Source organism: Camarhynchus parvulus, chromosome 26 (genome assembly GCF_901933205.1).
Source record: "Camarhynchus parvulus chromosome 26, STF_HiC, whole genome shotgun sequence".
Classification (NCBI taxonomy): domain Eukaryota; kingdom Metazoa; phylum Chordata; class Aves; order Passeriformes; family Thraupidae; genus Camarhynchus; species Camarhynchus parvulus.
In genome coordinates this window covers 4829571-4964918 of record NC_044596.1, presented here as the reverse complement: position 1 = coordinate 4964918, position 135348 = coordinate 4829571, and the positions used below count along the sequence as shown (strand labels likewise).

General features: G+C 55.2%; 7 protein-coding genes across 10 annotated transcripts; 5 read left to right on the top strand and 2 right to left on the bottom strand.

The window, feature by feature from the left end:
- Window positions 1-11091: 11091 nt before the first annotated feature.
- Window positions 11092-14384, bottom strand: LOC115913535 (green-sensitive opsin). The gene is made up of 5 exons (XM_030965597.1): window positions 13951-14384; window positions 12159-12327; window positions 11731-11896; window positions 11386-11625; window positions 11092-11245 (listed from the first exon to the last, which is right to left on the bottom strand). The coding sequence occupies exons 1-5, from the start codon at window positions 14309-14311 to the stop codon at window positions 11114-11116; spliced, it is 1068 nt and encodes a 355-aa protein (XP_030821457.1). The 5' UTR covers window positions 14312-14384; the 3' UTR covers window positions 11092-11113.
- A 9542-nt stretch (window positions 14385-23926) lies between these two features.
- On the top strand, window positions 23927-29282 carry LOC115913511 (promotilin-like). Its single transcript, XM_030965557.1, has 5 exons — window positions 23927-24004; window positions 25727-25852; window positions 27081-27203; window positions 28331-28433; window positions 29206-29282. Exons 2-5 carry the CDS (start codon window positions 25736-25738, stop codon window positions 29280-29282), a joined length of 420 nt encoding a protein of 139 aa, XP_030821417.1. The 5' UTR covers window positions 23927-24004; window positions 25727-25735.
- Window positions 29283-34136: 4854 nt separating this feature from the next.
- Window positions 34137-46276, top strand: LEMD2 (LEM domain containing 2). 2 transcript variants are annotated; one of them, XM_030965592.1, is made up of 10 exons: window positions 34137-35038; window positions 35117-35716; window positions 36864-36904; window positions 37990-38065; window positions 39259-39335; window positions 39981-40060; window positions 41824-41969; window positions 42932-43033; window positions 43115-43217; window positions 44373-44523. In XM_030965592.1, the coding sequence occupies exons 1-10, from the start codon at window positions 34156-34158 to the stop codon at window positions 44521-44523; spliced, it is 2259 nt and encodes a 752-aa protein (XP_030821452.1). In that variant the 5' UTR covers window positions 34137-34155. The 2 variants fall into 2 exon arrangements, with proteins under 2 accessions (XP_030821452.1, XP_030821451.1); XM_030965591.1 differs by having other exon boundaries at window positions 34137-35716; window positions 44373-46276.
- Window positions 46277-48192: 1916 nt separating this feature from the next.
- IP6K3 (inositol hexakisphosphate kinase 3) lies at window positions 48193-59453 on the top strand. Its single transcript, XM_030965593.1, has 6 exons — window positions 48193-48242; window positions 51554-51907; window positions 55499-55679; window positions 56695-56867; window positions 57479-57654; window positions 59001-59453. Exons 2-6 carry the CDS (start codon window positions 51718-51720, stop codon window positions 59451-59453), a joined length of 1173 nt encoding a protein of 390 aa, XP_030821453.1. The 5' UTR covers window positions 48193-48242; window positions 51554-51717.
- A 2101-nt stretch (window positions 59454-61554) lies between these two features.
- LOC115913534 (ubiquinol-cytochrome-c reductase complex assembly factor 2) lies at window positions 61555-65501 on the top strand. 2 transcript variants are annotated; one of them, XM_030965596.1, is made up of 4 exons: window positions 61555-61693; window positions 63859-63933; window positions 64565-64634; window positions 65323-65493. In XM_030965596.1, exons 1-4 carry the CDS (start codon window positions 61592-61594, stop codon window positions 65415-65417), a joined length of 342 nt encoding a protein of 113 aa, XP_030821456.1. In that variant the 5' UTR covers window positions 61555-61591; the 3' UTR covers window positions 65418-65493. The 2 variants fall into 2 exon arrangements, with proteins under 2 accessions (XP_030821456.1, XP_030821455.1); XM_030965595.1 differs by having other exon boundaries at window positions 61573-61729; window positions 65323-65501.
- A 998-nt stretch (window positions 65502-66499) lies between these two features.
- Window positions 66500-106675, bottom strand: ITPR3 (inositol 1,4,5-trisphosphate receptor type 3). 2 transcript variants are annotated; one of them, XM_030965590.1, is made up of 59 exons: window positions 106223-106675; window positions 100882-100952; window positions 96297-96418; window positions 93547-93597; window positions 93264-93268; window positions 92929-93118; window positions 92728-92826; window positions 92558-92641; window positions 91362-91508; window positions 91181-91276; window positions 90553-90603; window positions 89959-90101; window positions 89734-89833; window positions 89291-89451; window positions 88517-88658; window positions 88149-88310; window positions 87890-88062; window positions 87080-87199; window positions 86512-86694; window positions 86176-86427; window positions 85807-85951; window positions 85530-85677; window positions 85039-85235; window positions 84782-84911; window positions 84471-84528; window positions 84112-84277; window positions 83807-83971; window positions 83561-83629; window positions 83079-83204; window positions 82828-82950; window positions 82465-82665; window positions 81838-82089; window positions 81626-81751; window positions 81266-81391; window positions 81049-81169; window positions 80201-80385; window positions 79953-80101; window positions 79643-79751; window positions 79411-79501; window positions 79052-79221; window positions 78445-78619; window positions 77553-77737; window positions 76779-76979; window positions 76328-76438; window positions 75940-76035; window positions 75628-75729; window positions 75196-75282; window positions 74499-74609; window positions 73895-74087; window positions 73014-73139; window positions 72404-72576; window positions 71186-71350; window positions 70506-70698; window positions 70059-70154; window positions 69581-69705; window positions 69211-69376; window positions 68207-68367; window positions 67596-67757; window positions 66500-67316 (listed from the first exon to the last, which is right to left on the bottom strand). In XM_030965590.1, the coding sequence occupies exons 1-59, from the start codon at window positions 106309-106311 to the stop codon at window positions 67248-67250; spliced, it is 7995 nt and encodes a 2664-aa protein (XP_030821450.1). In that variant the 5' UTR covers window positions 106312-106675; the 3' UTR covers window positions 66500-67247. The 2 variants fall into 2 exon arrangements, with proteins under 2 accessions (XP_030821450.1, XP_030821449.1); XM_030965589.1 differs by lacking the exons at window positions 90553-90603; window positions 93264-93268; window positions 93547-93597; ... (1 more) ...; window positions 100882-100952; window positions 106223-106675 and having other exon boundaries at window positions 67176-67316; window positions 92929-93117.
- Window positions 106676-121583: 14908 nt separating this feature from the next.
- Window positions 121584-130591, top strand: BAK1 (BCL2 antagonist/killer 1). Its single transcript, XM_030965851.1, has 6 exons — window positions 121584-121712; window positions 125033-125120; window positions 126920-127055; window positions 127133-127276; window positions 129392-129572; window positions 130291-130591. The coding sequence occupies exons 2-6, from the start codon at window positions 125063-125065 to the stop codon at window positions 130393-130395; spliced, it is 624 nt and encodes a 207-aa protein (XP_030821711.1). The 5' UTR covers window positions 121584-121712; window positions 125033-125062; the 3' UTR covers window positions 130396-130591.
- The last annotated feature ends 4757 nt before the right edge of the window (window positions 130592-135348 follow it).

Genomic DNA, 135348 nt, shown 5'->3' with positions numbered 1-135348 from the left:
AGCCCAGGGGTGTCACTGTCCCCTCTCACTGCCCCTGCCTGAGGCTCTGCAGCAGCCCAGGGGTGTCACTGTCCCCTCTCACTGCCCCTGCCTGAGGCTCTGCAGCAGCCCAGGGGTGTCACTGTCCCCTCTCACTGCCCCGGCCTGAGGCTCTGCAGCAGCCCAGGGGTGTCAGTGTCTGTCAGGGTCTCTAGCTGCTCAGAGCGACCCCGAGAAAAGTTGGAAAGTTTCTTTTCCCAGCCTGGCAATTGAAGAAGGAGTCAGAGCTCTTCTGTTCTCGGTCTTAAGGTTGTTTATTGCATCTTACCTATAAAAATTTTCTCTTGCCCTGCCGAGGTCCATCCAGCAGGACAGTTCCACGCACTCTGCCTGCCCCCAGGGCAGTGTTATGTCTTTATACTAAAAACTGCGTGTACAATATTTACAATTACTTCCCAATACCTATCACCTATGTTAGACAGTGAGCTTCTACTCTAAACCAATCCAAAAGTGCCAACATCACAGCAGAAGATGGAGGTAGAGAAGAAGAAGGAGAAAGGCTGGACACACTCAGTTCCCTCCATCTTGCCTCCTGAATGCCCATACCAAAAACCCCAAAATCTACTTTTCCACCCCGTGATAACTTCACTGATATTCTACTCAAACTGTTGTGGCTTGCTGATCTTCATACAAGGTTGGGAACTTGCTCCACGGGTCATAATCAAAATTATGATTCTCTGAGCCCCCTGGCAGGTGTCTTAGCTGCTCAGGACAGCCAGAGGGATGTCCTGGGTCCTGACAACTGTGCCCTCTCACTACCCCTGCCTGAGGCTCTGCAGCAGCCCAGAGGGGTCACTGTCCCCTCCTGGTGACTCCTGTGGGTGGACAAGAGGGAAAAGAGCTGCTGGAGGAAGGAGAGAGGCTGGGGAGCTGATGGGAGGAGGAGAGAGCCAGGCAGGGATTGTTCCTAAAGCACTGGGTGGAAGGCGGGGGTGTGAGGATGTAGATCATCAGAATTGGCGGGGGACAGGCCATAAAGCAAAAATAAAAAGGTATTATAATTTATGATGCACAGTAAAAATACCCTGGGAACTGGGTTATGAGGAAGAATTCATTCTCTCGCCGGCTCTGCGTATCTTTAAAGATGACAAATGATGTTCTGCTCCTTCCTTGCATCCGAGAGCTGGGAAATTCTCTGCGCCTTGGAGCTGCTGTCACAGCCCCTCTGGGCTGCACAACACGGGGGGTGGGCATGTTTGAGGTGAGTTCAGCATGTTTGGGGTAAATTCAGCATGTTTAGGATGAGTTCAGCCCCTTTGGGGTGAGCTCAGCACCTTTGGGGTAAATTCAGCATCTTTGGGGTGAGTGCAGTGTTCCCAGAGTGAGTTCAGCCCATTTGGGGTGAGTTCAGCCCCTTTGGGGTGAGTTCAGCCCCTTTGGGGTAAAATCAGCATTCCCAGAGTGAGTTCAGCCCATTTGGGGTGAGTTCAGCACCTTTGGGGTGAGTTCAGCCCCTTTGGGGTAAATTCAGCCCCTTTGGGGTAAATTCAGCATTCCCAGAGTGAGTTCAGCCCCTTTGGGGTGAGTTCAGTCCCTTTGGGATAAATTCAGTCCTTTTGGGGTGATTTCAGCCCCTTTGGGGTAAATTCAGCATTCCCAGAGTGAGTTCCACCCCTTTGGGGTGAGTTCAGTCCCTTTGGGATAAATTCAGTCCCTTTGGGGTGAGCTCAGCCCCTTTGGGATGGGTTCATCCCCCCAGGAGGAGCAGCCCGAGCCATCTGCCAGCAGAATCGGTGTTTCCCAAGCTGGATCCGAGAATCTGCTCCTTTCCCCGCAGTTCTCCTCTTTTATAAACTCCTTATTCCCCCGCCAGTGATGGATGCGACAGCCGGAATGGCCCCGCTGCCTCCCCTGCCTCCAGCTTTCCCTGTGCCTTTGTCCATCTGCCACAGCGAGGGGAAAAGCTGAAAATTCAGATAATTCAGGGCAGTTCTGAGCCTTTTCTGAAGCGGAATTGTGGCGGGGTGGGGGGAGGACAGGAGGATGTTTGGCAGCGAGCTCACACCCCCGTCCCACCTCCCAACAGCTCCTCAGCCATAGAGATCGGAGAATTTGAGTTTATTTTGCTGCCACCAGTGAAACACACGTGGAGGGAGGGGATGGAGGGATTTGGGAGCTGAGGATGAGGGTGGGGAACAGCCCAAACCATAACTAAAAGAGGGAGTGAGCGATAAACAGGGGTGGGGATATTTGCCGAGATAAATGGCCCTCAGGAAAATCTGCTCCTCGCAAAACTTCGTGGGGATAAAAATGATTTAGGGAGACGCTGTCAAGATAAAAATCATATCTATTCAAGAACAACTCCTTACAAGTGTTATTAATAGCGCTGGGGATGGTTAGGCTTGGGAAGGACTTGAAAATATTGCGTTTGCTTTGGGTTGCCTGGTGGAATTCCTGCGGGTGTAAAATTCCTGCAGGGTGTGAAATCCCTGCAGGGTGTAAAATTCCTGCTGGACAGGAATAATTTCTGCGGGAAGGGGGGAAAACCGAGAGACAGAGGGGCCAGGAGAGCGCTGGGATCCCTGAACCTGCCTCCTCAGCACCCTCAGGGATGGGGTTTGGGGTGCAGGGCTGTGTTTCAGCCACATCCCGCATCCCAAAGTGCCCTGATGGGGATGCTGGGGCTGGGCAGGAGCAGCAGGGATTTGCCTGTTGATGCTGCCAAATCCTCTCCTCGCTGCGCCCCCCAAAAAATCCAAATTCCCCCAAAAAGGGACTGAATTTACGCCAGGCTGGGGTGAGACAGCCCCAAAGCCGCCGGGCTCTGGTGCCTTCCCGGCTGTGGCACAGGCATGAAAGGGATCAAATCCCTGCTCCCGGGTGTTAATTACCGCCGGCTGTTAATTACAGCCTGAGAGCCGCCCCTGTCCTCAGGTGCCCCGCGCAGGAGTGGGGAACTGGGGGGTGGAAAACTGGGGAGCAGAACAGGGAATTGGAGAGTGGAGAAGAGAACTGGGGAGCAGAGAGGGGAATTGAGGGGAGGAGAAGGGGATTGGGGAGTGTGGCAGGGAATTGGGGAGCAGAGAATGGAACTGGGGAGCAAGGGGGGGATTGGGGAGTGGAGAAGGGAATTGGGGAGTGGGGCGGGAAATTGGGGTGCGGAGAGGGGAATTGGGGGGGAGGAGAAGGGGATTGGGGAGTGGAGAAGGGAATTGGGGAGCGGGGCAGGGAATTGAGGAGCGGAGAGGGGAATTGGGGAGCAGAGAAAGGAACTGGGGAGTGAAGAAGAGAATTTGGGAGTGGAGAAGAGAATTGGGGAGCAGAGAGGGGAATTGGGGGGAGGAGAAGGGAATTGGGTAGTGGGGCAGAGAATTGGGGAGCGGAGAGGGGAACTGGGGAGTGGAAAACTGGGGAGCAGAACAGGGAACTGAAGAGTGGAGCGGGGAATTGGGGAGTGGAGTGGAAAACTGGGGAGCGGGGCAGGGAATTTGGGGAGGAGCTGCCCCAGCCCCACTTGGACATGTTGTGCTCTGCCCCGGGGAATTAACACAGCATCACTTCCTAACACAACACGTATAATATTCACTTCAATATTTGCGAAAAGCCAATCATAAAATAGGCATTTCCCACAGATTGTTCCTCTCCTCCTTCCCTCCAATCTCCCCCCACCCCTCCCTTTGCAGCCCCCATCATTCCTGCCCTCTCCCCAGGCTCATTCTCAGCACTTGGCACCTCTCAGCTGGATGAAGATTCATTTTCCCTGCCGGGATGTCTGGAAAAGGAGGGGGAGGTCACTGCTGTGCTTGGGTTTGGAAGCTGTGAGAGCAGAGCTGAGGCTTTAATGGCACCTTAAATTCATGGCTGATTGTTGGGTCCAATTCTGATCTGAAAGCAAATGCAGGCCTGGGAATTAAAGGAGGAAGATGAGTTTCACTAGAAGGTAAATAAAAATTAACTGGTGGTGATATAAACATACCTGGGTACAAAAGCAAGCGTGTGGGTTCTGAAATGCACTCAATTAGAGGAATGAGAGTTTGGGGTTATTTTTAATAAAAGGTTCACGGCGAAACTTCAAGGACTTACAGACAATAAAACCACCCCCAGCTCCACCATCCAGCTTGGGGTGTTTATGGCTGTTTAGTGCTCTGAGCATAAAATAAAAGCACCACCACAAATTAGCCAGTTGTTTGTGCCACCTCCTGCCCCTGATCTCTTCAGGTGGCTCCAGACCCTGATGAGAGTGAGGAGGGGACCAGGGCACCCAGGATTTCCCTGGAGATGTGTCAGGCTTGCTGCCCAAGCTGGGCAATGGGGGAGAATGGAGTAATTAGAGGAATTAATTAGGCAGGGGGTCCCTTGGCTGGCATTGCTGGGGTGTGGGAGCCATGGAGCATCACCCTGCTGATGCTCTCACGGGATCTGTTTATTCCTGGGGGTGTTGGGGCAGGGCTGGGGCATTGCAGCACAAATGTGGGAGGTGATAAACTGGGCTGGAGCTGCTTTTGAGCAGCTGAAGTTGCACTTTGTGTGGGCAGAGCTGCTGGCAACTGCTCTGCTTTGGGAACTGAGCTGGGGTCAGCGAATCCCAGGGGCCGGGGGTGTCACAGACATCTTTTATGGAAAATCCTTTCCTCAGGATTTTTCCTCCTGAGAAGCTGAGAGGCCTCAGGAACAAAATGCAAACAATGATTATCTGCTGCTGTGGAATGCAACAGGTGCATCTGTGATTAGTCTCATGTGTTGTTTCTAATTAATGGCCAATCACAGCCCAGCTGGCTCGGACAGAGAGTCCGAGCCACAACCTTTGTTATTCATTCTTTTCTATTCTTAGCCAGCCTTGTGATGAAACCTTTTCCTCTATTCTTTTAGTATAGTTTTAATGTAATATTTATAATAAAATAATAAATCAAGCCTTGTGAAATGTGGAGTCAGATCCTCGTCTCTTCTCCAAGAACCCTGTGAGCACGGTCACACGGGGGGCTCATCCTGCAGCTCCCTTCAGCCAGAAAATCCCTAAAATGAGGCAGGAGAAAAGAGAAACCAGGGAAGGAAAAATCTCCTGCAGGACGCCTGCGGTTGTTCCCAAACTTCTCACAAACAGGGAACAACAAAGGAGCCAAACGCGGAGATAATTAAGGACATAATTGTACACACACAACTGCTTAATTAAGCTTTTCCTCTCGAAACCTGACAGAGTCTGCTTACAAGGTGCGAGCACGAGGGGAGGCTGCCCATATGCTGGGCCATCTGCACCGCAGGCGGGAGGCAGCAGCCCAAGGGGGAGGAGGAGAAGCAGGAAAAGGAGGGAAAACAGGGAAAAACGGGAAAAGGAGGCTGTGAGTGCTGCCCTCAAAAAAAGAAATAAAAAAGCGCATCACAGTCCTGCTGTGGGCATGTGGCGGTGGCTCTTGGTCCCTCCCTGTGCCCGTGGCATGGATCTGTCCAGCCCCCACTGCCCCTGCTCAGGACCTCTGGGATTTAGGAGCTCCAGGACTCCCAGAGCTCAGGGCAGGGGCAGAATGAGGCCCCTCCCTCACTTCTCTGCAGGTTCTTGGGGTGGGAAATAGGAAAAAACTCCTTTTTTTTGTTCTTTTAAACAAGCAGGGCTCAGTAAAGCTCAGGATTTTTGTCCCAGCTCGGGCCCAAGGGTCTCTCTTTTCTCTGGCACTTGGGTATGGATCCAACTAAACCCTGGGGAGTGCAACAGGATTCAATCAAACCCCAAATCCACCAGTGCCTCCTGTGCTCAATCCCTGGGTCTGGGGTCCCTCCTGCTGCAGTCCCAGCTCCTCCTTCCCCTGTGCTTCAGGACAGGTTATTTGATCTTCCCTGCCTCCTTTTTGGGGCTGGACAGCCAGGATCCATGCCAGCTCCAGCTCCTCTCCCCGTTTCACCCCCAGCCTCCATCACTGTGGGGTGTGGGGGATTGGGACAAGGAGCAGGGATGAACAAAGGAGAGGAAAAGGGATGGGGGCACCTGGCTGAGCTCCTCCTTCCTGAGATCCCAGCTAAAGCTGTTGGGAATGGGATGTGGGGGTTATAAACATCTTTTTTTATTGATTTATCCCCTCCAGACCTCTTGGAAATGATGAGGGCTGGCATTGCCAGCCTTGGTGTCATCCCATGGAAATCCTGTCAGAGCAAATTCCAGTGTCTGGAGACTGTCCCAGGACTGTGGCACCAGCAGGACACGTGGCCATGCCTTGGGACACCTGGGAACCCGACCTGTGGCCCTGCTGTCCCCAGACCCGCTGGGGAGGGGTGTCCCAGAGCCTGCAGGACTTATCCTGGCTCCATCCCCCGTTCCCACTGGGATGTGCAGCTTGTTCCCACCCTGGCAGCCTGGCCGTTCCTTTGCCGTGGAGCAGCTTTATCCCATTTATTCCGTTTATTTCCATTTATTCCATTTATTCCATTTATTCCATTTATTCCATTTATCCCGTTTATCCCGTTTATCCCGTTTATCCCGTTTATCCCGTTCCCGCGGTTCCAGCGGGCAGGACCCGTCGCATCGCAAGGAGCAGGCTCTGCTGCCCTCTACCTCCGCCGGCTCCGCGGGGCCGCCCGGGCTCTGGGGAGCCCAAACCATCCCGAGCCGAGGCTGGAAGGAGCTGGGAGCTCCCCAGGATGCTCGGGCTGCTCCTGCACTGCTCGGGGGTCTCCTGGCCAAGGGACAGTGACACAACCTGTCCTGGGTGTCCTGAGAGCCCCAGGCAGGGATTTGGGTGAGAAAGGAGGCCCAGGGAGGAGGAATCCAGCACAGATCCCAGCTCTGACAGCTTCTCCTCCACCACCAAACCCTTCTGCTCGCCCTGCACCCTCTGGCTGAGATTTTAGCAGGGTTTGTCTTTATTCCCACCCCTTCCAGGCTCACAGAGGTGTCTGGGACGAGCCCTGGCAATGGTGGGACCCCTCCTCCCCCTGGGACCAGCACAGGGAGTCCCCAGCGGGACCAGACACACCCCAGCTCCCTTTTGGTAATAAATGAATTCATTTATCTCCCCGTGGGATGATGTGGAGCTGCAGCCAGACCCCCGAGGTGGGAGGTTCACCCCTCCCGTGCTGCTGCCAGCCTGCCTGAGCCCTGCTGCTGGTTCCCCACAGAAATGTGAATTTGGGTTTATCACGTCTGCCTGGCGGGCAGCAGGAGCTGCACAGCGAGCCGGGGGAAAGCGCAAGGTAATAGAGGTATTTATTAAAGCAGGGAGGAAATTTATATGCTATTCCTGCTTTTTCAGCTCTCAGTCATCGCCGAGGGGAGAGGAGGAGTGGGCAGCCTGTGCAGGAAATCACCAGGAGTCTGTTTTCTGCCCATTTGTCAGTCTGATGAACAAGAAAAATACGGGCAGGCTGGGTGAAGGAGAAATGGAGAGTGTGGAGCACATTCCTGCACAGCCAGGAGCAGCCCCAGGTGCTTGGGAAGCCTCCCTGGATCCCTCTGGAGCTGCCACCAAGGGTTTGGGGTCCCTGAGGGTCCCTGGGTGGGGAGGGGGAGATGGGAGAGGGGTGTGGGGAGGAGAAAAGGGCTCTGGAGGGGATGGGCTGGAGGGAAAAATGGGGTTCAGGATGGGATGAGCTGGAGGAGAAAAGGGATTCTGGTGAGGACAGGATGGGGGAGGAAAGGGGCTCTGGAAGGGAAAGTCTGGAGGGGAAAGGGGGTTCTGGAGGGGTCAGGCTGGAGAATGAAAGGGGTTCTGGTAAGGACAGGCTGGAGGAGAAATGGGGTTCTGGAGAGGATGGGATGGAGGAGAAAAGGGGATGGGATGGGATGGGATGGGATGGGATGGGATGGGATGGGATGGGATGGGATGGGATGGGATGGGATGGGATGGGATGGGATGGAGGAGAAAAGGGCTCTGGAAGGGAGAGTCTGGAGGATAAAAGGAGTTCTGGAGAGGATGGATCAGAGGAGAAAAGGGCTGTGGAAAGGACAGGCTGCAGGAGACCAGGGGTTCTGGTGGGCTGGACTGGAGCAGGGCCCTGGCAGTGGGGTGAGGTGGATCCCAGTGTCCAAAGCCATCACCCCAAATCCTGCAGCCCCCCCTGGCAGGGCCCTCCCAGCTGCTGGGGCACTGGAGCGTTTGGCATCTCCTGGAGAGGAGCACTGGGGAGTGCAAACCCACCGAGTATTAAGTGCTAATAATTCCCTCCTTTCATTTGCAGTTATCCACCTACATGTGAGAGGCTGGGATTTTGCTGACACTTTCTGGCTGGGAATTGAATGCTGCCTGAATCATCCAGCCAGGGCCGTTTGTTCATAAAAGTAAGGAATTGCTGTTTGAATCCTTTTATTGCTGCTAACGTGACACAGGCAGCCGTGATGGATTCGGGCTGGGGATGTGACACAAACGTGGCCCTGCTGGGAAGTGACACGAATGTGGGGACTCCTGAAGCCTCCTGGGTGGGAGGCAAACACTGCCTGGGTCTCCCTGGGCTGCTGGGGCTGTGCAAAGTCCCCCTGGCACTGTCAGGGGCAATCTTGGCTTCTCCCAAGCTCTAATTCCAGCAGTTTTTCCTTAAGGAGCAGCTTTTCCCCCCCATATCCCCCCAGAGAGGGATTTGGCCCCTCCAGTGCTGTGTGTGATGGCACAGAGGGAAGGGGGGAGTGTTTGAGGGTTTTAATCTTCTTGTTCCTTGTGGCTGGACAAGGAGATGTTTTTCCTTTGGCAGAGACAAACGAGCAGAGCCAGACCCTCTGGCATGGAGCTGCTCCTTCTGCACTGATGGGATAAAAATGTCCTGGGAGAAATCCAGGCAGTGCCATTCCAGCCTGGAGAGATCAGCCTGGGCAGGATGAGGGTTGTGGGGAACAGCACTGGGCCAGCACCCTGGTTTGTCCCTGTTCTTGGGGTTCTGTCTGTGCCCAGGGCTGTGGGGCAAAGACCAAGAACACCTCACTGAGATTTCCCCCTCATCCCTGGGGCTGCTCCAAATCAGGACGTTCTAAACTCCAAGCTGCTTTTCCCCGAGTGCTGCTTGCACAAATGAGAACTGATTCAAAATGAATTGAGCCAATTACTGCAGTTTTCCTAAACCAGCTGACAGCAGTGCTGGGATGAGGAGGAACAGTCCCAGCTGCAGGACGATGGGAGTCAGACACTGAAATGCCCTTTGGGCCTGAGATTCCAGCTGTCTCTGTTCCCTGGATGAGTCTGGCTGCTTTCCTCAGTTTGCATCTGAATTTAGGTGGCAGCAGTGCCAGGCCAGCAGCACTGCAGCAGCTGGTGGTGCCTGCTCTGAGTGGGTGATGCCAGGATGGTCCCTGCTGGTTGCAAATGCAGTGGCTGGATAAACCCATCTATTTATGGAAAAGTGGAAGGAAAGAACTCCTGGGTGATTTTTGAAGAGGAGCCTTTGATTGAGATGCTTCCTGTCAGGGAAGGGGTGGATCTCTTGGGCTGGGTGAGGTTTGGGTTTTTGGTTGTCTGGTGGCTGCTCTTCCCCTGCTCCCATGGTTTGAAGAAATCAGTTCTGAGCTTGCTTTGGGGCTTTGTAGGGAAGGAAGAAAGGCTCCTGGGATGGGCAGAGCGGCCATGAATCATCCAGCACAGCAGGAGTGGTGTGGGAGCTGCTCCAGGGCAATCCTGGCCAGGAGCCCCGAATTTGGGTGGGTGCAGAGACAGGAGGGTGCCTGAAGAGAGGGGCTGCATCCTTCCCCTCCCAGGCCTGGTGTTTTGGGGCAAAAATGCTTCCTATCCCTGCCTTCCCATGCCAGGCATGAGCCTGGGACTTCCTGCTGGTTTTGGTGGCTTTGGACCCAAAAAGGAGGAAAAACACCAGAGAGGGGAGGTGTGAGCTGAGCAGGGAGGGGAGGAGGGTGAGGTTCTGGCACTGGAATCGCTCTCCAGCCACTCCTGAGTGAATTCACTGACACAGGGAACAATTTTTCCCTGATTTTGCCAATTCTGTCACAACGCTGCCTGGAAGGGCCCCACAGGAAGGAGAACTTGAACTCCGCAAGGAGCTCTCAGCTGAAGCTTTATTTAAGGCTACATGGGGAAATCTTAAATCTTAAAGTACAAAAACCCCTGGCTGGGCAGCGAGGGCTGTGCCCTGTGCGTCTCTTTTTGCCTCTAAACACCTTTGGTGCTCCAGCTAATGGGGCTGCCACCTTGTGGGGCTGGTGTCACCCACAGATCCCCCTTCCCATGGCTTTTGGGACAGCTGCAGCCTTGTGTCTTGTGTTCCCCCAGCTGGCCACCAGCATCTTGTCCCCACAGCCCAAGAGAAAGGACAAGGACTGAGCATCTGTGTTTTTCTCTGTGCTGCTTCTGTTTATTTCTTAATTTTTTAAACCCCTACTCCTTGACTGCAGACGTCCTTGTGCTGACATGAGATTATTTATTTATAAAATATGTACAGGAAAGCGCTCGGGTCCCGGCCCCACCCTCCAAGGCTGGCTGTGCCTGTCCAGCCGGAGCAGATGGGGAATTTCTCTGCTTTGGAGTGGGCAACAGGAGGAGAAAGGAAAGAGCTGAGAGGGATAGAGATTTCAAAGGACATAAGCAAATATTTACAGGTTCCAAGACAAAAAAATGTATCTACAGTGCTGTCTTGGGGATAGAGGGAGCTGGGCTGGAGGCAGAGCCCGCTCGTGGCTCCGTTTGTTCAATTGATTTATAGAGGCTGCAGGAATCGATTCCTGCTGGGAATCCCGGCGGGAGCGTGGCTCCAGAGAGCCCCGGGCTCAGGCCATGGGGAGGGGCAGCCGGGGCCACCCCAGCCACGGGGTCCTGCTCCTGGGGCTTTGCCAGAATATTTAGATTTTTGCAAATGAGGCCTGGGTGCTCCTGTGATGCTCCTGGGAGCCCAGGGAAGGGCGATGCTGGTGGGGGGTGGGATTCAGGCAGGAAAATGTTCGGGGTCCCCACCAACCACTGCTGTTCAAACTCGATGGGGACAGGTAGGGAGAGTCCCCCAGAGGTGACATGCTCCTGGGAGCACTCTGGTAGAGCTCAGAGTGCCACATGTGGGTCCCCGTGGATGTGTGGGGTGGGGTCTGCACAGCTACGGCAGGACGGGCACAGCTAAATTCCCCTGCAGGGGAGGGGGCCGGGGCACGAGGGAATGGCTGGGGGGCGTCTGTCGGGGTCCCCGAGCTCGGCAGGTCACCCCAGTGCAAACTGTCCATGCTCTATGCAGGTGATACTTGGCTGGAGGAGACGGAGGAGACCTCGGTCTTGCTCTGGGATACGGTGGAGGAGGTGTCTTCATCCCCAAAGGGGTTCTTGCCGCAGCAGATTGTGGTGATCATGCAGTTACGGAACTGGGGAGGGGAGAGAAATGACAATGGTGGCACTGAGGGCCAGTGGGGATGTGCCACAGGACCAGGAGTCCCTGGATGGACTGAGATCCTTCTGGGAAGGAGCAATGTGCCCGTGGAGCCCCCAGATGTGGGTGTCTCACCTGTTTGTTCATGAGCACGTAGATGATGGGGTTGTAGAGGGAGGAGCTCTTGGAGAAGAAGGCAGGCACTGCCATCAGCGTGGCCGTGAAGTCGGCGCCCTTGTTGGTGAAGATCCAGAACGCCACCACGGCGTAGGGCGTCCAGGCCAGCATGAAGCCCAGCACCATCAGGATCACCATCCGTGTCACCTCCTTCTCCGCCTTCTGGGTCGTGGCCGATTCCTGCTGCTGGGCAGCTGCCTGTGCACACAGAGGGTGGTGAGGGGCAGCCCTGCACCCCTAACCCACGCCCCCTAATCCTGCCCCAGCCACCCCCGTGCCCCCTCAGTCCCCTCCGGCCGTTACCTCGCGGACTTTGCAAACGAGGCGCCCGTAGGAGAAGAAGATGATGACGACGGGGATGATGAAGTGGATGACGAACATGTAGAGCACGTAGGACTCGTTGTGGAAGTCGGGGTTGTGGGTGTAGTAGTCGGGCCCGCAGGAGCACTGCATCCCCTCTGGGATGTACCTGGCAGGGAGAAAGGTGGGAATCTGCTCCGGGACCCTCCCTGGGAGGCAACAGGGATGGAATTCCCTGAGGATGGGGGATACTGGATGGGTGGTACACGTGGTTTGGATGCACTCAGTGTCAGCTTGCTGTGACACTCCCTCCCACAGGAATCGGACATTCATTTCCCTCCTCCAAGGCCAAGCACTTCCCTGCCGGGAGCCACCTGCTCTCCCTGCAGGGCTGGAGGGATCCGGGAGCTGCTGGGGATCCTGGGGCTCACCTGGACCAGCCGAAGAGCGGCGGGGCGGCGCAGGAAATGGCCATGACCCAGGTGAAGGCGATGCCCATCATGGCATGGCTGGCGGAGAAGCGGAAGTTGCCCATGGGCTTGCAGATGACAATGTAGCGCTCGATGGCCAGGACGACCAGGGACCACAGGGCGACCTGGCCTGCAGGGAGGAGAGGGAGAGCCCACGGAGTGGTCAGAGCCCCTCTAGGCTCCAGCTTCCCTTGGTGCTTCCAGAGGAGAGCAGGGGGAGCTGGGGATCAGCGTGGGATAAGCAGCATCCTGCTGGAAACTGGGAATCCTCCCCCCATAACGCGCAGAAGCTCTGGGAGCCGAGGGGATGCTGGGGGCGAAGGGGTTTTAATAAATTAAGAATCAAGGGAGTGAACCCCACCTGGGCGTGGGGAAGCACAGTTCCTGGCAATGCTGCCAGATGCCTCCAAACCTGTTGATTCCTTTAAATTGCGCATTTCACGAGCCTTCTGCTGGCGCTGGATCGGGGGAGGCGCGGGGAGGGGGGGACTGTGTGGGTGGGAAACGTGCACATGTATTTATGAGGGATAATTAAACTTCAGGGGATTTGGGAGCGTTTAGTCGGTGCTGTAAGCCTGCTAATGCCCCCAGCTGTGATAAGCTGCTGATAACGACACCCTGTGCTGGGATTCGCTGGGGACCTGCTGCTCACACAGCCCGCTGCTTCCCAGCCAACTTCCTTCCCTGGGAACAGGAGCCTCCTCCTCCTCCTCTGAGAGGTACAAACATTGGAAAGGCAAAATAACGCTGCCCAAGGCTCACTGAGCAGGGATGGAGCAGACTTTGGGATCTTCAGACCCCAAAACCAAGCCTTTCCTTGCTCCTTGGATTGGATCAGGACACTCAGCTGTGCCTTTGGCAGAATATCTGTATTTTTAATATATTTGTATTTCCAGAGCAGCATCATTGTGGGAAATGGCACCGTTTAGGGGAAGGAAACAAAGTCCCTGTGGGGGCTCTGGGTCTCTCCAACAAGGACTGGTGGCTGTCAGATCCATCACGAGGTGTGGCGTGGGCAGGGCTGGCTGCGTGGCCTCTGGCTGCCAAGTGAATTCTCCCTGTTTTTCGGCAGGGCCAAGTGTTGACAGCACTCGTGTGTGTCCCTGAGAAATGCCTCAAGGAAAATCCCAAGGGCACCCAAATCTGGTGCAGCTGGGACAGAGCTGAGCCATCCTTGAGGAGCCTGGGAAGCACCCTGGATCCTCCTCACCTTCCTTTTGCCCCTGGATGAGCTCTGAGCCCTCTCCTCTCTCCACACCTCTAGCTTTTCCATGGGGTTCCCTTCCTGAGGGATTTCTCCTCCCCTTCTAAACCCTCCATTTCCCCAAAAAGGGAAGCCTTTGGGTTAAGGAATAATCATGCAATCATGAAGGTTGGGAAGGACCTCTAAGGTGATCAAGTCCAAGCCTGTTCTTGGTCCGAGCTGCTTGGCGTTGATTTAGAACACACTGTGGTCATCCCTGGCAGGTCTCGGGTAACCACCTTGTGACCAGCAGGGCCAGGTGACCCCAGGCTGGATCCTGCCAACAAGGATCCCTTCCCGGGCTTCCTTTCCCTGCCACCATGCCATGGAGGCTCCTTGCTATCAAGATCAAACACGCAGAAATCTCTTTTCCTCCCCCATTTTAAGCGCAGGGCAAGCCCCACACGAGGAGGAACAACGCTGCACATCCCAACAGTGCCATGAAGGGATGGAACCAGACTCCCAAAGCCCTGGAGAAGGAAACCCCAAGCCCCCATTCCCATCCCTTACCTCCCAGCGTGGCAAAGAATCCCTCCACGGCACAGCCAATGGGGCCGAACACGAAGTAGCCGTTCCAGGCAGTGTAGAAGGTGACGGTGAAACCAAAGCAGGCCATGCACAGGTCAGCCACCGCCAGGTTGACCAGGATGTAGTTGAGGGGCTGCCGGAGCTTCTTGTGCTTGAAGGTGACCAGGAGGGTGAGGAAGTTGATGGGGAAGCCGGTGGAGATGAGGAAGAAGATGTAGCAGCACACGAGGCGGTATTTCCAGGGCTCGGCCAGGTAGTACTGCGGGTACTCGAAGGGGCTCCGCACCACCCCGGTCTTGTTGGACATAGGCACGTAAAAATTGATCCCCTCCGTCCCGTTCATGCTGCCCTGCCTACGGGAGCTGCCCTGCCGGAGGGGTTTTCTGCAATGAACTGCGTTCCGACCCTGATTAATAAAAAAAGGGAAGCCCCACCCCCTTGAGAGGGTTCCCCTCCAACCCAAAAATGGATGAATTACGAGGAGCAGCAGAAGGTGAGGGGATGGAGGTGGTGCCCTGCCCTGCTGCGCCGGGGGCTGGCGGTGCCGCGCCCCGGGGTGGTTTTATACCCTCCAGCCTCCTCCAGGGAGGGGGGAGGCTGATGAGGGGCTCGGCTAACTTTGTATGACAAGGGCAACGGGATTGAGAGGGGTTGATGGTTTAAGCACCCTCTAAGCAGCCAGTTGGCCCCAAAACCTGCATTAAAGCGTATTAATTGCCATTAAGTGTTTAATGTTGTTTAAGGTGTTGGGGGCAGGAAGGGATGGGGTGGGGAGCGCTTGGGAAGAGGGGCAAAGGTGGGAGGAGCAGTGGGGAGTTTGGGAGGAGCCGATGTGAAAATGAGCTGTTTTGGGGTCCACAGTGTGTCACAGGTTTGGGGTGTCCCTGGGCGGCTGAAGGACCCTGTGAGACCACTCGGGGACTGGGGAGTGGCCAGCTCTGCCCCACTGACCTTGGGGAGGTCACTGGGGGAAGACTGGACTGAGCTTTGTGGGTCTGAGCTGTTGGCTGGGCTCTGTTTCAGGTGCCTGGCTCAGTGTGGGGACTGCTGGGGTCTGCATCCCAAATCCAGGCTCTGCTGACACAGCCAGGGACCTGGAGCTGGGCAAAGGTAGGAGGGGAAGCCACTTCCCATCCCAAAGGTAATGCAGTTGGTAATTTTTGGGTAAATGTAGCATTTTGGGGCAGAGCTCTTGGTTGTGTGACCCTGATCACACCCCTGGTTGTGCCATGGGGCAAAGGAGAGCAAAGATGTCCTGAACTCTTTGCAGAGAGACCAGCACAGCCTGGGAGAGCCAGAGCGATGGAAAGGAGCTTTTCCCAGGCTCCCAGCACGGAGTGTGGGATCCCCAGGGCCAGTGCCAATGCTCCATCTCATCCAAGTTCCTCTTCCCCATTTCTTCCTTCTGGGTCATGGGGGCTCCTTCTCCAGGGGACCTGCCTAAGGCGCCTTAGGGAAGCTCTTCCATTAATCCTGGGGATGTGGGGGGTTAAGGGAGCTGATCGGATAACGAGGTAAGCTGGGCCTCCTCCTCCTCAAGGCACAGCCCATGGAAAAAGTCACCATTGTGCCATGGGATGAATGAGGTCTCCTGCACGCCTGGAGCGCCTCCGAGCTGGAGCGGAAGGCTAAGGGGGTGTTGGGATGGATGGTGTCCTAATTCCTGATCCAGCGGGCGCAGAAGTAGGACGTGGTGCAGGGAAGTGGGTCAGGCCAGCCTCAGGTGCCCTGGGATGAGGGTTCCTCAAGGGATGGATGTGCCTCTTGGAATCATCGCACCGTGAAACCACCAGGCACCAAATTCCTGGTCCAGGTCTTCCTTGAGGGGGTGAGGGGAAAGTGGAGGAGTCCCATGGCCCTGCTTCTCACAGAGCTTTTCCTGGAGGAATTTCTTGCCTACTCTGGCCATAGTCAGGCTCCAGATGTACAAAAATTTGGCACATTTTTGCAGAATGAGGTGAATATCAAAGGAGATCCCAGAAATTCTAATCCACAAAACCAGCTGTGCATCCATCCCAATTCCAGTGTGCACCTCCCAGCTCCCATGGGAGAAAGCAACTCCTTCCAGCTCCAATATTTCACTGTGGTGGCCCACCTTCAAAAGAGAAAGCAAATCTTCAGCTCTAAGATTTCACTTCAAAAACACTTGGGCCTCGCTGCCAGTGCCAGCAGCATCCCAAAGTTCTGGTGCTTCTCCAAGGTTTTGCATGTGGACACAGGTACCTCATGGGAAAGTAAATTGTCATCGCCCATCCCATCCTGGCACCCCTTTGGAGTGTCCTGCCCTCTTCTAAAGTCAAGAGTGGTGCAAAGGAAGCTGTGGGGGGAACAGGGACACTGAGTCTGGGTGCTGGGGGAACACTCAGCTGCACTTTTTGGGAGAGGGACCTTTCCTGGCTCTGCAGATCCTCTCCACTCACCTGGCAGCTGAGTGTGGAGGAGATTTGGATTCATGGGTGGTTCTCAGACACCTTTCAAAGGGACAACTGGACTGAGAGGGTTTGAACTGACCTGGACCAGGCCCTTCTCATTTTTGGGAGCTGCCTGTGGAGCAGGTAAGCCTGAGCCACCTGTGCTTTGTAAGAGGGCTGTCCCCTCCCAGCTGTCCTCATGGATGTGTCCCCTGGGGTCAGTGCCCCGAGGCTGGTGGATTTAGAGCTCTGGGCAGGTCAGCACAGCCGGAGCAATGGCCAAGGCCTCGAGTAAACCCAGAGCAGGGAAATGACACCACTGAGAGTGGCTGGTCCCTCCAGGACGTGTCCTGAATGCAACCTCAGCTCCTGCTGCAGCCCTGTCACAGAGATGGCTTTAATTTGCTGTCTCGTAGCAGGGAAAGTTTATGAGCTGCTCTCTCTCCAGGAGAGCTCCCGCTTGTTTTCTGTGCTGACTCTACAACAGCAGCAAATTCCAGGCCCTGCCTAATGCGGGAGGAGAGCTTTGCTGCTCTGTGTTTGTCCTCAAGAAAAGGCTTTTCTTGCCCCTTGCAGGTTTTCCTGCTTTGAGCTGGGATTGTCTCTCGCTCATTGTTTGTTGGCGCGCGGCGTGACGGGGCCCTGAGCTGCTCTGGGCTTTCATGTCCTGTGTAAAGCAAGGGATGATAATTATAATCAAATAACCGGCTTGCACAGAGCCGACACGCCTGGTTCACAGGGATCAGAGACAGGCACAGCTCACACAGGGGAGGGGGGCTCCTGGAGCCCTTTGTGGTGCCCATCCCCAGCCCTGCCACAGGAGCCACTTGCCCAGGGACACCCAGGTGGCACCTGGCAGAGCAAGGTGGAGGGAAATGCAAGAGCACAACAAATCAGTCATGAAGGGAACATCTGTGCTGAGCTCCTGGTGCTGGGCTGACGCACAGCCCCGTGAACCCCGGCTGCGAGCACAGCTCTGCATGGCTGGGCTCACTCCTGCGCTGCTGGCTGCTTTTATAACCAGTGCTGCCCTGAATCTCCCTCCCGTGGGGGCTCATTCCTCCCCAGTGGGCAGGAAAAGAGGGAGGAATGTGCCTCTGGGTGCCCTGGGAAGACCCCATTTCCCGTATCACATAGCAGCCACCCCGGGCCATGGCGCTGAGCCGCTTAGGCCGGGCTTGGGAGCTCCCTCGCCAGGAAAGGGGTTAAGGCAAGATAAAGCCACAGCGTTATAGAGACCATATGGAGGGGAAGAAAACCCTTTATCCTGTAATTGGATTCGCTCTGCGCTCGAGGTGAGGCTGAGTGGAGCTGACAGGCCGTGATGGGCGAGGCGCTGCCAGCCGCCCATCCAAAGCAGGATGTGTGTGCACAAACTTGTAGATCAATCCATTAGAGTGGATCAAATAGATTTAAACGTGTGGCAGGGAGAAGGAGGACACTGATGTATTTACAATTGGGTTCTCTGGGCCGGCCCTCCCCCAGCAGGGATTACCTGGCGGCTCTGTGGTACCCAGGGCAGGGGCTGGGGGTGGACAGGGAGGTGACCTTGCTTTTGTCCCAAAAAATAAGAGTGCACAGCAGGTTGTCTTTTGTCTTTCATGCACAAAATTTTAGCAGGAGGGATCTCAGCTCCCATTTTCCATGCAGGTTCTCCATCTCCATCCTGCTCAGGCTCTCCCCTCAAGCCACAAAGCAGCTGGGATGTGGGGAGAGCTCCCCCACGGCAACCTCTTCTCCTGCTATTTGCACGCCCTGTCAGCTCCCAGCCTTCCCCTCCCGCTGCTGATCCAGGCAATGTCTCTCCAAGCGCCGCAGGATTCCCTTGGAGAGACAGGCACTCTTTGGGCCCTGTCATTTCCCTGCCAAGGAGCTGAGCAATCCCGGCTCAGCTGCGAACCCGCTCCGCTCCGCGTGGTGCTGTCAACACTTCTCCCTCGGTGACAACCTGGGGCTGTGGCAGAGTGGGCAGGTGTGCAAGTCATTCCCCCCGCCACGCAGCGAGGAGCAGCCGGCACAGCCGGCAGATCCCAACAGCTCCGGCAGATCCTGGCAAATCCATGCAGCTCCATCAGATCCCTGCAGCTCTGGCAGATCCCAGCAGCTCCAGCAGATCCCAGCAGCTCCAGCAGATCCCAACACCTCCAGGAGATCCCAGCACCTCCAGGAGATCCCAGCACCTTCAGGAGATCCCAGCAGCTCTGGCAGATCCCAGCAGATCCCGGCAGCTCCGGCAGCGCTCCCGAGGCTGCGCCTGGAGCAAGTCGTGCTCTGCCAGGGGTGATGGCAAAAATGCTGCTCTGATCTCTCAGCCTGGCAAACTGGAACCAGTCTGGATTTTGGTCTGGGCCTGGCAAACTGGAACCAGTCTGGATTTCGGTCTGGGCCTGGCAAACTGGAACCAGTCTGGATTTTGGTCTGGTTTCTGGGCTCTCTGAGGGAGTTACCAGAGATCTGTGTCCAGCTCTCCTCCTTTGCCTGACATGGGGCAGGTGCTTGACTGCAAAGTCAGAGAGGCAAAGGAAAGGATTGTCCCAAATTCCCGAGGTTTGCACAGCACCCCTCCCCACCCTGCAGTGTCTGCTTGAGGCTGGCTGAGCAGCCAGGAAAGGGGGTTCAGGCGCACAGAAATAATCCAGCTCTTTTATTTTTAATTTGTAAATCTCATTTGAAGTGGAATCCTGTTACTCCCGAGGGCCTTGTTGTGGCTGCTCATGGATTTCCACAGCGATGCTGTGAATGTGCTGCTTCGTTTTGTCATAACTGGGTCAATTTATTTTTTTTTTCTTACTAATACAAGCCCTTAGTTTTCTCAGTGGAAGTCTGGAGCCTGCTGTGACACGGGCAGCTGGGTTATAATCTTATGGGAATCAGCACGGAGGAAATTTGGGGGTTGCCTGCTTGTTTCCTCTTTCCAGCAGGGCTGTTCCCTGCTGCCTGGCTGGGCTGGCTCCTCGCTCCAACATCCCCAGGAACAGCCAAACTGGTGTCCCAGCTCCCAGCAGAGCCACATCCTGGCAGTGTTTGTCCCTCAGCCAGGTGCAGAGCCCCATTCCTGCCTCCTGCCCCATTGCACGGCCCCAACTCCTCTCGGTGGTGGCTGCGTGTCCTGCACCATGATTCATTCTTGCTGTCCCTGCTTTAAAGCCTTTTAGGGATTTGCTCCAGACCAAATGTGTCCATCCTCTCCCTGTGCCCTTCATCCTGTAATTGGATTCATTTCCTCCATCCAGCCCAGGCTGGGCTGCTCCCCATCCCTTTATGTAACAGCTCTGGCTCTGCTGTGCCACTCTGGGCTTGACCCACAGCCACTGACAGCAGCGCAGGGTTTGCTGCATGTTGAATCCCATACTGACCCTTTTTTTGGGCAATCTGCTCCCTTTTCCCTCTCCTGTGGGATGTGGGCTCTCTCCAGGCTCTGTGTGGCTCCATCCCAGCACAATCCCTCTCTGCAGCTCCTGCTCCAGGGAACAATAAACCAAACAGCCCCGTGCAGGGGAGCACAGGCAGGGTTGTCTGGAGAAATGATGCATTTTCCCACCCCTTTCATTAATATTTATTCTTCTTAATTCCCAATCTTTACTGTTTAGCCCTCTAAAGCCTTTGTGGTTGAGAGGCTTTCGCTGAGGTTGCTATTCTGCACCTAAGCAAAATATCCACGGATTAAACGGGCATTTTATCAAAAGTGAGCCCCGTGCTGGGATCAGGCCTGGCTGCACAGCCCCCGAGGCTCTGCAGATCTTTCTGCTGCTGTCACAATTCTCCATTCTGTTTTTCCCACATCCCAGCTGGGATGGATGTGCTGCTGTTCCTCTCCCAGTCTCTCCTGGGATTCCTCGCCCAGGAGCTCACTGACCTGCCACATGAGTCTCTTTTTCACCCTGAAGCCATCCAGCTCTGCCTCCTTGTTCCTCCCAGGATGAATCGGTGCCTTGAGAGCCAGAACCCCTCTCCTCTGTGGCAGATAAATGGCCACTGATTGCTGAGAGGTGCTGGGATGAACAGGGAGACTCCAGTGAGAGCACCAATAAATCCTGGGCGTCTGGCATCATCCGGTCTTGGGAAATCTGCTGGCAGCTGGCACTGCTGAGCACAACAATGCTGGACCCCTTCTGTCTCCCCTTTTCTTTCTTTCCATCCTTTTATTCTCCCCCCCATTTGTTTTCCCACTTTCCCTCTCTTTTTTTTCCCCTCCTCTTCTTCCCCACAAATGATTTCCCTGCCTCCTCTTTTCTTTCTTTCTTTGCCTCCTCTTCTTCCTTCTGCTTGTTTTCCCTGCTCTTCTTTCCTCCCTTTTCTTTGTTTCTTTCCCTCCTTTTCTCCTCCCCCTGCTTGTTTTCCCTGCCCTTCTTTCCCTCTCTTCCCCCCCTTTTCTTTTCCCCCAATTGTTTTCCCTGCCCTTCTTTCCCTCTCTTTTTCCCCTCCTTTTCTCCCCCCCAAATGTTTTTCCTGCCCTTCTTTCCCCTCCTCTTCTTTCTTTCCCTCCTTTCCTCCCCTCTAACTATTTTTCCTGCCCTTCTTTCCCTCCTCTTCTTTCTCTCCCTCCTTTTCTCCCCCTCCCAGTTGTTTTCCCTGCCCCTTTTCCCCTCAAAAGCCCCCCAAAACCATCTGGGGCTTCTTCTGGTGCCTTGGTGGTGCTGCTTGCAGGGCTCAACCTGATCCACTGGTGTTGGATATGGTAACAGGGCAGAGGATGGAGGGAATGAAGCAAGGAAAGGTCAGAGGGTCCCTGGAGTGTGGAAAAGCTGAATTCTGCCTCACCAAAGTGAATAAATATCCCCTGGGAGCAGGGCAGGGATCTCTTTGGCTGAAATCTGAGTGATTTCCCTGGCTCTGAGCTCTCCCATCACCTGCCTGGGGTCACAGCACCCCAAAAGGACAGGGGGGTGCCCAGGGATGTCACCCAGCCCCACGGGACAAACCAGTCACATCCCCTCCCTGGGTGTGAGGCTGCATTTTGTACCATTCCTAAAAATATTCCTGATCCCTCAAGTGAAAACCGGGCGGCTCGGATTTGAAAACCAAAATGGGAACAGCTGAGCTGCAGCCATCGTGTTTTCTCACCTCCTCTCCCTTCTCTCTTCACTCCTTCCACATCGGGGAGAGGGTGGCAAAGGAGTGACCAAAAATGTAGAGAAACCAGGCAATGAAACATTTTTCTCCTGTTTATTTCTTTCCTTATTTGAGAGAGGAGAAAGTTTTTATAAGCCCAGACATTTATTTTATTAGGAAAAAGAATTTTTGTTTTTTAATGCCAGTGAAAGAGGATTGTCATGGTTTTGGTCAGCGCCTGTCCCCTCCAGCCCTTGTAGAGAAGCCAAATCCACCCAGGCTCTGTCCAGAAAACCATCTTCCCTCTCTTTTATTCTTTCATGGAAAACTGAGGCAGAATTTCCACAGTTTTGGGGTGCACAGGTCACCTCAGAGCTGCTTTCCAGAGAGGTTTGGGTGTGCTGCTGGCACAGGCAGCTCGTTCTGCCCCTTGTTCCTTGGCACTGCCACTGCTGCCAGGCCCAATGGACTGCACTCCTCTGCCAGTTTCCTGGGCAGACGACTCCCAGTTATGCCAAACATTTCACTTTCAGAACAAGCAGAACTGCACTCAAACCCATCCTGCACATCATGTTTCTGTTGCCTCTAACCTCTGCTGCCACTTGGCACCGCAGCCCAAAGGGGAGTTTCAGGGGCTGCCGGTTGCAAACTGTGCCAGGGATGCAGCAGGATGGAATTTTGGAATTACAGCGCTGGCAGGGAGACCTCCAGCTGGGATTTTTCATTTTCATTTATCCTTGTTTTGCAGCCAGGATGTGCCAAAAGCCGCATTTATGGACTGGGCCAAGCCAGAGCCAGGAGGTGCCTGTTGCTCCCACCTGCCCTGGCACTCCCAGACCTGGAGTCAGATCCTTTCTTCTCAGCTCCACGATTCCTTCCTGTCGGAGCACTCTTGCATAATTAAGAGGTGAAGCTGGCAGGCTGCATGCAGCTAATACAGGTATGATTAATTTTCATCCCTCTGTGTGATTTGGGAGGTTGTCCTTCCCCAGGCAGCAGGCTCCATCCCAGATGGATGGAAAGCTGCCAGACAGACGCGTCTTGGAGGGACAGTGGGACAAGACACGGGGAAGTTCAGTGCTTTGGAAAAGTGACCTTTCTTGGTAACTCATTTGTCACTTCCCAGCACCATCTGCTGACTCCTCAGCTGCATCCATGATAACCATGTGAAGAAAAGGACTGGAAAAGTCAATTAAAATGGGAATGGGATGGGGTTTGTGCAAATTGTTTAGGGAAGGGAGGGCTCGCCCCACACTGTGTGGGTGACGTCCTTTCCATCACCCCCAGCCACATTCCCAGGGAGCAAAACTGAGCTGGAATCTCTGGGAGCTTTGTGATAAGCTGGGGAGGATGCCCAGGGATCCGGGAAGCACCTGAGTGCTGGACACGAGGTTTTTCAGGAGGGCTGTGTCCCAAATCGAGCGTTATTGACAGCTGTGACAGCAGCAGGTCCCTGCTGACACCTGGCGTGCCCGTGTCCTATTGACTGGCTGCGATGGGGCCAGGTGACAAACAGCATTCCCAGGTGACAAATGCCATTCCCAGGTGACAAATGCCATTCCCAGGTGAAAAACGCCATTCCCAGGTGACAAACGGCATTCCCAGGTGACAAACGGCATTCCCAGGTGACAAATGGCCCAGGTAAAAACGCATTCCCAGGTGACAAACGGCATTCCCAGGTGACAAATGCCATTCCCAGGTGACAAATGCCATTCCCAGGTGACAAATGCCATTCCCGGGCTGGGCAATGGCTGTTCCCGATATCCCTCCCCGGGCAGGCAGGAATGCTCCCTGCTCTCCCAGCCCATGGAGCCCATGGATGCAGGAGGATTTCATGGATTCCCAGCTCGGTTTTCCCTCCTGCTCCTCGCCTGGCTGCTCCCAGGCTCCCTCAGGAGCAGCACCAGGATGTGCCTGGCCTGATCCCAAAGCCTCTGGCATCGGCTCCTGGCTGATGGTCCTGGGAGAGCGTGGATGAGTTCTTGCACAATTCCCTCCCTCTCTCAGCACCTCGTTTGTCTGGAGAGGGATGACAGCGCAGGATTTGTGTTCCCAAGGGGATCAGTGTGCCAGGCTCAGTGAGGATGGGAGAAGGAGCCACTTGAAGACTCCAAGTGGCAATTTTGATATTCTTGTGATTTGCAATTACAGTAGAACTATAATTGACGCAGGTGTCATTGTAGTGCTGGGACATTCACAACCTAAAATACTCATTCTGCAGGCTCAGTGTCTAGAAACACAAGCCAGGAGAGAGGAATTTCTCTTAGAGATGGAGAAACTGAGGCAGCAGCTGATCTTTCTCAGCTGTGGGACCACCAGGAACAGCTGAAGAACCTGGGCAGGGAGCAGAAGGGATCTGCCTGGAAACGAGAAACTCAGAAAACTCCAGTGCAGATAACATTCCCTGCCTGGGAAAGGCGTTGCCATGCAGGCCAGGCAGCTGGACAGGGTCACAGGTGAGTGACTGCAGTGCCTGCATGGGTTTATAAAGGGAGGAGAACCAGCAGGAGCATCCAGGTGTGACAGGAGGGAGAAGAGCTCCGACCTCCAGTGTCCCGTGGCTGCACTCCCAGGTAGGTCTTGGCACCTCTTGGCCACAGCAGATCCAGCTCAGAGGAGGAGGAGGAGGGAATAAAATTGATGCTGAAACAATGGGGAAGGTGCTTTTCCCTCATCCCCATCTCAGGAGCACCAATTCCAGCAGCTCCTGCCTCCTGTGGGCACCTGGCAGACACTGGGCACTGCCACAGAGCTGTGTGAGCCCTGGTGCCCTCTGAGCAGGCAGAAAATGACCCTCAGACAGCTCCTAGAGCCAGGAATGGTTGGATTTTTGAGGAGACAGCTCAGTAGTGAATGTCCTGTCCTGTCATTGTGCCAGGTGCCCACCCCTCCTGCGCCCAGGCTGGCACTTGACTGGGTCTGGGGGGTGTCCCAGCCCTGTGTGCCCACAATGCTGATGCTGAATTCGGGATCCTCCTGCTTTTTTCTTTTCCATTTGGAGCTGGGAAGCAAATCCACCAAGTGCTGTCTGCCTGGAGAGGTGCTGAGCTGGAGATCTTGGGGCTGGAATACAGGTCCTGCTTGCCAAGCCAGGGAGGGCTCTCAGCAGGGCTGTTCCTGAGTGGAGAGGTCTGTGTGGGTGTTTTTTCTGGGAGAAGAGGGAGAGAGAATCAATTCCCAAAGAGATTAGCCAAGAAGAGATGAAGGAAGTGACTGGGTGTATTTTCTTTGTATTCAGCAGTATTTTATTTATTTATATATTTACTGCAGTGACAGAACAAATGAAAAAGCACCAAAGATTGATGTTGCTGAGGTTGCGTTGCAAGGGCAGAGCTGGAGAATTCCTGCTTGGATCCCTGCAGGAAACAGGGCTGGGACACCCTGGGATGTCCCAGGGCAGGAGGTGGCACTGGTGCAGTGCCCAGGGAAGGGAGAGGACAGGGTGTGACTGACAGGTGCTGTGCAAAGGGAATATTTATTAACTTCCACCGGCCTTTGGTTCAATACCAGCTGATATTTATGGGAAATCTAATTCAGGAGTCAAATCTAACTTAACAATGTCTTCTCAATAATGTCCAAACCAAGAGGTTGCTGAAACTAATTAAGGATCAGGCTCCAATCAGGTGGAGAAGTTAAGCTGTAGGACCAGACTTCATTAAGTCTGTCCAGAGAGAATATTTTAATATTTAAAGAGAACATTCAATGTTTACATAAGTCCTTTCCTGAGGTGAAGTCACAGTTAGATCACTTCAGAGGTGGTTTTTAAAGCCCTTTATTCCAGGCTCAGACAGAAAACGCCTTTCCCATTTCCCTTGGACTCAATGAGGCTTCTTAAGAGATCCAGTCCACTCAGGAAGGTTTCCAGTGCTGAGGAAAATCAAAACAAAAATTTAAAAACCGGCTGTTTGAAGGATTTTCTCTTTGCAGCACCTCTGTCTGCCACGCTGGGATTGATGGGTTTGCTCTGGATGTGTTCAGGTCTTAAACCAACACAGCTGCAGGGCTGAGGCTCCAGAACTCAGGGAGGCTTGAGCAGTCCTGAAGGGCTGGGCTTGAAACCCTGGAGATGTTGCTCAAGAACAGATCTGTTTACACAAACAGCTTTGAGAAGAGAATTGTCAGTCAAGGCACTTCTATTCTCAGTCAAAGCACTTCTATTCTCAGCTCAGGAGCAACTGGAAGAGTAAATATCCCTCAGGTGGGCTGGGGCTGAGCTGGGTTGCAGAGGCAGAGGCGTTTTTGTCACACCTCCCTCTCCACTCGTGCCCTGGTGTCTCCTTTCCTGTGCTGTCCAGGCTCTCAGGATGGTTTCGAGGAAGGTGGTGGCCAGTTTGCTGCTGGTGTCCCTGCTGTCCGTGCTGGCTGAGCAGACCCAAGGCTTCATGCCCTTTTTCACCCAGAGTGACTTCCAGAAAATGCAGGTAACCCCTCTGGAATGAATAAACCAGTTTTGGTTTCTCCCACCCTCATCCCCCAAACTGCAGTGCACGCCAACAGGAGACACTGGGATATCCTCCTCCCAAAATCCACACCTTTGGGGGAGGCAGAGGGGATTTTTAAGGTGTGAGATAGAAAGGGAGAGCCTGGACCCCCCTACCAAAGGTCAGCCACCCCTGTGGGGGTGTCACCCGCAGTCCCTGCGGGTCCTTTCCCTTTCCTGGTGCTGGAATTCTTCCAGAGCAGCTGCAGCCTCCCATCAGCTCGGTGATGGCTCTTTTGTTGTAACAAATAATTAACCATCCCCCAGCTGGTTGTCACCTCTGGGACGTGCCGAGAGAACGTTTTTCCTTTTGAAGTGAAACAAATACCGTTGAAAGGTGTCAGGCAGGCTCGGAGACGGCAGCTTCTGAAACGCAGCCCCAGCGAGCTTCCCCCGCACTGCCGAGCCCCTGGATGCCGGGAGAAATCCCATTCCCAGCGCCTCCCCCTGGATAACAATTGCTGTTGGTGGGGAGCACAGGCATTCTTCAAAGCCCTTGGGGAGGATGGGGACCCACATGGGCTGTGTTTGTACCCCACAGCCCTTGTAGCTCTGTGTCTGCCAGGATTTGGGGGTTTTCTGGATGAGCAAAGGGGAAATCTGTCCCCCAAAGGCTGTCCCTGCCCCTGCTGTGCTCATATGCTGGACACTGAGCATGGCCTGTGCCACATTTGATGTGTCCTGCTCTGTCTGTCATACCCCAAAGCACCTCTGGCTTTTTCCAGAGGGTCCTGAAGGCAACGAAATAAGTGGAGATGGGCTGACATTACAGACCTGCTTCTGCAGGCTGGGAAAATGTGACCTCTGCACGTGCAGGGCTGGGTTCCGTTTCCTTGCAGTGCTCCAGCACAGACCCAGGCCAGGTTCTGTGGGACAGCTGGGGAAGGTCCCAGTGCTGTCAGCTCCCATCTCCTGCTGACAGGGTTCCCCACCACACGTGGCTCCTGTTTACGGCAGACCTCCACACCCTGCCCCATAACCTGACCTCGCCCCCAGCACTGCTGGATTTCAGTCCCCAAAGGTCACTCAGGCCACAGCTGATGGGCACTTCCACCATCTCCCTGGTTCTGTGCCCAGCCCTGTGGATTCCTGGCTGCTGGGACAGCACAGAGTGGGTTTGCTGCTGATCCCAGCATCACCAACTGCCCTCTCTACTCTCTCCCCCAAAGCTGCAGGAAAAGGAGAGGAACAAGGCAGGGCAGAAGAAATCCCTGAGCTCACTGCAGCAGCTGGAGGAGGAAGGTTTCTCTGAGCAATCTGGTGTGGATGTCAGTGCAGCCAAGACCCTCCAGGTATGTGGACCCTGAGAAGCCCACGAGGACATGCAGGGGACAAGGAGTCCAAGAGATGTTCTCTGCCCACCTGCCTGCTTACATCAGAGAGAAGTTTTAGCTCCACCCTAAATTATCTTGGTCATTCAGCAGCCAGGTCACCCCTGAGACCCAACAGCTTCTCCCTGAGGAAGATGAGAACAGTTTGAGGTCTCTGCCAGGCAGTGAAGCCCAGCCAGGTGCAAGGCAGGAACTCCCAGTTCTGCTTCAGCTCCTGCTCGCTGTCACCTCTGTCCCCACAGTTCCCTGCACTGGAGAGGCCTTATTTAAAAACTTGGGCTCCAAGTCTGTACACAGAGCAGAAAATGGGCGATTTTAGGGATTGAAGTGCCAGGCTAAGCCCTCAAAGGCAGACTTACCTGGCGAGCCAGGTCTGAAAATTGTGCTTTGCCACTTGAGCGCAGGGAACTTTTTCCTGTGTGGGCAGCTACTCCTGCAGGGAGCTTGGCCGTGCTCTGCCAGCAAAAGGAGGGTGCAGATCCCCCCAAACAGGGACAGACCCAGTGGGACAGACAGCAGGACCAGCCAGGCTGGAATTTGGCCACGGCACAGCTTAATGTGCAGCTCCTCCCGCACTTGTGATGCACCAGCAGTCAGTAACAGGATTTAAACAGCAAAATGCCCAGTTCAAAGTGTGAAATCCCCAGCACATCCCTCAGCTGGCCAGCACCAGAACAGAGCTCTTTGCTTCAGGCACAGCTGGCTCCAAGTCCAGCAGGCTGGAGCAGGACCACAGCTCGTCCTCAGCTGTTGCTAGGGCAGGAGCTCTGCAGGCTCAGGCTGGAAGGGTCGATGTGCCACACAGTGGAGGATTAGAAGGTTCAGAAATTATTTTCTTTGCATCCCTGCTGCCAGGAGGTGCCTTTATCTGGATTTCTGAGCCAGCCCACGGGTTATGCAACAGTGCTCTGAGCAACTCAAGAGTGTGTTGCCTTCAAAACGTTGCTTTTCCCCATATGAGGCTCATCCTCTTCCCTCCAAATCCTAAACCCTCCACTAACTCGATCCAAGTGGGGTCAAAGCACCCCAACCTCCCTCCCTCTGCTCCCCTCACCTTTTTGTTCTGACTTCTCTGGTTTCCTCCACAGCAAGCCCTTCCTGTCAGAGCTTGGCTCACCCCAAGGCAGCTGGAAAAATACCAAGATGTCCTGGAGAAACTGCTGGCAGAGCTGTTACAGGACACCCCAGATGGTACTGTCAGAGGGTTGATTTCTGCCTTGGGAATTCTGCCTTTCCTTCTTCTCACCAGCTCATCAGCACAGAGATATTTATATTCCCCAGAAGGGTTTTTGTGTCGTGTTTGCTCACTTTGTGGAGCCCTCAGATCCCAACCACTCCCGTGTGCACCCTTCTGGGAAGCTTATTTCCTCCTAAGGTGCTGCCCAGAGCTGATATGGACTGGAAGCAGCAGCACAACCCTTCCCAGCAGCTCTGTTTGCCACCTCCCTGCTCCTCCTCCTCCCAAAAGGTCCTCAGTCTCCAGGGAACAATTTCCAGCAGAGCTTATAACAGCAACTGTACCTGCGAGGCAGCTCAGCATGTGCAGCCAGCTTGGAACACCTCGCTGCCTGCACGGGGGCTTAACACTGACACTTAATTACACTGCAATTTGCTGCAAATCCTCCTTTTCCTTTGGGAAACCTTGTGTGGGAATTGCAGCAGCAAATATCCAGGGGCAGGCTGTTGTGCTGCTCTTCCTGCCTGCGGTTGAGGGACGGTGGGATGGGGCTGTCCCTGTGCCTTTGCCTTTTCTGGGATGTTTAAGCCCAGGAAAGAGGATCCTGCTCTCCCTGTGGGATTGCTCTGCTCTGCCTGTGCTCATCCCAGTTTGCCTCTGAGCTTTCAGCTGGGGAGCTGAGGAGGAGGAAACAACACATAAATCTGGCATTCATTCAGTCTTTCCAGAGCTTTAAGGACACTTGTGCTTTTCTCTCTTTTCTCTTTAGCTGACTGATATCTGCAGGATCAGAAGAGAAAGTGATGGAGCTGCTCAAGCTGAAAGACTCCACTTATGTAAACGAAATATGTGAGAGAGATTAACAAAATCTGAGGTGATTTAATAAATGTGCAATGTAATTAAAAGGAGGATTTGTGTCTTCTGTCCTGCAAGCCTCTCAAACAGATGGGGAGGGCCCAATGTGGGAAAGAAGAGAGAGGAAAGGCTCCAGGTTCTGGGGAACATCTCTGTTTTCCTGAGCACTGCTCTGAGAATCCTGTGAGGAGCTGAGGGAACTGGGAAGGGTCTGGAGAGTCCTGAGGGAGCTGGGAAGGGTTTGGAGAGTCCTGAGGGAGCTGGGCAGGGGCTCAGCCTGGAGCAAAGGAGGCTCAGGGGGAATTTCTGGCTCTGCACAACTCCCTGCCAGGAGGGGACAGCCGGGGGGATTTGGGATCTTATCCCAGGGAACAGGGACAGGAGGAGAGGGAACGGCCTCAGGCTGGGCTGGGGAGGCTCAGGTTGGACATCAGCAGGAATTTTCTCATGGAAAGGGCTGGAAGGGGCTGCCCAGGGGGGTTTGGAGTGCCCATCCCTGGAGGTGGCACCTGAGGGTGGCAGTCAGTGCTCAGGGTGGGCACAGGTTGGACTCAGTGATCCTGGAGGGATTTTCCAACCTCAAGGATTCTGGGATTCTGTGAAAGTCTGTGGCAAAGCCCAAGGAATCAATCTTTGGGGAGTATTAAGTTTTAGCCCTCCCTTTTAGCCATGAGGGAAACCAACGCAAATCTTTACCAGATCTCCTGGCCAAACTGGTGACACAAGGGGGGGACCTGTGTGTCCCTAACACAGTTCCCTGCTCCAGGAGAGTGCTCTGGCACATTCCCACACTGCTGGAGAATGCAGGAGCCCTGATGGGCAGCCTCTCCTTGTGCCCAAACCCCTCCTAGCAGCCTGGTGCTGTAAATCCACCAGCACAGTGAGGAGCAGCTGTGCCAGGCACAGTGTGAGGGAACTGCACTCTGCCCTTTCTCCTGCCTCTCAAACACATCCCAAGGTGAAATCCTAATTCCACTTGAACATCCTGCTCTCCATTTCCATACCTTTGGCTTATCTGAGAGCTACTCCTCTCTGCTGGCAGCAGGAAATCCAACATATGTAAAGTACGGATGGATGAGATCAATGGCATGTACGTGAATATATCCAATTCCAATCCAATTTTATCCTCCCAACCTACCAGGAGTTCTGTTCTCACTGAGCTCATTCCAAGAGCTCTGTTTGTGCTGGAACAACACCCCTTGGAGCACTCTGCTGCAAGCAGCCCTGGGGAGGGGAGAAAGCTCCCAATGGGTAATGGAACAGGCAGCGTGCAGTGGATTACAGCTCTAATGTTTGATCCAAAGGCACGCTCCTTGTCCAGGGACTGATCAGCTCCAGGAAGCTCCCAGTAATGCTGAGGCACTGTGAGCTGTGGAAGCTCTGTAATGACTCTGAGTGGGAGGGAGATGGGAAATAACACATTCCATTAGGCTGGGAGTGAGAGCAGTCTGGGCTGCAGGAGCTCCATCTGCAGAGGGGTGATAGCCATGGAAGAGCTGGCATGGCAATCACAGGAGGAGCTGTGCCACATTTGCACCAGTGTGCAGCAAGGTCAGAGTCTTGTTCGCTTCAGAGGGCACCTCTTGCCTTGTTACTTCAGAGACACCAAAACCTTTACTCCAGGTTTGATTCTGCCACATGAAAACAAAGGAGAATTCCTTCTCAAAGGGAAAACTGCCCCCAAACCCCCTCCATAAGCTCCACTGTGGGTCAGAGCTCTCCCTCCAGTGTGCCCTTTTTCCAGCCCCTTCACTCCCATCGTTTTCCAGGCGAACGCCTCCCCTGTGCCATGCAGGAAGGAAGCTTTTCAAGTGATGGAAAGAAAGAAGGTGAACATGAGCCGCTTGGATTTGCTTCCTGGACCATTTCCCACTGGGGTGATGGTGGGGCTGACGCTGTGGAAAATTCCAGAGGGAGATCCACCAGCAGGACTCTTACCCTTGGACCCAGACAAGCTGCATCAGCAAAGGCCAGCTTTGACCCCCACCATGGATTTTCCATTGGCTCATGCCAGTTGTCCCAGTTATAAATGAGCTCAGGATGTAATGGCTGGTTGTGACAGAGACCACAGGAACCCCTGTCCTGTGCTGCAGCACCCACTGTGGTGTCCAAACAGGCACCAAAGTACACCTTCAGCTTTTGGGAGTAAATTCCTTCCACCCTCAGGGGCCTGAGCAGGAGAAGCAGAAACGTTTCCACTGAGAAGAGATGGAGGGACCCCAACCAGCCCCCTCCAGGCTGTCAGGGCTCTGGCTCTGAGTAAGAAGGAAGTGTTCTCCAGGTTTCAGGACAGATCTGCATTTTCCCCTGCCCTGGAAGGTGCTTTGGCAGCCAGCAGCATCCAGGTCACACCTGCAGACAGGCAGGAAGAATCTGCTGCTCCAGAAACCAAACAAGAATTTCATGGTGGGATGAGCAGCACAATAGTTGGGGGAAAGAGGAGGGAATGGAGTCACCTCTGACTTGCTAAGGAGCTGAGCAGGCCCAGGACAGGGAGAGGGCTCTCGGGTCACACGTGTGCTGTGGCTGTGAGTGACAGGGTGACAAATGGGCACAGTCAGCTCCCAAGAAAGCCCTGACACTTCCCCGGTGCCATGTGCAGGGCTGGCACCCAACAGCTATGGATAAGGAGCTGGGTGGGGACAGGGGTTTCAGCAGCCCATCAGTCAGCGGTGAAGGGTTCAGCTGCGGGGTTTGGGGTGCAGCCATTCCCTGCTCCAGCACAGATCCATTCCCAGGGCTCTGCTCACACCAGGCTGCCAGAACCGGAGCAGCTGGCGCGTCGCGTCTGCTCCTCTGGCATGGGAGGCACTGCCAGCAGCTCTGAGGCAGCTTCTGGGCTCGCAGGGAAGGTGGAGGCTGTCCCTCCGTGTTGTCCCAGCTTCCCACAGCCAGCTCCGGCTCTTTCCAGCCAAGAAACGCTTTTTGCAGAGCCCATCTGCAGCCTGGGCACTGCTCGGTGCTCCCAGAGCTATGAGGATGATAGAGGGGCTGCAAAAATAGAAAATCCACTGTCAAATTCAGCATTGGCACTGTGGGCAGGGGATGGGAACAAAGATTGCCCACGGGGATATAGGGTCTGACACGTCTGTTCCTGCTGCCTTCCCTGTGGGGGCCAAATGCCTTCCAGGGAAGGCAGGGATTGTCCCATGGGGAGGAAGGGAAAGGGGTCGTGGATTTCTCTCCACAAAGAACAGGCACCTGATCCTGCTGAGCTTTGGTGCTGCCAACCTCCTTCTGAGGAGGAATCACAGCTTTTCCCCCATCCTCCAGCTGTCCAACACCAATCCCATGTCTTTCCTTCTAAAGATTGTGCAATGAGGCTGCTGGGCCTGGGGTAATTCCCATGATGGGCAGAATCACAAGTTGAAAGGATGGGTTTGGGCTTTTGTTGCTGTTTTCTCCAGAAAAAGGTGAGTTCATGCAATTCCCAGGTTTGCACCAGCTCAGCCAGCGCGCAGCTGCATGCCCAGGCAGAGCTTCTGCAAAGTGAGAGCTCTGAGCTCACAGGATCCGTGTGATAGGAGCAAATTGGAATTTTTTATTTACATTAGACCCCTCTCCACATCATGAGCTGGCAGAGGAGCACTGAGGAAGCTCAGCTTAGCGCATTCACACTTCTCAGCACAGCTGAGTTTGCTCTTTTAATGGGCTCCCTGGCCTCTGCTGAGGATGTATTTGCTGTTGCCAACCTGACAAACAAATCTCAGCATCTTGTTGCTGCTTTCTTGGATAAATTGGGAAGAGTGAGGTGAGCTTTGGGGACCTGCTAAGGAAGCAGGTTCCTGGAAGAAGGATTAGTGACAGGACAAGAAGATATATCCTCATGCTGTGCCAGGGGAGGGTCAGGTTGGACATCAGGAGGAATCTCTCCATGGAAAGGGTTTGTTAGCATTGCAAGGGGCTGCTCAGGGAGGTTTGGAGTCCCCATCTTTGGGGTGTCTGAGGAAATCTGGACATGGCACTCAGGTGGGGATCAGTCACAGCTTGGACTCGATGGTGTTGGAAGGATTTCCCAGCCTCACTACCTCTGGAATTCTGTGATTCCTGTCAGGAAGGCACAGCTCAGCTCTTTCAGCTTTGTGCTCCTCTGGAGCCTCCCTTTCCCCACAGGTGCCATTCCTGAGGGACCACGGCGTGTCCCCCACCCCAGTGTCACACATCCATCACCAAACCCGTGGCACACAGCCAGCCCTCAGCACCTTCAGCACCGCTGCTCCACTACCTTTAATTAAATTCCAACATGACGCCACCGTATTTCAGCCGCTTTCATCGCTTTCTTTAGTGGCGGCAGCAGGAAAAAGCAATTACTGTTCATCACAGCTGTGCCAAAATAAATTTACAAGTCAACGCTTGGGTTTGCTGTTTTAGGTGTGGGGTGTGGAGGGACCTCCCCTTCCCAGGAAATATTTCATGGATCTGGATCCTGGTCCTGCCTGAGGTTCTGGCAGAGCTCAGCAACCGGGCGGCGATGATGGAAACGCGTGTGGGGGTGGCAGGTGGTTGGGAAAGGGACATTTTTTAGGAGAATGGCCATAAAAATGTCAGAACATCAGTGTGAATGAGGCAGGAGCTGCCCCACACAGCGATGGGGGACAACCCATCATCGACACCGGCTCGTCGCACAGATGAGGCAGCCTTCGCCTTTTGCCTCCCCCATTTCTCCCGCTTTTTCCCGGTCCTGAAGGAGCGGCGCCGAGCGGGAGCTGCTGCTCCCTCAGTACACGGAACCCCTTTGACCTTCCCAACATGGCGCCCGCCCCCGCGCCCTTTCCCCACAGGCCCCGTGTCCTTCCCAACATGGCGGCGCCAGGGGCCCCTCCCAAGATGGCGGCGTCGCTTCCCGCCCGCGGGGCGCTTCCGGCGGGGCCTAGCGCGGCCATGGCGGATCTGACGGACGCGGAGCTCCGCAAGGAGCTGCTGGCGCTCGGCTATCGCCCGGGGCCCATCACCGCCACCACCCGCAAGGTCTACATCAAGAAGCTGGGCTGCCTGCGGGCCGAGGTGGCGGCGGCCCGGCGCAGCGGCCGCACCGCGCCGCCCAGCCCGGGCCGCTCCTCCGCAGGGCCGCCGCAGGCCTCGCCCTCGCGGCAGCGCTCCGGCTTCACCGGCGCGGCCGCCCGTGAGAGTGACGAGGAGGACGAGGAGGAGGAAGAGGAGGAGGAAGTGGGGCGGCCGCCCGCGTCCCGTTGGGGGACGTCGGGGGACAGCGGCAGGCAGTCCTGGGGGGACCCCCGGGGGTCCCCGCCGGGCCGGGCTGGAGGCATCAGGGTTGAGGGCGGCTTCTCCCGGGACAGCCTCGGGAGGCTGAGCCCTTCGGAGCAGTGGGGGACGACTGTGGAGAGAGGTGGCGGTGGGCTGGGGGCATCCCTGGCCGGGCACGGGGGCTTCAGCTCCCCCTCGCAGTGGGACACGTCCATAGAGAGGAGCGGGGGCCTGGGGGCGGACAAGGCCGGGGCGCTGAGCTCTGCGTCCCACTGGGACACATCCAGAGATGTCGCAGAGCACGGCCGGGGGCTCAGCCAGGGGCTGGGGACCACCCTGGATGGGTTTCGGGGCTCCTCACTGCAGTGGGGCGCCTCAGAGAGGAGTGGGGGGCTCAGCAGTGGCGTGAGACCCACCCTGGACAGGTTCCGGGGCTCAAACTCCACGTCCCAGTGGAGCCCCTCGGCAGAGAGGAGCGGGGGGCTCGGCAGCCGGGCGGCCTCGGGGTTGGATGGGGTTGGGGGGCTGAGCTCCACACCCTACTGGGGCTCCTCGGCGGGCTCCAAACCCCTTCCCAGTGAGGAGAAATCCAGTAGCTATTGGGGGACATCGGGAGGGGGAATTGGCTCCTCGGTAGGCTCTAAACCCCTTCCCAGCGAGGAGAAACCCAGGAGCCATTGGGGGACATCGGGAGGGGGAATTGGCTCCTCGGTAGGCTCTAAACCCCTTCCCAGCGAGGAGAAATCCAGGAGCCATTGGGGGACATCGGGAGGGGGAATTGGGGCGCAGAGCTCGCGGGCTGCCTGGGACACGGCGGGCGAGAGGAGGGGGCTCTCCTCCAACAGCTGGTGGAGACAGGAGAGCGAGGTGACCCCCAGCACCCAGTGGGGCTCCTCGGCGGCCCCAGGCAGGTTCAGCAGCCTGTTCAGGAGAGGGAAGGAGGACCTGGCTCCCAGCGTTGGGAAGGAGGCAGAGCGGGATGCGGGCAGCAGGGCTGGGGGGCTGATCCGGCGCTTCCCGTGGCGGGCAGCCAGCGATGGGGGGCACGGGGTGACCCCACGGACGGCGCTGCTGCGCTCAGCACCCCGGCCCCAGGCTGAGGGAAAGGGGAGAGGCCTGGAGTATTACCTGTCCCAGTTCCTCTGCTTCGCCAGCTTGGTGCTGCTGCTGATTTTTCTGGGCATCCTCGTGGTGAAGATGGCTGGGTCAGGCTGGCTGGACGGGAGAGAGGAGAGGTGTACGTGCACTGGTTTAATTCTCATTTAAACTTTATTCCTCACCTGTCTTCCTGCTTTCCCTTTATTGCTTCCATCCCCATCACATTTATCATTCTCATTGCCATAACCTGACGTCTCTGTTTCTGTCCCTTTTCCCGTCTCCCCTTTCCTGTGGGGAACCTTGTTAGTCATGGCAAGCAAATCAAAAGTTTGCTTTTTCCAAACGAGTTTGGCCTTTGGTCCCTCAGAGCCGTGGGGTTTATGTGGAGTGCCATTCCTGCTGGGCCAAGGATGGATTTTATGGTGTGACACGAGGTCTGTGCAGTACCTGGGGTGTGTTTTTGATGTTCCCTCTGCCAGCACGGCCCTTCCCAGCCTTTATTCTGTCCAAGGGGGAAGTGCAGCAGATCAGTTCAGCACTTCAGGTGTGACAGAGTGTCTCTCACTTCCATGAGAAATGAAAAGGGGTTTCCCCAACAACTGGTTTTAAGGCAGATTTCCCCAGCTGGAACAGCTGGGAATGGGGATATTTCAGGCTTTGAGCTGAACAAAGAAGGGTTTGGGGAGGTGCTGATTTGGGAGGGTGCTGGTCCTGATCCTGGGCATACTGTGCCCTTGGTGTGGGCTGGGAAAGCTGCTGCATTCCCAGAGCTGGGGTAAAGCTGCCCATTGTCACTGGATTGTCCTGTTCCAGCTGGGACAGGAGCCCTGGAGGCAGGAGTGGTGGCCAGGTTTGAGTTGTGCCACGGGTGCCAGGAGCTGTTCAAGCCCTGCAGGGCCCAGAGCTGCAGTCAGCCCTCCAGGGGGGTTCATTTCCCTCCCTGGCTGTGCTGGGATGTTTCAGGTGACCCTGGTGGGCAGCAAGAGGCAGCACTGGAGTGTAAAGATCAGCATGAAGCTTCTCAAACAGGAGCTGTTAAAACATCCAGCCCCAGTTTTCACTCCCCATCTGAACACATTCATCAGCTCCATCCTTGGTGTGTTTTTCCTCAGGGCTGCTCCCAAAGCAGCTCCTGGAGGGGCTCTTTGCATCTCCAGGTGCTGCCAGGGGGACATGAACAATAGCAGACCCAGGCTTTAAGTTGAGCCTGCTTTTAAAAAGATAATTATTTTCTTGATCAAAGCTCTTGTTTGCAGCCAGCTAACTCACCCTCTTCTCTCTCCTAGTTAATCTCTTGCCTGTGGATTGTGACAAAAGAACAGATGATGTAAGCATTTATTTATTTATTCTCAATCTTGTGAGCTCTCACAGAACAGTGATTATTCCAGGTAGTCTGTTCCACCCATAACAGTATCACTGTAAAATGATTAGTTCTGTCGTTTTACAGAAAAATTGGGACTTGATGAGTTGAAATTAATGGGCCAGATGAAGTTAGGAGTGTGTATGAGACTCTGAAAGATAAAAATTTAAATTCCCAATTACGTGAATCAATTTCCTTTTTAACAGTCGTACCAGCAGTGTTATTGGTTTGCAATAAAGCTGTTTTCAGCTTTAACAGTGCAAGATTTAATCCAGCTAATTCCCTGGGCTCCAGTGTGGAGTGCCTGCACAGCCCTGCTCCCTCTGTCAGGATGGAATTTTGGGAAAGCTGGGGCTGCCCTTTCCCTGGAGGTGCCCAGGGCCAGGTTGGATAGTGGATAAATTGGCAGCCTGGGATAGTGGCAGGATCCTTTCCAACCCAAACCATTCCAGGATTCCCTGTGCTGGTTTGGATGGGATATTGGGAATAAATCCTTCCCTGGGAGGGTGGGGAGGGGCTGGGATGGAATTCCCAGAGCAGCTGTGGCTGCCCCATCCCTGGAAGTGCCCAAGGCCAGGTTGGACAGGCCTTGGAGCAGCCTGGGATAGGGGAAGGTGTCAGGGGTGGAACTGGGTGAGCTTTAAAGGTCCCTTCCAATCCAACCCAAGATTCCACAATTAGGAGGGAGAAGGTTTTGTGTTGGATTCAGAGTTCTGTGTGCTGGGAAGTTCTGGAGGTGATGGATCCATCTGTGGTGGATCCAAGGCTGGTGCTGCAGGCTGGTGGCACTTCACAGAACCCCAGAATCCCAAACTGGTTTGGGCTGGAAGGAGCCTTAAAACTCACCCAGTTCCTCTGGGCAGGGACTTCCAGAAGATGCTCAGGGTCACTTGTGCCTGGAACGTTCCCCTGCTCAGGAGATGTGCCTGGAGCTGGTGGTGCAGGACTGAGCCAGACTCCAGTGCTGTGGTTGTGTCTGGTGTTTGAGCTGCACTCCCACTGTCCCCATGGCACTGCTGATGAGTGTCCCTGTCCCTGTCTGTGCCCTGCAGTTCTGCCAGGCCAAGCACAAGGACGTGATGATGGCCATGCTGCACGAGCTCTACAATTACCTGTCCGTGCAGGCAGGTGAGTGCCAGCACATCCCCACCCTGCTGAGCCTGCAGGAGCTGCCTCTCCCAGCTCCTGCTCCTCCTGTCCCACTCTGGAGGGGTTTGTGGAACAGGCAGTTCCCTTTGAGGACTTCTGAGACAAGCAGGGAATAGGAAAACAGGGGAAGGTGGGTTTATTTTTGTTCTGAGTGCTGCTTGGCTGATGCACTCCTGTCACCCTGCCTGGGTGAGTGGGCCTTGTTTGTGCTTGAAGTGTTGGGAGTTTCAGGTAGGATTGGTTGGGTTTGTTATTCTTTTCTACCAACAGCTTGAAATTGTCTTCAGGATAGAGGCAGGAGTGTAAACTGATGTGTTCTTACACATGAAGTGTCCTAAGAAATTGTCATTTCTGCTGAAATGTGGTGGCAGGCGTGTGAGTGCCTCTCCTTTTCCTCACCACAGAGTGGGACAGGCTCTCTGAGATGAGGAGCTGACCCAGCACAGTCCCTACTCCAGGAGTAAATCCAGCCCATCACTGGTATTTTGGGATGGAGTAGGCTGCTAGAAATCCACTGTATGAGCAGGGACTTGTTCAGCAAGATTCACAGCAGTGGTAATCAGTAAAAGGGTTTCAGTTCCATTTTCTGCATTTCAGACCTCAAGGCTGAAACCTTTGGATACTGAAGCTGCACAGAATTCCTAAATCTTTTCAAATCTGACTTCGGATTTCCACCAGATTTACTTAGCACATTTGTTTAGTCAACTTGGTGAGGCAAGATTTAGAGGATTTAGTGCCTTGCCAGCATTTCTGTGCCTGGGTTGGAGGCAGAGCTGCGATTTCAGCTCCTTGGAGGCATTTTGAGCACTGATCATTAGCTCCACACCTGATACCTGGTGGCACTGTGGTTTCTGTGCTCTGCAAGGGGCAGGAGCAATACTTTCCCCCTCATTGTGTGTTCAGCAGCTCTGAAGTGTCAGCTTTGATTGCCCTTATCCAGCAGCAGCTCTGAAGTGAGAGGTTTGATTGCCCTTATCCAACCTCCGTGCAGTGGCTGAGCATTTTATTAATAGTCATCTGATCTGCCTGCAGTATAAATCTCATCCTGGAATCATTTTGCTGGGGATGATTGGAAAGGAGAGCATTTCTTGGTGTACATTCACAGCCTGTTTTTGAGCTGTTCAAAGGCTTTTTTTACAAACATGATTTTTTTATTTGACTTTCCTTACCAGGTAATTTTGAATGTGGAAACCCTGAGAACCTAAAAAGCAAATGCATTTGGGTTAGTGAGGTGAAGGATCACGTGCTGGTGAGTGGGCTCTGAGCAGCTTTGTTATAACCCAGTGCTTAGTTTCTTATAAAGCAATAAATAATAGACCCTAAAACAATTCACCATCCATTTTGCTTCCTCATCCTGCTTTGATTCTCTCCCATATCTCTCACTTCCCCTTTGGCCAGTCCTGTTCTCAGCAGTTCTTTTGAAAATCATTTTCTCCTCCATCTCTGATTTCACCCCCTGTAAATCTTAATGGTTTGTTGTTTCACTGGAGCCATCAGTCTTGTGCAACCAGAAATTTCCCTGGATTGAGGGCTGGGCAGAAGAAGGATTTTTCTCTACTGCAGAGTGTCAGGAGACAGACTGCTCTGATCCAGCATTCCATTTCTTTCCTGGTAACCTGTCAGTAAGATTATGTTGTATTTAGTGGTTAGCCCTAACGGTCTGGGATGGTGTTATTTCACAGAGTGCTTCATGCATCATCTCCCCAGTCAGAAGACTTTAGGCCAGGCAGATCTTCAGGCTTAGTTCTCCTCCCTCCAGTTTGCAGAGTCCTGATAAGAATTAACCTGGGTTCAGCCCCTATGGAATGAATTCTCCCACTGCTGTAATGAAATCATGTTGGTCAGTATTTTAAATGAATGGAGGGCTAATCTTCTTATGGCTTCCTTTGCACAGAATGTAACTGGCAGTTCCTCACAGAAGTTTGAAACTGCCCTGCACTGGATCCTGAACAGCAACAAGGATTTGGGAATTTGGTGAGCAGAAACCCCCAGTGTCAAAGTTTGGGATCTGCTGATACTGAGCAGCAGCAGGGGTTTGGGAATTGGGTGGACAGGAGCCCACTGTTGGGCTCCTGGGTGTTGGCTGGGGTGGAATTTGACAGGGTCAGTGGTGCCCTTCAGCTCCCAGAGCTCATTGGGCTGCAGCAGGAGGGCTGGGATTGGCTGTGGCTGAGCTTGCTGGGCAAACTTCCAAAGGAAAAGTACAGCCCTGCAGCAGGGTGGGAACTGGGCTCCCTCCAGGAGTCTCATTCCCAGCCCAGGCTGTGGGATGCAGGTGAGATGGAGGTGGGAGGTCAGGGCTGCTTGTGGCCGTCAGTGGTTGTGTTGTGCCTCCTGTGCAGTGGTCCTGGTGTCCTGCCCATGGTCCTGTGCCTACAGCTCTTCCTTAACTTGCCCACGAGGTCACTTTTCCCAGAGTCAGCAGCCATCATCACCTTCCTCTGGGGAGCGTGGGCTGCCTCCAGTCTGCTCTAACTCTAAACAGTTGTTTGCATTTTCACATTGCTAAATGTGTCTCTGATTAAGTGAATTGCAGCAGTTGTGGTGCTGGGGTTGGTGGGCAAGCTTGTTGGAATTCCCACTGCTCCATTTGCTCTTAAATATTCCTGCAGCTGCTGCTGTGATCCACGGATCAGACAGCATCTGCTGCTTTGATTCCTGGGCTGTGCAAATTCCCAGGACGGGGCTCGGCTTCCTTAGGGGCAGGGCTGGATTTGGAGGTGGGCTGGGATGCAGAGTTTTCAAATTTTGTATTTTTATACTCCAACACATTTCCAGTCAGAAGCTGTGGGATACAATATCCTCCCACTTTTTATTTTGTTAATTAGCAGCTCTGCTGGCTGGTCCCCAAACAGCTCTGCTTCCCCGGAGCTGGCGTGGCAGCATCCCCAGAACCCTGCCCCTGGCATTTTTAACTACATGAGATTATTTTTTAGTTGCTAGCCTGAGATGCAGGACTGAAAATGAGCTTTGCACTGGGTGATTCTGCTGCATGTTTTAAGTATTTCCGCGGAATTTGGGTTGTAAATAAGACCAGGGGGTGGGAAACAACCGTGTGTGTGCAGCTCCTGCAGAACCCAGAACCAGCCAAGCTCTCTGCGGTTCATGAGCTGAGCACCTGTAAATTAGCAAACCTCTTTGTCTAATGGGCTGTTCATAATTAGGAACTTAAAAAATACAGTGCCCTTTGTTCCATTCCCCTGGATCTGCTGGCTGTCCCTTGGACCCCTCAGTGCCTGTGTGCTCTGGGAATGGCTCAGTGTGGAGTGAGCCTGGGTTTGGGAGCAGCAGTGCTGCAGGGCGGGGAGCTGAGGGCTCTGCAGGGCTCTGTGCTGGTGCTCTGCCACTCTTTGAGCTGCTCCTGCTCCCAGCCTGGGTCCCCCAGCTCCCACTGCTGGGGCTGAGCAGTGGCTCTGACTCAGGGAACGTTTCTGTCTCCGTGCTGGGAGGTGGGAATCCAATTCCGAGTTCAATCTTGTGCACGCTGAGAGGGGCTGTCAGAGAGGCAGTGCAGAGATACTCAGCGTGCCAGTGGGAGCTGCAGCCCTGCTGCCTTCCTGGAGCCACATCCAGCCCTGGCTAAGCAGCCAGTGCCCAAATGCTCTGGCAGGAGGCTGTGCCTGGGTGTGGGGCATTTCCTGCGAGCAGCTGCATCCGCAGTCTGCTTGTTCTCCTTGATTAAAGACTGCAGGTGCAGCCTGCTCTCTTCAATGAGATTTTCTTCCTCTTCCCATCAGGTTGAAAGGCAGGGACCTGTCAGAGCCTGTTTCCAGTGTGGAGGAAGTGTTCTGCCTGGAATCTGCCCATCCCCAGATGGGGCTGGGCTGCCGCTTCCGCCGGGCCGTGGTCACAGCCATCGTGAACCTGTTCCTGTTCTTCTGGTGTAAGTGGCTCTTGGGGCTCAGCTGCAGGGATGAAGCTCTGTGATCACACATTGCTCAGCCATAGGAAACACCTAACAGAGGTGAAATAAATCTGCTGATGAGTTAATGTCTAATTAACCTTTGTTCTGGCAGCACAGGAGACCCACAGCCCTCCTCTTGTGCTGTGAGTGCTTAAAAGTTGCTTTAAATCAGGCAGCTGATGAGCTCTCTGGGTATTCCTCAAGTGCCCATTATTATGGGCTGCAGAATAAGTGTGTTAACTTACCTTAAGGAGTCAGTTTTTCTTTTTTTCTTGCTCTAAGCTCCCAAGTCCTCCAGCCTCTTTAATAATGACTTGTAGCATTTCAGGGTTGGAGGTTTTATTGGAATAGTCTGTCACACCTCAGCTGAGACAGGGGTTTTACCCAGTGAGGTGATAACAAGAGCTGTGTGACTGCAGGAGTTTCTAATCCAACCTGACAGGGAGGGGGTGACAAGGGACAGTTCTGTTTATTGCAGACACTGAAGTCCTACTGGGGGCATTGTAAGTGCTAAACCTTCCATACACAGCTCCTGCATTTTGGGCTGCCGCTGGAGCCCCAGGCTTTATTTCCTTATCCAGGAGCTCTCCATGGAGCAGTGAAACCTGACAGTCTTCCAGAGTGATCCTTGTAGGGGAAGCCTCTGGCAAAGCCTCCTCTGGGATTCACAGACCTGGGGCCCTGTGGTTGTGCTGAGGTTTCTTTCCTGAGGGCAGCTCTGTGCTGGGGCTTTCCCACCACCTCATCCCCCATCCACAGGTGCTCCTGTGCTGCAGGGGGGGCAGCACCAAGAGGTTTTTGGGGTGCAGCTGCTCTGGGGAGCAAAAGGAATCACTGGGATTCAGTTCCAAGCAAGCCTGAGTCACAGTGTGAGAACTAAAACTGCATCCAGCAGGCACACAGCTGCCAGTTCCTGAATCCCTTTGGTTTTATTCTCCTAGGTCTGATAACCCTTTGGGGCATCCTGCTCTACCTCCGGTATCGCTGGCGCAAGATGGAGGAGGAGGAACAAGCCATGTATGACATGGTGAAGAAGATCATAGGTAGGAGCTGTGGGAGCACAGGGAGCCCTGCTGTGCTCCTGCAGGGTTGAGCCCTCACTGCTGTGTTCTCCTGTCCTGCAGCTGTCGTCCAGGACCACTACAAGGAATGGGAGCGGAATTTGGAGCGTTACCCCTACGTCGGCATCTTCCACGTACGGGACAGCCTGATCCCTCCTCAGAGCAGGTGAGCTGCTCTGGGCACTCAGGAGGGCTGGAAGCAGCAGGATGGGATTGAGCACAGCTCCAAAATCAATCCCTGCAGCTGCTCTGCAGGACGAGGCTGGAGCCTTTGGGTTGGGAAAGGCTTGGGCACAGCTCAGGCTGTGCCTGCACCTAGTGCAGATCAGTGTGCCAGCCCCAGGGCTGGTGCTGGGTGCAGTGCCACAGGTGTGTTGTCACTTGCAGTGCGTTTTTTGTCGCCCCGTTGTAAAGGAAAAGTGTGTTTACACCCATGCATTTCCAAAAAATTTTTTTCCCTCCGGGGTGCTCAGTTTTTTTTTTTTGTTGTCCAGCAGGACCTGGGTTTGGTTTGCTTGGACCTGGAGCTTCAGGTGTCCTCTGCTTCATCTGCTGAGTGTCTGGTGCTGTCTCCTTTCCCAGCCATCCTGCCTGGCTCTCCAGACCAAAACAATTCCCATGAGCTGAACAGGATATTGAGGCTCCACTGCAGTGGTTGTGTGCCTGGAAAGGGGCCAGTTTGAGTTACACAGCTGGGAAGGGAGCTGGAGTGAGATGATTGGGGGGGTTTTCTCAGGTTGGGTTTGGGGTTTTCTCAGACAGGAATTGTGGTTGAGCTCATTGGTTTGTGAGTGGTGGGGCTGCAGGGCTGGATCCTCGTGCTTTGCTCCATTTCTGCAGAGTTATTATTCTTGTGTTTTGGTTAAATGGAGCTGCTTTGTTCTCCTGTGAAGTGTTAAACATCCTCCCTCTGAACCAGAAACAGGATTCCTTTTCCTACAAGGGATGACTGCAGCTGTTTGAGCCATCCCTGGTGTGAGATGCTCAGGAACAGCTGGATCCAAAGCTGGGGTGAACATCAGGGTGTTCCTCTGGCTGAGATCTCTGTGTGCAGGACAGGGGAGGGTGGTTTGCTCATGGAGTCCCTTTGCAGCACAAATTGAGGCAGAAATTCAGGGCACTGACAGAGCCTCTCATCTTCCCCCCAGGCAGGATTTGTGTGGCCCTGCCCTGGTCTGAAATCTCTAAACCAGGGTTTGTTTGATGCCCTTTTCTGCCTGCACAGGGAACAGCAGGCAGCTAAATCCACAGGCACAGTTGCTGCAGGCACGGAAGCACAACCAGCTCAGGATTCTCATTTCTTTTCTTGCTGTTCTTGCAGAAAGAAGATGAAGCGGGTGTGGGAGAGAGCCGTGGATTTCCTGGCCTCCAACGAGTCCCGGATCCAGACAGAGTCACACAGGGTGGCAGGGGAGGACATGCTGGTGTGGAGATGGACTCAGCCCTCGTACCTGTCGGATTCTGAGCACTGAGGGCAGCAGGAGGAGCAGCAGGGCGGGACATGGACCCTGTGCAGGCCTCAGGGCCCTCGCTGGTGGTGGGAGAAGCAGGGCCTGGCCCAGGCTCTGTTTGCTCTCACTGCTGAAACTCTCCAAACACAAACATTCAGGGCAATACTGGCTTGGAAAGAAGATGGGCTTGAGCTGGTGGGAAGCTGGGATTGCACCAAAGTGAGCCTTCCACAGAGACCTGGCTCCCATGGCAAGCAAACAACAACCTACAAAGAATAACTGCACACCCCTCTCGAGGGCTGGGGGGCTCTGCCAGAGCCTGGGGGTGCAAAATTTGACCTCAATTCTGCAAAGGCCAACTGATGGCAGAGTCCATCAGGGAATGTGCTGGAAGAGAACATTTCCCATGGAAACATTAGGGTGGCAGTTGCAGGCGTGTCTTTGTTTGCGTTTGTTTTTATCAGTGCAAAGACAATGAGGAAGCACTTGCTGCTTCCCAGCAAGGAAAATGTTTTGTGTTGGCTTCATCCATCCAAAATTGGGAGAGGGGGAATTGGGTGAAGGTGGGCCTGGAGAGAGGGGGGAGCCTGACGTGCCTTGGTGGTTTGGGCTGGGCTGGGGTGGTGGAGGAGAGTTTGTGACCCTGTTACACTTTTAAGTCTGCAGTCTGTGTGCTTTTTTATTTTGGGGGTGTGGGGGGGAATTTGGGTGGAAAATAAAGGATATAGGAAGCTTCTAAAGGCGCTGATGCCCAGGACTGCTCCCTGGCTGTTCCAGAGCAGCTTTGGGAGGGCTCTGAGGGCTCAGGGCTCGTGTTTGAGCTGAGCAGCTGCAGTGTCTGTGTTTGTGTCAGAGCAGGGAGGTGCCAGCTCTGGGAGCCCCCTGTGGGTCCCAGGAGCAGCCTGGCTCTGTCCCAGCCCTGCTGCATCGTATCTCGTGTCTGTAATCACTTGGTTACTTCAGCTTCTCTTTCTGTCCAGTGAAGGAATGTTTGTTTCCCAGGCAGTGGCACCAGAGTGTGGCAGTTCAGGCTCAGCAGAGGAGCTGCTGCTCTGCTCTTCCCAGGGCTCTGCAGCAGCTCCTGAGGCTGCAGGACCCAAATCCTTTGCTGGCCTCGGGCAGGAGGAGTTGCAGAGTGAAGCCAGCAGTGATTGGAGCCCTGTGGCCCCTGGATGTTGCTCTCCTTGAGGACATCTGTGGCTGGATGCTCGGATTGCTCCTGTCCTGGGCTCTGGGCTGGCTGAGGGCACAGCCCTGGGCAGGTGATGCCACTGCAGGTGTGTTCCTTGTGCCTGCTCAGCTGGCACAGTCTGCACCTCTCCCCACATCGCGGAGCTGAGCTCTCCAGGAGCAAATCCAGGAGATCTTTCCCATTAAATGGGGAATGTCCTGCATGGAGGGGGCTCTTACCCCAAAGTTTTGGCTGTGGGTGTTTGAGCAGGGGAGTCAACAGCTCTCCTAGGCAAGGACCAGCCCCTTGCACTGCAATAAATTGGGAATAAAGGCAACTTTGATTGTTCCCACATGTATAAAGATCATTGCTGCCAGAGAAATTCTCTCAAACACCGGCGCCTCTGTTTTAAACCTTTTTAAACTCTTGGTGGGGTTTGGGTGAGCTTTTTTAACCGTCCAGAAGCGCAGAGTCAGGCATTGCTGTCATCCTTTTTGTATTAAACCTGGCTTTGTAGAACAAACTTCAATGGCTTGGTGCTGTTTCTATGTTCCATTTAGCTCTGTAAAAAATCAATATCAAAAATAAATTTATTACCAATCATTTACTACTTTTTATTTGTGCTGAGACATCACAGACTGTCCCAAGTGCTTTTGCTTGGATCAGGTCGAGTTGCAGCTTCTCCCAAGCTCTGGGGTGTGGCAGGAGTGGTTCCTCACTGTGTGACTTCTGTGGAAAGGGGTGACTCAGTTTGGATGAATTCATCTCATCCTGTGGCTCTGGGTGACAAAGGGGATTTCCAGTGGCACAGGAAGGGGCTGGCTCCGTGGCTCCTCTCTGCCTGCAGTTGTTGCTGAGATTTGGGAGCAAAAGGGAGGGAATCAGTGCAAGGCTGGTTCTCCTCAGGCCCCACATTCCTGGTGGGATGCTTTCACCAGGTGAGGTTGCTAAGTTACAGCTGGAATCTGTTCCAGGTTAGGAAATGGTGCTGTTGGAGCCATTCCCTGTGCCAGGGGCTGTTGCTGTCTGGTGGTGGCTGTGGCTGTCACCCCCACCGTGTCAACTGCTCCATCTCCTCTCCAGGCTGGAGCAGCCCCACTCCCTGCCAGACTGGACTGGGAATTCTGACAGTTTTCCTGGGAAAAGCAGGTTCTGCCCCCCTGCCCTGCTCCCCTCCCAGCCCCCACTGCCAAGCAGAGCTGCTCAGGGCCCTTTCCCACTTTGTTGCAAAGTAAATTTCTATAATGAGCCACATTTCCATAAATAACTCATCCACTGGAGCTGCTGCATCCCCTCCCTGTCAGGGAGGCAAACGTGGCCCAACGAGGGCTCTGAAATGAGCCCAGCTCTTCATCTTTTCCTTTCCTGCTTCCATTTAAAGCCCTTCCCACGGGATGTTTTTCCTGCTGCTGACACGACAGCTGATGCTGCACCTTATTGATGGGCACGGAGTCAGGGCACGGGGCCAGTTCTCCTGGAAAGATCAGAGGAGCTTGGGAATCTGGGTCTTGGGAATCTGGGTCTTTCTTTTATCCTTGTATTTCATCTCAGCCTCTGCCCTCACCAGCAGTTCGATCCCTCTGCTCCTCCTGAGCTGGTTTCTCCCCTCCTGTTAGTGGCAATTTCCACACCCACCAATCCTTACGCCAGCTGTGGGGTTTTTCTCCCCAGCATTTCCCCCATGGCATCCCTGGGGAGCCCCAGGCCTGGGCATGGCTGTGCTGAAGTCCCCAGGTTCCTGCTGGGGCCTGGGGGTGACAGTGGGCACTGTCCCCTCCTTGTCCTGGGTGCTGCCCAGGCTGGCTGTTTCTTGTGATTCCCTAGAAAACACCTGGATCCCATTTCTTTGGGGTGCAGGGCTGGCAGGAGCGCCTGGCACTGGCTGTACAGGACAGGGGGGACAGGCTGTCCTTGAGGATGGCTGCAGGGACAGTGTGGCCCTGGCAGGAAGCTCCCTGGGACTTTTCCATTCCCATCACGGCTCCTGGCTCTGACGTGTCCCTTTTCCCGTTGGCAGGGCTGCAGCTCTGGATCCACTCACCTCCTGCCCAGCTTTGGGCAAGCCCCGGCCTTCCCCTCCTTTTGCCCACACCCTTCCTTTGCCACAGAGGGCATTTGGTGTCCCCCAGCCCCTGTCACCCCCTGTGCCTCTCCTCCTGCACCTCCCTGGCTGGTTTGGGAGCTCTGCGAAGCTCCGTCCCTCTCCCAGTGTCAGCCCACTCTGCAGGGAGGTGACAAACCCGAGCTGAGGGGGGGAGTTCCGTGGAAAACAGATGGACAAGAACAACTCCCCAGTTGTTTTCCTGGAGAGCCGATTTCCCAAGGCAGCCGGGGCGTGCGGCCGGCTCCTCTCGTTCTGTTCCCTCGCCCGTGGCTGTTCGCTGTCCCAGCCAGGCTGTCCCTCCCTAGCCCAGCCCCCTGGAATGTCAGCTGGACATTCCGGGCTCCTGCCAGCGCCAAGGCACTCGGGCCATGCCCAAATGCTCCCTCATTGCTCCCTCTGGAGCTGCAGCGAGAAGCAGCGAGAAGCCCGGCCCAGGCAGCCCCCGGCGGGCACCTGCAGCCCCAGGTGAGCTCCGGGCTGGATCCCAGGGCAGGAGGGATGGGGCACGGTGGGCACGGCTTTGGAGGTGCCTGGGAGCTTGGCAGGCAGGCTCTGGCTGGTGGGAAGGGACGGGAGCAGCAGGGACAAGCAGCACTTGGGGCTGGAGGGAATCTCTGCAGTGACCATGGAGCTGGTGGCTCCTGGTTCTCTATGGTGCTCGTGGAGTGTTGGGCTGGGAGGAGGCGAGGGAAGTGTTGTGGAAGGTAGAAAGTGGGCAGGGGGGTGAGGGAGCCTGTGCCCTTTTCTGCAGAGTGTGGTGGCACCGGATCCTGTGGTGGCACCTTGTCTGTGATGGCACCAAATCCTGTGGTGGCACCTTGTCTGTGTTGGCACGGGGTTCTCTGGTGTTACTGTGTCTGTGGTGGCACCGGGTCTGTGGTGGCACCAGGTCCCAGCTCTGGGGCTCCATGCAGGGCTGGTTGTGGCTCCAGGTGAGCTCCAGCACTGTCAGTTATGCACACACAGATCTCAGCCACTTGTTTTTCTTGCCTTTAATGAAGCAAAGAATCTGCAGTGCTTGGAACCCGACTCTGGAGCTCTGGGATGCTCCAGGAGCAGGGAGGTGACCACGAAGGGTGACACTGAGACCACAGGCCTGTGCACAGAGCTCTTGTTTTTAGAGGGATTTTGTATTTTAATATTCCTGGGTGTTTCTGGCCTGGCTGTGCATTCCCCTCGGGGCCACACGAGTCCTGTTTGGGATGGGATGGGATGGGATGGGATGGGATGGGATGGGATGGGATGGGATGGGATGAATGGGGCAAGTGCCACTCAAAGATTAGAGAATTGAACCTGCCCAGTTCCTTTTGGCTCGGTTTGGAGTTGGGACAAACAATCTGTTTCACTGAGACTCCTTTGACATTTGGCCCTGCCTGGGAGCAGGGTGGGAGGTGACAGTGCCAGGGGAGCAGCGCTGTCCCCAGCACTGGGGCAGAACTCATCCAGCTCCAGCCCTGCCAGGAGCAGGGACACCTTCCATGGTTTCTCCAAATCCCCATCCCTTTCCTGGAGAATGGAATATTTCTCATCTATGCAGAGGAATGTTCTCCATCTCCTCCTTCCCTGATATTTCCTGGCTCACCTCCACCTGCAGCACCTGAGCTGCTTTTCCTTTAGCTGGGGGAAAAACGCTGAAGGATTCTGGTTTTTCTTGGAGGGTCTGGATTTGTCTGTGATTCTGTGTATTTTTAGTGGCGTAAATATCTCCTGGCATTTGCGATACCTTGAGCCAGTGGAAGTGATTTATTTCCAGTGTCTTGTTTCAGGGGAGCTCAGTGTTCACAGGAACATTTATCTGCTCCGAATGGATGAGCTGCTTCCCAGCAGAAACTCCCAGAAAAGAACCTCCTTCTCCTACAGCAAATCCTGCTCTGAGTTTTGCTTGGGAGAAAACATTCGGGAGCTTTATCAAATTGTGGATGGTTTTTCCCCAGCTCCCTTTGCAATGCTAAAGTTGCCAGAGCTGTCAGGGGGTTGTGGCAGCTGAATCTGAGCCTTGGACTGTCTCAGAAGCAAGAAAGGATTTAAGTCATGTTGTTTCCTGCTCCAAAGAGGTGTTATGACAAATCCGTTTGCTTTTGGCTTTTCTCCTTCTTTTCAAGGATGGAAGGAAGGGGGGGGGGGGGGGCAAAGCCACACAAAACAAACCACAACAAACCTGCGGCTCCCGAGGCAGAAAATCCTCTTTAAAAATTGCCACAACTTAACAAAATGCTTTTATTAACGCCCAGGAAAGCTCCGAGGAGCCGCTTTCTTCCCTGCTGGAAAGCGCTCGGCACAGGGGCCTGGCTTTGTTCCTCTGGGAAAGGTAATTGTAGAGCAGGAATTGCTCTCCAAGGAGGAATAATGGGAGGGGAAAAACCCCACCCTGGGGGAGATAAAGCAGCGTTGGGAGGTGGGAGTGGCTCTTCCCTGCCTTCAGCCCACTCCATCCCCCTGCTCCAGGAGGGGAACAAAGCAGGCACCTGCGCCAGGTGCTTTTCCCTTGGGGTTAATCCCAACAGGGCAGATTTGAGCATCACAGAATATTCGAGCTGGAAAGGACCCAGAAAGATCCAACTGCTGAGCTCTGGATCCTTCCTGCAGGATGGGGAATGGTCCAGCTCCAGGGAAAGCCCTTCCCACTGAGCTCTGCTCACCATGGGAAGCTCCAGGTGCCTCCAGGAGGTGCCACCACCTCTCTGCCGTTCCCTGGCTGCTGCACAAGGAGGGGTGGCAGTGCTGCCCGGGTCACATCTGTCCCCTGGGGCTGGCAGAGGTGGAGCTGCTCAGCTGGCAGCACATCCTGGAGGCTTTCCTGGCACAACTGGATCTTGCAAAGGCATCGTTGTCCTCTGCACTGGGGTTCAGCTGGCAAAAATGGGTGTCAAGCTCCCCAGGCTGTGCTGAAGCTGGAGCAATCAGGAGAAAGGGCCTGTGCTGCCATGGACCCATCTCAAATGATGATTTTAATAATTTTTTCCCATTCCTGTGAGTCTGGGATGTGGAGTGTCCATCTCTGGTGTGAAGCAGCACCAACATCAGCTCCTTTTTGCCATCCTTGATGCCTGTGGGATTCAATTCCTGATGTCCAAGAGCTGTCCATGGGTTTCCTGTGAGGAATGGAGAAGGAGCAGGTGCTGGTGGGTGCTGCTGCTGGGGATGCACCACGGATGTGCTCTGTGGTTTTCCTACACTGCTGCTTTAGAGCTGAGACTTGCTGTCAGAATCAAGGAGGAATTTCTGGAATCAGGCATGGATCCATTGCTGGGGGAAGGATGGAAAGCTGGGTGTGAGCCCTGTGGGTGCTGCTGTGGCACATCCACATCCCCTGGTGTGTGTCAGCCTGGGAAGGAAACGCTGCTGCTGCTGCTCAGGGGTTCAGTGACAGGGAATGTCCCAAACTGAGGTTTCTCTGGAAGCTGCAGGAATTGTTGCTCACCCCTCCTGCAGTGTTAGAGAGCAAGGGAGTGCCTGGGGACGTGCAGGGGCTTTGCAGCAACGCTGCTGTGCAGGGAATGTCCAAGGGAGGGCCTGGCACCATCCTAGCATGGCCTGTGGGACAGACTGGGGGTGTTCCACAGCACCACTGCAGTGTGTTAATCCCTGATCCTGCTGCCTTGATGAGGTCACTGCTTTAATTCACAGCTCTTCTGGTCGCTGTCTCCTGTCCCCAGCAGATCAAAACTGGGGCTTCCCTGGACTCTGTGCCAGCCCCTGGGCACTGACACATCTCATCCCACCCAGCTGCTGGGTGACCCTTCTCCTCTAATTCCTTCATTCCCTCTGTTTTGCAGATCCCATTAGTGAAAAGCCAGCGCGGAGGAAAAGCCAGCGTGGGGGAAACACCAGAGTGGGTGAAAACTGGCCCAGCCCTGCCTGTGCCAGCCTGTGTTTCCAATCTCCGTGTGCTGCTGCTGCTGCTGAGGGGTCTGCAGCCCCCTGGGCAGTGCCTGGCACCATGGTGGGTCAGAGCCCTGCTGAGCCCAGGGCTGCTGTGCTCCTGCAGCCCTTTGTGCACCAGGTGGGAGGCCACACCAGCATGCTGACCTACGATGAGCACACCATCTGCAAGCCCCTGGTGTCGCAGGAGCTGAGCTTCTACGAGTCCCTGCCCCTGGCCATGAGGCAGTTCACGCCTCAGTACAAAGGTAAGGGGAGCACAGAGCTCTCACCTGCCTAAAAAGCATCCCCAGCTGCTGCAGGTGAGACCTTTCCAGGCACAGAGGGTTTTCCTCAGCTTGCTGCCCCATCCCTGACCCCCTTTCCCAGCTGAATCTCTCAGCCCCTGGAAAGCAGCACTGGGAGAGAAGCACCAGCATTTTTTAAGACATCCTCCCTCCCTTCTCTTTCTTATTCCTTCAGTATTTTCTGCTTTTACTGCCAGACTTGTGCTGCTCATAAAGCTCCTGACCCTGGCTTTTGGGGGAGGCGAGAAGCTCGGTTGTCACGTAAAAACTTAAAATATCTCTTGGTCCTTCGGCGTTACAGCAAAGAGCTCAGTCAGCCACGGCTCCAATGTGCTTCCAGGCCAATCTCTCCCTTTCCCAGAAAGTCAGAGGCCTCTGCAGATTTATGGGACAATATTAAAAAGATGCTTAAGGGAGAAAAGTTTCCTCTGAGTGGTTTCCTCTGGCAGGAGCTGGGGTTTGGTGCTGCAGCACTGGGCCCTCGCTGATAAAGCTGTTAAACAGTCCCAGTTTAACCAGTCTAGGGGTGCCCTGGTTATTCAAACCTTTGTGTCTTCTCCTATTTCAAATCCCAGAGAATTTTATGATGAGGGTAATTAAAAAGCAATTCTCCAATCTGGCATTGGGCTCAGAGGTTGATTCCTCTCCTGGCTGTCCCAGTCCTGCTGCCAGGCAATTAAAGAGGTGGAACGCTTTCCTGTGAGGATGATGAGGGGGATGATCCTGATCCCATCCACACGTATCCATGTACCTCATCTCTATTTCTGGGCTGTGGGAACGGCCCTGGGACCATTATGTAATGGTCACATTCTGTACAATGGTGACATTCTATGTAATGATGACATTCTCCACAATGGGGATCAAATATCATTCGAGCTTCACTCCAAGCCTGTGGCTTTTCCTGCTCATGTCACCCATATCAGGCACTTTGGTGACCTTGGGACCCACTTTTACTGCCTTTGAAGGCTCTGCCTTGTCCCACTTGAGCTCCCAGGGGGATGCTGGGCTTGTTTTCCAGCCCAGTTCTGCTCAGGTTCCCAGCGCCCTCGGCCGTAGATGAATGCACTTGTAAACACAAAAATAAACCCACGAGGGCAGAGTTACAGAGTGAAACCTCCTGAGAGGCTCTGGATGCCACCAGCGTGGTGACAGCACCCAGAAATACCCTCTGGCTCCTGGCTGGGGCCGGAAGGAGGGGCTCTGGGGTGTCAGTGACACCAAAGGCCAGCACAGACAGGCACCCAAAGGCTTTGCAGAGATATTTGCCCACTGCAGCAAAGGAGGAGCTCTGGGGGTGTCTGCCACACACAGGTCATGGCAGGACACTTGCAAACCCCCGTGGAATCCCCCCAGGAGACAAAAAAACACTTTCCAGGCTGAGCTGTAGGTTTTTTGAGGACTGAATTTCCAGCTGGGAGGAGGGAGAGGATCACGTTCCCTTCCAATTTAACGCTCCATTCTCGCCTTTGAAAATCTCCCCATTAATTTTCATATTAATGGCTGATAGTTAACAACTCTTATTTTCACGCTATATATGTAAGTTTTTTGGGGCCAGCCCGTCAGCACTATGCAAATGAGCACAGCCCTGCTGACTGCAGGCAGGAACTGGGACAGTTTTTAAGGTTATGGTGTTTGCAATCGAGGGCTCTGGTCGCCTCCCCGTGACTTTTTAAAATGAAAAATGCTTTGATTTAGGGAAAGACATACTGGTTTGTTTTTTTTTTTTCCATGCCTACATCCCCTGAAAATGTGAAGCAGTCATCCAGGCTGAGAGGAGATTTGTTTGCTCTCAGAAATATGGATTTTTTTTAAGAATAGGGCTCAGGGAAAAGGTAATGCTGGAGCCTGAGCAAGATGGAACTCCCTGAGCTCACCACAGAGGGCTGGGAGGGCTAAAAATATTCCTTTTTTCCCGAATGAAGGTTTGCAGTCCCTCAGCTCCCTTGGCAGAGCAGGCTGGGTAGATTTTCCCCCCATTTCTGTGTAAAGGCAGCCCATTTAACCCAGTGGTGAGGGAAAAGCACCCAAACACAAGGTTTTGGGGTGCAGGACCTGGGGAGGGATGGGCACCCCAGCAGGACCAGTTCAGCTGGGGAAGCCCCTGAGGCAGCAGAGCCAGCAGGCACAGGAGGCAAAGCCTCTGCTCGGTGTTTGCTCACTGGAATCGCACTCGGAATGGAGAGAAGGGGCTTTGCACCTTTATTTGCTTTGGCACCTTGGCTTGGGAGAGCAGAACTGTTTGTTAAGCTGCTGAGATCATCTCCCCACACGCCCAGCAGACCCAGGGAGGATGCCCTGGGCACAGCCGGATCCAGCCCAGCTCCCCATGCCCCGAGCTGGGCTCTTTCCAGTGCTGCTTTTGCTGGTCCCACTGCCCTGTCCCTGGTCCCTGTCCTTTCTGGGAGCTGGCAGCCCCAAATCACAGAATGAACCCGGCTGGAAAAGACCTTTGAGATCACCAAGTCCAACCCGTGACCTAACCTAAACCACAGCACTGAATGCCACATCCAGCCTTTTTTAAACACACCCAGGCACGGCGACTCCACCGCCTCCCCGTGCCGATGACTGCAGTGCCCAACGACTCTTTCAGTGAAGAATTATTATTTTTTTTTTAATATTTAACCTAAACTTCCCGTGGTGCAGCTGCGCTCTCAGGACGCCCCCGGAGCGTGGGGAGGCTCAGGGAGCCGTGGCGGAGCTGCGGGAGCGGGGCTGGCCTTATCAGCCCTTCCCAGAAAGGTCAGAGCCGGCGGCAGCGCGATCCGTGGCCATTCCTGCGCTGTCACTTGAGACGCGCAGACAGCCAGGGATGGGCTCGTGTTGGGCTAAATCCGTGCTGGACTGGCTGGCATTTGAGCCCTGTGATTCCTGTCAGAGTCAGGGAAAATTGCAATGTTCAAATGCAGAATGGTGTTTTAAGCATTCAGGGTGGAAAAAAATAACCTCCGGGCACAGTCCTGGTCCCTGGAGGGCACAAAAACAGGAGGTGTGGCACTCCAGCCCCCCCGTGGGATATCTGGGTGCTGGTCTTGGTGCTGGGGGAAGGACATGACCATGACAATGTGTGGGCAGCACTGCCAGCCCATGGCCACATCCCTGCCCTGCTCCCAGGGCTCTCCAACTAAAAGAAGCAGTTGGCACGCTGGGTGTCCTTGGAAAATGCCTTGTCCCCAACCCTCCCTTTGCCTCCTGCCAATGAAAAGTGTTTCCAGCCTTGTGCAGTCTTTAAAAAGCACTTAAATCCCTTGTGATAAATAAGCTGGGAGCTCCTGATCTGGACTGGGGGGCTTTTCTGGGTCACCTGGGGCACAGCAGAGCTCGGAGGGGTGGGGGACAAAGGAATGCGGGGTTCAGAGGAGGCAGGTTTCAAACTGAGCCTTGAGAGGGGGAACACTTGAAAATCCTGAGTGTATTTTTCAGGGTCTCAGCCGAATGATGCTTTATTGGGCTTGAAATAAGAGTGGGATCAGTGAAAGGCCAAAACACGAGGTGGTGGCCAGGCCTCTGTGATACCCCACGGGCTCATCTCTGTCTCCTTTGTTTTCCCCTCAGGCATTGTGTCCGTGCACCTCAAGAAGGACAGCCTGGGCAACCTGACCCTGATTGCGAGCCCTGGCCTGGGCCAGCCCGACACCTGCGGCTGCCTGGACAGCGCCGGAGGTGACCCTGGCGTCACCTTGTGGCACAAATGCAAGTGGAGCCACACCCAGGTCACCAAGACCTTCAAAGACAGGTGAGGGTCCCTGCAGCCCTCCTGCCTGGCATCTGCCACTTGGGTGGGATGGGTTTGGGATGGGTTTGGTGGTCCAGCTGTGGGTTTAGGGCTAAAGGACCCAGCCAAGGTGAAGAACAGCAGAGCCAAGCCCTGTGTGTGTGGTTCTGCTCTTCCCTGGTGTGGGGACAGAGTGAAGTGGATCTGGGGTGTTGTTGCTCAAATATCTGCCTCAGATTCTGCTCTAAACCCCATTCCTTGGAGCAGAGCAGGCTCCAGGAGAGGAGAGGCCATGGGAGAACAGTCACTGAGCATGGAATGTGCCTTTGCTGGCAACAGAGGGGCTTCAGTGCCATCCCATCCCATCCCATCCCATCCCATCCCATCCCATCCCATCCCATCCCATCCCATCCCATCCCATCCCATCCCAGGGAGAGCTCTCCCAAGAAGGCACCCGGTGCTCCCAGCCCTCACAGAGGTTTTCTGCAGGACATCCTTCATCCCAAACTGGTTCAGAGCAGCCCTGGGCCACCCAGGACTGGAGGTGGAATATCCCTGCTGCCTTTGGAGTGATGGGAGTGGTGGAGTTGGGATGGACAAGACCAAGGAATGACCCCCCAAGAAGAACAGATCTTCTCATGACTCTTTCCCTCCCTCCCCTCCTTGGAGCCAGCCCTTCCAAACCGGGAATCGTTCCCATTGTTGGACCATTTTCCTGTGCTGTGCCCATTAGGTGGATAAATAGAGATCCCTGGCAGCTGGGGCTGTGAATGGCTTTTCAAGGGAGCCAGCACACTTTAAATTATAATGAAAGAAAAGTATTGGCAGGCAGCAATAGCTGGCTTTCTGAAAATTACTGTTATGGAGTAACAAAGGATCTCTGCAGGTTGGGTATGATCAATATGGCTCCTTTGAGAGTCCCTGAAAATCCACCTTATCAAGTTTGAGACTCTACAGGAAAAGAAAAAAATAGGGAAGAGAACATTCTCCTCTGGAGCTTATAAACCTGACGTGTCCCTTTGTGTGCTTTGTCTAGCTGCCCTGGGAAGATGCTTTTGAGGACAGACCTTCAGTACCACACAGATTCCCTTTTGGATGATGCAAATGGGAAGCAGGGAGAAAGGAAGAGCTACAACCCCTGGGGACTGCACTGTCACCGGCAGCACCTGAACCGCATGTCCTCCAAGCACAACGAGAACAAACTTCATCGTATCCTTTCTCCTCCCTCCCCTCCAGCACAGCCCTGGCTACAGATAACAGCTGGGAATCAGTGTAGGGTTTATTGCAGGGGAATGCATCCCCTTCTCTGGGAAAATAAGGAATATTCTCTGTTATCTTCTGAAAAAAAAAAAAAGAGAGAAAGAAAAAAAACACATTTCCCATAAAGAGTTCTCAGCAGAAGTCAAAGATCCCCTTGGCATACATTTAAAAACACAACTATACAGGAATTAGCAGCTGCCTCGCCTTTTATTTTCCTATTACACTTCATTACCCACCAGTCATGTGAGTAATAGAGTTTAACAACTTCCCCCACCCACCGGAGCGAGCTCAGCACCTAGGGAAGGTGTCAGAGTGACAGCCCAGGGCTACGGTGTCACTGGAGAATGGAGCTGTTGGGGCTTTAATTGGTAGGGCTGTAGTACAGTAAATTAACTGGAATTGGCAGCGAGAGGCCCATAGCAATGACACGTCGGAGAAATTGGCTGAGAAAGTCTCATTACAGTTGTGAGCTGCTCTGGAGAGTGTCAGCAGCTGCTTTGATTTAAGGCCTCTTTCAATTAGAATTTCAAAGTATTGGGTTTCCCTTAAGTCACGCTCAGAGTTTCTCCTGCTGGAAAACGTGGTGTCCAAGTACAGCTACCCCTGCATCCTGGACCTGAAGATGGGCACTCGGCAGCACGGGGATGACGCCTCAGAGGAGAAGAAAGCTCGGCACATCAAGAAGTGTGAGCAGAGCACCTCGGCCTCGCTGGGCGTGCGCATCTGTGGGATGCAGGTAAAGCCTCCATCCCCTCGGGGTGTTGGTCCCCGCCTTGGTTCCTCACTTGGAACCAAGCTGGGATCTCCAGGGGTTCTTGGCTGGTGTGAATTGAAGCAGTTTTATTCTCTTTTCGCCCCAAACACTGGCTGTAAAAAGGGAACTTGTGGGAATCATTAAAATCAGAGGGGTTTGGGAAAGCTGCAAAAGGCAGGCCTCAGAAACAGCAGAACTGAGCCGTAGACTTAAGATTTGTCAGCAGAAAAGTTATATGAGAAGTAGAAATAAGGACAAATAGAAGAATGGTCTGTGTATTAACACTTGGATAGAATAACTCCCTAAGCTACAGAAAAGTATATCTAGCAAGATATTAGGAAGAAACTCTCTGATTTAAGGATTCCCACAGCCACTTGGCTCTGTGTCCTCTCAGAGAGGGTGTCAAATATGGCACATTTAGGGTGACCCTTTCTCTGTGCCGCTGCCACCAGTGTGAGCAGCTGGACCCCTTCACCCCATCTGAGAAGTTGCTTTTACACACAGATTCCTGCTCAGCTCTTGGCTGCTGAATGAAAAAAAACCCCAAAAGCACCACATTGCCCCACTTGTGCTTTCACTGAGCTGTGAGAGCCAGGAGTTCATTTTGAACTAAATTTCTCCTGCTGGAAATCCCCATCCTTCCTCCTGGAAACCCAAACCATGCATTTCCTTCACTCACTATTCTCAAGCAGGTTTCAAAACCCTGCCTGAAGGATAATGAGAATAGAATATAAAGCAAAATACAGAAAGTCAAAACCCATGTCCTTTTCTGATCTCTGGCATCTTCGTATGGGCAGAGTTGAACTTCAGTGGTCATATTGATCCTTGGAGTGGCTACCTAGAACAGAGGCTAGACAGAGTTAAGAGAATAAAGTAGGTATTTATAAAAATTAATAGATACACCTTGGGCAGTCAAAAGCCTCCCAGAGGCTACACCCAAGATGGAAGATGGTCACAAGTTTTTCAGAGAGATATAGGCTTGGTCTATTTGCATATTAGGGGTTAATTCTCCAATTAGAGCTTCAGGTAATGAAGTCAGATACTCCCAGTTTGCTCCTCCCCAATTTACTTTTGTTTATACTTTTCAGGACCTGAGGCTGTAGGGTGTCCTTGGGTTCCCGGCCCAAGGAATTGTTTTGTCTGATCAAAGTGTGTCAGTGTCAAGTGTTAACTACCAAAGTAGTTATATGAAATTTAGAGTTAGGCACTAATTTGGCAGCACAGCATTTGAAAAATACAAAGGCTAAAATCTATATCTCTAAAGCATCATTCGTGAATCCCTCACAACTCAGGATGATTTTATGGATTATTCCTCTGTTCCCTCGCAGGTTTACCAGGCAGACTCCGGCCATTTCCTGTGCAAAGACAAATACTACGGGAGGAAGCTCTCTCCGGAGGGATTCCGGCAGACCCTGCGGCAGTTCCTGTGCAACGGGAACCAGCTGAGGGCCGACCTGCTGGAGCCCATCATCCTGCGCCTCAAGGCCCTGCTGGCCGTGATCAGGAAGCAAAGCTCCTACAGGTTCTACTCCAGCTCCCTCCTCATCATTTACGACGGGCAGGAGCACAAGGAGGGTGCGGATCAACACCTCCCCTTCCCAAAAACTCACGGCACGAAGCCCTCCAGGGTGGATGTGAGGATGATAGACTTTGCCCACACCACCTTCAAAGGCTCCAAGAGCAATCCCAACCCCACCCTGTACGATGGGCCAGACCACGGCTACATTTTTGGCTTGGAGAACCTCATCAAAATCCTTCAGAGCCTGTTGGAAGGGAAGTGAGAATTTCTGTGAAACGGCCTGGATTTCCTAATGACTGATAGCCCTGAAAATCCCTCCTGGGGTCGGCTGTGTGGGACCCTCCGGCCGCTGGATGTGGCACGGAACGAGCACGGATCAGTCGGGGAGTGCTGAAAATTTTCCATGTGCCGTCACTGAACTGAAGCGTGGAAAGCAGAGAGCTGGAAGAATCTGCTCTCTCTGCCATCCATCAGAAGATTTATTTTCCTTTCTGGTTTTACTGCTGTCCTTGATTTATTTGTGAGCCAAAGAAAGCATTACTTGGGAAGAGTCTTAATGATAAACCAGGAGATGCTCGCCCCGCAGCCGAGCGGGAGGAGGGGGTTTGAGGCAGGAATGAACAGATGGGGCTTCCATTTGGAGCTTCCCTTCCTGCTCCTGCTCAGGTGGGAGGGAAAAACACCCTCCAACATTCCCAGTGCCCCTGGTTGGGATTCTCTGTGCACGCGTTCAGACCAAGAGCTGCACCTCACCAAGCTTTAACATCCCTGTGGGGTTATAACAGGGAATTTTCCACGGATTTTCTAGGAAAGAGAGGCTCCACTGGGGCTGGAAGTGTGGGAATGCAATGACTGTCAGGTATCAGCCACAAAAACCATTCACATCAAGGGATTTTTGCTTAAAAAAAAAAAAAACAACAAGAAAAAAAGAAAAAAACAGTGTGAGATTGAGTCAGGGACTGGACGTCAGAGGTCACCCAGAAATTCTTTGATACAAATACTGTGTGTATGTGTGTGTGTGTGTGTGTGTATGTGTGTGTGTGTTTGAAGGAGACAGTAACAAAAGACTCTAAAAATAATGTTTACAGCTTTTGTGGACAGATTTTATTATCATGATGGAACAAGCACAATTCCTTCCTGCATGGTGTGGGAAATCTGAAGGAGAAGTCCTTGCACAAGGAATAGAGCTACAGAACTCCACTACTGGGGAGAGGGGATATAAATAAAATTGTGGAAGTAACTCCCACCGTTGTCCATCTCTTTTTCCCCCTCCTGCAGCATCCTTGAGGTACATTTATCCTTTGTTTAAGCCTGTCATTTTTTAAGAGAGCTGTTATTGCCACAGGTTTAAACACCAGATCCCAAGGGAGACGCTTCACTTGGATTTACAGCGCAAAGCTGGGGAGTTGCTGCAATTTATAGCTGGAAAATTTAAGACATCTGGCCCAGTTGTGTGTTTTGCTTGGCCCGGAGTCCACCTGGGAAGACTCTTGTTCAGTGTTGGGTTATTGCGTGACCACAAATTGTAAAAAAAAAGCCACAGACACTCAATTTCAATAGGGGTTGAGCCACGGATTGTCCTGGCTCGCAGCAGAAGTCTGTGATAAGTCTTTGTGGCTTTGTGGATGAGTTTGTACAGAGCCACCTGAGCATTCTCAGGGTGCCGAGCAGGACATGGATGGATGAGGAGGGTCTGGGTGTGACACACAGCCAGAACACCTCGTTGGGCAGCCCCTCACTCTTCATTGCTGCACGGAAAACAACTTGTTGGCTGAATAATTAGAAAAATCTCCATGTGTCCTCCCTTTTCACCTTTCATACACCTGCACAGTGTGGCTGCCCCATCCCTGGCAGCGTCCAAGGCCAGGTTGGACGGGGCTTGGAGCAACCTGGGATAGTGGAACATGTCCCTGCCATGGCAGGGGGTGGGATGAGATAGGATTTAAGGTTCCTTCAATTCAAAGCATTCTAAATCCTCTGAGGAGGGGCTGAGGGAGCCAGGAAGGGTCTGGAGCAGGAGAGGCTGAGGGATCTGGGAAAGGGGCTCAGCCTGGAGAAAAGGGGGGATCAAAGGGGGACCTTCTGTCTCTGCACAACTCCCTGACAGGAGAGAACAGCTGGAGGGGGTCGCGCTCTGCTCCCAAGGGACATGACAAGGGAAAACGCCCTCAAGCTGAGCCAGGGGAGGTTCAGGTTGGAATTTCCTCATGGAAAGGGCGGTGTTGGAGCCCCCATGGCTGGAGGTGCTGCTCTGGGCTGCCGACAAGGCGGGCATCGAACGCACTTTGGGACCCGACGCCGCTGCCAGGATTTTCTCCCCTCAGGCATTCCCGCCCAGCCGCGCCCGCACGTGACCCGGCGGCGGCGCCACGTGACCCCCGGCGCACGTGACCCGGCGCCATGGCCGCCAGCCGGTACCGGCGCTTCCTGCGGCTCTGCGAGGAATGGCCGGTGGAGGAGACCAAGCAGCAGCGGGACCTGGGCTCCTTCCTGCGGCAGAAGGTGGCGCAGGCCTTCCGCGAGGGCGAGAACACGCCGGTGAGGGGCGGGAGGGCGGCACCGCCGCGGCGCCGGCCTGGCGGGGCGCGGGGAGCGGCCCGACGCGGGCTCTGAGGGGGCTCTGAGGGGCCGGGGCGGAGCGCGGGGTTCGGGGCTCACACCCGGCTCTGCCCCGGGGCTCCCCGGGCTGTAGGAGGCTGTGCTCGGGCCTTCATGGAATGTTAGAGCTGGGAGGGAACGGGAACTCCAGAGGTGATGGAGTTCTGCTGCTCCCGGCTGCTCCCGGGCCGGGCTCGGCAGAATTTGGGACACACATCCCGGGAAAGCTTTGGAATGCCGGCCACGGGCTTGTGCCTCCACGGGGCACACTGTGCCCGGGACACCTGGGCTGTACCTGGGACAAATGATTGGTAGCCAGGACGCTGGGTTTGTACCTGGGACCACCTGGTTTGTGCCCGGGACACTGGGCTTGTGCCTAGGACACCTGGTTTGTACTCAGGATAAATGGTTTGTGCCTAGGACACCTGGTTTATACCCAGGACAATTTGTACCCAGGACACCTAGTGCGTGCCCAGGACAATTTCTGACCAGGACAATTTGCACCCAGGACACCTGGTCCGTGCCCAGGACAGTTTGTGCCCAGAACAGTTTGTACCCAGGACACCTGGTTGGTGTCCTGGACAAATGGTTTATACTCAGCACCCCTGGTTCATACCCAGGACAGCTGTTTTATCCTCAGCATAACTGGTTTATACCCAGTTCTTGCACCTTTTACCCCATGTTCTTTGGAGAACTCCATTTCTGTGGTTATGGGAGTGGGGTACAGAGCTTTGGGAATTTTTCAGCCATGCTGGGATCCAGTTAATTCCTGTGATGTCCTTACCTCGAGGGTGGGACGATGAGATGCTGCAGCACTGCCTGACACTGATGGAATGCAGCGGTTGTACAATTGAATTCCGCCTCCAGCTGTAATTCTGTTGGAGTTTAGGCTTTGCTGCTGAAATAAGTTAGGGAATCTGCTGCCTGACTTGGCTGCAGACCTTCCCAGGCACGGAGGTGTTGCTGCAGAATGCAAATGTGCCCTTTCTTAGCATAAAAACATTGTTCCAGAGATGCACTTTAGACCTCAAGGGGCCATTAGAGGCTCCTGATCCTGTACTGGTGACCAGAATAGCCTGCAGCAGGCATTTTGGGAAGGGTTTTATTGCTTTTCCATATGCTCAGGACAGCTTAATGTGTTGCACCAGTTGGCTCCAAGATCCCAAAGCTGCCACTGATCCTGGAAGTCTGAATTGATGCCTGCAGCAGTGGTGGCAATTTGTGTGTGGAGAGGCTGAATGTGCTGGCAGGAGGAGCTTCTAAGAGGGGAACTAGAGCCACAGGGCTTCTTTAGCCATCTGATGGAATGAGATTTGCTGGATTTCCAGGGGAGGGATGCTGTTTGTGCCTCCCTTTTAGTGGCTGGATCCTCTGGAGCCTTGGGGATCACCTGCAGGGGGATCTGGCTGTCCCTGTATCCTCTCTCCTGCAGAGACCTTTTCCTTACTCTTCCTCCTTCATCCTGACACCTTTTGTGTTATTTTTACTCTTGTTTTAACCATTCATGGACCAACATTGAGTTCTGGGGTGAGCTGGGCTCATTGTACCACAATAAAAACCCAACAGGGAAAACATTGTAGACTGGGAAGGCAGCTGAGCAGGGGCTGTGCCAGGCAGAGACATCGGGGTGAGCCGGATCTTCCAGCCGAAATAGAAATCCAGTTACCCTTCAAGCTGTTCCTTGTCATTTGTGCTGATTTCCCTAATCAATTACAGGTTATTTTTAGCCCCTTGTCCTGGGTGATTCCCTACAATGAGGCAGGTGACAGCAGTGGCCTCGCAGCAGGAGGGGCACAGATTTCACAGCACCAGCCAATAACATCCTCTGGAGCTGTGCATTCACTGTCAGGTCTTGTTGGGGCAGAGTTTCAGATCCATTCTGGAAATCCCAGGTGTTGTTATTCCTGCAGGCCGAGCTGGTGGGAGATGGAGGGGAAAAACCTGGAGCAGGACAGCAGATGGATGGTATCCAGCAGTGCACTGGGAGTTCTGATTGTCCCTTGGAACGAGGAGGGTTTTTGTTGTGGAGGTGCAAAACCAGACTTGTGTGACACTTGTGTCCCCTGCAGATCCCTGACCCCGAGGCCTGTGACCAAATGTACGAGAGCTTGGTCAAGATCCACACCAACTTCTACAAAAACAAGGTGAGAGCTGAGGCACTGGCCTCTGCCCCTCTCTTTGGTGGGGAGCCACCACCTGCTCCAGCATTGCTGGGAATGGCAGCACTGCTGGGGATGGCAGCATTGCTGGGGATGGCAGCATTGCTGGGGATGGCAGCATTGCTGGGGATGGCAGCATTGCTGGGGATGGCAGCATTGCTGGGGATGGCAGCATTGCTGGGGATGGCAGCATTGCTGGGAATGGCAGCATTGCTGGGGATGGCAGCATTGCTGGGGATGGCAGCATTGCTGGGGATGGCAGCATTGCTGGGGATGGCAGCATTGCTGGGGATGGCAGCATTGCTGGGGATGGCAGCATTGCTGGGGATGGCAGCATTGCTGGGAATGGCAGCATTGCTGGGAATGGCAGCATTGCTGGGGATGGCAGCATTGCTGGGAATGCCTGAGGGACAACTGAGGGCTGGATGCAGGTGTCCCTGTGGTCACCCAGGGCAGCTGCTGGGTGAGCAGGGCAGGCCTGGTTCTTGGTGTGGATGAACAGAATCCCAGCTGAAAACGCTCTCAGGCTGTGCCAGCTGGTGACATTTGTGCCTTTTTCATGCACTACAAGTGACTTCTTTGTCTCTCTCCCTCTTTTTGCCGCTCTCTTGGGAAGTACCCACGCCTGAAGGACACCACCTTCACCGGGGTGACAGTGGAGGATTGCAGGACAATCCTGGCCACAGGTACTGCTGCTGGGCTTGGTCTGAGAGGGCAGGGGAAAGGGTCATGCTGGTTTTTGGGGTGCTCCCTTGCATCCCTCCTCAGCCCCTGGGACTGGAGGGCGCCAAGGGGCTGCCTGCAGTTCTGTGGAGGTGTTGGATGAGGAGTAAGTTCAGGAATAGGAGTAACTCAGTATTTTGGGGGAGGAATCAATTGGATTTTGTACTGTCAGGAACCATAGAGGGTTTGCAAAGGCTCCATGGGGTCAGACAGCAGGATCTGTGTGAAAGGAACACATTTGCCACGTCAGCCCAACACTGAGCTCAGCTTCTCTTTCACCATCTTCCAGTTCCCTTGGTATTCCTTGTGTGTCAGACCCTGGGAAGGAGCTGGTGCCCCACGCAGAAATGCTCTCACCACATCCCTCATGAAGGGCAGAGCTGGGAGCCAGAGCAGCTTTGTTCTGCTCCAGTTCCTGACTTTGATTGCAGTGCGTGGAAACTGAGTATCAGTTGTTGGTGATAAGAGACTCCCTGCATTGATTGGAAGGGAAACCAACCTCGCCTCAGGCCTGGAATGAAAATTCATTAAGAAGAGAAGTCAGGAAAGGAAATTAGATGGAAGGCAGAGCTGTTTTAAGAGGGTTTCATTTCTCTGCTTGCCTGCTTATCTTCTTCTGGCCCCATCTCTGTCTCCCTTCTCCTTTTGCAGACATTCTGAGACAGATGGAAGACAGGAAAAAAGGGACGTGGAAAAGACTGCGGGAAAAGTTCTCTGCCAAGAAACCCGAGGAGGACTTGAAGTGAGGGCCCAGCTCTCAGCTTCTCCACTGTACATATCCCTGAAGCTCTGTGTGTTGCCATGATGAATAAAACCACTTATTCCTCTTAGCAACAGCATTTTTGTTCAGCCCTACCCTTTACGTTCTTCATATTTAGTGCCTCCTTTTTTTCTGCTGGGAATCTGGGGCAGAGCTTAACACATCCATCCATGCTGGAGCAATGCAGGGAAGGGAACTTTGTGGTGTCAAACCTGGCCCTTTGCATCTCAAAAAATGGAACAAGCAGGAGCTGCCCAGAGGGAGGAGGTGCAGCTTTAAATGTTCTTGTGAAGAGAACAGAGAGGATGTGAAAACCTCTCTGTGCTTGTGTTTGTGTGTTAGCCCAGGGACCAGGGAGGGAGAACTTTAATCACCACATTTATTTTCCTTCAGAGAAGACAGAGAGGACGGAGGGTGACTTTGCCATGGTGACAGCGGAGCACGAGTTTAATTGAGATTTTAATCAGCTGCTGCTGCTGGAGGAGCCAGCTCTGTGCAGATTCCCCCCAGCCTGAGGAGAGGGATGTGTGGGTTAGTGCAGAGCTGAGGGTGAAGGCAGGATTAAATGACATGCTGCTAGATGGAGCCATAAACACATTTCAAGTGTTCTGCAACTTCACTGTTATGGGCTTTTTTATTCCTTTTTAGAGCTTTACTGCTTTCATCAGTGTCTGTTCCTGGGCTTGGAGCTGGGGCTGGCTTGGGAAGGATGAGTGTCTGGAGCAGAGCTGTGCCAGGGCTCCACAGCACCAACAGCTGCTCCTTTTTATGGGTTTCAGCAGTGATTTCCTGGCAGGCAGTGAAAGAATTTGAAACTGCAGCAGGCTCTGGTCCAGAGCTCCAGGAACCAAGACTGGTGCTGGTGGTGGCTCTTGATGGCAGCGTCTGGCAGGGGATGTGCAACACCTGGAGCTGGGAGCAGCAGGCTGGGGAGCACCTTGGGTGCCACCCCTGCTTTGGGTTCTGTTCCACAGCCCCATCACACAGAGGGCACAGGGAGGGGACTTTCTTTACCACGTTGAAGTTTTTATTATAACATGATTCTGTATTTAATTTAGTTAAGGCAATTTACACTTCAGATCTTAAGTAACAATGATAACAACTAAAAAAAAAAACCAACAAAACAACAAAAAAAAGGTAAAACATGACACCAGACATGAAACTAAAACAGAGGACACCCCTTCACAGTGAACTCCTGTAAACCTGCAGGCTCCTACTACTGCTGCCCAAAGATCCTTGGTGCACAGAAGGCAAAAGACTTTTAGTTCCCACTAGGACAAGCTCAGCTCCTCATCTGGCAAGTTAATTAAATTAAATCCACCTCCTTGAGTTCAGCTGCTCTTTACTGCACCACAGGATGGAGAGAATTCTGTAAATGGAGAGGGGTCAGCGTGGAGCAGGCACAGCAGATAACGAGGGCTGCTTGGCAAATATCCACAGGGACGAGTGGCACTCAGAATAAGTTAAATAGTGCGGCCCTACAGCTACTTACCCCACAGCTGAGGGGGGCTGGAGCACATGGAGATAAAGATACAACCCTCCACAGTTGCAAAATAAAAGAGTTATTGCAATGAGGAATGAAAGTCCTGTATGGTTTATCTTCCTACGAGGGTGTTAGAAAAACACCTGGGCCCAGGTGTGGGCTCCGGCCGGTCCCTGCTCCTGGGATTGCTTACAAGCTCTAAGGGAGATGCTGCCTGGGAAGCCCTTTCCATGTGGTCCATTGTCCCCAGGCAGTGACAATCCACGCCTGGAGCCCAGGGAGAAGCAGCCACAGCTGCCACAGGTGCAGTCCCTCGGTGGCTGGAACTGTGTCTCAGTGGTTCATGGTGTTCTGCACATCCACAAACCCCATCCTCTGCCTGCGCTTCCGCTGCTCCGTCATCTGCAATTCCAACGAGGACATGCTGAGGCAATTCCAGGCCCTCCTGCTCTTGGATGTGCTTCCCAAGTGTCTGACTGTGCTGCTTTGAGCCTCTGCCAGCAAGCTCTGAGCTGGTGAGGCACTTCCCAAACCCACGTGTCCCAAGTGTCCCCAGTTCCCCCAAAAAAGAGCTGCAGGAGCCCTGTGCTTGTCTTTGTGGTCCTTTCTCCCATTCCCTGCCCTGAGTGGCTATTTTGGGAAGGACAGAGGGTTCCTACAGGGGATTTCCCATTTCCATACCTGTTCCTTCAGCTCGTTCAGCTGGGAGGTGAGGTGGGACACGAGCTTCATGGTGGTGTTGAGTTTGTCCTGCAGATTGCGGATCTCGTTCTGCTCCCCTTCCCCTTCATTGCTGACCAGAGACATGGCTCGCATCCGGGGGAACCAGTCCAGGTTCTTGTTCTGGGAATGTGAGCATGGACAAGGGGAGTTGGGTGTGGGGTGAGGGGTCAGAGAGGAGGAGGGAAGATAGAGTTTAACAGGCAGCCTCCCTGTGCTTTGGAATTAAAGAAACTCTTTGCAAAAATCTGCCATTTGTCCATGCATGGTCCATTTCTAGGTTGGTTCATGGGCTCAAGTGCAGAAGTTTTTCTTTCCTTGCTTTCCTTCCCCTCCCTTGCCTAGAAACCCCACTGAAGCCCCACTCCCTGCTTGGTTCAACCCTTCAACCCACAGGACAAACCCTCAAACAGACCACATGGAAAAAAACAGCAAAGAACAAACTCAGGCACTGCACCATTAGCCAATATTTTCCAAAAGGACTTCCCAGAGCTGTTTTTCCTTGGCCAGCCCCTTGTTCCCAGGGCAGGCAGGTTGGGATGGCCAAGGAGCTGCCCTGAGGGCACCTGTACCTTGATCATCTGTGCCACGTAGCTCTCAGGGCCAGTGTAGTCAGTCTTGTTCTTCACCCGCACCAGCACGATGAAGTACAGGTAGTTCCACATGTTGTGCTCATATTTGATGTGCTCCTCAAAGGACACGGTCTTGTTGTCAAACTTGTCCCTTTCCAGCCCTGGGAAAGGCAGGGCAGGGTGGAGAAGGACAGGGAGGAGATGGGGAGAGGAGGAGGTGAGTGAGCAGCTAACTCAGCCCAGTGCATCCCTTCCCAAAGGTGACATTTAAGTGCTTTTAATAATTAGCTGGCATTTAGCACATAAACATCCAAACCAGGGGGCAAAAGCCCAGCTGGAGGTTCAGGAGACTTCTGTTTAAAATCACAGAATCAGAGAATCATGGAATGGTTTGGGTTGGAAGGGATCTTCCACCCCCTTCCACCATCCCAGGCTGCTCCAAGCCCTGTGCAACCTGGCCTTGGACACTTCCAGGGATGAGGCAGCCACAGCTGCTCTGGGCACCCTGTGCCACAGCCCCACCACCCTCACAGGGAACAAATCCTTCCCATGTCCTGCTGGCTCTGCCTCTGCCCTGTAAAATAAACCCAGAGGATCTTTAGATGAAAAAAGCTGAGAGATTTACTGGGGTTTTCTTTTTTTTATGCCTACTGCTGACTGAAAGGATTCCAGAGCATTTTCTCTATTATATTTCTCCAGTAGATTTGCTGCTTTTTTTCCCCCACTGGCCAAGGGAAGGTCTCAGCACTGAGATGCACAGCGACAAGAATCCCACAATGTGGTTTTAGTTTAACACCTCATTAGCAGGGTGAGGAACAACTCTGAGAATTTCCCTCCAGCTGTGCCCTTGTTTAAACCCCTCCCAGTGCAGTGACCCCTCAATGAACAGATTCAAGTTTTGCAGTGATAAATAAAAACCAGAATCCAGCTGAAATTCTTTTCCTTCCCCCAACCTGGGAGGGGAGGAAGAGCTTTGGGGCAATTCCTGTATTCTCAGTGCTCACCACAGATAAAACAGGTGGTCTTCAGGATCTCTTCCTTCTTCTGTTTCTCACTCCTCAGGTCAGCAAAGGTGTCAATAATGACCCCAAAGATGAGGTTGAGGACAATGATAATAACAATGAAGAAGAAGAGGAGGTCGTAGACAACTCGAGCAGGGAACAGGGACTCCTATAATGGATGAGAGGGAGAATTTGGTGTCTTGCACAGCTCTGCTCCAGCCAGCCCCGTGACACAGCTGTGCCTGAGGCACCAGGGAGGAGGAGAACGTGAGAGATGGAGGTGGATGTGTCGCAGCTCCCAGGGAGAGGGGCCAGCAGTGATTGCAGCAGGGTTTGGCAGAGGAAAGAAGTCCCAGGTGCTGTCCCCACTCACGTCCTTGGAGGGTTTCCTCAGGATGTCCCCCACGCCGCCGCCGTTGCGCAGGCCGTGGTTGAGGACGGTGACGATGCACATGAGCAGCGTGTCACAGGCACGTTCCCACTGCTCCGGGTCAGCTTCTGGGGACGACAGCAGGGCAAGGACTCAGAGCACAGCAGAGCACCAGAGCCTGGCAGTGGCGTGGTTCCAGCTGCAGCGGCAGTGACACAGGAGCAGCTGCTGCTGTTGTGATGTCCCAGCCAGCAGCTCCTCCAGCAGCCAAATGCTCCTGCAGCTCCCACCTCCTTTCTGATTAAATCAATCCACCCCAACACTTTTTATGCCAGGGTCAGTGCAAAATTCACAGGCCTCTTGCCCAATACGTCCCAGGAAGCAGATTGAGTTTCTGCCTTGGAAAAGCTGGGATTTTCCTCAGCTGGCTGGCAAATCCACGCTGCCACACAGAGCTGGCATTTCCACAGGGCTCTCTTACCTTCCAAGGCAGTGGGTGCAGCAGAACAGCTGATTTTGTCACTGCTGCACGACTCCATGAAGGTCTCCATGTTCTTTTGCATCCCCAAGGGATCATCTGCAAGGAAGAGACCCCAGGGCTGTGAGAGCAGCACTTCTCCCCAGCAAACCACTGCCATGGGCTCCTAGGAATATGCTAACCTTCCTGGGAAAAACTTGCTTCATATTCTCCTGCTTTTTTTAGGCCCTGAAGCTTTTTCCCAGAGTTGAGACCCCACAGAGCTGACCCTTCATTGTGCCCCCTTCTCTGCCAGCACTAACCCCAAACCCTGCTCTGTGCAGCACGAGCACAAAGCTGTCCTCTCTGTGAGCCCCAAACCAGTGCTCCCAGTGTAAAACCCCACCCAGCACACCCCGAGATGTGTGTGGAGGGTCCCACAGTGTCCCACGACCCCCAGCACTGCCCAACCTTTGGCTTTGCTGTCCGGCAGCCGGTCCACCTCGAGGATGAAGTCATCCTTCAGGAACAGGAAGCCCACGATGGAGAAGAGGTAGACGAGGATGAGGGCCAGCAGGGCTGTCAGCAGGATGGAGCGCCCGTTCCGTGTCACGCTTTTGATGACATTAAACAAGGTCTCCTCACGGTAGATCAAGTCAAACAGCTGAAAGGACCCAGGAGCAAAGAAATGCTGCAGGGTGCTTCTCTTGATAATGCCTGGCCTATCTATATCCCCTTTTATCCTGAGATCTTGGATCGCTCAGCAGACCTTGACTAACTTTTCTCACAAAGCCTTTAAGTTTCCCAGCTTACTGAAGGGAAGCAGAGAAGAATGGAGTGACTTATACACAGCAGGAGAGCCAAGAATAGGCCACATGTACCCTGGCTCTGCCCTCAGCAGCTCACGTTGCCTCCCAGCTGACCCAGATAAAGCACACAGCAGATTAGAAGGAGAGATACAGCCCAGGACCAGGAGAGAGACAGCAATAGATACTGTCAGGAGGCAGAAAGCTCAGCCCATGCAAAGATTAGAGCACAGGGAATTGTTCTCTCCGCTATCAATCAACCCCTGGGAGGTGTCACAGGAACCTTCCCGCTCCTAAAGCAGCAGACAGGCTGCCTGTGCCCCTAGGCACCTGAATTTATCATACCAGGATGCTGTAGAAGAGCTCGTGCACGAAGAGCCCCAGGACACTGGTCACGATGTAGCCAACATGGTACAGGAATTCCACATCCATGATCATGGCCTTGTAGCCACGGATGAAGGTGCCTCGGTTGCCCACGAAGCTCACCACGAACACGATCTTGTTGGTCAGCTGGGGACAGCCAGAAACGGGAGGGTGTTGAGGGTTTTTTGCAGGACAATGGACATATGCATCATATGCACAAAGCAGCCTTCACAGAGACTGAGTAAGTGTCAGAACTCAGTGCACCCCTCTGGGGGGCTTGGAGACCCTGGCACGCAGCCCAGAACTCCTGCAGGTTTGATTTTGACCCCTGGAGCAAATTACCAGCTTTGTATGAGGACCTGAAAGTCACAGAAATTTAAACAGCATAATAATAAAATTATCACAGGGTGAAAAGGTCGATTTTAGGATTTTTGGTATGGGGGTTTTGGGGACAAGATGGAGGAACTTGGGTATGTCCAGTCTTTCTTCTTCTTCTTCTTGGTCTCCATCTTCTGCAGTGATGTTGGCACTTTGGGATTGGTTTAGAATAGAAGTTCACTGTCTAACACAGGTGATAGGTATTGGGAATTAAGTGTAAATATGTTATAGGTAGTTTGTAGTATAAAAAGACAACACCACCTCGGGGGCGGTCAGAGTGCCTGTGGCTGCCCTGCTGAGCAGACCTTGGCTGGGCACAAAGAAAATTTTATAGATAAGAATTAATAAACAACCTCAAGGCCGAAAACTGAAGAGCTCTGACTCATTCTTTGGACGCGCGGGCTGAAACAGAGACATCCTGCACATCTCGGGGCAGCAATTACCAACTGAACTCTGAGAAGTCACCATGTCCTTGAAGGACACAAAAGGAGAAGAACACGCTCAAAAGCAGACAGTTCAGGATGCAAGGGCAGACAAGAAAACCCCAGCGAGACACATGAAGAAGGAAGACTGACTAAAATCAACTGAAATATTAAAATGCGTGCGTAAAAAGGATTTAACCAATCATGTATCGGCTTGAGGCGTGACCAATAGAGAACAGTACAAAAATGGCTTGCTTTTTGTAATAAATTGGCTTCACTTGATCATACTGATCATGGCGTGATGTCCCGTTACTGATCCTCTGCATAGGAGGGAGTGGGGTTGGCTGGGCTGTGGGATTGCAGGGCAGGTTCCTGACGCCCCAGCAGGTGGAGAACTCACATTGAGAGCGCCCAGGATGTTGAGGGTGAGCCCGATGCCCAGGTAGTAGATGGAGCGCAGGATCAGGGCCACCAGCAGCGGCCTCACCCCGTAGCGCTTGGTGAACAGGGCCATGATGGAGAAGCAGATGAGGATCCAGAAGAGCAGGGAGATCAGTGGGGAATCCAGCACTCCTGGCGAGAGGAACATATGGATGCTAAAGGCAGGGGCACTGCTGCTGCCAGGCTGTCCAGCCACACTAATGAGCTCTTTATCAGAAATGATGATGCTGCACTGCAGGGTTTGTGCTGGTTCAGATGGTTTTTGCTGATGCATTTTCTAACATCTTTTGTCCAAGAGCTCAGAACCACTGTAGGTGATGGAGGCTTTGCCTGACAACAGGAATGTATCCCATCACTGCTCCCCACATTGTACAAACAGGGGAAGGGCAGCCCAGGAGAAGAGAGGTTTCCCTGAGAAGGAAGGGGTGGGAGGGCTGGAAGCTGAAATCCTGATTAATCCTTCATCCAGCAGAAAGGATTGGGGTTGTAGGAGCCCAAGTATCTGCCTTTCTCCAGCCCAAGGACCTGCTCCTTCCACCCCGAGGAGCAGCAGATGCTGGGGCACTTACCCATGGAAGTGGCTTCCACGTAGGGGTAGAAGAAAGCAATGATGATGTTGATGAAGACAGCCAGGTTGAAGGAAATGCTTCCCCAGAGTGTCATTCTGCGGGAGAACCAGTACATCAGCGGCATGCCTGGGGGGAGAGGAGGCAACACACAAACCTCAGCCAGCCTCGTGCCAACCGGGTCCTCCTGGAGCCCCTGTGTCACCCCAGACCCTCTGTGCCATCCCAGATCCCTGTGGGCTCTGCAGCTGCTGTCCCCAGACCAACCCAGCCTCCCACCTTCTTCAAACCATTCATGAAGTGTTTTGAAAACGTTCCTGCTCGTCTGCTGGAAGAGGAGCGCACCTTCTAAGTGGCTCTGCTCACATTCCTTGGCTTCCCAGCCCTCTGGAAACCTGCTCCGAGACCCTGGAATCAGCTGGGCTCTGTCCTCCCTCACAGCTCCTACACCACTCCTCAGCTGCATCCCAGTATCCGTAGTGTGACCCTCTACTCAGTTCCTGGGATTTCCAGCCAGGATTTCCACCCTGGAAGCCCCTGAGCAGGTCTGCAGGGGGCAGAGACACAGGTTTTATTTCCCATGTGCAGCTACAAGACCCTGGCTTAGGGGAAGGCAACTGAAAGCGCTTTCCAGGGAAAACACCTCAGCTGGAATCCAAAGGAATGTGAGCAAGGTGCCCCTCAGGCTGTGGAGAAACTGCCCTGAGAGCACAGAGGAGCCCCATTGCTGGATTTTAACCCTCGCTCCCTGCACTGTGCCACGTTTGTGGTGCTCTGCGGAGCTCTGCAGCCCAGCCATGCCATGCCCAGCCCTTTCCCTGCAGGAATGTCCCCAGATTCCCAGCGGGGCAGCCCAGGGGAGGGAGGCTCTGCCTTGCTCTTACTGCGCAGCTTCTTCTGCCACTCCATCTCGTTGTGCAGGAAGGAGGACTGGTCGAAGAAGTCGCTGACTTTGCTGCCCTGCTCGTCCTGCTCCGTGGTGGTGAAGAGCCTGTACTTGGTCTCCTTGGTGAGGAACTCACAGATCCCAGGCACAGGGAAGATGATCTGCTCCATGCTCCGGTCCAGCCGCACGATCTGCAGGATGCACAGCCCTCAGATCCTGCCCTGCTGGGGTTTTTTCCTCCTTCCCACATCCAGCTGTGCCTTCCCCCTCCTCCCTCCTGCTCCACAGGGTCCAAATATTGTCAGCCCCTCATTTAAAAGTTTCCAAACTGCCCCAGGCAGAGGGAGCCCTGGCTGGGGTAAGTGGGACTGTGGGAATGGGGGATCCATGCCAAGGATGAGGCTGCTGGATCAGCTGCATCCCACTGCTGCTGGGAGACAAGGGCAGGGTCCAGGAGGCTGCTCATCCCTCAGCTCCTGGAGTTAATGCTCCTGCCAGCATGGGCGTGGGAAGAGGGGGCAGCTCCTGGTGCAAAATGATCAGACATGAGGCATCTGGAGCCAGGTGGGATTCGTGGAAAGCTGACAGCCAGGAGGTCTTGCCTCGATTTGGGACGTGTGCTTCTCATAATAAGCCAGTGGATCCTCCTCTTCCTCCTGCACTGGGGCTGTGGACTTGAGCATCTGCGAGAGCTGCTTGTTGTTAAGGCTGAGCTGGATGGGGAGAGGGAAAGGGAGAGGATGAGGATCCAGCCAGAGGCTGGATCTGACTGTTCCCACAACGTGCCTCAACATCTCCCACAGCTGATGAGGTTTTCAGGGAAAGGCAAATGAATTAAAGCTTCTGTGAGGGGTGCGAGTGCTCCCCGCGGTGACAGACAATCGATTCCCTGCAATAATTACATCCAAGTGCTGCTAATCCACAAATTACAAACCAGCGCTCACAAAACCCCCGGGGAAATCACATTCCTGCTGAATCTTGTCGGGATCTGAGGTACCTGGGCAAGGAACAGCAGCAAAGGACTTGGCTCTTCCTTTCTGAAGGGAAATGGGGAAGTGGGTAAGGGCAGGACCCCCCCAGGGCCACCAGCCTGTGTCACCCCACAGCAGGGCACACGCACCTTTGGGCTCCTACCTCTGGCTAAAAGGGCATTTGGGTGTTTCTCCCTCTTTAATCCCCTGGGGAACACCAAAATCCATCAAATCCTGAACAACAAAGCCCAGGTGGGCTCTGCAAGGGCTTTTTACAGCCTCGGATCAGGGGCGGATTGCGGATTGCGGGGGCCGTGCCTCTCCATACCATGGATGAGATTCCCTCCTCCTCCTCCTCCTGGATTCGCTTCACTGGCTTCAGGAGCTGCTGCAGAGACTTGTTGTGTCGGGAGAGCTGGGAGGGGGACAGGGGTGGTGACAGTGAGCACAGCACGGCAGGCAGCCACCAGCACACACGGCAGGGGGACACGGGGCACAGGATGGCCAGCGAGCCACGGCTGCTCCCCACAGCCAAAGGCACATTTGGCTCCCCAGGGAGGCCAATCTGCCTGGAGGAAATGTGCAAAATGATGGAGGGAAATGTGCAGAATTATGGAGGGAAATGTGCAAAATGATGGAGGGAAATGTGCAGAATTATGGAGGGAAATGTGCAAAATTATGGAGGGAAATGTGCAGAATGATGGAGGGAAAAGCGCAACCTGTGAGCACAGCCTGGCAGGATGCTTTTACAGCTCCCTACCTGCAGCGCCAGGATATAAATGTTGTGTCCAACTTCCCGGGGGGAAACCTCGGCGTTCTCACACTCCTCCTCCTGCAGATACGCCTTCTTAATCACATCCACCTGCAGGGCAGCACAGAACACTGAGCTCCTCCCCGCTCCCTGCTTTCCCCTCCAGCCAGGGTTTGGGCAGGAGGAGCAGCAGTGGGGCAGGGGAGGCAGAAACTGCAGCAGGACCCAGGGCAGAGGATGCCCAGCTGTGGGCTGGGGGCTCATTCCCAGTGGGACATTCCCAGTGGGACATTCCCAGTGGGACATTCCCAGTTCCCTCACCAGTTCCTGGGGACGGAGGCTGATGAGGATCCGCTCGGCGTTCTCGCTGTCGTGCCTGCTCTCCATGAGGGCCAGCAGGAGCTTGGAGGCATTGTCCTGGTGAGGAGAAGCCCTTGGTGAGGGGAGCTGTGCCCTGCCACTGCCCAGGGCTTTGGGGTGGGCAGAATTATCCAACTCCCTTGTGCCAGGGGCATCTGAGCGTGGTGGAGATGCCCCAGCCCTGCCCCACCCGAGGGTCTGACACAGGCAGGGTCCCCTCTACAGTGACAACCTCACCCCACAGCACACCCTGTGACCCTGCCAGTGAGTCCTGGCAGTGACACACGCAGTGACACACACAGTGACACACGGACACGTCCCCAGCACCCCAGCCCAGGCCTCTGTGCACCTTCAGCTGCAGGACCAGGTCCATCCGGTACTTGCAGAGGGGGCTGATGTCGTTTAGGATCAGGGCTGTGATGATGTCGATCCCGTTGGACTCGTGGGTCACAATGCAGCTCTGGGGGAGTCGGGCAGTGTGTTATCCCACAGATCCTGCCAGTCCTCTCAGCTCCACCCTCCAGCACAGCCCTGGTCTGAAACACTGCCCTGCCTACAGCCCTGGGCCCCCAAACCTCCCCTCTTCCTGCAATTCACACCACTGAATTATTTCCCCCCATCTGCATCACCCCATTCTGCAGCCAAGCAGCAGCTGGTGACCTGTGCAGGAACCCTGTGACCTCTGCTGCCCACATTCTGCTCCTGCTCACATTCTGAACCCAAAACCTGTCCCTGCTTCCCCCACATCCCCCCCAGTGCTCCCCTGGTGCGTGATGAGGTTTGGGGAAGCCCGCCCAGACCTGGTTCTCATGGCAGGGCCCCTGGCAGTACTCGGTCAGGGTCTCCAGGGTCTGGGTGATGAGAGCCACGTTGTACTCGTTGATGTAGAGGCCCAGCAGCCCCAGCCCGCCCGTGGTGCTGCCACACATGATGTCCAGGAACTGCAGCGTCTCACACACCAGGTTGTAGTTGGTTTTGTTGTTCTGGCACCGCAGGAAGTTCTGTGGGGCAGAGCGCAGCAATGGGGTCCCCATCCCTCTCTCCCCACACCCCTCCAGCTGCAGTTTGAGGGACATTTGGGCTGCGACTGCCCCTGTAGCCTACAGACCTCATCCACTCTTGCCTGGAACTCCTCCCACCGCCCCAAGCTGGATGGAGCACTGCACATGGGGAAACTGAGGCACGGAGCTGCTGGGTGCCACAGCATTTTGAGGCCTAACTGGGGCAGATCCCAACTGTCACCCTGATTTTTTAAGATTCTCTAAGCCTTCTGATGTTTACATCCTTGTCACACACTTTCTCACACACTTTCTGTAAATAACTCATCGTTTTGCATTCTTTTATAGAGGAGGAAAAATCTGATGGACCTTTGGTTTGCCCAGTGTCATTGGAGAGGCGGCACTTTCCCCCTCCAATCCACTGTCGCTTTCAGAAATCCATAAATGTTGGGAGTCAGAAAATAAACTGCCCCTTTTACCTCGAGAACAGCAGCGTGTCCACATCGTGTTGCTTCCAACCTTCCCCCAGCCCAAGCCCAGAGCTGAGCCCCAGAGCCCCATGGCCCCAGCACCGACCTGCAGGTCGCGGTTGTGGTTCTCGCAGAGCAGCTGCAGGAAGCGCAGGATGGGCTCCATGATCAGCACTGTCACCCCCATCTCGTTGTTCTGGCCCTGCTCGCCGGGCTCGTGGCCCTTGCGGAACCCCACGGCCATCGGGTACCGCGTGGGGGTGCCGGGCAGCAGGAAGGTGTCTCCTCGTCCTGGAGGGAATAGGGCACACACGTGTTTTATGGGAAATCCTCTCCTTAGGATTTTTTGCTCCTGAGAAGCTGAGAAGCCTCAGGAACAAAATGTAAACAATGGTTATCTGCTGCTGTGGGATGCAGCAGGTGGATCTGTGATCGGTCTCAAGTGGTTGTTTCTAATTAATGGCCAATCACAGCCCAGCTGTCTCAGACTGTCTCAGTCAGTCACAAGCTTTTATCATTCTTTTTCTATTCTTAGCTAGCCTTCTGTTGAAATCCTTTATTCTATTCTTTTAGTATGAATATAATATATAATATATTATATTGATATATTTATATATGATTATATGATTATATTTATATATTTCGTTTTAATATAATATATATCATAAAATAATAAATCAAACCTTCTAAAACTTAGAGTCAACATTCTCATATCTTCCCCCTGTGAACACCATAATAGGAATTGTCCCCTCCTCAGCTCAACCTGTCACCAAGTCAGTGCTGGATAGGCTTTCTTCTACTCTTTTAGTATAGTTTTAATATAATATATATCATAAAATAATAAATCAAACCTTCTAAAGCTTAAGAGTCAACATTCTCGTCTCTTCCCTCATCCTGAGACCCCTGTGACCACCACCACAGGAATTGTCCCCTCCCCAGGAATTGTCACCGAGCCAGTTCTGGCCTTCCTGGGGGGACAAGGGGACACTGCCATGTACCTTTGGTGCCAGGGTCGGGCTCGTCCTTGTCCTCACGGGGTTTGTTCCCGATGTCACTCATGTTCACCGACACCGTGGACTTGGTCTCCTGCTGCGCCTTCTTCATCCGGTCGTGCAGAACCTTGAAGAACTTCTCGGACTTCTTGTCGCTCGTCATGAGGTTGTAAAAGGATTTCTGGTGAAAGGACATTCGGTTCAGTCCCCACCACCATGTCCAAAGTGTCCCCGCCTGTCCCTCTGGGCAGCAGCCCCAGCACTGCAGGCATTGCCCAGGATAACCTGGTTTTTGCTGGAGCCACACTGGGTTTTGCACACAGCATTTTGCAGCTTCCCTGTGACAAAGGGTTTGGGATAACCCTGGAGGTCCCCCACCAGCGCTGCAGCCCTGAGCCATTTTAGGAATTCCCAGCAGAGGGCATCAGCAGAACTCCAGAAACAACCTGGAACCACCTGCTCTTCCCACAGCCTGTCATCCAGCCATGGAGCTGGGAAACCCAAATCGTCAGATTTCAGCACAAACAAGAGGTTTGTTTGCTCTGCCCAGGACTGAGCACTGGACCCTCACCCTGCCCACATCAACCCCTGGCTGCCCAATCCCCCTCAGCACCTGGATCTCGGTGTTGCCTCCATCCAGCAGGCGGATGGCCAGCAGGATGCTCTCCTGGAAGATCTTCTCATTCTTGGTGTTCATAATGAGGTCAGCCACCAGCTTGGTGGCCCCTTCACGGTCCAGCCGGCACTGGACAGCGGCAATGGCCGACCAGTCCTGGTCCTGGCCTGTGTGAGAGGACAGGAGGGATGTGATGCTGTGGCAGCACAGCGCCAGCACAGCCCCACCACTGCCAGGGCATCTCAGTGCCACCCCCTCACCTCCCCAGATCCTCTGCTCCTCTGTGGAGCTGGCAACCAGCCACAGACCTGGTCCCATCGCTGTTTGAGGGGAAGGGGCACGAGAGGGGCACTCACCTCCCCCTGCAGCATCCCCCATCTCCCCCTTGGAGCTGGACCTCTTGTTCTGCAGGTAATTGTTCATGAGCATTTTCCGCAGCAGGTTGCCCTGCCAAGGCAAACAAACATCACCAGTGTCCCCACGCCAAGGCTGGGGCCAGGGCAGAACCAGCTGAGCACCCCTGGGTGCCCAGGGTGGGCTCTGCCAGCCTGGGAGTGGGGCTGGATGGACACACATCGTGCTGCTCACCCTCTCTCCATACTTGTTCCTCTTCACCAGCATCTGCTGCAGCGTCCTCAGCACCTTGATGCAGAGCTTCTCCTCCGTCTCCATGAGGTCCTTGGTGTGCTGCACCAGCCTGGCATTGTCACACAATTGTCACATTGTCACACCACCAGCCATTGTCACACAGCTGGGAGGGACCTGGGCATGCCAGGGGGAACCACATCCACCATCCCTCCAGCTGCAGGCACACAGGGCTGCACAGCCCACCCATGGTGAGGGTCCCAAACCCTTCCCAGCACCCCCAGGACCCCCAGGAGCCCCAGCCCAGGCTCACTTGGACAGGAACCCCCCACTCTCGCAGCGCTGGAATGCCTCTGTCCCCTCCATGAAGAGCAGCTCCGGCCGGTGCAGGACATCCACCAGCACGGACAGCTCAGCCTCCACCAGCGGCTTCAGCCTGTCCTCCAGGGCGTTGATGATGTCCTGCAAGCCACAGCAGCCCCTTCAGAGCCAGGGGACACACGGGAGAGGGAGCCTGCAAGGCCAGCGCCCACCTGAGCCCCGCCACGCCCTGCCCTGTACCTGCAGCTTCTCGATGATGTTCTTGTAGTCCCACTGGTTGGGGGTGGTGGACACACGAGGGAAGGAGCGTGTGGCTGCCTTGTAGCTCGAGGTGTTCCTCTGCACCGTGCTGGTGGAGCTGCTGTTGAGCAGGGAGCTCACGTGGGCATCCAGGTCCATGGGCAGAGCGATGGAGCGGCTCTTGGCTGAGGGACACAGGGGTGGGGTTGGCACAGCCACCACCCAGCTGGGTCCCAGCACCCTGTCTGGGCATCCCTTCACCAGTGTTCACCTCATTTGCAGCAGAGATTTGGGGTAAATACATCAGTAAATTCCTCCAGGGCAGTATGGGCTGGAGTGTTCCCACATGTCCCAACACCCACAGCCCCACACAGGGTGGAAACTGGCCCCAGCCCCAGTTTTTGGTTGGGAAAGCCCAGCGTGGGGAGGCTGCCAGCACCCTGCCTGGAATTCCAAAGGGAAATCCCCACCCAGAGCCCAGCCACCAGCAATCCTTTCCACGGTGACTCAGTGCTCACAGCCCTCAGCCTGAGTCAGGCAGCTGCACACCGAGGGCAAAGTCCTGGCCAGGGAAAACCACTGTCAATGTTGGCTTTGTGTCCGGGCAGGGACACACCAGGGAGCTCCCAGCCAAGCCCAGGCTCTGGTTATCCTCACATTATCCTGGGAATGCTGAGATGAAGCTCAAACAAAAGCCCATCCCGGAGCTGAATGTCCCCATCCCCAGCTGGCAGCCCCTCACCGTGGTGTCCTGCCACCCCCACAGGAGGGACAACAGGGTGTCCTGCTCACTGCTGGCCCAGGGTGGCCCTGTCCCCTGTCCCCTGGGCACGGCCGTGGCTCCTTACCAACCATGGCCAGCGTGCGGATGCAGGACTCCACCGAGCTCTTGTGCTGCTGCTGCAGCCACGGGCACTCCAGCAGCCTCATGGTGGACTGCAGGAGCTGCACCACGATGGTCTGGTGGGTCTGGAGGAGACAGGAGTGTCAGCACACACATCCAAACCATGTTTTGAGGGCCTGGCTGAGTGCTGTCCTCCCTGCCACCCTGCCCACCCGTGTCACCTGCAGTGAGGTGCTGTTCTCTGAGAAGGGCGAGCTGAAGAACGCGTTGATGGTGTCCAGCACCACCGTCAGCACGTACTTCTCCAGTGTGGCATCAGGCAGGCGCTTCTCCCTCTTCTTGCACATCTGTCAGGACAGGCAGCACACTGATGGCACCAGGGCCAGCTCGTGTCTGCCCAGAGGCTGCTGGGGCCACACTGAGCTGAGGGCCAGACAGCCCCAACTGTGGCAGCTGTATGAGGTCCCACATGTATACCCATGCCCTGCAGGAGGCTTCAAGGGAGCCTTGGTGACACCACCCTGTCCCCATCCAAGCCACCACTGCTGTGTCCCTCCCACTCAGCCCTCCCATGGCCCCACCTGGGCCATGTCCAGGGTGAAGTTCTCAAAGAGGGTCCAGATGTGGTTGCTGGTGTAGATCTCCTTCATCTCCACCTCCGTGTCCACGTAGCAGTGGTTGACAAAGTTCACATAGGCCATCTTCACCTGTCAGGGAGGGGGAAAGGAGCAGGGACAAGGTCAGGGGACAATCAGTGCAGAGCCCCAGTGTCCTCCTGGCTGCCACCCCGTACCTCTGTGATGCAGTCCTCGTGTGTCACCACCCGCACCACGTCCTCCAGGGGCAGCAGGGACGTGCACTTGATCTCGGTGTAGACGTTCTTGCCCTCAGCACAGGCAGCCAGCAGGTCCACCAGGGAGATGTGGTACATCAGGGGGCTGTTCTCCTCCACCCCATCCCGGGCTGCTGTCATCATCTCCAGCAGGGTGGCCAGCGAAGCTTTGTCATTGTAGAAAACCACCACGTCGTCCCCGGCATTGGTGAGCTGCAGGGAAGGGTCAGTGCTCAGAGCTCAGTGGTCACCACTCTGAAAAAGGAAGGTCAGAAGCCTCCAAGGCCAATGGTGCCCCCTGTGCAGTGGGGATGAGCAGTAATGGCTGAGAAGGGGGACAGGATTTGTGTTTACAGGAAAATCCAGGCATTTGCAGTGCAATAAAAAATTGTGGGACTCCCAAACTGACTCTTGGACCTTGCATTGAGCCCCTGGAGATGGCTGATGGCCACTCAAGATGGGCTGGCTGGTTCCAGGGAGGATCCAGCATGGCTGGAAGGCTCTTCTCAAGGAAGAAGCCAATGGTGCAGGTTCCAAAAGCCTTGTCCTGCTTCCCCCCCATTCCTGCCCTGCAGGAGAGCTCCTCACCTCAGTCATGATCATGTCCTGGCACTTCTTGACGTACTTGCCCTCTGCCTTGATGATGGTGTGCAGGAAGTCGAGGTACTGGACGTGGCGGCCGTGGGTGGCCACGCAGTGGATGAAGTGCTGCGGCACTGTCTCGTTGATCTCCGAGCACAGCTGGTAGTTGTTGAGGAAGATGTGCTGCATCGTCTCTGCCTCCAGCAGCTGGGGACAAGGGGCAGAGTGAGGTCAGGGAGCTGCAGGAACTGTCCCCAACTCCTGCCCTGCCTGGTGTCTCCTCCTGGCTTTTCCATCCTGTGCTCTCAGCCCCAGGTGTGGTGCTGAATTCCCTCCCTGTGCTGCTGCCCCTCCGTGTCCTCTCCTTACCCCCGGGGTCAGGAACAGGTTGAGGTGTTTGTGCAGCAGGGCCTGGTTCTCCTGGTTGCCAGCACAAAACTTCTGCAGGAACTGGTGGGTGAACTTGAGGATCTCCATCATCTTGGCATCCCCCTGAGGATGGGACAGAGGAGAAACATGCGGAGCTGAGAGGGATGGGAATGGCAGGAGGCCGCTCAGGGGCATCCCCGTGTGCCTCCTTTGCCCTAGGAGCTCAGGACCTGTTGGTTTTGTCCACCCACCTTCTCATAGGGGATCTGCAGCAGGTCCAGCATCACCTTGTGGGCGTCCATGTTCTTCAGCAGGCGCTGCTGCTTCTTGCGCACCTGCTCCCCCACCCCGCACATCTTGTTGAGCCGCTCCAGGATCTGGGGACAGAGGGACCACAGCGGGCAGGGGCTGAGCCTGGAGCCACCCAGGATGGACATCAGCACTGGGGCTGGTTTGCATTCCATGTGTTCCCTCCGTAATCCTGGGTGTTCCCTGCTTTGCTCACAAATTTCAGCCTCCCCTCGGTACCATGCAGAGGCCTCATAGCTGTCACCCACCCAGTCCCCTCCAGTCCCCCCAGTGCAAGGATGTGACAGCTTTTCCCTGTGCTGAGCTGGCAGGAGCAAGCCAGGCTTGGACTTGTTTCTACTGAAGCACAGCAGAACTTGGAAATCCCCCCCAGGATTTTGCCCCTTTCCTTCCTGCTGGTGCACCGGGGTTTGGTCTCACTCACCCCCTTCACTATCTGGTAGTTCTCACTGCTCTTCTCTCCTGGAGCGATGACCTCCTCGTCGGCACCGTGCTGCAGGGGACACGACAGCACTGGGGTCACACTGTGCCCCTCCAGCCACACCCCACAGGACCCTCTGGAGCCTCCCCATCGAGCCCATCCAGAGGCATCAGCTGTTGGATTAAGGTGAGCCCTGCCCTGCCTCCCACTCCTTCCCCACCCTGGATCCCAGGACCTTGCTTCTCTCACCTCCTTCTTCTCCTTCTTGTTCCCCTCCCCTGCGCTGTCCCCTTTGGTGCTGCCCTTCTTGTCCACCCAGAGCTCCGATTTCTCCACCATCGTGCGGAGTTTGTCCAGCTCTGACTTGATCACCTTGTAGTTCTCCACATCCTGGGCTGAGATCAGGAGCTGGACCTGCAGTGACATTCCCAGGGGTTTCCAGCTTGGGGCACAAATCCCACTCCCAGATCCCCCTCCCAAGGAAAGGGCCAGGATCCACGCCACGTTCCCCACCCACAGCCAGGTGTGTGATCTCCAGGTCCCCTTGGTGTCACCTGCTTGAAGGTGTGCAGGACCTCCTGCCTCTGGCTGAAGTGCTTGAAGAGGAGCTGCAGGGAGCCGGAGATGAGTGGGGGGTAGTCGTGCATGGTCAGGTGGATCAGCACCCTCAGGAACATCCTCCCTCCCTCGTCATCCACCTCCAACATGCTGCTGGACTTCCTGGAGAGGGATGGAAGCGCTGGGTGTTAACAGGGAGCTCAGGGGTGATGGGGACAGCTTTAGAGCTGATGGGGACAGCTTTGGAGCCTTTAGAGCCTCATCCTGCTCGTCATCTGCAGCTCCCAGCCTGGGTGGGGTGGACAGAAGGGGAAAGACCTTGTGACCAGGGGAGCTATGGGGGACAGGGACTCACCCCACACCAAACATGGCCTCGGCGTGTTCCCCGATCCGGTCCAGGTTCATGGCTGCAGCTGCAGGGAGAGGAAGGGAGTGACAAGGGTGGACAGTGCCAGCCCTGTGTCTTGGCAGGAACCCACAGGAACCAACCCAGCTCCCTGACCCTGTTCCCACCAAAACACAGACTCCATCCCTCCCTGCCCTCTGCCAGCAGCAGCTGCTGGAGATGTCACTTCTGCTGGAGGTGTCACCTCTGCCACCTGTGTCCTCCCAGCCCCTGGGGTCTGCTGAGCTGGGGGTGTACCAGGAGCAAAGTGGGAGAGTTACTTGTGGAGTCAAAGGCTGGAGCTGTCCCATCGGCCGCGCTGTCCTGCATGGGGTAAACCTCCACAAACTCCTTCTTGAAGACAGAGAGCAGGTAGGAGATCCTGTAGTCCAGCCGCACGTTCAGGATGAACTGGAAGCAGCAGGGAAGGAGAAACCAGAAGTGACTGAGTGCCCTCTTCACGCCAACTGTGCCCCTCCTTGAGAAAATCACATTACACACCCCCATCCACAGGTCCCACCACTCCTTTGGCTCCAACCTGCAAGATCTCCAGGATCTTCAGCTTGGTCTCCATCACCACAATGTTCTCGTTCTCAATGCTCCTCCCTCTGTCCACTTGCTCTGGGGCAGAGCCAGCGCTGAGGCTGGGGGGGCTGAAGATGGACTGCTTCCTGCTCAGCACCATGGTGGACATCATCTGCCCCACGCCCTGGATCGACCTTCGCACATTCTTCCCTGCAGAGGCAGCCACAGTTAGAGTGGCTGGAGAAGGAGGTGGCAGAGGACCAAAGAAGGACCCACTCGGACTGGAAAATGCTCTAGACTTAATCAGAGAATGAGCAGAAGGCACCAAATATTTCTTTTGGCATAGCCAAGGGCTCACCACCCCAAGTCCAGATGCACAACCAGTTGCATCAGCAAGCCAGTGTCTGGTTTTCTTGCCACCAAAACTGGAAAGCACTGGGCAGACCATGGAAAGCACTGGGCAGACCATGGAAAACATCTCCCTGGCCATGAACAGGGGCTCACCTGTCACCTCATCATTGTAGACAGCCTGCATCATCAGCTGAGGGTTCTGGACGCAGTCAATGATGCCCAGCAGGGTCCGTGTCAGGCGCAGCAGCTCGCTGAAGCTGTAGAAGCCGAAGTAGATGAGGTTGTGGGCAAGGCTGACGACCTGGGGAAGGACAAGGCAGCTCCAGACCTCGCTCTGCTCAGGGCTGAGCAGGAGAATCCATGGTGCGGGACAGGGACATTGCAGGGGCAGCAGCAGCCAGACTGTGTCACACCCTGCAAGGTGCCGCACCTCAAAGGTGAGCTTGTTCTTCTCCTCGTTGGCGAAGGGCACGGCCTCGCTCACGACGTTGTTGAGATAGTCCTCCACAAACTCCATGGTGCTGGCAAACTTGTTCTTCTTGTCATCACGCGAGGTGTTGAGGTTGGAGTCGTAGCTGCAAGGGGACACATGGCGGTGAGCTGGGGACAGCAGGTGTCCTCACACCCAGCTGGCAGGAGCACTGTCCAGAGCCACTGTGACCAGCAGTGATGCTGTGACAGATGGAGCCCACTTCCTCCTGAGGGCTCAAATGCACCCAGGTCACTCCACAAACACTCCCCTGCCACCCCCTGTCCTGCCCTGTCCCTCAGAGCCATCCCGAGCCCTGGCGTGTCTCACTCTTTGATGGTGATGGCTGTGGGGATCTCCGTCCAGAGCCGTGCAAACTTCACGGGCATCACCAGCTCCTGGGGGTCCCTGTCCACGTGCACGTGCAGCATGAGGTGGCAGAAGGAGGCGCGCAGGTCGAAGGGCAGCATCTCATCTGCCATGCACAGGAAGATCAGGTCCACCCCCAGCTGCTGGGAGATCTCCTTGATGGCCAGGTACTGGCGGTCCAGGCACATGCGGGCAAAGAGCTTCAGCTGGTACCTGCCCAGGGGTGAGGGGGAGAGGGAGTGAGGCCGTGCAACCCTCACAGCCTCACCTGGACAGGAGGTGCCACAGGAGCATCACCTGTAGTAGCTGAGGACGTTCTCGTCGTGGGCATTGCCAGCCCGGGCCTCCTGTGCCAGCTGCCGGATGCTTTTCTCGTGGTGGTCGTTGTTCTTGTCCGTCCAGGTGAGCCAGACCTCCTCCTCTGAGTACTCAATGCTCAGGTACTCGTGGGTCTGGGACATCTCCTTCACTGGCCTCAGCCTGGGACAGGAAAGGGGAAATCTGGAGATGCTCCCATGGATGGAGGGGCTGCACCTCAAGAGGTGATGGAGCTTCAGTGGGACCAGGCCCTTCCTGTGGTGGGTCTCTTGTAGGGTGGGGAGAAGGGGTAAGGGTTTTATTTAACTTCTCATTATCCTGCTCTGATTTAGTTAAGAATAACCTTAATTCATATCCCTGACTAGAGCCTGTTTCACATGTGATTGTATTTGATGAGCAATTTCTCCTGGTTCTTATCCCAACCAATGAACCCTTCAATAAATTTTCTCTCCTCTCTCCAGCTGCAGAGTGAGAGGCTTTGGTGGGTGCCTGACAACCACCCCACAACACCACCCTGATGTGGAAAACCTCTCCCTCATCCACTCACTCAGTTTTGATGAGGATGTCACTGTTCTTCGAGTCCAGCACACACTTGCAGATCAGCTCCTGCGTGACGGGGATGGCGATGTGGTTGGACACGCAGAGATCCGAGAGATAATCCAAAAACCTGTTGGGGGAGAGGCAGCTCTGCCATGAGAGGGGGTTCCCCATTGTCGGGACTCAGTGCACCCCTCCAGGTGTCCAGAGTTGCCCAGGACCCCGCCGAGGGGCTCAGAGACCTTGCCATGCAGCCCAGAACACCTGCGGGTTTGATTTTGACCTTTGCAGCAAGTTGCCAACTTTGTATGAGGACCTGAAAGTCACAGAGGTTTGAATAGTGTAATAATAAAATTATCACAGGGTGAAAATGTAGATTTTAGGATTTTTGGTATGGGGGTTATGGGGACAAGATGGACGAACTTGAGCGTGTCCAGCCTTTCTCCTTCTTCTTCTTGTTCTCCATTTTCTGCTGTGATGTTGGCACTTTGGGATTGGTTTAGAGTAGAAGTGCACTGTCTAACATAGGTGATAGATATTGGGAATTAAGTGTAAATATGTTATATGTAGTTTGTAGTATAAAAGGACAACAGAGTGCCTGTGGCTGCCCTGCTGAGCAGACCTCGGCTGGGCACAAAGAAAATTTTATAGATAAGAATTAATAAACAACCTCAAGACTGAAAACTGAAGAGCTCTGACTCTTTCTTCAGCCGAAGCAGAGACATCCTGCACATCTTGGGGCAGCAATTATCAAACACCAACCCGAGACCCCACGGCTCCCCTTCCCCTCTTCCCCCCCAAGAGCCCCCCATGCACGCACCGTGGCTCGCGGTTCTTGCGCACCAGGCTGACGAAGGTCTCCACCTCAGTTTTGGTGATGTGCTTCTCCAGCAGCTTGCGGTTGTTGTGCAGCAGGGCCGTGATGGTGTCCTCGGCCAGGATGTCGTAGCCGATCTGCGACTGCATCATTCCGAACTGCTTGGCAATGTGCTCCTGCAGCGGGCACGGAGGGGCTGTGAGCGATGTCCCCCCTGCCCCCCCTGAGGCTCCATGGGGATAGGGAGTCCCCCCCCCAGCACCTGGTTCTTGCGGTAATCCTCCTGGGAGTGCCGGAGCACGCGGTAGCACAGGCGGAACATGTATTGGTAGGGAGCGTTCTTCTGGTCCGACAGCTCTTCCAGCCTCACCAGGGGCCCTTCCCCGCCCTTGTCCTTGAATGGGGCCTTCAGGATCCCAAAGATCTGCCCAAAAGCAGAGATCAGGGCTGTGTCCTGCTCCACACCAGCTCCCCATGCATGGCTGAACACCACAGCATGAGCTGGAGGCTAAACCCTCCCCTGTGGTGTTTTCCATCCCTCTGGCCCCCAGAGTGGCCCTGAGCAGGACAGGAGATGTCCACAGGACATGTCCCAGCCTTGCTGGGGAGCAGGGCCCCAGGGCCACCCACCTGCTTCAGGATGTTCTGCTCCCGCATCAGCTTCTGCCGCTCCCGGTTGGGCTTGGTCACCACGATGTCCAGCACGTTCTGGCCATTGTTGGGGACATCACTGACAAAAAACACCAAGTCCTCCAGCAGCTGGATCACGAACCTGCGAAGGGACACGGGGTGAGTGGGCTGGGGGCTGCTCACCTGCCCAGACTCAGATCCCTGCAGTGATGCTGGTGGGTTTTGGGGCCCAAAGAGCCTCAGAAACCTGCCAGGGGAGCTGCTGGCTGATCCTGCACTCCCTGATGGAGGTCAATGGCTGGATCTGCAGCCCCTATGGTTCCTATACGTGTCAGGATGAATGTCTGGGGGGCTTTGCTTGTGGCTTACACCAGGAATTCTGCATTTAACGCCTCTTCCCCTGTGGTCACCCCTGTGGGCCAGGCTGGCAGGGCGGGAGCTGCTTGCTCTGTCCCACAGGGATCTGTGTTTGCTCAGGAAGCACCAAGAACCCACCCACCTAAAAATAATGCAGTGACTAAGGCAGCTGCCCCTATCGTGGGGCCATCTCCCAGCCCCTCGGATATTTAGAAAAATATTTTTCTGGGATATTTTTCTAGGATATTTTTCTAGGAGGGGCCAGAGCGGGGCTGTGCCGTTATCTGGTTTCCTCGCCAGGCTTCTGGGAGAAGCAGGCGTAGATTGGGGTTGTGGGCAGGGAAGTAAGGGCAGTGCTGGCACCAGCACCAGGCAGGGCCCTTGGAGGAGCCCAGCACAGCCCCATCTCCCTTTTACCTCCTGTCATTCTGGCTGAGGAAACCCTCGTTCATCTTCTCCACCACGTTGGCCAGCATGGAGCTGGCGTCGTTGGCAAAGTCCAGGTCCCTGATCTCAGACACGGGCACGGAGACGATGGCAAAAGCTTCTTTGTCCTCTTTGGTGGGGCACGTGCCCAGCTGGGATGCAACAGAGAAGCAGCATCACACAGACAGGGCCATGCCAGGCGTGTCCCCACCATCTGCCACCACCCCTGCTGACATCAGTGACCCAGTTTGTCCCCATCAGAGGGGCTGGGGTGGGTTCTGGATGACTGGGGTGGGCTCCAGGCTGGTGTCCACCCACCCCTTTGGATCATCCAGGGTGTTTCAGTCCCTGGGTGCTGGGAGGGAAGGGGCACCCTAAGAGCTGTTGGTGAACAGGGAACAAGCCCAGGGAGGGAGAAGGGAGCAGGGCTGTACCATGAGGCGGATGGGCCTCTCCTCATCGATGTCGATGGGCACGTTGGTGCTCTGGATCCAGGTGTTGGTGCACAGGTGGCGCAGCCTCACGTAGGAGTTCCTGCCAACGGCACAATGTCCTGCTGAGTGACTCCCACAGGGCGTCCTGCCAAGTGACCCCCACAGGGACACACCAGCACTGCCCGTCCCCAGCACTCAGCCTGCTCCCTGACCCCACTGCTGTACCGTGGCACGAAGGAATCCGTCTTCTGCAGCGTGGTGGGGTCCAGCTCGAAGAGGGAGGCGATGTCGTTGCCGTGGGGCACGGCCACCAGCCTGTACTTGATCTTCTCCCCGGTGTTCCTGCGGCTGGCACGGCTGCTGCCCCCCTGCACGGTGGGGAGGGGGTCTCTGAGCCCGGCTCGGGGGTCCCCTGTGCCCAGGGCATCGGGGGGATGCAGCAGAAGCTTTGCTGGGGCTGAGCCTCGCATGAGTGGAGCACAAGCGGCGTGGATGCACCTGAGCTACGAGGCCCCCCCTGATCCAAACCTCACCAACAGCACAGAGAAACCCCCCTGAACATCCAGCTCTCTCATCCACCAAGCATTTCCCTGTGGCCTGGGGAGCCAACATGCACTGGGACCCCTCTGAGAGGTTTTGGCAGGGCCCTCTCATCGTGGGACACTGCTCTAAGTGCAGGGCAGGGATGCTGGGCTGGCACAGAGGGACAAACTGGGCTGTAGTCCCCTCAGAGGGCTCTGTTTTGGGGCATTTCCCTGCTTTCAGGCCCTGGCTGAGAGCTGGCGTGGTTGGGGCAGCGGCAGCAGCGGTTCTGCTCACCGTGGGCGCTGCTTTGGGCTCAGCCACGTCTCCTTTATAACTTGGGTTTTCCTGGAAAGTTAAAGAGGGAGATGAAAAGCAGCTGTCAGTCCTCCTGCTCGGTCCCTCCGAACCCCTGGGGATGGTGTGTGATCCCTGCCCCTGCCTTCCCTGAACACAGCACGGAGAGGAAGCCTGCCCAGGTGGGGCTGGAGGATGTGACCTGTGCCCAGTGCACGGTGTCCCAGCCCTGGGAGGAGGATGGGGGAGCCCAGGGGAGCAGACCTGGGCTCTGTGTGGCAGCAAGAACTCCCTGGAGGCTCCAGGCTGAGCTCCCAGTGAGCAGCACCAGCCCAGGATGGGCTCAGTCTGAGATCTTCTTTCGTCTTCAAGTGTTAACAGAGTGTCTCTGGGTTTGAAGCACCCATTTCAGAGCCCCAGTGTTTGCTGGTTTCCGTCCAGCAGTGATGGAAGGGCCCTGGGGTCAACATCTCCTGCCAGCAAGGAGGAGCCACAGGGGCTCCCAGAGCAAACTGGAGAGGACCAGAGGAAACGCTGGGCATCACTCCGTGCCCGAGGTGGGCACTGCCTTTGCAAGGGGTGCCCCAGCCCCAGGGCACGTTCCTGCACCCCTCTGCCGCCCCCTTACCTCTGCTGCCAGGTAGTTGCCCGTGGCGAGGTGCTTGAAGCGGTACAAGCCATTCCAGTGCCCGGCTCCCCCTCGGCACGGGTCGTGGTGAACCACCTGGGAGAGGCAGGGGAGAGCTCAGCCACAGCACAGCAGGGGCTGGCACGGCTCCGAGCACCCCCTCCACGCCCTCCCTGCTCACCTCCACCTCCCACAGGGCGTTGGAGCTGGTGGCCGAGGTGGCTGACTGGCGCAGGGTGGTGCGGAGGAAGACGTGCAGCTTGCCCTTGTACTCATCACAGGTGAGGAACTTCTCCTGCTCGGCATGGAACAGCCTCACCACGTCCCCCTGCACGGGGACACGGGGGTCAGGGTCAGGGGCAAAGAATCCTGGAGTCTTTCAGGTTGGAAAAGACCTCCAAGATCATTAAATCCAATCTTTCACCACCATGCCCACCAAATTGTATCCTGAAGTTTCTGTCTACTCATTTTGGAACACTCCCAGGGATGGGGACTGTCCTGGGGAGCCTATTCCCATGTTTAACCACTCAGTGAGTGGAGAAATTTCTTCATGACTCTCCTGCAATGCATCTCTTCTTGTGACCCCCTCATGCTGTAAAGGGGACAGGATTCCTCCTGGACACAGCTCCCGACTGCATGGCAGGACTGTGTGACCCTGGGGACCACAGGGCACGGCCACCTCTTCCCATCCAACCTCCTGGAGCTCTGCTAAAACCTGCCCCAGGCAGCTCAAGTGCTCCTCTGAGCCCAGGGGACAGGGCACAGGCACCCTGCATTGCCATCACTTCCATTATCCATGCAGTGACCCTCTGCTTCCACCCCCAGGGATAAATGGATGTGAATCCATCATTTTCCAGCCCTGGAGCAGGCAGGGGCTCAGCTCCTGGACTGTTTAAGGCATTAACACCCCGGGAAGGAGGATGTGGGAAGCTGGGATAAGCACAGTGCCTGGGGATGAAAGGCTGTAAGATCCCAACAATCCACATCCCTCCAGCTGCTTCCTGGAGGACCTCAGCCCCGAACAATAGCTCAGCAGGGAAAGTTCCTTTCCCAGGCAACAGCCACTCTGCTGCACGGCTGAGCAGCTGGAATTGTCCCTGCACAAGAGGCCACTGCTGGCACTGCGTGGGGTTGTCCCCAAAAGCCAATTCAACACCCTGAGGTTGGTAATTTGTGCCCTCAGCTCCCTGCTGCCAGCAGATCCTAAAATACACCGCTCCGCCTCACTGTGCTGTTCTCCAGGTGATGAATTCAAGCAGGAATTACAGCCCTCAAGGCAGGAGCTCTTTTGTGCCCTTGTCACAGAGCCAGGTGGCTGCTCACACGTCCTGTCCCCCAGAGCCTGTCGGGTCCACGCAGCCAAACCTCCTTCCTTACCCCCTTCAGCACTTCCTCCATGTGGTCGCAGAACTGCATGAACAGGTTGATTTTCCAGCTGGTGTTACAATTGACCGAGTTCACCTGCAGAGCAAGAGAGCGTGGTCACGACCCCAGGACAAGGGAAAAAAAAAGGAAAAAAAGAAGGAAAAAACCAGCCCCTCCTGTACCTCCTTGCAGCCAGCATTGTCAGCCAGCTCGTAGTTGCTGGCGTGCAGCGGCTGCCCGGCGTTCACGGGGTTCAGGATGACTTTGTCTCCCACGACTACCTGGGGAGCAAAACGGGAGAAGGGCAGCGAGGGTGAGACCTGGGTGTGGAGCCCAGCCCAGGCATGGAGCTCCCTTCAGGCACTGCTGGGCCCCAGGCTCACGTTGTCCCCGTTGCTCCTGAGCTTCCAGAAGGGCTGGATGAAGAGCCAGGAGCCCTCGTTGCCGGTGGCATCCAGGGTGACCCGCATGGCGTTCTTCTCCAGCAGCCCCGGCAGCCGCTTGTTCACCGTCAGGTACTTGTTGCTCTTCATGTGCAGCAGCTGGAGGAGACAAGGGTGGGGGACATGAGAAGTGCAGCCCCCAATGCACCACCAGCCCCTTCCTAGATGTGCTGGGTCAGTGCTGGATCCATGCTGGATCTGTACTGAACCCACGCTGGGTCCGTGCTGGATCCATGTTGGACCCCTGCTGGATCTGTGACAGATCAATGCTGGATCCGTGCTGGATCTGTGCTGGACCCGTGCTGGATCTTTGCTGGATCCATGTTGGATCTGTGTCGGATCCATGTTTGATCCCTGCTGGATCCATGTTTGATCCATGTTTGATCCCTGCTGGCCCCATGCCGGATCCATTTTTCTCTTTCTTTTTTTTTGATCCCTTGATCCATTTTGATCCATGTTTGTCATGTGACCCTGGGTCCATTGTGTCCGTTTTTGGGGACCATGTTGCCCCGTGGCCCCGTGCTGCCCCGTACCTGGATGACGGTCCCTACCGACCACGCCCATCTTGTTCTCCGTCTCGTTCTGCTTCTGCTCCATCTGGGCCGCGTGCTGCTCCAAGAGGAGAAGAGCTGAGGCTGGAGCAGCACCCTCCTCCCTCCCCAGGAGCAATTCCCAGCTGGGTCACTCCCAGCCCCGGCTTTGGGAAGGATGGGACGGGCTGGGATCAGGGTCAGCACCCCTCTGTCCCCCAGGGATGAATCCAACCAGGAATTCCAGCCCAGGGCCATCCAAGAGCTCAGCCCAGGGCCAAGGTGTGGCCTTGACCAGCCCCAGGAACGCTTTAAATTGAGGATTTAAAACCAGAGGGCTTTAAATTGAGGATTTAAAAACTAGGACAGGGACAAAATGGCACCAAAATTCCCCAGGACAGCAAGTTTTGGGGTAACACCAAACAAGGGTGCTGGGCTCAGGCTGGGGATGGGGGTCAAACACCCAAAATGGGCGATGTGGGCACTGGGGGCTCTTGGCAGCACCAAAGCCAAGCAGCCAAAGGCAGGGTGCCAGCGGTGCCATGCCCAGACATGGAGCAGGCCTGGACCTGCTGCTGCAGGAGGTGTCCCCAGGAGGGAAGAAGGCTCAGCAGCCCCTCTCCAAAACCACAGAGATTTTCCACTGGCTGGCTCTGGCAGTCAGAGCAATGATGGGATGTTGACACATGAGGAGTGAGGCAGGAACTTGCTCCCACAGCAAATCTGGGAATGGTGAGGGAGCGCCGACAGCCCTGGCGCCAGGATGGGCACAGCCCGGGCAGCTCCAGCCCAGGGATCCCCAAAACCGAGATGGGAAGATGGGAAACAGCGAGGGATGGAGCTGGGAGAGCCTCTGCGCTTTCCCATCCCTCTCTCGCCCCTTTCACCTGAGGGCAGAGGAATTGGGAAACATCTGGAATCACAGCTTGGCACTGGGAGGGAGGATGGGGCTGCAGGTCCTGAGTGCCCAAGGAGGTGAGGGCTCTGAATGTGCCTGGAACCTGTCCCCACAGAGCTCTGGGTGCCACTCAGAGTCACCCTCCATCCCCTTAAAGCTCTGGGTGCCACTCAGTGACCCCTCCATGCCCTCAGAGCTCTGGGTGCCACCTGGAGTCACCCTCACCGCCCTGCAGTGGTGGCTGCTGCCATCAGGAGAACAAATCCGCTCCAAGAAATCCCACACTGATTTTTAACTACAACCCCAGGGGAGCAACATGGCTCTGATGGGAGACCCAGCACCTCAGGATATCCTAAATCTCCCTCCAGATCTGAGCCAGCAGCCAGGGGGGCTGGCAGTGGCAGCTCGAATTCCCAGGGCTGATGTTCCCACACTGTCCCTTGCATGGGGAGGCTCTGTCCCCAAGCCCAGTCAGGGATGCCCACAGGGGACTGGAGGACATCAGCAGAGGGGCTGGAAAGCCCCCCCAGCCTATCTGAGCTGTTTTGGGTGAAGAAAACAGAGTTTAAACCCACTGAAGCACAGCAGAGAGGGGCACGAGCTCAGAAAGGCGAGCATGGGCATCACAGGCAGGGCTCCCCACTCCAGACCCAGCTGCTTCTGCCTCAGGACATCAGCCCCGTGGGCTGGGGGATGTTCTCAGCCTGTTTCTCACCTCCCTGATGAGGGCAGTGCCTGCAGAGCTCGGCAGGGCCGGGCCGAGCTCCGGCCACGAAGGGAAACACCGGGAGCAGCAGGAAGGAGCCAGGAAATGGCAGCATCTCTTTAAGACAAGCCCTGAGCAAGGTGCAATCAATCAGGCTCAGAAATGAGCCTCTGGGACCACTCGTGGCCAGGACAGCTGGGACGCTACAAGCCCGGCTAAGGGGAGCAGGAAAATGGGGATTCTGTGGGTTCTGTGTGCCAGGGGTGGCTCAGGGCTGGGCACTGACCCTGCCCTGGCACCTCCAGGGCAGCACACCCTGTCCTGGCACTGCTCAGCCCCCCTGGCCGAGGCAGAGCTGGGGATGGCGGGGCCGGGGCTGGGCTGCAGGCCCGATGAGATGATTTAGTGAAATCTCTCCCCAGCCTCGGTTTTATGAATCATCGGCGGGGCCTCGCCAGCTGCCTGAGGCCGTTGTGCAATGTTTGATGTGGGCCCTGGCCAAGGCTGGGGGAAGCCAACGGGAGCCTTTCCCTTCCCCAGCCCTTTGGAACACGTCCTGCAAGCAGGGCTCCCTCCTGCACGGGTGTCCCGGGGTACTGAGGGGTGTCCTGGGGTGCCCTGGGGTGTCCTGAAATGCTGAAGTGTGGTCTGGGGTGTTGAGGACTGTTCTGGGGTGCTGAGGGGTGTCCCGGGGTACTGAGGGGTGTCCTGGAGTGCCCTGGGGTGCTGAAGGGTTCCCTGGGGTGTTCTGGGGTTCCCAGGAGAGCCCTGGGGTGTCCTGGAGTGCCCTGGGGTGCTGAAGGGTGCCCTGGGATGTCCTGGAATGCCCTGGGGTGTTCTGGGGTGCCCTGGGGTTCTCTGGCGTGCCCTGGGGTGCTGAAGGCTGCTGAAGGGTGTCCTGGAGTGCCCTGAGGCGTTCTGGGGCGCCCTGGGGTGCCCTGGGGTGCAGGGCTGTGCACACAGAGCTCTCTGCCACAGCACCTCTGCACAAGAAGCATCAGGAAGGTGACACAGCCATGGCTGGGCAGGGGACAAGGGGGAGAACACAGCTGGAAATCCCTTCAGACAGCTGGAAATCCCTTCCCAACCCAAACCAGCATCAGCAGAGGTGTGGGTGCCATCACCCAGGCAGCTGGTGGGCACTGCCAGCTCCGGGCTCCTGGCTCCTGCTCACCTGGAGCTTCTGCAGCAGCACCACGTCAGCGATCTTGTCCTTGTCCTGCTTGGTTTGCTTGGCCTTCCAGTACTGCTTCTGGGCAGAGTAGCGGTTCATGGGACACACCTTGAAGAGGCAATCTGGGAACAGAGCACAGAGCAGAGCCTGATGAGGCTGCACAGCCACCAGGGCGTCCCCAGCAGGGCCAGTGTCCCCCAGGGGCAGGGACACTCCTGGGATGGTCCCCCCATCAGCGAGGGAGGACTGCTGGAGGTCACGGCACCGTGTGCTGCCTGCTGGGTCGGCTCTAAATCAGGATAAATAATGAGTCCAGGAATTACTGCGCTGCTTGGACTCGTGATTAGGAGTGTTCCCATCGGAAATGGCTGTGCTGCTCGGGAAGGAAAGCTTCAGGGGGGAGAAGGAGCTCTGATGGAGCCCAGCTGCACCAAAGGAGGAGAGGATCCTGGTGGGAAGGATCCAGGAGGGAGGCTGGGACACCATCAGCCACCTCCAGGTCCCTTGAGTGATTTCAAAAACAGCCTTATCAACACCTACACTAAAGAACATGGCACTGAGTAGGGGTACCACGTCCCCTACCATGCCCCAGCTGCAAACAAAATAGAGAAGTACAACGGACTGTTAAAAACCACATTGAAAGCATTGAGTGAGAAATCTTTCAAAAACTGAGAGCAGCATCTGGCAAAAGCCACCTGATTATTTAACACCCAAAGCTCTACGAACCGAGCGGGCCCTGCCCAATCTAAACCTTTCGCTGACCAGAACCAAAAGAAAGTTTTCCTAAGAATTCTCTGCTTTTAAGCCCCTGTGTTCTCAGAAGCGCATCCATATCCTCAATTGCCACACCAAGTGCCAATATTCAAATCTAAGCACCTATTAGTTTAACCACAACATCCCAAAAAACCTCAATTCCTCTCAAACCATGACACTTGTCACCCACGGGACACCCCGAGCCTGCAGAAGCTGCGGAAGGAGCCTGGGGTGGCCATGAGGACACACACACCCATCCCTCGGTGACCTGCATCACCAGCACTGGATGCTGCAAGCACCCGCTCCCAAAACCTCGGGGTCAGCAGCTCTATTTCAAGCTCCTGAAGGATGCACAAAATGCATCCCAGCTCCTCCAAAGCCTCCCTGCAGCACAGATTGCCCCCATTCTCCTGTTTTCCCCCAGGATGGTGGGCGGGAAGCGCAGACATCCAGGGCCAGGAACTGGAGCAGCAGAGCAGATGTCTGCAGACAACCAGGCCCTCACATCTCCCAACCCTCTTCCCAAGCTGGAAGGGCTCTGCAGCCTGAATCGCCCTAATTGCGCCTGAAATAGCAGCCCAGAAAGTTGAGACACAAAAAAGAAAATAAAAAAAAATTAAAAACCATCTAAATTATAAATTTAGATATTCTAAAACCCATATAAACGATATAAAACATATCTTATAAAAAAATATAAATTATAAAAAAATTAAAAGAAAAAATTTTTCAGACGCAAAAAAGAAAATTTAAAAAATAAAAACCATGTAAATTATAAATTTAGATATTCTAAAAACCATATAAATTATGTAAATTATATAAAACATATATTATAAAAATATAAATTATAAAAGAATTAAAAGACATTTTTTCAGACACAAAAAAGAAAATTTAAAAAAATAAAAACCATATGCATTATAAATTTATAGATTATAAAAACCATAAAAGTTATAAGAAAATAAAAAATAATTAAAAAATTAAAAGAAATTTTTTTCAGACACAAAAAAGAAAATTAAAAAGATACATGAATTACAAGTTTATATATTACAAAAAACACATAAATGATATAAATTACATAAAACATATATTATAAAACATATAAATTATATAAATTATATAATTTACATAAAACATATATTATAAAAACATATACATTATAAAAAAAATTAAAAGAAAATTTTTTCAGACACAAAAAAGAAAATAAAAAAATATGAATTTATATATTATAAAAACATATAAATTATATAAAACATATATTATAAAAACATATAAATTATAAAAAAATAAAAATTTTTTAAAAATTAAAAGAAAATTTTTTCAGACACAAAAAAATTTAAGAAAAATAATCAAAAAGAAACCAACAAAAAACCAAAGTCCCTTCCCTGGCTGGCGGCGGGCCCGGGTGTGTGTTTATTTACCTGGGAGTGCCGCTCTCACCGGCTGGGGCAGGGCCAGGTTTCACATCTCCTTTGCCAAGCAGCCAGAGCAGCCCCCAGGGCCGGGGCAGCGGCCCTGAGCCCCCCCTGAGCACCTGCACGGGGCTCCATTAATGGGTAATTAATGGTAATTAATGGGAGCTGCTGCGGAAGGTGCTGGTGGGAAGGAGAAGCCAAGAGGAGGTAAAAAAAGCCCCAGCACAGCGACTCTGAAATGGCTGCAAATCCAAGGCCTGGCTCTGAGCGTGGCTTTGGGAGGAGGGAAACTGAGGCACGGCGGGGGTTGTGTGCGGAAAATCTCCAGCACAGCTCCCTCTTGGGAGCAGGAGGCTTTGGTACCTGGGTTAAAGCACCGCCAGATTTCTGAAAATGGATTGGGGTGGGAAAGAGGGGAGGTGAAGGAATTTCCTGCAGCAGCAGTGCCCGGAGTGGGCAGCTCGGAGAGGGATGTGGGGCTGGAGCCAGAGAGGCTTTGGGGGCAAAACTTCCATCCAGAGAGGGCTGGGGGTCAAAACTTCAACCCAGAGAGGGCTGGGGAGCAAATTCAACTCAGCAGGGGCGAGCTTCCACCCGGAGGGTGTATTCAACCCAGAGTGGCTTTGGGGAAAGCTCCACAGGAGGGTGGGGAGCGAGGGCTTTGGGGGCAAAGCTTCCACCCAGAGAGGGATGGGGGGCAAAACTTCAACCCAGAGTGGCTTTGGGGGCGGCATCCAGAGTGGCTTTGGGGACAAACCCTAATCAGAGAGGGAAACATCAGAGAATGAGCAAAACTTCAACCCAGAGTGGTTTGGGGGCAAAACCTCCCAACCAGAGTGGCCTGGGGGCAAAACCTCGCACCCAGAGTGGCTTTGGGGGCAAAACTTCCATCCAGAGTGGGCTGGGGGGCAAAACCTCGCATCCAGAGTGGCTTTGGGGGCAAAACTTCAATCCAGAGTGGCTTTGGGGGCAAAACTTCCATCCAGAGAGGGCTGGGGGCAAAACTTCCATCCAGAGTGGCTTTGGGGGCAAAACTTCCATCCAGAGAGGGCTCTGGGGGCAAAATTTCCACCCAGAGTGGCTTTGGGGGCACAACTTCAACCCAGAGAAGGGCTGGGGAGCAAAACCTCCTACGTAGAGTGGTTCTGGGGGCAAAACCTCCTAATCAGAGAGGGCTGGGGGGGCAAAACTTCCACCCAGAGAGGTCTGGGTGGGCAAAATGTCCAGGTGACTCCTTTGGGAAGCAGGGACAGCAGTGGCACAGCCGAAGGTCCCGCTGTCCCCTTGCCTGGGAGGGTGGGAGCTTTTCCTGCCGTGCCTGAGCTGGGCTGGGAAGAGCCTCGGCAGAGGGAGGTGGGGAGAAACCGCAAGGAATAAAAAAAGCAAATAACTGAGAGGTGTGGAGCCGGGCAGGAACAGCTCCCAGGTGGGTTCTGGCATTTCCAAGGAACCTTTTTGGGAGCCGAGCTCGGCTGTTTTCCCAGCGGGAAGCCCCGGCACGACCCATGTGAGCTGCAGGATAGGGCAGGGTCCGGCCACAGGATGTGGGGACGGCGACAGAGCACGAAAATCTCCCGCAGCCTCGGGGCCAGCCAGGAGCAGCCCCAGCCCTTGTTTCCACCTCGCTGCAGGCGATGGCTATCGAGCAGGGAGAGCTCTACCTTTCCGGCCATTAAAACGAACAGCTGGATATCCTGATAGGAGCGCAAAAAGCAGGGCTGAGCCCAAAAACCTGCGCCTGGAAAAGAGATTGGGACCCAGACAAGGGGATGGGGTGGCTGCTGAGCATCCAGCCCCAGGGTGGGATATGGGGATGGAGGTGCTGGATGGGTTGGTAATTAGATTAAGTAATGAATTAATGGTAAGGACTCCTGTGGAGATGCAGGTCGCTGCTTGGCGGGATCCTGAGTGGAAGAATTGATGTGTTGGGATGTCTTGGGGGAAAGGAGGGTGGTCAGGGGGGTAGGTGCTGTTAAAGCCACTCTGAGGAAAAGGTGGAGGCACAAGGCAGAGCGGGGAACTGATATTTTAAAAGTCTTATTTAAAAGAAAACATAAAATGACAATTGGGGGATGAAAGGAGCAGCTGCCCTGAACCAACACCCCAGTCACAGGTTAGGGGACATTTCCCATCTCTCTGCTCCCTGGCTGTGTGATCCAGGCACACAAATCCTGCTGGGATAGGGCCCTTCCCTGAGTGTGCAGCACCCTGAGCACTTGGGGCAGTCAGCACCGCGCCAGCACCTCCCAGGTGGGTGCAGCACAGGGCAGAGCTGTGCCCCCATCCCATGGGTCCTATCCCATCCCATCCCATCCCATCCCATCCCATTGATCCTGTCCCCATCCCATCCCATCCCAGAGGGATGCTCAGGCCCAGGACTGGCCCCAGAGCTGCTCACAGAGCTGGAGCTGCCCCAGCCTCACCTCTGAACTTCTTGGGGGGGTTGTCCAGGTCTCCAGCTGCCGGCTCCACCACGCACCGATCGTCCACCAGCCTGAGGGGGACAAAAAGCAGGAGCAGGGTCAGGAACAGCGGGGCTGAGGGTGCAGAGTGGTTGTCATAGCCCAGAGTGACAAATCCAAAGCTTCACCTCCTGTTTCCCAGCCATAAATATTCCTCAGGAGCCAAACCCCCCTTCCCTCAGCTCCCACTGCTTCCCTGGGTGATTTCCATGCCCTGCCTGAGGCACACGGGGCTGGTACAGCAGTGAGGGACCAGGGAGGGTTTGTGGCAGTCACTGCAGGCCCTTTGCAGGGTGACCTGTGCCAGAGGGGACCCTGCCCTGCCCAGCTCTCCCCCCTGCACACAGAGCTCTGTTATTGCACTTTTAATCCAGCAAAAACAGGACGAGTTCAGCTCCATTCACCAATTCTCCTTCCCTGGCTGGGAACTCTTCCCACGGGGACACAGAGGGTGCAGGTGCTGCGCATGGAGGTGGCAGGGCCCCCTAAAACCAGTTATTAATTATTATCTGATCAGAGCTGCAGGCTCTGCCCATCAGATCAAGGCTCTGTGTCTCCTCCCTGCCCACCTCTGTTTTCCCAGAGTTGAGCAAAATCCCTCAGGCTTGGCCTTGGGTGCTGGGGGCTGATTTTGGGGTGGGTGGGAGAGGCTCAGCATTGGGTGCTGGGGGCTGATTTTGGGGGGGGTGGCACAGGTTTGGGCTGATTTTGGGGTGGGTGGGACGTTGCTTTTCAGGGTTAGGGAGAACAGAAAGCAGAGCCCGGCGGGCAGGGGGATCAGAGGGGGGAGCGTCCCCCGAGGGGCTCCCTGTGCTGGGAGGGAACTGGGAGCTCCAGCAGGACAGGCTGGACCCGCTCAGCCGCTTTCCCCAGCCCCGGGAAGCCACAGAAACAGGAGAAACTCTGCTCCTGCCCGGGAAAGAGAGAGAGGGAAGCCTGTCCCCATCCTCGGGAGGATGTGAGAGTGGCCAGCAGCGCTCCCCCATGGTGGGACAGGAGGGCAGGGACAGCCTGGGGCAGCGAGGCAAAGGCAGAGCGGAGCCTGCGCTGTCCCTGCTGTCCCCAAGGGACTCTCGGTGTCCCCCAGACAACCCGAAAATGGCTGGAGATGGCTCTGCAAAGGGCTAAACCCCGAGCAGACCCATCCCAGCCGCAGCTCCAGCCTCGTTCCCTCAGCCCAGCCGCTCTCTGGAGGAGGGGAGAATTCCTTTGGCTCGGCACAGAGGAATTTGGCCTCGGTGCTGATGGATGGGGACCCCGAGGACCCCGGGGCTGCCGTGGCCTTGTGAGGAGGCGTGGGCTGGCACCGGCCTCTGACACCCCCGTGCTGCTTTCTGTGCCTCGCGTTTCACAGAAAGGGAGAAAAGCAATTTGCCTGGTGGCAGCAGAAGCTTCGAAACCATTAGCAAAGACCTGGCAGGTTGGAAAAACCCCAAATCCATGAGCTGTGGGCAGACAGGGCATTGCAAACCAGGGGGTTTGGGGCTGCCCAAACACCTTTTCCTTGGGTTGGGACAGCAGGGAAGTAGCCAGGGACATTCCCAGATTGTTGCAGAGCCTTGGGAGGGCAGGGAAAGAGGGAAAGAGGAAAAACCAGAGCAGCTGCAGCACCACAGGGGACATGCAAAGCCCCAGCCCAGCCCTGGTGTCACTCGGGGGCAGTTTTGGTTTCTGTTCTGTCCTTTTGAGGAGGGGCCAGGGCAGAACAAACCCTTGGGATGTGCCTGGGAGCAAAAACCACCGAGAGCTGAGGACACCAACCCATGGATGGGGCTCAGGCAGCGAAGCCCTGACCCTCAGCACATCCCCAGCTCCCATGGAGGCAGAAAGGCTCCATTCAGAAAGATTCATCTGGGCACTTTAAACCCCCAAATCCTCCACTCTTATTGCTGGGGCTCCCTGAGGAGGTCCCTGACCTGCCGGGTTTATTTTCAGCACTGAGGAAAAGAGCACGGGAGCCTCTCCCTCCACTCGGCCCTGCACCGGGCAGGATTACAGTGACCTGCCAGCCTGGAAGTCTTAATTAGTTAACGATCTCAAGGCACTTTGAGCATCTTTAATCCCAGGATTACACGCTCGGCAGGAACCCGAAGTGTTCTTTTTATTAAACTGATACTCTGGGCGAACATTCCTCAGTTAAAAATCTGCTGAAAAGAATAATAAAAAATAATAATAATATAAAAAAAGGGATTCTGACAGAGGGGACATGAGTCACCTGGGAGGCTGCTCGGGCCGGGACAACAACCGGCATTCCCGCGGTGGGATGGGCCAGGGAAGCTCCCCAAAGAGCAGCGGGGATGTGCGAGGGCACCTTTTAACGGGAGAACGGTGTCCGAGCACCGGGAGGAGGATCCTGGGCGAGGCAGGAGGCGGGATGCGCCCATGGAAGGTCATTTTGCCATTCCGAATTTCCCTCTTGGGAGCAGGAGGGGAGGGATCCGGCCCTGATGAGCCCCTCAAGGCACGGATGAGCATCTGGCCAGCTCTTTCTTAGCCCCAGCGGGGCTTCCTGGTGCTTCCAAACCCCGAGCACAAAGTGATTCCCTGGCCCGGGGTTGGTGCGTTTGGCCCCGTGCGAGGCAGAGCCTTCCCCGAGGGCAGGGGAGAAGGAGCTCGTCCAAAATCCGGGGCAGTTGGACCCTCCGGGCTGGGCAGAAACCTTCCCCAGATGTGGCACAGAGGATGCCAAGGGGGCTCAGGCACGTCAGGATCCAGGGAATTCTTCTCTGGGAAACCCCAAGAGAGGTAGGAGAGCCCCAGTAGAAAGCCCAGCAATCCCTGAGGTGAGGAGAAGAGGAAGAGGAGGGTGATGAGAGCTCACTGCTGGCCGTGGAGCCGGGTCAGCCCCTCTGGCACCCGCAGGGTGGGCGCTGCCTCAGGGAGGAGAGAGCGAAGCGAGCGGGGCAGCCACAAAAATGCAGCTTTTTGGTGCTGTCCCGCTGCCAGGAGGGCTCGGGTTCCTCCTCCTCCTCCTCCAGGCAGGGACGGGATCATCCTGACCCGGCAGAGCTGGAGTTACCCTTTAACCAACTGCATCTCCACCCCGAAATCCACCTGCAACCACAGGTACAGGTTGTGATTTCACCTGAAACAGCTGCCCGGCACCCAGCTGGGTTTGTCACCCACCCTTCCTCTCTGCCAGCGCCCGTTCTGAGCCCCTGAAGGGTTCCAGGAGCCTGGCAGGGATGGGGCAGCACAAAATCCTCCTGGGCAAATCCCCAGCATCCCCAAAACCTCTTCTGGCCACTCCAATCTGCCCATCCCGTGCCCCCAGCCGCACAAGGATCACTGTGAGCAGCCCTGAGCCCGGTTTTGCCTTCCCAGGGCTCTGCTTTGGGCTGGTTTGGGTATTTTGGCGTTCCCCCCAAGCCCAGCCTGAGCTCCACACCCATCCAGGGATGTTTTTCCTGCTCACGAGCAAAGAGGGGGTGAAAAGGAGGGTTCGTGCCCGACTGAGAGATTTGGGGAGCAGAGGAGCCTCAGGTGGGGCTGCAGGGCTCCCCCCACCTCTGCCCCACACCCCGGAGACCCCCAGGGCTGCTCCACAGGGATGTCACAGCATCCACCTTAATGTCACACTGCTGATCAACACCTGGGGACTCTCCGTGTCACCCCATAAAGAGAGGATCCCGCTGCAGACCCAGAGCCCAGAGGCAGCCCCTCCACAAGGAAGGATGTCAGGAAGGTTTCCGCAGGGGCAGGGCGGCCGCGTGGGCTGGCAGAGCTGTTTGCCTTGCAAATGAGCTCAGGAAGGTGCCGGTGGCAGGAGGAGCACGCCGGGTGAGTCACCTGGTCCCTTATCGCAGGAGTGATTTAAGGTGCGGTTGGGTCTCCCATGTCGCAGGGCACCAGGGAAAACAATTTTAGGAGGGAGGAGGGAAAGAACCGAGCCTGGGAAAGTGGGGCTTGCCCAGCAGAGATGTGCTTGGACACAGAGAAGAGGCTCCCCAGGCAAGCCCTGCTCCTCAGCTGCTTCTGAGGAAGTCAGAAAACACACCTGGCAAAAAGGGGGATGAGAGGGCCAGAGCTGCAAAGGGATCTGAGCTCTGAAAAATGAGCCACTAATTCTAATTGAGCCACTGGGACGTGTTTGGGGACAACAACCAGCGCTGGTCCCTTCAGAGCCTCCTGCAGACCCCATTTCCAAGGGGCTGGAGGAGTGCTCAGCATCCCCTGCCTGGGCACAGCTCCAAGGAGAGCGCTCCAAAAGCCCCCCAGGGGATGCAGGCAGGGCTGGCACAGACAGGCTGCACCTGCAGGACCCGCTGCCCGGCGCTGTGGCTGCACACACGGCGAGCCTGGGCACTCCTGCTCCCCATTTCTGGGCAGCCAGGCGCAGCGAGCCTCGGTGGGCAGCAGCCCAGTGCCACACGTGCCCAGTGGTGGCTGAGGGAAGGCGTGTGGGCACAGGTATGTGCAGCTCAGGCGTGTGGGAGCAAGTGCTTTCAGCGCAGATTATAGAGCCGGGCAGCTCCTGCCCCAGGAATCCCATCCAAGTCAGCATTCCTGCCTGAGCTCAGCCTCTCCTACACGCAGCAGCGTGGGGCAGGAGCTGGCACGGCCCCACATCCCCCCTGCCCGGGGCTGCGGGCACCTTTGGGCTCCTGAATCAGCCTAAGGAAACACCCAGCCATGCCCCAGGGTGGCCCTGCTGTCACCCACCCTGTCCTCGTGTCCCCAGGCAAACATTCCCGGGGGGAGCAGGGGGGCATCGCTGGCCTGGCTGTGCCCAGGAGTGACACGGGACAGGTCCCCAGGCTGGGCAGAGATCCCCCGGCCTGTCCTGCCACGTCCAGGGAGCTGCCTCAGCCCGGGGCTGGCACTGCCCTGTCCCCCAGCCCGGGGCTGGCACTGCCCTGTCCCCCAGCCCGGCTTGGTGTCCCTGCAGCGATCCCCGCTGCCCATCGTCTGTGTGCGACACTGAGGGGACAGCGGGAGCCGCCACTGCCTGTGCAGGGCAGGGCTGGGAGCACAGAGTGACCCCGTGCCCAGGAGGGGCTGGCCCAGCTGTCACCCCCACATGTCCCCGTCCTCACCCCACCGACCCCGCGCCGCTCAAACCCATCTGATCCCCCAGCCCTGAATGGGGTGAAGCAGCTTCTGGCCAGGGGAACGGGGGCTGAGGGTCCCTGCAGGGTCACACCCTGCCTCTCACAGCCCGGGGACAGCCTGTCCCCTGCCCGGCTCCTGTCCCCGTCCCTGCCCGGAGCTTCCCGGCTCCTTTTCCCACCGCTCGCCCGTCCCGGCCCGTCCCGTCCATGCCGGAATCCCGGCGGGGCGGCCCCGGCAGCCCCTGGCTCACCCCAAGGTGCTGATGAATCCATTGACGGAGCCCTCGGCGTACAGGGAGACGATGTCCCCGATGTGCAGGAAACTCGACATCTCATTCATGGTTACCCTGCCCCGGCGCGGCGCCGCTTCCTCCTGCAGTCACCTTCCCGGGCCGAAATCCAGCATGGGCCAGCGGAGCCGGGGGGGTGTCCCCGCTCCGGGGGTGAGGAGGGGTCTCTGCTCCGCCGGGGGGGCGATCCCAGCCCGGCTCCTGCCGCCAGCAGCACCGGGAGCGGGACGGGAGCGGAGCCCCACGCACAAGTTTTACATGTGCCGGGCAGGAAGGGAGCCGGGCAGGGAGGGAGGAGGAAGGCGAGGAGGAGGAGGAGCGGGGGGGCGGGGGATGAAGCTCAGCTAAGTGTCCGCATGGGCTCTGTCCGTCTGTCCGTGCCCCGTCCCGCACAGCTGCGCTACCTGCGGCCAATGCGGCGGGATCAGGAAGTCCCGCCGGCAGCAGCGAGCGGGGAGGGGACCCGGGGCCGCCCGGGACGGGGGGGGGCACCGGAGGCCCCACCCCCGCACCCGCCTCCCGCCGGGGGGGGGCGGCGGCTGCGAGCCCCGGTGCCCGGGGGCAGCCCCGGTTCGGCTCCGTGACCCCCGAGCCCCGGTGCCCGCGGGCAGCCCCGGTTCGGCTCCGTGACCCCCGAGCCCCGATGCCCGCGGGTAGCCCCGGTTCGGCAGCCCCGGTTCGGCTCCGTGATCCCCGAGCCCCGGCACGGACCCCGCCTCGGGCCGCTCAGAGCCAGCACGGAGCCCCCAGCCCAGCCCGGGGGTCTCTGCCCCGCTTGGGACAGCCCCGGGGGTCGCGGGGAGACCCCCAGGCACCGACAGCGAGCGGGCACTGCCGCCGCTCCTTCGCTGTCCCCGACCCCTCCCGTGCCGCCCCTGGATGCAGCCCCTGCTCAGGTGGCACCGCGGGAGCCTCAGGTCCCTGTCCTGTCCCTGTCCCCGTCCCTGTTCCTTTGCCTTTCACTGTCCCTGTCCCCATCCCTGTCCCCGTCCCTGTTCCTTTCCCCATCCCTGTCCCCGACCCCCTCCCTGTTCCTGTCCCCATCCCTGTCCTTATCCCAGTTCCCATCCCTGTCCCCTCTCCCTGTCCCCGTCCCCTGTCCCCGTCCCTGTCCCGCAGCAGGGAGAGCCCCAGGTAAGGTCCAGGCGGCTCTCGCTGGATTTTTCTGCCATTTTTCTGCCACTCGCGGTTTTCCTGCAGCCCAGGTGGCTCCTGCCGCTCCCAGCAGGGCCAGCTCGCACCTGCTCGGCCTCCCGCCAGCGCTGTCCCCTCCTGTCCCCTGCCACGGTGACATCCCGGCCCTGGGAGCAGCACAGGGCTCGCCCAGCACCCAAAAGGGGACATCCAACCCCTCCAAATCACCACCAGGAGATGTGGGCAGGGAGGAGAGACCCCCACGCTCTCCTCCAGAGCCCACCCTGCCCCTGAATCCTTTAAGGAGCCTTCCCAACACCTCCAGGCTGGGCCAGCTCTCCCAAATTAACACTGGTGGGGAAGGAGCACGTCCTCAGAGCATCTTCTGGACAGCACAAGCGACCCAGTTCTTCACTTTAATTAAAATTTGCCTGCTGTAAAAACAATATCGGGAGAGGAAAAAAAAAAAGAAAAAAAAAAGCAGCATGATGCTTTTCTCATTTATTTCCCTCCTGTCCTCTTTTCTCGCAAACAAACACAGGTTTCGGGAATATAAACCTTGCCCTAAATAGTGATTTTTTTTTTTTTAATTTTTTCCACTAGGAAACGGACAGGTCCCCTGGCAGAACAAAGGGAAAAAAATTAGTGCAATTCCTCTGGGGGGGAGATGCGAATTCAGGTCCATCAGGATTAGCTGCGTTTTCAGCACAGGACAAATTTAGAAGCCTTTATCTCAGGGCAACAGAGGGGGAAAAGAGAAGATCATGAGAAAAAAAAAAAAACCAACAAAAACTCACTGCTTTTAGAAGCAAATGAAGGTTTCACAACAGGAGCTCAAGGGAAGCCCCAAGGAACCAAAGTCCCGAACTTCACACCTGGATCAGCTGCTCTGAGCACAGACATGAGCAGTGCCGCAGCTGAGGGGCACCGTGGCTGTGCCACACCAGTGCCAGCAGCCTCACCGGGCATGGCTGGGCAAGGAAAACCCTCTGGAAGCGCAAAAAAAACCCCCGTGGCACTACACAAACACACACCTGGCGTGGTTTCTGCCCCCCTGGACAACCGGGAACAGTGGGACAGAGCCTCCATCCCACCCATGGCACCACCGGGGTGCTGCCAGTGCCCAGCCAGGCACTGAATGTCCCAACTCAGCTGAGGAACCCAAAATATTCCAGGGGTGTCACCCTGCCCCCTCTGAACCCTGGGACTGGTGACACAACATCCCCAAATCCTCCCTGGATGGAGCTGGGATGGATGAAACCCTCCTCATCCTCCAGCTCTGGGACAGCTCTGTCCTTGTGGGGGACACAAAGAGGGACCCCCAGCACCCCAAATGGGCACAAACAGGGACCCCCAGCACCCTGAGATTGGTGACAGCTCTGTCCCTGTGGGGGCACAAAGAGGGACCCCCAGCACCCCAAATTGGCACAAACAGGGACCCCCCACACCCTCGGAATGGTGACAGCTCTGTCCTTGTGGGGACACAAAGAGGGACCCCCAGCACCCCAGATTGGTGGCATCTCTGTCCTTGTGAGGGACACAAACAGGGACCCCCAGCACCCTGAAATTGGTGACAGCTCTGTCCCTGTGGGGGGCACAAACAGGGACCCCCAGGAGGTCACCAAGGTTTGTCCCAACACGAGCAGCAGCACGGGCAGGTGGCTTCAAGGAAAGGGAAATGAATTTTCTCTGGGGCTCAGTGGATCTCAGGTGCCCTCAGCGTGGCTGTGCCCACACTGAGCCATCCCCCTGCCCACCCTGGGTGTCCCCACTCTGCACAGGGTCCCTCGGTGGTCCCAGCCTGCAGGGACACTCCGTGCATGGGCTCAGAGCCCGTGGGGAGCTGCAGGTGAGGGGGAGCCCTGGCCATGGGGATGCTCCTGGTGGCCACCTTGCCATGCCAGCACTGGCCCAGGCCCCGGGAGACAGAGCAGTTAAAAATAAGAACATTTCCTTCCTTCACCCCTACTTTAAGCCGTGTGATAAATAAAAACTGGGAGTTTCTGCCTCCCGGAGAGGAAGCGGCTGCGAGGAGGCTGCCAGTGAGTCAGGCCAGCAGAAATCATCCCCGCTCCTGAGCACAGCCTCCATCCCATCCCATCCCTGGCAGGCCCGGGAGCCACATTCCTTTCTCATGCTGAAATTGCTCCTCTGAAGGAGCTGCAGGGTCCCCTCCCTGCCCCAGGCCCCCGCCCTGCCCGCCGGGTGCTCCCTTGGCAGAGCTCCCCTTACCTGCCCACCCTTCCCACGCTGGCAGGGAGCATTCCCTGCACTGGGATGGCGTTGGATTCCCCGAACAGATCACCCAGGGTTGGATCCTCACCCCCAAAGCTCCACAGGAGCCTGCTTGGAGCTCAGCTGCGTCCAGATGCCCTGGGAAGGGATGGAGCAGCTGGGAAGGGCAGATGGGTGCTGGTGCCCAAACAGCTTCCCAGCACCCTGCCAGGGCTCCCTCTGGCTTCTGGTCCCCTCAGGAATCCCAAACCAAGGCCGGCAACTCAAGGGTGGAACCGCTTGGAAGAAGAAGAAGGAGAAAAATAACTGTGGCTGCCTTTGTTTGAGGAGGAGGGAGGGAGACACTCGGTCCCTTGTGCCGGGCAGAGCAGGCAGTGAGAGGGCTCTGCCGAGGGTCAGGCAGAGGACGGGGGGTTCTCGGGCCAGGAGGGGAATTTGTCCCCACGTCTGGTGGCTCTGGGGGCAGCAGTGGGGTCAGGAGCACCCAGAGGCAGCACAAAGCCTGTGTGGAGCCTTTCAGCTGCTGCCCCATCCTCCCACTCCAGAGACAAGCAGCATCAGGGCTGGGATGGATGAAACCACGACTGACCCCAGGCCAGAAAAAAGGGTTGTTTCAATCCCATTTCTCCTTCTGGGCGAGCGTCTCAGAGCACAGAGCACGGAACAAAATCGCTCCTTTGGCGCAGAACGTCCACAGCCACGAGAGTGACACCCCAAATCTGCTCCGAGCTGCAAACCCCAAACCTCCCCCTGCAGCAGCCGCTTGAAAGGCGCCCCAAGGTCTGCGGGGGAAGGGCTGAGCCCCCTCGGGTGATTTCATGACGGGAGGAGGCGGCAGCAGCTCCCTCCTGCCCGTCCCAGCCGTGCCCGGCCGGCTCCGGCGGCGGCTGTGCCGGGGCTCCCGCGGGAGCAGCCGCTCTCCCCTGAAATAGCTCTCAGACTGGATGACTTTGGCCCACATCCTCAAAGGTGCAGAGGCTCCGGGTTACCTCGGGGCACCCCAGCCCCAAAACACACCCGCAGCGGGGGCAGGAGGGGGCTGGGAAGGAGGAGATGCTCGGGGCTGCCTGGTGGGTCTGGGAGAGGGGGAAAGCAGAGGAATTGCCAGAGGAATATGGGGTAAATTCCTCAAACCCCACTCTTCTCCTTGCCAGAGGAATATGGGGTAAATTCCTCAAACCCCACTCTTCTCCTTGCCAGAGGAATATGGGGCAAATTCCTCAAACCCCACTCTTCTCCTTGCCCACCTTGCCAGAGGAATATGGGCAAATTAAATTAAATTCCTCAAACCCCACTCTTCCCCTTGCGGTCTCTGCATCCAAACCCATCCTGCTCCAATCAGGAGCTGAGAAAAACAGGAAGAGAACACCCCACAAACTCCTTTCCTCCCACTCTCCCTCCTGGGAAGGGTTAAACGGCACTGGCATGGAAGACACTTTGTACTTGGATTTAAAAATACAGCCAAATTCCTCAAACCCACTCTTCTTTTGCCCACCTTGCCATCCATGCATCCAAACCCATCCTGCTCCAATCAGGAGCTGAGAAAAAGGAAATACCCCCTACAAACTCCTTTCCTCCCACTCTCCCTCTTGGGAAGGGTTAAACGGCGCTGGCATGGAAGACACTTTGTACTTGGATTTAAAAATACAGCCAAAATCCTCAATGCAAAGAATATGGGGTAAATTCCCCAAACCCCACTCTTCTCCTTGCTGTTCATGCATCCAAACCCATCCTGCTCCAAGCAGGAGCTGAGAAAAATGGGAAGAAATCCCCCATAAACTCCTTTCCTCCCACTCTCCCTCCTGGGAAGGGTTAAATGGCGAAGACACTTTGTACTTGGATTTAAAAATACAGCCAAAGCCCCCGTGGCCCAGCGCCATGCAAGGCGCAGGTATATTTCCACACTCGAGCCAATAACCTTCCCCGAGGGAAATTTAGGCTTTTTATGATTAAAAGGGGAAAAAATAATAGTGGGGAATTAAATATAGTACAGAGCTCGAGAACAATTAGCAGTTGCTGTTAGCGACACCGGGCCAAGTTTGGGACAAATGCCACGGTTGTGTGGGAGCAGCGGGGTTGGGGACAGCCAGGGGGTGACACCTGGGAAGGGAAGGATGCTCTGGCTTTGCCAGGTGGCCCTCGGGAGCCCCAGACCCCTGGGAGGAGCCTGCGGGCTCCGGCCACACCTCACGGGCAGGGTTTTCTCCTGCCTTGGCTTTATCGAGAGCAAATGGAAGTGTTTGCACAGGCTTGTAACTCCCCTAATGAGCAAACACGGGTTAATTGGGGGGTGGAGGAGGGGTTGGGGCTGCCAGCTGTACCCTCAGCCCGGGTCAGGTTGGCAGAGGGAAGAGCCCTGTTCATCACTTCCCATCCCTTCCCTCAGCTGCCCAAGAGGTTTTGCACTGCCCAGCCCTCCCGTGTGCAGCCGCCTTCAAAATCCTCCTCAGCTGTGCCCCAAATCCGCTGCTTTTTCGCCCATTACAGCTGTGCCCGTGTGGGAGCAGCGCTGCCAGCCTCACTGGCTCAACCCCACAGGATTTACATCCCAGGAAAATCCTCCTTTATTCATGCAAGGCCTTCTCCTGCACATCAGGGCAGGACTCAGAGCAGAGTGGTCCCATCAGGGCTTGGAGCAGCCTGGAAGAGTGGAAGGTGTCAATGGCAGGAGGTGGAACGGGGTGAGCTTTGAGCTCCTTCCCACCCCAAACCAGCCTGGCATTCTGTGACAAACTGGAAAAATTCCCAAGCAGCTCCAGCAGTGCTGGGATCAGATCCCACAGCGTGCCCAGCCCCTGCAGAACCCCAAAGGGCTCCAGCAGGGCCAGGCACAGCCTCTCCTCCTTGCAGAGGGGTTGCCAGGCCACGCTGTGCTTCCTCTGCTCCCAAGTGGGCCATGCTGAGCCTCTCATGTGGCCTGTGGTCAGCGCACAGCCGTGAATGAAGGCACATCTTATCAGAGCCTGGCAGGAAATGTGCTCTGGGCACGGAGCCCACGGTGCCCTGCCAGCCCCAGGGCACGCTCAGCTCCATCCCAGCCCGAGCTGGGCTTTGGGGATGCTGTGCCAGGCAGGTTTGAAGCAGGGGGTGCAGCAGTGAGGCTCCTCTTGGGGGTGGTCTGCTCGGAAGGGCTCACGGCAATGTCACAGAGAGAAGGGGCAGAGCCAGCCCCGTGCTGGCTCCATTTCTCCCAGTAAAATCCCACATAAAATGGCTGAGCTGTGGTTTCTCCCCTCCTCCCCGGAGTTTTGAGGCAAGTTAGTGCCAATCAGCCTAATTACAGCCCTGGCTGAGCAAACCACAGCCTTGCCTTGCTTCCTGCTGAGTGACGGGCTGGGAAGCCAGTGGCCCGTGGGCTGTGCCTCTCTGTTAGCCAGGCCACCACCCCTGTCACACTGGGCATGTCCCCAAGGGGTGGGGGGACAGGAGATGCTGCCCCCCTTGGTGCACACAGCTGGCCAGGGCTCCTCCAGGTGACAGTGGAATGGAGGAATGGAGGTGCCAGCTTGGAGCTGTTCCCGCTTGGGTGGCACTGGGGATGCTCAGGGCAAAGCTGGAAGGGACCCTGTGCCCATCCCAGCATGGCAGGAGTGCCCTGGGCACCCTGCCCATGCTACTGGGACAGGATCATGGATGAGCTGGGCTGGGAGGATCTTAAATCCCATCCCACCCCTGCCATGGGCAGGAACACCTTCCACCATCCCAGGGTGCTCCAACCTGGCCTTGGGCACTGCCAGGGATCCAGGGGCAGCCACAGCTGCTCTGGGCACCCTGTGCCAGGGCCTGCCCACCCTCACAGGCAGGAATTCCTTCCGTATTATTCCTTCTGTGCATATTATTCCATCACCTCACACTGGGGACTGGGCGTGGGGGTAACAAAGCCTCATCACACACGGGTGGCTGTCCCTCCCAGGCAAGGGAAATCCTCACTCCCAAACCCAGAGAATCCTGACTCCCAAATCCTCACTCCAGGTGAGGGAAAAAAAAGGCATGTCCAGCCTTTCTCCCTTCATCTTCTTAGCCTCCACCTTCTGCTGTGATGTTGGCACTTTTAGATTAGTTTAGAGTAGAAGCTCGTAGTTTTTAGTATAAAAAGATAACACCACCCCGGGAGCAAGCAGAGTACCTCTGACTGTCTCAGCAAGACAAGAAAAAAAAATATAGATAAGATACAATAAACAACCTTAAGATGGAGAAATAAAGAGCTCTAACTCCTTCTTCAAGCGCCAGGCTGAGAAATGAGATTTTTTAACTTAGGGTCACTGTGACCAGCTAGAAACCCCGAGAGCAGGAGAGCAGCCTCATTCCAAGGGAAGCAGCGCTGGAGCAGCCGGACATCACCTCCATCACCTCCTGGGGTGAGTCAGGCTGTGCCAGGGCGGTCCCAGCTCCCAGCAGAGCCGCAGGGCGCTGAACAAAGGCGCGATCCCAGCTCGGAGGAGAGGGAAGAGTTAGTCACTGTCGGGCTGAGTCACTGCAGCCGGGACAAGGGACCGAGGGACAGCGCGGGGCGGGAGCGACTCTGCAGGGACTCCGCATGGAAATCAGTCTTGTGGCGGTGCCATAAACCGGGACAGGCACGGGTGGAGGGGGAAGAGGCAGAGCTGGGCAGGATTTACAGCTGGGGAGGAAAAAAGGGAGCCACACAATGCTCTGTTTTGTGGGGCTTTAAGAATTATAGGTGATATTGCGGCGTATTTCACACCCCAGCAGCAGAGCCCAAAGCTGTTTGCTGTGCTGAGCAGGGCTGGATGTGTGGATGAAGCAGCTGAGGATGGCCCATCCCTGGAAATATTCAGGACAGACCATAAAGATCCCCCAGTTCCATCCTCTGCCATGGGCTGGGACACCTTCCACCAGTCCAGCTTGCTCCAAGCCCTGTCCAACCTCCCCTGGAACACTTCCAGGGATGAAATAGGTGCATCTCGAGTCTGCAGAGGGGTTCAAGTCATTCCCAAATGCAAACCAGGAATGATATCTGCCTGGAAAAGCTGCCCCAGCTCTCAGTGCACCCCATGACAGGAGAATTTCCTACCCACGGCCGCCCCTGCCAAAGCTTGAATCATTTCTGTCTTCGAGGCAGAAAGTCAGAGGATTTCCTTGAAAATAGAGCCTTTGTTTGGCAAATATTTCTGCCATCTGCTCCGGGGCTGTGAGTGCCCTTTGTTGGTTTGATGCTGGTCCCTTCCTCAGCCAGGGCAGTGCCAGTGGCACAGAGGGGACCCTGTGGCCTGACTGAGCTGCCAGGGCAGGGAGGAGCTGCTGCCTGTGTCAGAGCCCAGGTTTGGTGTGTCAGAAATACCAGGCTACATCCTTAGCGGTTTGGAATTTGGGGCACAGATCGTGGAGCTGTTCTGTGCTTTTAGAGCACCTGAAAAAAATAAAATAAAATTGGGATCTGAAGCTGGAGGCGACCGCCTGGAGCCTCCCGGCCCCATCATCCTACAAATGGGTCATAATAAAAAATAAATTAGTGTGAGTCCACAGAAGGCTGCAGAGCTCTATCACTTTCGCAGGCTGAGGATCCCCATGAATATTTCATTTAAAATATTCTCCTCTGCTGGCTCGGATCACTGGAATATCCGAGTGGCTCGCATCTGTAATGCAACTCTACAGCAGCTTCATGAGCGCTGTGAATCTCAGCCTGGACATCATTCCAGGCCTTTCTTTCCCTCCAGGGTGTTGGTGCAGCACCCTGCATGAAGGAGCGCTTTGTGGAGGTGCAGCAGGAGCAGGACAAACTGGAATGGCTCAGGGCAAGGCTGCAGCGAGGAGCAGCGTGATGGAAACGGAGCTGGGGGAGCTCTCCAGCGCTGGATCCCGGTTTTCCATGGAGCAGGGGAAACCAGCGAGGCTGGCAGAGGCTTTTCATCACACAGGGTCCGTGAGCAGCTCCCCCTGCCCTCGCAGCACGGCGCTGTTTGTAAACAACCGCCTTAAAACACCTTAAAAAACCGCCAGCAGGATGTGGCAGCGTCACTGCAGCCGCGCCAGGGTGACAAATGATCTGAGATCTATCTATATGATGATCTATCTATATGTATGATCTAGATACATATCTATCTATAGATATAGATAGATATGTATCTATAGATAGATATGTATGGCACTCAGAGGGCGCCTCAGAGGGCCAAATATATTCTTTCATGATATATTCACAGAATCACAGAATAACGAGGTTGGAAGAGACCTCTAAGATCGAGTCCAACCTGTGCCCTAACACCTCAACTACAGCACCAAGTGCCATGTCCAGTCTTTTTTTAAACACATCCAGAGATGGTGATTCCACCACCTCTCTGGGAAGAACGTTCCAGTACTTTATTATTCTTTTCATGAAAAATTTCTTCCTAATGTCCAGCCTGTACCTTCCCTGATGTAGCTTGAGATTGTGTCCTCTGGTTCTGTCAGAGACCGACCCCACCCATCTACAACCTCCCTTCAGGAAATGTAGAGATCAATAAGGTCATCTCTAATCCTCCTCTTCCTCATGCTAAACAGCCCCAGCTCCTTCAAACGTTCCTCACAGGGCTTGTGTTCTTTCATATTATTAATATAATTTTTTCTATAAATTATTTTATAATAAAAAATAATATCTGAATAATAATATCTGAATTATAATATCTGAGCTCCCCAGCACAGCCTGGCTGAGGTGTCTCTGCTTCCCACAGGGACAAGGAGCTCGGTGACACTGAGGAAAGGCCTGGCTGTCCCTGCCAGGCTCCTCTCAGCTGCTTCCCTCAGAGGTGCCCAGAACTGTGGTGGTGTTCACAGGGCTCCTAGGATGAGGGAAGAGATGAGAATCTTGACTATTCCATGTTTCAGAAGGCTGATTTATTATTTTATGATATATATTATATTAAAAGAAAATTATATATTAAAACTACACTAAAGAATAGAAGAAAGGATTTCATCAGAAGGCTTGAAAGGAATAGAAAGGAATGATAATAAAATCTTGTGACTGACCAGAGTCCAAGACAGCTGGACTGTGATTTGCCATTAATTAAAAACAACCACATGAGACCAATCAAAGATGCACCTGTTGCACTCCACAGCAGCAGATAATTATTGTTTTTCTTTTCCTCTGAGGCTTCTCAGCTTCTAAGGAGAAAAATCCTGGCAAAGGCATTTTTCAGAAAATATCCTGGTGACACAGAACCCCGCCAGGAGCTGCCCTGCAGTGACTCAGTCGGGTCAAACCCTTCCTCCCAACACCTCGGTGGTGTTTGACACTTGCCCTGGCGGAGGCTGAGCTCTAATAATAACAACCCCCACATTTTCTAGAGCTTCGGGAAATCTCGGGCGGTTTTGCACAGCCTGGAGTCTATTTGGAGCTCAAGGCTTCTAAGGATGTGTCAAGGACGGAGAGTTTTGGTACCTGGGAAGGCATCATGGGAAGGGGCTGTTGCCAGGACAGCTCTGCTAAACCACACCGGCAGGAAAATGGTGATGGCTGAGTGAATTTGTCACTGTCAGGGTCTGGATTAAACACCCTGGGGGTGAGGCAGGGCGTGCATCTCTCTCACAGCCCAAATTTCAGGGTGGGCATCTCTCTTACAGCCCTGATTTCAGGCTGGCCAGGGTAGGCGTCACTCACAGCCCTGATTTCAGGGTGTGCATTTCTCATAGCCCCAATTTCATGGAGTGCATCTCTCACAGCCCAAATTTCAGCCTGACCAGGGTGAGCATCTCTCTCACAGCACCAATTTCATCTCTCTCACAGCCCCAATTTCATCTCTCTCACAGCCCCGATTTCAGTACGAGCATCTCTCTCACAGCCCCAATTTCATGGAGTGCATCTCTCTCACAGCCCCAGTTTCAGGCTGGCCAGGGTGTGCATCTCTCTCACAGTCCAGATTTCAGGCTGAGCACCTCTCTCACAGCCCCCATTTCAGTACGAGCATCTCTCTCACAGCCCCAGTTTCATCTCTCTCACAGCCCCGGTTTCATCTCTCTCACAGCCCCGGTTTCAGCCTGGCCAGGGCAGTTTGGGTTCTACATCCCGGTTCTGTGACGTTCCCCAGGGATGGGCAGGAAGGCGAGGCGGATCTGGGAAAGCCTCCAGCAGCTCAGGGCGTCACCAAACTGTGTCCCCACACCTGGAGCAGGTGCCCAAGCCCCGGGCAGGTGCGGGGAGGGAGCAGCGAGGCCGGGCCGGCTCCAGAGCAGCCCCGGGGCGCTCAGGGGGAAGCCCGGGAGCGCTGGAGCGAGCAGCACAGCCTTTGTCCCGGCTGGGTGTGCCCTTCCTGGCATACAATTCCCAGATTAGCCCGAGCAGCACTGCCAGCAGCTCCTGCGGCCCGTGACCGGGCTGGGAATGTCTGAGGGCTGTGGGAATGCTGGCTGTTGGATCTGGGAATGCTCTGAGGGCTGGGGATGTTCTGGGGCCTGGGAATGCTCTGGGATCTGGGAATGTCTGAGGGCTGGGAATGCTGGCTAGGAATGCTCTCAGATGTGGGAATGTCTGAGGGCTGGGAATGTTCTCAGGGCTGGGAATGCTCTGGGATCTGGGAATGTCTGAGGGCTGTGAATGCTCTGGAGTCCAGTAATGCTCTGAGGGCTGAGAATGTTCTGAGGGCTGGGAATGTCTGAGGGTTGGGAATGTTCAGGGAATGCTGGGAATGCTTAAGGGCCAGGAATGTTCTGGGATCTGGGAATGTCTGAGGGTTGGGATTGCTCTCAGGTCTGGGAATGGCTCTGGGGCCTGGGAATGTGCTCAGGCCTGGGAATGTTCTGAGGGCTGGGAATGTTCTGGGGGGTGGGAATGCTCTTGGATCTGGGAATGCTCTGGGGTCTGGGAATGTTCTGAGGCCTGGGAATGTTCTGAGGGCTGGGAATGCTCTGGGATCTGGGAATGCTCTGAGAGGGGTTGCACAGCAGATCCTCCCCTCCAAAGCACCTCATGGGTCACTGCTGGACTTGTAAACGCCTCTAAATTTCAGCCTGAGGGGGGTTTGTGCAGGGTCAGCCCTCTGGCCATGGAAAGCCTCCATTCCCGTGGGGAATTCCTGACCCTGGCTACCCCCAGCCAGCAGCACGCTCCTCCCGCAGGCCGGGACAGCCCGGGAGAGAGGAAAAAGCGATTTCCTTCGTCCTGTGCTCCTGCAGAGCCCAGAGCCAGCACAGGGGGACACCCCGGCGTGGGGACACCATGGGAAAGGTGCCCTGTCCCCATCGGGACCCCCAGAGGGAACCGGGATGAAACTCTGGGACAAACCTGGCCAACAACAGGGGATTGCTGCGTGGGGTTGTTACCATTCTGGGATTTGCTGAGGGTGCAGGAGGTGAATCCACGCACCCAAAACATCCTGGCAAACCCCTTTGACCCGTGCAGAGCCGGTCCCTCGCTGTCCCACCGTGCTGTCCCCGCTGTCCCCTGGCCCGGAGCCGGAGCCAGCGGTGTCTGCATCTCCCAGCCGGGTTAGCCCGGCTCAGCTCGGCTCGCTGGGAAGTCGGAGAGTGCCACCTGGTGCTCCGAGGAGATTCAGAACCGCGGAATCCTCGGATGGGTTGGAATGGACCTTAAAGCCCACCCAGTGCCATGGCAGGTGTGAAAAAATGCGTGTATTTTATGATTGGCTTTTGGCAAACATTAAAATGAATATTATATGTGTTGTTTTAGGAAGTAATGCTGTATTAATTCTCTTAAGTACTGTGTTAAATATAGTTTTAGGTTACAAAAAATGTTAAAATAGAAACTGTGCTATGTAAGATACTTTTTTTAAAGAAAGGACCTGCAGCGAGATAGCAGCCACAGGACACCCAAATCTTTCAGAGAAAGAGAATTTATTGCCCTCTTATCAGAAGAAACGAACTTCTTCCCACCTCGAAGGTGCTGTTAGGATTCAGAGGAAGAAGTTGAAGATGACCAGACAGAATCCTGTGTTTGAATGGAATTTATGCATCATGGATGAGGTGTATGAATATGCAACAGGCTGTTGTTTTTAAGGATTAATCCTCTGTTAACCATGGGTCCTTTTTTGGGCTCATGCTGCCCAGAAAAAGGTACCCGGACTGTCCGTAACTCTTTGTCTTTATTGTCTCATATTGTCCTAATTCAATTTGTCCAAATTGTTATTACTCTAATTGTATTACTATTTTTATAACCATTTTATTACTATTAAACTTTTAAAATTTTAAAAACAAGTTGATTGGCGTTTTTCACAGCAGGGACACCTTCCACTGTCCCCGGCTGCTCTAACCTGGCCCTGGACACTCCCAGGGGCAGCCACAGCTTCTCTGGGCACCCTGTGCCAGGGCCTGCCCACCCTCACAGGGAGGAATTTCTGCTGAAATCCTGTCTGGCCCTGCCCCTGGCAGGTAATTTCTGTCCTGGCTCAGCTCCTGAGCAGCAGCACACCCCAGGGATTTGCAGGGCTCCCTGCAGCCCCGCTCAGGAGCGACTCCTCCCTTCCCATCCCATTCCCCGGGGCAGGAGCCTGCAGTGGAAACAGAACCGGGCAGGGATGATGTCAGTGCTGACAGTGTCCAGCAGCTCTGTTCTGATGGAACTGACACCAGCAGCTGAGCTGGGAAAAAACCTCTCCCTCCTCTCCCACCCTTCCCTCTCCCCTGGGCCATTTCATCACCCAGAGCTCCTGGAATGCTCCGTGGCACGGGGCAGATGTGCCCTGGCACCCATGGGCCAAGCAGTCCCAAAAGCCAAGGGCTGCCCACTGCTGACCAGCAGGTCCCAAGGTTATTCCCTCATCAACTGAGAGGGATGGAAGAACCTCCAGGACACCCCTGGGGAACCACAGCGGAGCTGGGATCAGTTTTGTTCCTGGTTTTCCATCCTTACACCTTTTCCAAAGCCTGGGGGCACTGGGACCCTCCTCAGAGCATCCCAAGGTTATTCCCTCCTCAACTGGGAGGGATGGAAGAACTCCCAGGACACCCCTGGGGAGCCATGGCAGAGCTGGGATCAGTTTTGCTTGTGGTTCTCCATCCTTTCACCTTCTCCAAGGCCTGGGACCCTCCTCAGAGCATCCCCCACTCTCCCCATCCTCTCACCCACCTCACCTGAAGCCCTTTGCTGTCTGCTCATGTCGCCTCTGCCCCGGGGACACCTCTGCTTTTGGAGGCCCTGCACCTTCACCTGCTGACCAAAACAAGCCCAAAAAAAAAGGACAGTGACTCTCCCGAGCTGTCACCTCCCCTCCCTCTGTGGGAATTGAACTTCTCTCGGGAATGGCTGAGAGAGGATCCTCATATTCCAGATATTCCAAAGCCAAGGGACCCATTCCAGGCAGGAATCCCGGGGCAGAGCAGATCCCTCGGAGCGCTCCTGCCGGTCGGGTGATGCGATAATCGGCACTCAGGCTCTGCCCAGCCCCAAAGCTCCGCTGCTTATCTGGCATTTCCCAGCCCCAGCAGCGGCCCTGGCAGCGTCCCAAGGAGCGAGGAGAGGAAAAGCAGCTGGGGCAGATTGCTGAACCCTCCAGGGCTGAATCTCTCTCGAGCTGCTGCGATTTCCCCCAAATCTCCGCGGATTTCGAATTCCCTGAGGCGCTTGGTGGGAGCCGCCTCTGCCACCGGGGATTTGGGGTTTTTTCCCTGCTGGATCGATACAAGTTCCCTCCCAGGAAAAATAAACCCTCAAATTGTTACTTTAACCGGGCTCTCAGCCTGGCAGAGGAGGAATTTAAGGCGCAGCCGTAAGGAAAATCTCCTGGAGAAGCCCGGGAGGAGCCGAGGATGCCCGGGAGGGAGGATCTCCGGGGGTGACACGGGCTGTGCGGTACCAACCCCGCACCCGGCACCCCCCGAGCCGCGCAGGGACCGGGAGATGCTTCAGCTTCCCCCGAGGAACCCCCAGAACCCCCCAAAAAAATCCCCCGGAGCTCGGGGGTTGGTGCCTCTAGAGGGAGCTGAATAAATCTCAATAAAGCGCGGCTCTATCTATGGTCACTGGGGCTGGGTTTCTACTTGATTTTTTTTTCCTCTTCTTCTTTTCCCTCCTCCTCCTCGGCCCCGCGCGCTTCCTTTGCCCGGGCAGGAGGCAGGAAGGGAGCGGCCGGAGGGATGGAGCGGATCCCGGCAGGGATGCGGTAGCTCCCGGGATATCCCGACCCGCCGGGACGCGGTGAGTGGCGTTTTCCCCCCGTTTCCCCCTCCCCAGACTCTCCTGGGATGGGTTATCCCCGTTCCCCGGGCCCGGCCGAGATGGGCACGGATGGAGCTGCAGTGCGGGGTGTGGGAGGGGTGACAGGGACAAAGTGAGAAACCCCCGAGCCAGGGCTGGAGGTCGCGCTCCGGGCGGGTCGCTGCCCCAAAGACGGAATTTAGCTGCCCCAAAAAGGGAATTTTCCCTCGTTTAACCGAATTTTCCGCAGCCGGGGGGTTACAGTGTCCGCGGCATCAGTGTCACAGGGCCCCAAGGGCTCAGGGCAGGGGACACCGGTGGGCAGAGCTGTCCCCGCTGGGGATCGGGTGACACCAGTCCCGCCACGCCCGGGCGGTGACCCGGACACGGGCACGGAGCGTGTGGCTGTGCTGGCCCCGCCGGGACCTCCGGGCACGGCTTGGGGGGACCTTGGCTGGGCGGATGCTGGGGGTCCTGTGCCCACCCTGGGGCCATGCTGGGTGGGCAGACCCCGAAATGGGCAACCCCCAAACTGTTCAACCCCCAAACCGTGCAAACCCCGAACTGGGCAACCCTCAAACTGTGCAAACCCCGAACTGGGCAACCCTCAAACTGGGCAACCACCGAACTGTGCAACTACCAAACTGGGCAACCCTCAAACTGTGCAAACCCCGAACTGGGCAAACCCCGAACTGGGCAAATGGCCCCAAACTGGCCAAATTTTGCTGCCCTGGGCAAGGGCAGGGGCAGGAGCGGCTCTGGCCCCGCTGGCCGGGCAGGGATGGGGTCAGGGATCCTGCGGGATCTCTGACCTGGAGGGATCGCTGCCAAGGCTCATCCCAAGGGATGCTCCATCAATTTCCTGGCATTCATAACACGTCAGGGGGTTCCAGAGCCCCGTGGCTGGGGTCAGATATGGGGATTGCAGCTGCTTTAACCCCTTGCAGCCTCCTACAGGACCCTCGTAGGGTGGATGAGACCCTGCAGCTCCCCTGGCACCCTCCCTCGAGCCCTGACTCAGACCTTGGAGGGTTTTCATTTCCTGCAGCCCCAGGCTGTCTCTGGGTGTTTGGGCGTCACCTCCTGGTTCACACCCTTGTTCCTGTGACAAAGCGGGAACAGGGAAGCTGGGAAGCAGGAGGAGCACGGGCAGCAGCTCTGGAAGCTGGAGAAGATGGCCTGAGGCACTCTGAGCCCTAGACACGGGCAGTGAACTCTTCTGGGAGCCCACATGTGCATTTGGGGCCGGCAGAGGATGGTGACACCAGAGACAGGGCTGCAGCGTCACGTGTGACAGAGGAAACAGCGCTGCCAGGGCTCAGAAGGAAACCGAAAACAAAAGACCATGCAGGGCTTCAGAAATGAAACTCAAGTTGAAAATCATGAGTCGTCTGCCTCTGGGTTCCTGTGCTGCACAGGCAGCCTGTGCTCCAGGAAGTCCTCGCTCATCACTCACTCATCCCAAGCAGGAAAAGTCCCTGTCACCCCTGGCCAGCCCTGTCACCCCTGAGCAGCCCTGGGCACTCCTGGGTCTCTGTGGGCACAGCCCTCTGCCCCACAGGCCAAGCTGGAAAAGCTCCAGAGGCTCCTGAGCTCTTTGCTGTGCGCACTCACACCCTGCCCAGCATCCTGTGCCACCTGAGCAGTGGCACTGCAGGGTACAGAGGAGATCCCCACTGTTCCCACAGCTCCAAGGAGCTGCTCCCAGCTTGGGACCAGCTCTGAGTCCTCCCAGTGCAGGTGGGCTCGGCCATGGGCTGGGATGGCAGAGGGGGAAGCACAGGACGCTCCTGAGTGGAGGAGATGGACACCATCCCAGAGGATCTGCACATCCCAAAGGATGGACACCATCCCAAAGGATCTGCACCATCCAGGGCATCTGCACATCCCAAAGCATGGACACCATCCAGGGGATCTGCACATCCCAAAGGATGGACACCATCCAGGGGATCTGCACCATCCCAGGGGATGGACACCATCCCAGAGATCTGCACCATCCCAGGGGATGGACACCATCCCAGGGATCTGCACCATCCCAGGGGATGGACACCATCCAGGGGATCTGCACATCCCAGAGGATCTGCACCATCCCAAAGGATCTGCACCATCCCAAAGGATCTGCACCATCCCAGAGGATCTGCACCATCCCAGGGCAGGGAATTCTGTGATTCTGAGAGCCAGGAGAGGCAGCTCTGCAGCTGATCTGGGCCAGTGGCCAGCAGGTCTCCCCAGGGATTTACCCCTGGTCTCAGCGATGATCCTCACTGCATTCTCAGCTCTGTCTTGGATGGGGATGTTTGAGTTTGGGGAGGAAGGGGGAAATCCTGTCCTCCCATCCTCAGAGTGTAGGAAAAATCAGCATTTCCCTCCTGCTCACCAGGCTCAGGCCCCTGGGCAGCTGTGCAGGACCTCGTGATTTTCCCAGCTTTGCATGGGCTGTACTTCCTGCCTCCCATTTCTTTTTCCTTCTGAACAATCTCCAGTGTGGTGCCATGAGCTTGAGCTACCTTGTGCCCTTCTCCCATACCCATGGGTGGTTATTTATCCCTACCCAGCACTTCTTTGTTTTTGTCCAGGATGCAATTTAAATTTTGGGGTGTCAGGAATTGTGTTTCAGGCTTGGTGCAGATGAGGAAAGCCCCCAGCTCAGCCCTGTGGAAGTGTGGGCTGGGAATATGCTCTGGAATGTCAGACAGCAGCAAGGAGCTGCCCTGATCCCAGTAATCCTGACAGGAACTTTGTGGCCTCAAGGAGCTCTGATGAGCCCTGAACTGCAGGTTTAGGACACCTGTGAACTTCAGGGAAAAGATGAGCTTTGTGTTTAGTTCTCGTTTATTTAATTTTCTTATTTTCTGAAAGGGGAAATGTAAAGAACAAGGGGAGTTAGAGGAAATTGGAGCCCTGGAGGAAATCAGGGCTCATCTCATGAAGATATTATCAGGCAGCTCAGTGTAGTCACAGCCAGAAAGCCTCAGAGCTGCTGGAATATTTTTTTTCAGACTTGTAGAAAGCTCTGTGGTCTGGGCTGAGGAGGAGCTGGTGCAGCCCACAGCTTTTGGAAGCAGTAGGGAAGTCCCTGCTAGGTGTGAGGTCACTTTTAGGGACAAAAAATGAAGTTACATCAGCAATGAGATCCTCGTAGAAAGGGAAACCAGGGAGGTCATAGCGGAGCCACTCCAACCCCTCCTATGGGTACAGAATGAGTGTGCTGCAAGGGAGGAGCCAGCCCTGGAAGAGATAAAAGCACAGGGATCTGATCCTCGGGCTGTCAGGGACCACAGGGCTCCTCCAGGCACTCATCATCTCCATCCCCCTTCCAGGTGAAGCTGCCATCCCCAAATCTCTCTGCAATGGCCTCAGGGAATGAGGGGAATGAGAGACGCCGGGGGAGCCACAGCCTCAGCTCAGGTAAAGGGTTCTGGGGTGCTCTGGGTGCTCCCCTCCTCTTGAAACCTTTATTTTTTAATTCATTTCCCTGCTGTGTTCCTTTGGCAAGATGGGATTTCCTGTCTCCAGGGCTTTTTGCAAGGCAGGGGTAACAGATCAGCTCTGTAAGGAGCTGGATTGAACTGGGAGGTGCTCAGAGCTTTTGGGACATGCTGGGGGCTCGGAGCATCCTGGTGTAGAGGGAGGTGTTCCTGGGATGGAACTGGGCGAGGTTTGAGGTTCTTTTCCACCCAAAATAACCAAGGATTGTGTGCTTGGCATTGGATGGTCAGGGTGGGCAGCAAGGTGGGATTGGAGGCACGGAGAGAACAAAATGCTGGGAGCTGTCTGGTGTTGTGCATTTCCTTCCCTGAGCATGAGAGAGAGGGAGGTGTTTGGGATTGAAATCACAGAGGAAAACACAGATCTCAGCAGTCTGGGTGGCCTTGGGGTGACACCAGGTCCTGTGTGCCCTGGCAGGGCAGTGGTGACAAGCTGGGAGCAGGGCCACTGTCCCCATGTGAGCCCAGCCCAGCCCTGCCCTGGTTACTGGGTGAAACTGGGAATGGGGCTGGCAGGAGAAACCCTCAGCTCACCCCAGCAGGTGAAGGGTGGGACACGGTGACTCTGGTGCTGCTGGGCAGGTGAGGAGGGTAAATCACACACAGAGCAGACATGGAGCAGTTCCTTCCTTCCAGAGATCCCTGAGCAGCTCCAAACCTCCCCTTGGCACTGTTTGCCACCAGGCAAACCCTGATCCAGGTCCCTTGGGTGAGAGAGATCCCAAGACAATCCCAATGGGAATAGCACTTGTGGGAAGGAGGAATGTGTCCTCCTGTCCTGGTGTTCCTAAAAATAGCTCCAGGGATTTTTTTTTTTTTTTGGTGCAGAGATTTCCTCTTGTGTCTGGCTGAGTGTTTGCCCTCCTCTCCCTGAAACTCTGACTCAGTTGGTTTCATTTTCTTGCTCTCCCCTTGGAACGTCACAGATTACAGCTCTCAGAAAGTGAAAGAGAGGGGAAATCAGGGAAAGCAGGAGCGCCAGGAGGACCTGGAGAGGGTTGTGAGGGTGCAGAGACACATGTGTGGGTCTGGAGAAGGTTCTGCGGGGTCATGTGTGGGTCTGGAGAAGGTTCTGTGGGGCCATGTGTGGGTCTGGAGAGGGTACTGTGGGTGTAGGGACACCTATGTGGGTCTGGAGAGGGTTCTATGGAGACAAGGACAAATGTGTGGGTCTGGAGATGGTTCTGTGGGAATGGCCCCTTCCAAACTTGAGAATGGAGAGAGATGGCCTGATCTGTGTCCCTCTGGCCCTGCAGAAGGCCGAGTGGCGGAGGAGGCTGAGGAGGTGTTCTGGAGAGGGTTGTGAGGGGACAGAGACACGTGTGTGGGTCTGGAGAAGGTTCTGTGGGTGTAGGGACACCTGTGTGGCTCTGGAGAGGGTTGTGTGGGAACAGGGATACACGTGTTGGTCTGGAGAAGGTTGTATGGAGAACAAATGTGTGGGTCTGGAGATGGTTCTGTGGGGACAGGGACATATGTGAGTCTGGAGAGGGTTGTGAAGGTGCAGAGACACATGTGTGGGTCTAGAGAAGGTTCTGTGGGTGTAGGGACACTTAAGTGGTTCTGGAGAGCGTTGTGTGGAGACAAAGACAAATGTGTGTGTCTGGAGGAGGTTCTGTGGGGCCATGTGTGTGTCTGGAGGAGGTTCTGTGGGAATGGCCTCTTCCAAACCTGAGAGTGGAGGTGGATGGCCCGATCTGTGTCCCTCTGGCCCTGCAGAAGGCCGCGTGGCAGAGGAGGCTGAGGAGGTGTTCAGCAGCTACGCCTTCTACCGCTACCAGCAGGAGCGCCAGGAGCGCGGCACGGAGCTGCCGCCCGACCCCGAGATCGAGCAGATCCAGCAGGACCTGCAGAGGTAAATCCCTGCTCCTACCCCTCCTCCTGAGCCAGGCCGAGCTCCGGAGCCCGGCCTGACTCCTCCTCACCCCGCAGCACCGAGAGCCAGGTGGGGCAGCGCCTGGCCATCATCGGGGATGACATCTACCGGCGCTACGACGCCGAGTTCCGCACCATGCTGGAGAGCCTGCAGTCCACCCGCCACAACGCCTATGAGCACTTCACCAAAATTGCCTCCAGGTAAAGCCTCAGAGCTCCTGGGCTGGGCTGGGGGTTCCCCCTGCAGGGGAAGGGAAGGGAGGTCGGGTGTGGCCAGTGCTGTTGGTTAAACCCACACTCTGTTTGAGGTTCACCCTCCAGCCCTGCGAGCTTCCCAGGGTTATTCCTGTGTTTTCTGCCTGTCTGCACTGCTCCTATTATTGTCCCCTCCCAATCCTTGCCCAGCTGCCTGGGGTCCCTCAGGGGATGTCCCTGGGACACCCAGCCCGTGCCTGTCCCAGCTCCCCCTCTGGGGCACAACCAGCTCCTGCTGTCCCCTGCTCCAGGCTGGGACATCCCAGGGAACAGCCCCTGTTGGAGGTGGGATGGTCACAGAAATCATGGAATCATGGAACGGTTGGGTTGGAGGGACCCTGAAGACCATCTCGGTCCAACCCCTGCCATGGGCAGGATGCCACACACGGGTGGCTCAGAGTCCCCACCCCACCTGGTCCTCATGGACACCTCGGTATGGAGGCTGCTCCACGGGCTGGCAGAGCCTGCAGGTGACACCCAGAGCCTGCAGGTGACACCCAAAGCCTGCAGGTGACACCCAAAGCACAGTGACGGGTGAGGAGTGAGGGCACAGACCTGGAAACCTTCCTGCCAGGACTTCCCAGGGAAGCTCGGATTGAGGAGGCACCAAGGGGTTCTCTCCGCAGGGAAATGCCCACCCCGGTCAGGCAGGATGGGTCTCTGGTCTCCTGTCACTCCTCCAAACACCTCTGGCTGTGACAGCCCTGTCCCTGTGCCCTCTGCTTGGTGTTTGTGTCTAATTCCTTCTTTTCTCCAGTGTTTAACTCCTTCCTTTCTGTCCTTTTCCTGCTCCCCTGCCCGGGCAGCCGCGCTGGCTGAGGCGGCAACACACGCAGGTAAATTAACCCCTGGTCACATTCAGGTAAATTAAATTAACCCTGTCCCTGTCCTTGTCACACTCAGGTTAATTAAATAACCTCTGTCCCTGTCCTTGTCACACTCAGGTAAACTAACCCTTGTCACACTCAGGTTAATTAAATAACCTCTGTCCCTGTCCTGGTCACACTCAGGTAAATTAACCCTTGTTGCACTCAGGTAAATTTGCAAATTGCTGGGGAGCTGCATTTTTCCCAGGAATGTTTGGATTCCCATGGAAAATTCTGAGCGTGGCTCCATTTCTGAGTCACTTCTCTCAACTCCCATGAAAAGATTTTCTATAATATCCAACCTAAGCTTTTCCTGGTACAATCTGGAGCCATTTCCTCAATGTTGGCTGCGCTGCTCAAGATTCCCCAGGGTAGGCAGCTGTTCCAAGGCTGGGCAACCCTTCTAGAGAAAAGATTTTCCCAAATATCCAAACTAAATTCTTCCTGGTACTACTTGGAGCTATGTGTCCTCAATCCTGATCATTTTGCTCAAGATTCCCCCGTGTAGGCAGCTGTTCCAAGGCCGGCCAACCCTTCCAGAGGAAAAAAATTCCAATGATATCCAACCTAAGCTTTTCCTGCTACAATCTGGGGCTGTTTCCTCGATCTTGATCGTTTTGCTCAAGATCCTTCAGCTTGACCAACCCTTCCAGAGGAAAAAAATTCCAATAATATCCAACCTAAGCTTTTCCTGCTACAATTTTGGGGCCATTTCCTCAATCTTGACAGCACTGCTCAAGATTCCCCAGTGCAGGCTGGCCAACCCTTTTAGAGAAAAAAAAATCCAGTAATATCCAACCTATGCTTTTCCTGGTACAATCTGGGGCCGTTTCTTCAATCTTGACTGCACTGCTCAAGATTCCCTGGTGTAGGCACGTGTTCCAAGGCAGGACAACCCTTCCACAGAACAAAAATTCCAACAATATCCAACCTAAGCTTTTCCTGGTACAATCTGGGGCCATTTCCTCAATCTTGACTGCCCTGCTCAAGATCCTCCAGCTTGGGTAGCTATTCCAAGGCAGGACAACCCTTCCACAGAACAAAAATTCCAATAATATCCAACCTAAGCTTTTCCTGGTACAATCTGGGGCCGTTTCCTCAATCTTGACCCCACTGCTCGCGCTCCCCTGCCTGGCCAGCTCCGAGCTGGGGGCTCAGGGCAGGAATTCAGGCATCACCTGGGCTTTTTTTGCAGCCTGTTTGAGAGTGGCATCAACTGGGGCCGGGTGATCGCCCTGCTGGCCTTCGGGTACCGCCTGGCCATGCACGTGTGGCAGTGCGGGGTCAGCGGGTTCCTGCGGCGCATCGCGCGCTACGTCGGGGAATTCATGCTGCAGCACCGCATCGCCCGCTGGATCGCCCAGCAGGGAGGATGGGTGAGCATGGCGGGGCACACATTTTGGGGCAGGTTTGGGGCAGGTTTGGGGGCAGCTTTGGGGCAGGGTTTGGGGCAGGTTTGGGGCAGCTCTGGGGGCAGGTTTGGGGCAGGTTTGGGGCAGGTTTGGGGCAGCTTTGGGGCAGCTCTGAGGCAGGTTTGGGGCAGGTTTGGGGCAGGGTTTGGGGCAGCTCTGGGGGCAGGTTTGGGGCAGGTTTGGGGCAGCTCTGAGGCAGGTTTGGGGGCAGGTTTGAGGGCAGGTTTGGGGCAGCTTTGGGGCAGCTCTGAGGCAGGTTTGGGGCAGGGTTTGGGGCAGGTTTGGGGCAGCTCTGAGGCAGGTTTGGGGCAGGTTTGGGGCAGGGTTTGGGGCAGGTTTGGGGCAGCTCTGAGGCAGGTTTGGGGCAGGGTTTGGGGGTAGTTTTGGGGACAGTCTTGGGGCAGCTTTATGGACAGCTTTGGGGGCAGGCAGCAGGGTTTGAGGGCAGCTTTGGGGGCAGTTTTGGGGGGCAGGGTTTGGAAGCAGATGGCAGGGTTTGGGGGCAGCTTTGTGGGCAGGGGGCACAGTTTGGAGGCAGGGGGTGGTTTGGGGGCATGGGGCAGGGTTTGGGGTCAGGGGGTTTAGGGCAGCTGAAGGAGTCAGGGATTGAGGGTCAGGGGCTCAGGTTTGGGGGTCGAGGACACTGCCAGGACTGACCCCCCCCGTGTCCCCTCCCTGGCAGGAGGCCGTGCAGAACCTGGACAATGTTTACGTGAAGTACTTGCTGGTGGCAGCCGCGGTGGTGGTGCTGGGGCACCTGGTGCTGCGGCGCTTCCTCACCCCCTGAGGGGGGCACCGAGCACCCCCTGCTCTGCCCCACACCCCCGGGACAGGGGGGACCCCAGGAACCTCCAGGAGAGAGCATGGCTGGAGGCTGGGAGCCTCCTGCTGCAGGGCCTGGGGGCTCTGCACCCCCACGAGAGGAATGGGGACAGGGGGGGCTCTGCTTGGTTGTGTTTGATGCCTCAAAAAGGTGCTGAGGAGGGGACATCTCTGGGAGGGGACATCTCTGGGATATGGTGTCTCTGGGAGGGAACATCGCTGAGACAGGGCATCTTTGGAATAGGACAGGGGGCATCTTTGGCTCTGGGATGAGGCATTTCTGGGATGAGGTATCTTTGGGATGGGAGATCTCTGGGATATGGTGTCTCTGGGATGGGGCATCCCTGGGAAGGGGCATCCCTGAGACAGGGCATGGAATGGGACATCTCTGGGATGAGGCATCTCTGGGATAGAGTGTCTCTGGGGTGGGGCATTTCTGGGAAGGGGCATCTCTGGGATGGGACATCCCTGGTCCCCCTGGCTGCTCAGGAGGAGCAGAGGGGTGTGACAAAGCCAATGTGGCACACAGTGCCCCAGTGGCAGCGTGTGACAATGGCAGTGTGTGCCCCTGCTGGCTCCCGTGCCCCTGGGGCGGGAGCAGAGCCCCCTCCCCATCACTGACAGCTCCACCCCTGTGCCCCAGGGTGATCCCAGCCATGGCTGCTCCACCTCCTGCTGCTCCTGAGCCCAGCGCTTGAGCCTTTCCCAGCACTTTGAGCCTTTCCCAGCACTTTGAGCCTTTCCCAGCACTTTGAGCCTTTCCCAGCCTTTCCATGGACAATCCCGCCCCTTTTCCATGAAAACCCTCCTGGCTGGAGCCCTGCAGCTCCCTGGGGAGCACCAGCAGCTCACCCAGCACTGAAACCTGAGGGTGCCAGGACTGGCGGTGTCCCTGCCCTCCTCCTGCCCCAGCTGGGCTCCCTGGCTCTTACTGGGAGCCACTGGAGCTCAGCCCATCCCCGGAGCAGGGACCAAGCTCCTCTGGGCAGGGATTTGTCCTGGTTCTGTTCCTGACCCATGCCTGAGTGATTTTGGGGTGAGGAGGGGAGCCAGCTCCTCTCTCCCACAAACCTCCCTGATTTCTGCAGAGCAGGGAATTCCAGCTGGGTGTTCCCTGCGCTGCCCAAGCTGCAGATGAAGGATCCCTCCCTCTCCCCCCCTTGCAGGCTGAGCAGGACCAGCCTGCATTTTTTAACTCTCCCATTTCTCCTGTCCCTGCCTCTTTTTTTTTTTTTTTAACAGAATAACCAACTTTTTTCAGCCTGCTTCCATATCCGAGCTTGGCATTTTGCTCCTGGCTGTTCCTGCAGGATCCCTTTTCCCTGATGGGAATGTGCTCAAGAGAAAAGCATTAAAATATTTGCTGCATTATTCCCGCTGCTGCTCGGTTGTGCAGGGCAGCACAACTTGGCTGTGCTCAGGTTTTGTGGCCACAATTTTCAGGTTTTGTGGCCACAATTCAGATTTTGTGCCCCCCCCAGCTGCTTTGTCCCCTTGCAGGTCCATTTCTCGTCACAAAATTCCCATGGTGCCACCTTTTCTCCCAGCTTGGGAGAAGTTTAATCTCGAGTTTTAACTCGAGTTTAAAGCCCTTCCTCTGCTCTGAACCAGTTTAACCAGTACGATCCGTGCTTCCCCCTCCTCCCCAGCTCCTTTTTGGGTGCAAACGCCACCAGATGGAGCCTTTTGGCCACGATGGGTACGAGCCACCGGCCGTTATTTCCCTTTTTCCTCCTTAATCGACAAATCATCGTCGGTTCTCTGCTTGGGTTGTGTCCAGCAGGACTTGGAAAAAAATAAAAATCAGCTTTAGTTCACTACTTCAGACACGGTCCTGGAACTCCAGAGGATCAGGGAGAGCTTTTGGTGCTCATTTAATTCTCATTTCCCAGCTAAAACTCCCCCTTGCAGCTGTGAGGCCATAAAGGAGATTTTTTTTCAGATTTATGGGAAAGGACTGAGCCTTAGTGAAGCCCAGGACAGAGGGGAGAACTCTTCAATGGGTGCTGTACAAAGGAAAATTTCCATTTTATCCGTTTTTCTCAGGGGATTTGCAGAGGGAGGAGCCTCTCAGGATGTCAGTGCCTCTGCTCCCTCTGCTCTCAGCTCTCCCAACTTTCCTGGGGGGAAAAATGCTTGAACTGGGACTGGGAATGCTGAACTGGGGCTGGGAGGGCTGAACTGGGGCTGTGCCCCAGCCCTGCCAGCCCAAACCAGGGAGGAAAAAGGGCTTGGGGTGATTTCCTCTTGCTGCCCAGGAGGGGAGTGCAGGGCACAGAGAATTCCTGGGCTGGCAGGAGGAATTAATCCAGGAGGATTTCTCCAGGAGGAATTCACCCAGGAAGATTTATCCAGGAGGAATTAATCCAGGAGGATTTCTCCAGGACGAATTAATCCAGGAGGAATTAATCCAGGAAGAATTCATCCAGGAGGATCCATCCAGGAGGAATTTATCCAGGAGGATTTCACCCAGGAGAATTTATCCAAGAGGAGTTGTCCAGGTGGATCCATCCAGGAGGATTTCTCCAGGAGGAATTTCTCCAGGAGGATTTCACCCAGGAGAATTTATTCAGGAGGAATTATCCAGGTGGATCCCTCCAGGAGGAATTTCTCCAGGGGGATTCATCCAGGAAAAATTCATCCAGGATAATTTATCCAGGAAGAATTGATCCAGGAGGATTCATCCAGGAGGAATTCCCCCAGGAGGATTTCTCCAGGAGAGTTTATCCAGGAGAATTTATCCAGTAGGAATTATCCAGGAGGATCCATCCAGGAGGAATTCATCCAGGAGGGAATTTCACCCAGGAGAATTTATCCAGGAGGAGTTGTCCAGGAGGATCCATCCAGGAGGATTTCTCCAGGACGATTCATCCAGGAAAAATCCATCCAGAATAATTTATCCCGGAGGATCCATCCAGGAGAATTTCTCCAGGAGGAATTCATCCCAGAGTTTCGGGTGATGCCTGGAAAAGGGCTGAGAACCCAAAGGAGTTTCATTTACTCCCCTTGAGCCTTTTTTTCCTCCTCCTGAGCCTCTTTTTACACCTTTTGAGCCTCTTCACTCCAACTGAGCCGATCTGAGGGCGGTTTTGATCCCACCCTCTCTCTCCTGGATGCATCCTGGATGGAGGAGCCTGTCCCTGCTCTCTGTCCCCTCCCCAGGCCCCAGGAGGACCCAGCTGTCCCCAGGGCTCTAAGGGACACTTTGTGGTGGCTCTGGAAGGGTGGGACAATGACACCAACCTTGTTTTTCCAGGGGGAGAAGAGGGGGAATGCACAGGTTGTCCCTTTGCACTGTGTGGGACACGCCGAGGTGGCTTTGGCCTGCAAAAAAAAAAAAACCACACAAAAAAAACCAAACCAAAAGCGTGTGTTTTGACAGATAATCTGTTTTTAAATGATGTAATATATAAGAAATATCTATCTATGTCAAAATAAAAATGGTACACTGAGTGCAAACTCACCTGGCTGTGTGCAGGATTTGCTTCCAGAAGCTTCCAGGGGTTTTGCTCCTCACTCCACGAGCTCCCCAGCCTCAGCTGCCCCCTTAATTTTGGGATCCCAGGTCTCCTTTAGCTTTTTTTTTTCCAGAGTGAGGAGTTAAAAGGGAGAGAAATCTGCTGCTGCTGCTGCAGCTTCTTGTGCCACCCCTGAGCTGCAGAGCCTCCCTGGAGAGGATTTGGGGATGGAAAAGGGGAAATTGGGGTGGAAAATGGGAGATTTTGGGGGTGGAAGAGGGGAGAATGTGAGGATGGAAGAGGGAAGAATGTGGGGATGGAGAGGGAGAAATTCGTGGGATGAAGAAGGGAGAATGTGGGGATGGAAGAGGGGAGGATTTGAGGATGGAAGAGGGAGAAATTTGTGAGATGGAGATGGGAAATTGTGGGGATGGAAAAGGGGAGATTGGGGTGGAAAATGGGAGATTTTGGGCATGAAGGGGGGAGAATGTGAGGATGGAAGAGGGAAAACTGTGGGGATGGAGAGGGAGAAATTCATGGGATGGAGAGGGGAAATTGTGGGGATGGGGAGGGAAAGATTTTTGGGCTGGAGAGAAGTTTTGGGGATGAGGAGGGAGATATTTTTGGGGTGGAGAGGGGAATTTGTGGGGATGGATGATGGGAGATTTTGGGGACGGAAAGGGAGATGTTTTTGGGGTGGAAAGGGGAAGTTTTGGGGATGGAGAGGGAGATGGTTTTGGGGTGAAGAGGGGAATTTGTGGGGATGGAAGATGGGAGATTTTGGGGATGGGGAGGGAAAGATTTTTGGGGTGGAGAGGGGAATTTGTGGGGATGAAGAGGGAGTTTTTTTGGGGTGGAAAGGGGAAGTTTTGGGGATGGAAAGGGAGATATTTTTGGGGTGGAGAGGGGAATTTATGGGGATGGATGATGGGAGATTTTGGGGATGGAAAGGGAGATATTTTTGGGGTGGAGAGGGGAATTTTTGGGGATGGAAGATTTTGGGGATGTCCAAGCAGCTGCTCCACCTGCCCAGGGGTCCCTGGGCTGGGCTTTTGGGATGCCAGGAGGGTGGAACAGGATTCCTGCCAGGATTAATCCCTGGGAATGCGCTGGGAGCAGAGCAGGGAGGGAAGCTTGGGATAAAAACTGCTGCAGGAGGAGCAGGGGGCTCAGGATTTCCACAGAACCCGCCAGGAGCAGATTAAAGATTGGAATCCAAAGGAATATATCCCACTCCAGCCCCTGGGGGTTATAAATAACCAAAAACCTCGTCCAGCTCTGCCCCTTTGGGATCTCCAGAGGATTCCCAGAGCCTGGAGCTGCCTCTGGGAGAGCAAAGGGTGAAATTAAAGGGAGGAGAAATGGCCCCAGTTAAAGAGGCAGCTGCTCCCCTAATCCACTTTGTGCCCTGCCCCAAACCCAGATCCTGCTCCTAATTAAATCACCAAAATAATAAAAAA

Bases quoted from the DNA above. Each gene is read 5' to 3' on its own strand.
- LOC115913535 (XM_030965597.1), bottom strand. From the start codon at position 14,311: ATGAACGGGACGGAGGGGATCAATTTTTACGTGCCTATGTCCAACAAG. The intron at 12,328-13,950 runs GTAAGGGATGGG...TCCTCCCTGCAG, and splicing joins ATTCTTTGCCACGCTGGGAG to GCCAGGTCGCCCTGTGGTCC. The intron at 11,626-11,730 runs GTAACGGCCGGA...CTGTGTGCACAG, and splicing joins TCGTTTGCAAAGTCCGCGAG to GCAGCTGCCCAGCAGCAGGA.
- LOC115913511 (XM_030965557.1), top strand. From the start codon at position 25,736: ATGGTTTCGAGGAAGGTGGTGGCCAGTTTGCTGCTGGTGTCCCTGCTG. The intron at 25,853-27,080 runs GTAACCCCTCTG...TCTCCCCCAAAG, and splicing joins GTGACTTCCAGAAAATGCAG to CTGCAGGAAAAGGAGAGGAA. The intron at 28,434-29,205 runs GTACTGTCAGAG...TGATATCTGCAG, and splicing joins GTTACAGGACACCCCAGATG to GATCAGAAGAGAAAGTGATG.
- LEMD2 (XM_030965591.1), top strand. From the start codon at position 34,156: ATGGCGGATCTGACGGACGCGGAGCTCCGCAAGGAGCTGCTGGCGCTC. The intron at 39,336-39,980 runs GTGAGTGGGCTC...TCCTTTGCACAG, and splicing joins AGGTGAAGGATCACGTGCTG to AATGTAACTGGCAGTTCCTC. The intron at 43,218-44,372 runs GTGAGCTGCTCT...CTGTTCTTGCAG, and splicing joins CTGATCCCTCCTCAGAGCAG to AAAGAAGATGAAGCGGGTGT.
- IP6K3 (XM_030965593.1), top strand. From the start codon at position 51,718: ATGGTGGGTCAGAGCCCTGCTGAGCCCAGGGCTGCTGTGCTCCTGCAG. The intron at 55,680-56,694 runs GTGAGGGTCCCT...TGCTTTGTCTAG, and splicing joins ACCAAGACCTTCAAAGACAG to CTGCCCTGGGAAGATGCTTT. The intron at 57,655-59,000 runs GTAAAGCCTCCA...GTTCCCTCGCAG, and splicing joins TGCGCATCTGTGGGATGCAG to GTTTACCAGGCAGACTCCGG.
- LOC115913534 (XM_030965595.1), top strand. From the start codon at position 61,592: ATGGCCGCCAGCCGGTACCGGCGCTTCCTGCGGCTCTGCGAGGAATGG. The intron at 61,730-63,858 runs GTGAGGGGCGGG...TGTCCCCTGCAG, and splicing joins GCGAGGGCGAGAACACGCCG to ATCCCTGACCCCGAGGCCTG. The intron at 64,635-65,322 runs GTACTGCTGCTG...CTCCTTTTGCAG, and splicing joins CAGGACAATCCTGGCCACAG to ACATTCTGAGACAGATGGAA.
- ITPR3 (XM_030965590.1), bottom strand. From the start codon at position 106,311: ATGAATGAGATGTCGAGTTTCCTGCACATCGGGGACATCGTCTCCCTG. The intron at 89,834-89,958 runs GTACAGCAGTGG...TGCCGTTGGCAG, and splicing joins ACGGATTCCTTCGTGCCACG to GAACTCCTACGTGAGGCTGC. The intron at 83,972-84,111 runs GTGACACCAAGG...ATGTCACTGCAG, and splicing joins TCCTGCACACCTTCAAGCAG to GTCCAGCTCCTGATCTCAGC.
- BAK1 (XM_030965851.1), top strand. From the start codon at position 125,063: ATGGCCTCAGGGAATGAGGGGAATGAGAGACGCCGGGGGAGCCACAGC. The intron at 125,121-126,919 runs GTAAAGGGTTCT...CTGGCCCTGCAG, and splicing joins GAGCCACAGCCTCAGCTCAG to AAGGCCGCGTGGCAGAGGAG. The intron at 127,277-129,391 runs GTAAAGCCTCAG...CTTTTTTTGCAG, and splicing joins TTCACCAAAATTGCCTCCAG to CCTGTTTGAGAGTGGCATCA.